Raw genomic sequence first — 144,179 nt, 5'->3', positions numbered from 1 at the left:
ACAAGGAGACTGCTGTGCAGTATTGCCAGATACTTGGCAGTGGACTAGCATGAGCCTGGAATAGCAGCTAAAGCACCAATGTAGTAGGTATTAGGATGGCAGCAGCTTACTGCTGCAGGAACAGTTGTGCTGGCTCCTGTTCCTGCAAAACAGTTTCTCTCTGTCCCCTGGGCAGGAAGGGCAGGTACACAGACCTATCTGTTGTTCAAGACTGCCTTCCTAAATTAGGGGTCTTCTGCTTGTAGTAGGAGGGTCACCTTTTAAGATCTGTCTGTAGTTAGGCAAAGGAACACTTAGCTTGAAACTGAGGGTCAAACTCAGTAGGTATCAGAACCACATCTGCTTAGTGCTGCAGTCAGCAACTCTCTCACACCCATAATGCATGAACATTAGAGAACAGTTAACTGTTTACTTGGTTAACACAAACAGGATTAGGGAGGGTTTAAGAAGCTCTGTTAGAAAAAGGATCTCCTAAATTATCATCTGTATTTGGAATCAAACTTGGCTTGGAGTCTTTATCTGACCATTCTGAACTATTTATAATTTATAACCATTCTACAAGACATTCCAAGATTTGCCTTCTCCATGTCTTCTTCTTTTCTATAGAGGCTCAAAAAACAGACAAGAATTCTGTAGACTATTCATCTAGGGTATTTTAATTTTAAACAGTTGACTTTAATTTTTACAGTTGACTTAGGAGTTTGTAGTGGGAAGTTCTGGTGGAACAGTCAGTCAGTAAATCATCCTATTCTGAACATTTCTGTGACCTCAAACCTCAATGTCCTTGCTCCGTTAGACAGCATCCTCAGGTAAGAGGAGAATGCTTTCATTACTCTCAGCACTGCAAGTCAACAGTGAAGAGCCATCAGTGAGTTTGGATTTGCATCCTGAACAGATTCAAGAGTTACAAAGAAGGCTTTAGCAAGTGAATTTTGCCATTACAGAGACATATGTCAGGGACTGGGTTTGAATAGTCATCAGAAATCAACACTGAAGGACGGTGAATTTGCCTGATGTTTGCTAGTATGTCTAGATTTGCAGAATGTTTTATGGTAGTGGACATTTGTGAAGGACCTAAGCAGAAAACAGATTAGTTTTTCTAGAAGGTGCAAGGTACAAAATAGTCTATTTTAATGTTTAAGTTTACTAAATTTTAGATCAACATGGCTGAGAGGCAGATACTATGAAAGGCATGCTCCCATAGCCCATCTGCCCTCTATGTTACTGTGGAAATTCTGAGCTAAAAGACACTAGCAATAAAAACCAGACACTGTTAATCTTCATATCAGGTAAAAATGAGGAGTGTGCAGTTGGTAGAAGGCTTGAAATAGTTCTGACTTTGCAGATTACTATTATTTTAAAAATATTCCTTCGTTGAAGGTAAGGAACCAAATCCAATTTTGTCCCCCAGAAAACAACCTCAATCAAGTTATGTAACAAAGGTGGTTTTGACAGATAGACACTCAGAAATGCTGATAATGTCCAACAACACTGCTTAAAGCAAATACCCTTCTTCCCCAGTTGTATGAAGAGGTGACAGGGCAAAGGACTGGCAGGGGTTAATAGCTGTGGGTCTCCTGTGGGCAGCTGTAACCATATCCATTGGAGAGGGCAGGGTGTGCTGTGGCCCAGGGGACTTTTGGACTGCATGGGGCTGTATATTTTGGAAATGCCTCTGAAATATGGTCATTTAGTCTCTCTTTTATGTTGTAGTGAGCTCAGCTAAAAGGCAGCTGCTTTCGAGTGTTGCCTTCCCTTCTCTCCTCCCATCCCGAGCTCAGACTGCTTTGCCTCCTGAGAAACTAGAGAAGGGCTTTGGTGGAGTGAAAGGGGGCAGAAGGAGAAAAGGAAAAAAGTTAATAATTCTACACAGACAGTCTATTGGAGATGTTAAGGAAGGAGAGTGATCTCAGCTGGGCTTCTTCTCAGTGTGTCATGCTTTTCAGCTCCTTTCATGCAAACTTCTTCCCCCCTGCCCCATCCTGCCATTCTTTAGTCCCCAAGTTGCTCACTCTCTTTCTCTTTCTTTTTTTTGTTTTTATTTTTTTCCCTCCCTCCACCTCTCCACACATTTCTATCTTTTGTTTTTATTTCCCCCCCTGCTGTTTTCCTTGATAGAAATCTCACTCATGCATTTCCCTTCCGGATTTCTATTGGGTTATTTTGTCCTCTCTCTCTCTGCGCCTTGGTCCCCTTTTCTTTCTCTGCCTCTTGTCCCAGAGTAAAACAGCCGCCTCCCCGCTGGGTCAGGATGACAGTGCCGTTAGCTTTCCCAGTGCCAGCCCTTTCCACATCTGTGCAGCTTTTGTCCCAGGGCAGAGGGGGATTTGGAATGGTCGGTTGGCAGCGCCAGGGAGACTGATGTAAAAATGAGGTCCAAAAAGGAGGGGAAAGGGAATTAGGAGGAGGGCGTGAGATGGTTTAAGAGAAGTACAGCTGAAAATAAAATAAAGAAGTAAAGGGCACAGCTCAGGCTGTGTGTGAGCTAGGACATTCCAGCTTCGGAGGTAAGTCAGAAAGAATGAAACAAATTAATCCTTGTACCACATTGTGCTGCTAATTAATTAGTCCCAGTATCTGCCCCTTCTGTATGACTGAGACAGAGTCGGGGCACTCCTGTTAAATGCTTTATTTGGGACAGCATCCAGGAGAGCAACCTTTTCACACAGGTAGGATGTACCTGGCACCTCCTAAGGTCTGTGCTCACAGGCTGCCCGCTCAGTCCTCAGCTTCTCTGTTCCAACCTTGCTGTTTCTTCCTGCTCCAGACCAGTTTTCCTTCACCCTTGTCTTTCCACCTCTACAGACTTCTGCTCCAGCTTCTCCTCCCTCTCAGGTGATATTCTTCTAACTTCTCTCCATCCTTCCTCCTAATGTTTTAACACCTTTTTTCATTCTTGCCCACTTACAACTTCTAAGTACTTCAAAGTACTTCTATGCCAACCTATGCTGCCAACCTAGTCCCCCTGTTCACCTAGTCACCCTTCACCTTTGCATCACAATCTACTTTGTCCCATCCATGAACAGAAATAATAGTTTGCTTAGTGGTGTCTTTTCTAACACACTGCAGACCATTCCTGGTTGCCTGTCCCTGGGACACAGCACTGCAGCATACCATGGGGAATTGCCTCTATTTTTGAGAGAACATTATTTTTTCCTGGGAGATGTAAAGGAGTCCTTTTCTTCATCTGTGTTTTATTTTGTTTTTAGTTGCTCAGGCATTATCTTTCCTCTCAACAAGAGGCGCTGCTTAGCACCCTGTATCCTTCTTCATGCTTGTCGGGGCTCAGGGTTATGAATGATTCTTCATTTTGATATGGAAGAGTGAACACATAGCTACCAAATGCAGAGATGAGAACGCGTGGTGGTAGAGTCAGGGTGCTGTGCTTTAAATATTGATAGTGGCTAATGAGTCTGGAGAACTGCTATGATAGGTACGTAATGCCCTGTGCACTGGGGACTCAGCAGAGTACTTTTTTGACCACCCCTTCCTCATGATGACAGATGATGAAGTGAAGGAGCTACCTGCATCTCCAGGAGTCAAGGCAGCCAGCTGTCCCCAATGATACTGCATGAATATGTTGTATTAATAGAAGCAGTGAGGGAGAGACAGGCTGCTCTAATACATTTTGACGTACACTAAGAGTGAAAGGAGTGTAGCGAGGTTGTATGTAGGCCTTTGTAAGCAAGCAGTGTGAAATTCCTCAGTTGCAGGTGAGATTTGTGGTAAGCTCTTGAGAACTCTTGAATTTCAAAGTCAAAGTGTGCTGAAGAGAAATATTCATGCACAGGAAGGAAAATTCCTGTAAAGTTCCACTGTTCCCCTTGCTTACTGCCCCATACCATCTGGCAGTATGCTCCAGAGCAGTAGAGAGAAGAAGAAGAAGCCAGACTGCAAAGGGAAAAGTTTTTCTCATTTCAAATGCTATCCAGATCTTAGCCTGTAATTCAGTAATGGAATTTGCTGCTATAAACATCTGCCTGTAGTGAATACCAAGGACAAAAGAACATTAGCATAAATGCATTATTTTTTCCCACTTAACAAAAATCTTTTGTGTTTTTCTTAATCTTACTTTCCTGATCATTGCTAACCAGTAGTGTACAGGATTTGCATATCAATATAAAGACCGCTGGGAATATTCCACCCTGATCTACATTCTATATAATGCTGTTAAATGGAGTAGCACAGGGATGTCATTCAGGATGGAATTTGGCTAATTTCAACTTCCTAATGACATTTTCCCTCTAGTACTAACAATAGATTTTAACGTGCAATATATCAGGGTTTCCAGTATATCAGGATTTTCAATTCACTGTACTTCCATGAACCACTTAATTGAGCAAGGTGAAGAGTAAGAAAATAAACTCCATGAATATTTATTGCCAGTATAATTTAGAGGCAGCTGCTCCCTGGTGCTGACACTCCAGCAGTGACTGTGCATTCAGAACTTTGCTAGTGCAAGGGCTCAAACAAACAAATATTACCTGGAAATTGGACATATTTCTGCAAATTGAGCTTTAAGTTGACTTCTTTTACATATTTGTACCAAGAATCTTCTCTTGGTAGTTGTACACCTTAGTCATGCAGACAAATGCTATATAACATACCTTGACTGTCTTTTGCAGGTCCATCTGAGTTACTGGATATGACAGACAGTGAAACGTAAGTATGATTTACTCTGTCCTTCACATTATGAGCATTAGCCTAGCAGCCCTCTCTTATTTTTCAAGTGCAAACTTTCAAATAAAAGAACCTGTAAAATGGCACGTCTTCAAGGTCAAAAAGTAAATGAAAATCCTCCAAAACCCAAACACCAACGACCTCATATGTGGCTTTTTGGACTAAAGCAAATGTTTCTTGAACTTTAAAAAGCACTTTCTCTCTATTACTGCCCATGCAGCCTTAACCTTTCTAGAGGAATACAAGTCTTGTATTGTGCTATGATGTTTCCAGAATCCAGTTATTGAGGAAGCAACCTGAAGGGTAAATTCCAAAAATCAGGAAATTACTTTTCTTATTCTACACCTTTCCTTCAGTCACTTCTTGGTTCTGTCAGTGTGCTTTGCCTTATCTGTCCCAAGTGGCCACAACCTGTGCAGTTGAAGATTTATCTGAAGTAGTTAGAACCATGATCACCTCTGTTTTTACATAAAAGAGACTTTACTTTCCAATTACCAATTTCTCTGTGTCTTGTTATATAATCAAGATGTCACAAGGAGTACATAAGGGATGTACAAGTAATCCTGAGAAGTATATGGAATATATGGGAAGTAAAAGTAGCCTTTCTCTCGGGGGTTAAACTTACCATTCCTCATCCAATAGTGCCCTCCTCTGCTAATGGAGAGCACAAAAAAGGTTCTGCATAAAGTGCATGTGTGCAGTGTGGAGGTGATGGGTCTGGATGGACTGCACATTTCTCTTCATCCAGGAGCATAGCACAGCACACATAAATAAAGTGTAAGTGAACACAGCTATGAGGGCTTCCCTTTACAAAGGTCCTTCTACCACTAACTCTTAAAAGAGAAGGTTCAAGCCCTAACTGATAGCATGAATTTCTCTTTTGATCCTCGGGGGAAATCAGATAGTGTCCCATTCTGAATCTAGTTCTCATGCAGCACAGTCAGATTAATTACAAGGGTGCCTATTAATATTTCAACTTGTTCTGCTGTGGACTGAGGTTGAAATTCCTTTACGCCCTCTCACTTTCTGGGTAGGTAGGTGCAAGGTTTGTCCTACTATGTCTTTCTTGTCATTATTTTGGAAGTTATGTAATGGCCCCATTTGTTGGACACTAGTATTAAGGATACCTTTTCAACCCACTCAAAGCATACTTTCCTCCTCTTATTAGGTTAATCTAGATAGATTTCTTTAACCTTGTTACTCCAGTTCATCTCAGAATCCTGTTACACGTAAACCCAGTCTGAGTGAAGAGCTTTGCAATAAATCTGTTCCCACTACACAGCCTTCTTTTTTGAAAAGCATGTGTTTAGGCTTCCCCAGTAGCTAACCAGGCCAGCAGTGTAAAAAAAAAAAACACAGCCCTTGCTCTCATATGTACAAGAGAGCAGGGTGGTGGAACTAGGGCAGCAAGTGCACCAGTCATGGCTTTAATGGGTAGGATTTTTCTATGGTGCATCCCAGAATGAAGTTGAGGAAAGAAATAAAGGAAAAAAACAAACACTATTTCTCCTTTGCTTGCTATGAAATAAAAAGGTGGATAGTTTGATTTTTTCAGCAGTCAGCAGAACTGGTGGTTGGATGGGAATGTGGTGATCGGTCCTTTGAATACATAAAACCTGTGCATGTTTCTTTTGCCACCCCTCAGAAGTTCTTCGTCTGCTATTTGTGCATTGCAGGCTTTCCTACCGAGTCAAAGGATGTAGATGCTAAGGGAGAGAGTGCACAAGTCTGCCTCTGCCAGCAAGCGGGAACCTCGCAGAAATACAGCATCCTTCTCTGTCTGTCCTCTGCACCTCATACTTCATAAATGTACATTGGTGTGATGTGTCTCACTGCTGGTTTCTGTACTTTGGTCTAGGGGTGAGACAGCATTACATAAGGCAGCCTGCCAGCGCCATCGAGCCATCTGCCAGCTCCTGGTGGATGCGGGAGCCTCTCTGAGAAAGACAGACTCCAAGGTAACCCAGCTCTGTCAACCAGTTATAAAATACTGTAGCCAAGTGAGACTGAGCAGCATCCGTCCCTGCTGTGTGTATGATTGAGGCTTCCTCATGTGTGCCAAGAGCCATTTTTATTTAGAAAACTGTATTGATTTAAACAAGTACAAGACACTTCAGTCCTCAATGTGGGTCATCTTCATCATAGTAAGAGCCTGGCCTCAAACTATTCAGTGCATTGGATGTGAATGAGGCACCTCCATGGCACAGCAGCATCCTTCTCCTGTGTGGTCAAAAGAGAGGCCCGTGGGCAAGGACCACCTAGGGGAGCCTTGGTTTGTGATTGTATAGCATCTGTGAGGCTTCATTATTGTGGCTAATCATTTTCTTTTGCCCTCACCCCTATGCTCACTGATGTGACACCACAACCCTCTCTCAGTGTACACTTGGCTGAGAAAGATGTCTGGGCAAAATTAAACCCTAGGAATATTCTGTCAACACAACAATCTGATCATTTGGGAACATGGTCCAGAAATTGCCCCTCTGGCATTTCTGAACATAAACATCCTGTGGTCAGCAGCTGAGATCTCTGAGTTCCAGAATCAGAAGCACCTTTGCTGCAGCAAGACAATTAAAACCAATTCCTACCATGTTATGCTGTATGGGGTAGCCTGTAAGAAGGAGAGAGATCATCTCTTTTTCAGATAAGAGTACTGTACACTGCAAAAGATAATTTCTGCAACAGCTGAAACCCAGACAAGTGGCTTCTGCCTTGTTTATCTTCATCTGCAGAGAAATCCAAAGAGCTGGAGTGTTTTTCTGTAGATACAATAACATTCCAATATTTTTCCATAGTTTAGGATCAAGACTTGTGCATCAATTTAACAGTGCTCGTAAGGTAGATCAGATAACAGAGTAGCAAATCGATACACCGAAAAATGATTTCTACTTGAGACAGAATGAGACATGTTGAACTCCTCAATGCCATGCATCTCTCTCTGCACATCCTAAGCAAAGTGTGTAGTCTGTGAAGTGCACTTTTCAAGTGTTAGCTAGAGTATTGTGCATCATATTCATTCACATAGGGATTGCAGTCCTATCTGCAATCTGTTCCTTCCAGCATGTGAGCACTTCTGTGTGATGTATCAAATAGCATGTCCTTGCAGATCTGCATGATTTGTCCTAAACCACACAAGGAATTTGAAAATCTTTAGTTTAAAGATAGAAACACTTGACTTTACTTATTTGTTGTACAAACTGTTGTTAATTCCCCAGACTAGCTTCTATCCTTCTTGTAGTGATTTCTCTGTGTTGTGTTTTCATCTGTTCTTCTAAATATGTAGCACAAGACTTTCTCTTTGTATTTCTTTATTATAGGGTAAAACCCCTCGTGACAGGGCTCAGCAAGCTGGTGACCCAGATCTAGCTGCCTACCTGGACAGTCGACAAAACTACCAAATGGTTTCCCACGAGGATCTGGAGACAGCAGTTTGATGTCTGAAAATATCAAAGAGGATCCTTGGAAATCACAAGGCTGCACCTGAGGCACTTGGGCATCATGTGAGGAAGAAGCTGATGGAATCAACGTGTCACTCACTGTCGTGGAAAATACCTGAGGACATGCCATCAGTTTCTAAGGGCTACTGAGTCTTGCCACGGAACGGTTAGGTTCCATGAGTTAGCCCATGATGGATGAGGCGGGACACTCAAAGGTCTGTGGAATCCATGGGCCACGGAAATTTACCTTTATTGCTTCCAGCAAGTAGCATGAACTTCTCCCATGTTCATCTGCACAATTTATTTAAAAAAAGAAAAAAAAAAAAAAGAAAAAAAAAAAGTAAAGAGGAAAGGGGTGTGGAGGAACTAAACTAACTGAGATATTAAAACATCTAATTAGGCCCTCCTCCATCCCTACGGTTTCCTTCATTCCTTTTATTCTCCCATTACCCCCACTTTTCATCAGTTTAATAGTACCTGTTATCTCTGTGTTAAGTCTTCACAAATGGTCAGGCAGAAGCAAAAAATCTGAGGAGCTCTGGATGCCCTTATGAAAACCCCGGTGTTTTTACCAGCTGCATTCCCTTCCTTGCCATCCTCTGGGAAGCTGTGTCCAATCACTGAGGAGTTTTCTCACAACAAAACCTAACCTCCTTATTGTTGCTGAGTATACGATTATGGTATCTTCATGAGACATTCATTTGCATGGAAAGGAGTTATATGGGATATTGTATGACAGAGCAGAAAGTTATCAGTAAGGTTTCCCACACCACCACTGAGCATATAATGTCCAATTCTGCTCAGGTTTCAGGCCTGCCTAAAAGTTGATAGCTATTTTTTCACTTTTGAAAAGATGGATTTTACACTGGACAGAGGTCTGTGCATGGTGCAGGGGGTTCTGATGGACTTACTTATGGACCCAGTCCCCTTTGTGTAATGGCCAGAGGTAGGAAGGAGATCAGCCTAGGTTTGCTGCCGTCAACAAACCAACGAGCACCACCTGGTCCCATTTGGAAAAGGAAAACCTTCTTTGGCTGAACCTGTAAGCTATCTGATTCCTCAAGAGAAGAACGTTTCAGAGAGGCTATCCCACTGGAGAAGGACAAGCAGCAGCTCTTTGCCTCATTAACCACTATAGGCTTGGAAATGTAACGTTGCTTAGCTGCTCTAAAGGCCAGCTGTGTCTTCTATACTCGTCTGTTCTCTGTCTTACCTCAGAGACTGTAATCACACTGTAATCACAAAAGACGGTAAAGAAAACACGCATACACAAAATATGCACTTTCATTTTTTTCCCATCCCTGGAAACATTTAAGACCAGGTTGGATGGGGCTCTGAGCAACCTGATCTAGTTGAAGTTGTCCCTGCTCATTGCAGGGGGGGTTAGACCAGATGACCCTTGAAAGTCTCTTCCAACCCAAACTAGTCTATGGTTCAATAACAATAGATAACTCAGCTGCCAGAAACAGCAGAGCTTCCACTTCCACTTTGTCTGACCAGTTCCCTGAAGACACTCACAGCCCACTTTTGACGTAATTCTTGCAATAGATTATTGAATTTTGCTTTGTTGTTTGTTTTGAAAGACCTACCGGTGTTTGTTTTCATGCGCCTTGCTAGGTGTAGGTCTCTGGTAGATGGTGATCATCAAGATTACATGCAGTTTGAAAACCATGAAAATAACTCAGGTCATTAATCAGATAAGTTTTTCTTCCTCGGTAGACATTGTGGAAATTAAATGAATGCAATCTTTTTTTTTTTTTTTTTTTTTTTTTCCAAAAAAAAAAAAAAACAACAAAACAAGAGTGATTGTTGTGGTAGAGAGGGAGGAGCTGATTTTTTTTTAATTATTGTTAATTTTTTCTCTTTTTGAAAGTTCATTTGATATGAGCAAAATACTTTAGTATTTCTTCCTCTGGAAGGAAACTATGTATATTTGTAATCTATAGATCAATGGTGACAAGAAATGTATTTTGTGTTATTTTCTGTCTTTACCTTTCTTGTTTAAAAAATAAAATGTGAAAGCCAAATTCCTTCCCTTGATAATCATCCAGGGGCTTGTGGCAAAGGTCAGTATATGTATATATTAGAACAGAATTTGGCAACTGTTAAAATAAAAAATCAGAGTGTAATTTTGGTATATGTGAAATTTCCACAAGGAAGATCCTAATGCTGTGGTTTCATGGTAGGCCTTGCATCATTTCCCAGCTGTGAGGAAAGATGTTACTGTAATACTTCTATATATTTGACAAAAATAAGAACTATATTATTATCAGTTTTACCTTTTTGCGTTGTTTTACTCATGTGAGGAATGGAGGAAGCTTCAATGACACCAGGGGTTTGGTTCTATCCTATGCTGAGGCCAGACTGGTGCCTGAGCAGAGGATTGTCAGCCCATTGCAGCTCCCTGGTCGTTTATTCCCATGAAGCAGGTGGAGCAGTGAAGGCTTTCTGTAATCACAGATAGCTTCCAGAGGCCACGGGTGAATTATAAAGGAGCTGGGTCTGGTCCTTCTCAGTTCCCAGTGGTCTTCTCCTCAGTGAAATGTCCATTGTGCCCGGGGTGACTGCAGCAGGAGCTGGCTCTGGGGGAGCTTGGCAGGACAGACAGATTTCCTGAGCTCCTTTGTGCCATTCAGATTGCTCAAAGGAGCATAGTGCACATGAGACAGTCTGGCTTGCCTTTTTCGCCAGCAGCTGCAGGACGATGCTATGATCAAGAGTGAGCCTGTTGTGCCTATGGAAAGCTGCCTGTGCTCAGCAGGAGGTGGTTGCCCTATGATGAAAATAAACCTCGACACTGGAGATAGAATGGAAGCTGGCTCTGTGTAGTGCCTTTAATATCAAGGTGTCCCAAAGCACTGCAAACAATGCTTTCGATACTGGCAATGTATTGTGGTTCTAGATAACAGCATGTATATTGTTTCCTGCAATGGCTCACGCATGGCCAGGGATATCAGAAGTTGGTTCATAGAGGGAAAGAGTTTGGGACCAGGATGCTGGAGGATTATTCCTTACCTCTTTTCAAGGGAGATATGATTCTTGATTTTGGACAGTCTCCAGAAGCAGACAGACTCTGCAGCAGTCGAAAGTGACACGTACGTATTGAATCTTTTGAGCACTTCTGGGTCTGGCTTAGTATAGTATCATTGTGCCTGTGCCATGCAGGGCCCAAATTTCAGCGGGCGACTGGGAACCCACTTAAATGACGTGCAAAACATTTTGGTTTACTGAAAGTGTCTGTTCAGTGGCTGTGTCTATTTATGTGTGTATATTACTATATATATGTATACTTATCAGTATGCATATGTATAGACACATATATATATGTGAACGCACGTATTGTGCCATTTGAACAACAAAGTACCGAGGGTTGCTCAACTATTGAGGTTGCTGGACTGACAAAATGTCGCTTCCCATTTTAATTTATCATTAAAGGGGATCCTTTTCAGTAGAACTGAGGAGCTCCTGAATCGTTCCATTGTATTGGTTTGATTTCTCATTTTGGAGTTAAATGGAGGGAACGAAAATATTTATAATGTTAATAAAATAAACTTTTGTTACTTAATAGCATCAGTTACTCTTATTTCATGTTTCAATGCTAGACGTATCTTTATGTGTTATCCAAAACATTATAATGTTATACATTTCTCACTAATTATAGCACCCCTCAATATTTTGAGGTGTGAGGCTGAGTGACTCATGTAAGACATGAGTTCAGGGCAAATTTTGCCTGTTACAAAACAGGCCTCAGACTCCAGTGTCTCTTTCCCCATTTCGTGTGATGGCTTGCCTGTCTTTTAGCACCTGTCTGTAGATATTTTTACTGACACTTGTCACCCTTGCTTCTTCCCAGCAGCAGCAGAATTGCTCAGTCTCAATTCATGGTGCTGTAGCCTGGATTCAGACTACATGAGATGTCACCTGCTACATGAGGTCTGTCATATAGAAGGACCATAGACGTAAAGAAAATAGAGCGAAATTGATGTTTTGTTGTGATTGATCTTCCCACCTGTATTTGCAGATCTGGTGTTGCTGGTGAACAGATGAGACACGTGGTTTTTCTGGTGGTGTGGCCATGGGAAGTTTGTTTGAGTAGTATTTAATGGCCTCTTTTGCTTTTTTTTTTGTCTTTGTCTTTGCTGTGACAGTGACACATGTGGCAGTGAAAGTCACTAACACACAACCTCACCTAGAAGGTGTCTATTTTCCTTTCACCCATCCCAGATGCCTCATGAGCATATGCTTATGTGTTAACCCTTCCAGTATATCAAAAGCATGTTGAGACAATGACTCTGAGCAAAAGCTATGAAATTGGCAAGTACATTGGTAGCCTTATGTTTGCTGGGAGTTCCATGGTACTCAAGAAATATGTGGACATGCTGGAAATTTGGGTGCCTTGAAAACACTCCAAAGACAATTCTGTCCTTGCAGTCCATATACTCCAAGAAAGAGGCAGTTCCTGGTGCTGATCCATTTGAGGTCTGTCATTTTCTTTCCCCTACTTTTTGCTTCTTTTGCACCAGACTAACATCCATGGAGAAGTATTAAAACTAACATTTCTATCTCCTTTATACCTGTTATTTCCGATTCATCAGACATTATTTCCTCTCTTTATTCTCCTTGCTGGGTCTGCGCCAAAGCAACATTGGGTTATTAGCTTCCTAATTTATCTAAAGCATCAAATATGAGTATCTTCAGTCATTTTGACAGCCCTGGTAACAGGTTATAATATACCCATGCCTTTCTGGATACTTGTAAATCTATAGAATGCAGTATTACAGGGTTTGCTGTGGTACTCGTCTTCTCATTTTGCTTTCTTAACAACAGTGCAGGCAATTATTTTTCTCAGTGATGGATAGCTACAGCTTTAAAATCCCACAATCTGCCTGTGACAAAATCTGTTGATTGCAACAGCAACTCAGTAATGTGCTAAAAGTGACTTGCTAGCATATTGAGGAAGATCAGAATTTTACATGGAGGATGTGTATTGAGCTTCAATGCTTTAACCCCCTTTGGAAGGGCAGGATGCAGCTCATGACTGCACTGTGGAAATGCCTCAAGGGGAGCTATAAATCAGCCTTGCACCTACTTATTGGGGTGAACAGTATATACAGAGGAGTCCGGATGTCTCAGCCTTTGTGGAGGAGTTAACCAGTGCAGGCAGACTGCAGCAGCTCAGCACTTGGCTTGGGCTGACCAAAAGTAGGCCATGTACTTGGGAAGTTTTTCTCACTTCTACTTCTGTGTATAGGTTGGCTTGGGAGAGATGAACTATGCAGTAGTCTAAGCAGTGACCATGGCTAAGTGTAGTCCAAGTTGTACCATGGCATCATGCTTCTCTGGACTGCCTACTTGAAGATCCTCTGGAGGTACCAGAGGCTGGGGGCCTCCCTTGCCGTCCCCAGCACGTTTCCAGCACTGCTGCCCATGGTGGTGCCCACAGAGAGTGGCATTCTCTTGTTCCTTGTACATGTGCACTGGAGCAACACTCCACATCTTGGCCAAGGGATTTCCTGGCCCATGTATGGTGCTCTTCCTGTAAAAGGGGAAAATTCCCTCCCTCAGGCCTTGATCACACTGGTAAATTCATTACATTTGACTTCAGTTATTAGGCAGACTTAGAGCTGAATAACCTTACTGTATTCAGCCATCAGAGTGCATCTTGTCTCTGGTCTTATTTATAAGGTGCCACATTCCAGTCTCAGCTGCAGTTTCTTGTTTCTCAGACTGCTTTTTTTTTTTTTTTTAATTAAAAAAACCCAAACACAACAACACTTTATCCTATGTAGTACACATGTATCTAGTTACCCAGAGTGAGGAAGACACATAGCTCATTTTAAAACCCCCTCATTCTGAGGTAGCACATGATGACTTCTAGAGTCCAAGCAGAGGGAAGCCTTGCAACAAAAACATTTGTTTCAACATAAACACATCTATAATTCATGAAATAATATGATGCTTAGACCTTTAAAAGCAGTCAGCTTCTGCACCTGGATCCCCTACATGGAGGAGATTTTGGGAATCTAAGACAGCAGTAATTCTCTTGTTACGTACATACATACAAGAAGGTGAATACCTGAGAAAGCAAAACGCATATTTTCTTCTATTATTTTGCCCTTACCCACTAGAAACAGAACCATGATTTCAGAATGCTATTTCAGAGTTCACCAATATGTTACCAGCTCCAGCATCCATATACACAGTACATATAAGCTGTAGCATTTTGTCATGCAAGAAATAAGCACTACTTCTTTTAGCAATATAGCACTACATATGTAATTGTTTCATCTAGAGCCAGCCTCCTTCTGCTGGTGAAGTGAAACACCTGGCTCTTCAATTAGTCCCTGTCTAGGAGGCTGCTTGATGTGTAACCTACCACTCAGCCACGTGTGCACGATGGCAATCCAATGTTCCATTATGACAAGTGCTACAGCACTTATCTAACTACTAATGCATGAACCACAGTAGCAATTCATTTCTTAGTGTTACACTTTATTTTAATGAGAAAAATGGTCTTCTGGTTCCAGCTGTCTTAATGACCTTCAATTATCACTTTTTCCTAAGTCTGTGGCCAAGCAGATGGAGAAAACAGCCCCTGTTCCTACATATTCAGGAATGTAGATTCTGTATAGGAAATGTAGGAACCAGTTAGATTTGTAGGTATGGAGAATAAGCTCAAGAAGCTCTTGAGCTTAATGCAGCAGACATGAGTGATTTCTGCTTGGCTAATTAGACTCTAATGGAGAGCCCCACTTTTCTAGGACTTTTTTTCCAGTATGACCTTAACACAAAAAAATAAGGCAAAATTACAAAAGCAAAGCTAAGCTGGCCCCTGGGAATAAGGACCCTACAGGATGGTTTCTATAAGTACTGCAATTTTCTGGGTAGGGACTCGTAATGTTAGCTATTGAATACCACCATAATGAGTAGTTATGTACCATATTCAGATGTATCTACTTTTAACAAAGTGAGCTGGGTGCATTTCTTCTCCAAGCACGCGGCTCTCAATATTTATTTCATCTGTCTGCGGCTGCCATCCCATTCCTGCCCACACAGGGACCACCACACAGGCTAGGGAGGCACAGCTTTCTATTTGCAAATCATGAGCTTCACAAAGTGAGACAAGAGCCCTAAGTTGTGCAATGACACCTCTCCCTGCTCCTTAGCTATACCAGAGGTTTTGCTTCCAAAAGAAAGGAAATAATGCCACATCAGAATAAATTACTGCTGCAGGTCACAAAACAAATAGCTGTCTTCCCTTTTCTCTGTCCCCTGCTTCAGCCCTCTTCCCAGGACTAGATTGTCTTTTTTTTTCTTGAGCACAATGAGAAAACTATTGTTGATGTGCTTTTTTCAATGGCAGATGAGCACAGCTGTGAGTTGTTTTCTCCTGTGGTCTTGCCACTGTTGTAATAGTGTCCTTATCTCTGTGGGATGTGGGAGCAATACATTCATCTCAAAGCTAAGGAAAAAAGTGAGCTTTATGGAAGCTAATGGCTGGAAGGAAATGGAACATAATTTTATTTAAATTTGATTTTACATAATCTTAAATGCTCTTTGCTTTTCCTTCCTTTTTTTTTCTCTGTCCTTTTCAGACCTTCCTTACAAAAGACTTTACTCTTCAGTCACCTCTTTTTATTTTTTTTTCCTAGCTCATGCTACCTTAGTTTTTTACTGGAAATATCAAAATGCTGCTCATGTGCTTGCCTCTGTAACACTTCTGCTTCACCAGAGTCACAGATGGTTGGATGTCCTCTGACCATGGCCAGCCATGGGTAGGGAATGTTGAAATTCTGCTGTACTAGGGGTAAGTTGGACCTGCAGCACTAAAGGCACCTCTGAGGGTAGCTATAATGTCTCAGGATTAAGCAGATGAGAAGCATGATAGACGTGGGTATTTCACCCCTGAGGGGTTGATTTCAACCTTTTCAAGACTTAGTTTTAATATCAGTATCAGTTTTTTTTAAATTTTCTTTGCTTACTCTCATGTTCCTTCCCTTTCCTGCTAAATAATCTTTGCCTGGGCAAATGTGGTGATGTCCCTCCATGATGTGCTTGTGAGAAGTGACAGCTGCTTCCAACTGGTGAGTGAGCGTGCTGGTCTCTCATGTGAGATGGCTGGCCCGGCTACCATACAGTTTTCTGCTCAGCACGGATCTTAGAAAAATCACAGGGAGATGGCAGAGGCTTATCAGAGTTTTTGTTCCGTTTACATGTCGCTGCAGAGTGATCCTCCTCCATCTGCCTCCTTTGATCATGCAACAGCTTTGAAGGAAAGAAAATCAGTGGCTGAGCCTTCAAAGCACTAAGCAGCTCTTGGGAGCTTTGTCTTTCTCAAGCTTACTGCTGCACCTCTCAGATCTGTGGAAAGGGAAAGGGGGGGTGCCTTACTTGCAGAAAGATTCATCTATTGCCTTACCAGCAAAAGTAATGTCTCTTTGGAGGCTACATCTTCCAGACAGCCCACCATGTGCCAGGTGGAGTGTAAAATACATACAGATATCAGTGAGCCTGTGGGATCTGCCTTCCTTTCTTAAGGGCTCTTCCAAACTCTTTTTGTTTCTTTCCAGGTGCAGGGCCAGAAGGCAGCCTGAGGATGGGGATTCCTGCCTGGTTTTCTCTCAGAGTGGCTGGTGCAGGATAGCCCTTTGTAATGAGTACCATCTAGCTGCCCACACACTGTGGGTTGCATATGCTCTGTGTCCTGTAACTCTGTTGGAAAATGAAATAATCAGGGGTTAAAATCCCTATACAAATGGACTTGGGAGCTGCCAGACTTGGCCGCTGGCCCGTCAGGGTGCAGAGCATTGGGGAGGGGAACATGGAATACGACTGCCAGCGTTTCCTGTAGAAATCTCCACAAGGTGAAATGTGCTTTCACAGTGGGAAATGAAGGTTATTTTTCTTCTGCTCGTATTATTTGGTGCTGTAAACCCTGTGCCAGTCATTTTGCATGCAGCTGGCTTTTGAAAGCAGGAGGCCTTTGAAAGATTTTGGAAAGTCTAGCCAATGATCGAGCTGAGGACTCGTGTTCTGCATCTCCCACACAAACCTTCTGGCAGTCCATGGAGGTTTCAGTGTCCTCTCTGAGTCAGTGAGCAGAACATTTTGTTGCAAACTACAGGCCTACTTTGTGCCAGTGCTATTGCTGCTTCGCTTCTGCACAGCTTATTAGAACAGATATGTCTTTGCAGCCTTGCACTGGGAAAAGCCAAGACACGTTGTGGGGAAGCATGCTTTTCCTATGGACACAAATTCTCATTGAGCTGCAAGTGTTTGCTAATGAAGATGCAATGTACGTAAGGACCGAAACTGTTTTATGAGACTGTCAGTGGTAGCTCAGAGGGGACTTATTCTGAGCAAGAACTGACCTGTGGTTTTATTGCAAAACATAAAGGTTATGCAAAAAATGATCACTCTGTTTAATGATACACCTCTGTTTTATGATAGTTTACAAGTCTAAGCATGTGTCACATGGTTGTGTCACAGAATAGTGAAAGCACTTGTAGTGTGTTGTAATTCATCACCACATCTCACTAGAGATACTGTGGCCAAAGGGATAGATCAGAAAGTAGCAAATCAAGGGGTTGAGGTTTTATTCCTGCAACTGTCATTGAGTCAGTTTAGGTTAAGTCATTTAACCTTCCTGTGCTTCAGTTTCCTTACCTATAAGATGGGGATAATATCACCTCCCCATACATGCCTAGGTAAGGTGCTTTGTGTTGCGAGGTCCAAAACTGCTATATATTAACTATTTATGAGGTTTTTTTGTTGTGCCTTGTAATGCTGCTCCCATACTGTATCCTGCTTCTTTCGAAACATTATTTTGAAGGACAGTGGGAGTAGCGCTATCTTATGTTTTTTGTGGTGGTTTTTTGTGTGTTTTTTTGTTGTTGTTGTTTGTTTTTTTTGTTTGTTTTTGTTTGTTGGTTTGTTTGTTTGTTTGTTTGTTTTTAGTTTAGCTGGCTTAAACTGAGATAGTAAAGAGTGTTGGAGGATGCCAAGATTCTAATTAGTTAGTCTGGAATTCTTATACTTGATTTCCATGTTTGAGCTATCTTGTATTAACAATTTTAACTCAGGTGATATTTCCAGTCAATGAAAGCATTTAGGTTGTTGCCCTCCCTCCAGAGTATGATATTTTGCTGAATTTTAGAGCAATTGTATTCCATCATTCCATTCATTGAGAACAGAGTGTTTCATTTGGGAGAGCCTGTCTCAGAAATACTTCTTTTTGTCACCTCTGTCCTATCCTTGAGGTATCACAGTATCTTTTCCAACAGCCCAGAAATCATCACCTGAATTTGATGATGCAAAAGGTTTCTGGGGAATGAAGCCAAACATCTGAGGGAGCAGACTCTCTGGCCTCCACACTAGCATCTCCCCTGGCCACTTGGCAAATGAGAGATGAAAATTGATACAGAATGAGGACAACAGTTAGTTAACAGCTAGGGAGCTGGAGGTGTTTCCTGCAAAAAGGAACAAGGCTAAGAAGGGACCATCGTCACGTGGGATGGTGATGAGTAGGCTCATGATGGAAAGGCTGAATTTCCATTGGGCTATATGGTGGATATTTACGTGCTATTTCCTGGGGAAGATGGAGGAAGGATAAATGCTAGATCCTGATCTCTTCTGCACTGAATTTACTCCAGGTGAACCAAGATGTGACAGAAGTCAGAATCTGGAGCACTCCATAAAGTGTTTAGTCCCCTGAACAGGGCAGTAAAACCAAATATCAAATGTGCATATTCAGCCAACATTTCATGGGCATCCAGAGTTCCAGTATTTGTACATATCCTATTATCTGAACCCACATCTGTTCCAGGAGTTGTAATAATATCACAAAGGGCTCTTTTATGCTGCCTGACCCCATGCGTAATGCCCCGTGCTGTGCATCATGAGGCTGCCAGCTGGCAAAAGGAAAATGAGGCATGCAGCAGCACCCATGAAATGAAGCTATGTTTAACAGAGAATCAGGGTCCAGGTAATTAGCAGTGAAGAGGAATACAGAAAGAGGGAGTTTTTTTCGTAACAAAGTGAGAAAGTATTTTCTTCCCTGATTTTCTTGCATTTCCTGTTTACATAAAGTATCTTGATCACTGTGTTGCTAAACAAGGAGATTTTAAACTGGGGGAAGGAGGAAATCTGTATACAGTGGAAGAACTGGTTACTGATCCTTTTGGACACTTTTTCTGTATTGTGACTTGTGTGGAAATGTACAGAATAAAAGTGAAGAAACACATGCCTTGGCTGGGCTGAGTTTCCTTCTGTTATTTGCCAGTAGACCTGTGTTGCTGCTTCTGGCAGAGTGATAAGACTTGGTATGACTTGAAAGGTGTGAAGAGTTAGGGGGAGTGGCAGAAAGGGATTCAAGGGTCAAAATTCTGCGTATGTGCGGTGGGGCAGAGAGTGAATGGGAAGGGGGTGTTAGGCCTTTGGATAATCCAGCTTCATGCTCATGGTAACAAAAGAGGTTAATGATACTCTCAATATTTCCAGAGAAAAGTTCTCAGTCCCTCAGTAAACTCAGATTGTCAGCACAGCTTTCAGTGTGTTCAGGGGAGATGCAGCAGAGATTAGTAGGATTGTAACGTAGGCATATACGTCACCTCAGGGGCTCAGCTGTGCATCCCAGGAACATTTCACCAGTGCACTCTCTAATACACCCCCCCATTTTAGCTTAGGTTCTCAGTTTAACTCTATTTTAGACTAACCTATTAGCATATAATGGCCATGTTTGTTTCTTCCCAGCTTTGCATGGTTGAAGAAATTTCTGTCATGGCTTTCTTGTCTTCAGCAGCTGCCCCCCCTGACCCACTGAGGAGCTTCTGTGCCATTTCTGACACCAAGCTTTTGTGGCCTCTCTCCCGTGCAAGTCAATATTTCCTAGCAGTTCCCCTCCTTCTGTTCTCACATCCTGAAATCGTATTTCTGAATAATGTTGTGATGTTTCCTTTGCCCTGTCTCTCTGGGGCAGTGCCTGCCACAAAAGCACTTCCCCTCTCACGTGGTTCTGACCCCCCCTCCACTCCAAGCCCTTTGATGCTCAGTGCTGCTGCCAGCAGCCATCTGTGTGCTTGTCTCTTTTAAAGGATATCTTAAGCCCCTTTTTCCTGCTGTCTCAGACAGCCTAGGAATATTATTATTAACGATAATAGTTCTAAAAAGACTAACTGTTCTGCCTGTGCAGAACTGGCCGAAGCTGGATGGGTGTGTAGTCCAGTTGTGAGTTACACTGGGCCTTTCTGCATAATGAGAAAGGACCACCAAGCACAGCTTTGATGTTCTTAAGCACTGTGGTAGGAAGCATCAACTTCCCTGGGGTCTTTTGCAGTAAAAGCTGCACTAAATGGCTGCCAGCTGCTCTCTGGGAATGTGTGTGGAGAAGAGATGCTCTCTGATGTGCTCAGATCTGCCCTTGCAGCAACATCTGGAGGTGTTCCACCACCTGCAGGAAGAGCTGCTTGGTAGCATGTTCAAAAAAAATGAAAGTGCAGCTTTACCTCCTACCAGTTTTGCACCCCAAATTCTTGAATGTGTGTAGCCTTGCATGTGTATGTTGCTCTGAAGACAATCCAACTACTGCTTCGCTCATCCATTGTAATTTGTCCTTGTCCTCAGCATTTCAGATAAGTTAGCTGCTTCAGGGCTTTCTAGCCAACTTACCCTATAAAGACCTTTCATAAAGCCAATGAAATTCATGTACATATATATATATTCGCACATATATAAAAGTATCTTTTTCATAGGCTAATGTACTTTCTTAAGTGTGGAATTCCCTTTTTCATGCAACCCTTCTTTTCACATAAAATAGAATAACTTTAAACTGTTTCTTTAAAAAGCTACGTCTTTCATAGTAGGGATATAACTACAATGAAAAAAAAATCCTTTCTCAGGAGAAAAAAAAAAAAAAAAAGAATCATTTGCTTTGGGAAAAAAAAAATCCAAAACCCCTGCTGTTTCACTGCAGCCAAGTGACTTGAGTATTTCAGTATTTCCCTGCAGTTAATATGTGCTTCTTTCTTACAAGGGATCTTTTAAACTAGGTAGTGATTCTTGCAAGAGATGCTGCCAAGGTTGTTAAATTTAAAAATAGGTAAATATTGGAAGTGATCCCACAATTTCAAGGTGTTAGGTCTTAATTTTCGCATTCAAGGGTTGATATTGATACATGAGTATTATATCTGCAGCTATACTAGTTCACAGCAGGCATATCACAGGACAAGGAAACCTCGAGAACTGCTCTCTCTCTTGCCCCATCTGTGCATAATCTTAGGGATGTGTGAGTGCGTGTGACTGTGTGTGTGTCAGGAAATGTCTTTGTGTGAATGTGGTGTTAAAGTAAGTGTGCCAGCTTCATGGATCCCGCTGCTCTCATTCAGTAAAGCAAGCAAGCCCACAGGCAGGAAGGTGAGCTGTGAATCCCAAGACCCAGAAAAGTAAAGATTTTGTGTCCCATAGATATGAAATGGGAGCTACCTGTTGGGACCTAGACTCAAGAGGACAATGTGTAGCGTGACAGTAAGCCAGGTGCAACACTGCTTGATTAATATATGTAATCGATTTGCTATCTAAACAGGGAATTAACAAAAATCAATGGCACTATCAGAAGACTTTTGACTGCAGCCCAGTCTGCGCCACATTTTCCATCAAAGCACCTAATGGTTTGGCAAGAAACTGCACAGGGTATTTCACTCTCATTTGAGAAGTTTTGGCTTCGGGATGCAGCATTCAGCAGAAGTTAGAGAAAAGCAGGTGGCTTCTCTCCAAAGGGTGAGTGTAGGTCAGTTCAGGTAGATGCTGTTATGCTGGACAAAAGGTGCAGAGCACATAGTAGTTGGAGGTGTTTGGTTTTTTGTTGTTGTTTTTGTTTGTTTTTTGTTTTGGGGTCTTTGTTTGTTTGTCTTTGTTTGTTTGGGGTTTGTTTTTTGTTTTGTGTGTGTGTGTTTTCGTTTGTTTAGTTTAGTTTGTTTGTGTTTGGCTTGGTTTTATATTTTTTTTAAGTGTGATAAGAAAATGAAGAAGAGATTTTAAAATGAAATAGTACAATTAAAAATGTAGTCTGAATAGTATTTTGGATCCTGAAGCTTCATGCAGCCTGAACCACCATAAGTCAAAAAATGTAATGTGATACAGACTAGTGTTCGGTGTCTAGAGTTTGGCGGTTTGTTGTGGACATAATTAGCCATAAGGCTCAGGATTGTGTTTGCTAAAAACAGGGTGTGATTACCTGCCTGCTTCTGTTAATGCATGTATGTATCACATAAATTTATTTGCTGACAGGACTGATAATATTCTAACAAGCTCTGGTCTTTCTCACTCCATTTATGAACATATATTTAGCTCTAGGAGTATCTGCCTTTTGCTAATGGGTCTCAGTACCATCCCTGAAGTAGGTAATATTGGGATGCAAGGCACCATATAAATTTACAGAGTCATTCTTTTCTGTTGTTTCTCCGTCCTGTCTTTTACCAAATGTAATATGGAAGGGCAGATATAATCAGCTGTATCCGAGATGATTGCAAAATAAGTAGTCAATGGATAACAGTTTCTCAGAGCAACACAGATATTAAAAGTTCTCCATAGTCTTTTCAGTCACTTAAGCTTTTCTATTTCACTTTTCAGTTTTGTGCCACCTAACATTGCATCGAGGGTCTGAAATTTGCTATATATTCACAGATGTGACCAAACTCATTGACACAGTAAGCCAACGGACAACTTGGAGATTGAAGCTTGTAGATTGAAATGTCCCCTGATATCAATATGTGAGCAGTATGACTGTAGCTGCATGACTGCATGACTCCACAAGTCACCCTGAAATTCTTACACTGGATTTCCAGTCAAGCTGAATTGTACCCATAGTGCCCATCTCTAAAAAGCAACCTCCTCCTAGGAGACCTAGTTGGGTATTGCAGTGCTCTGCAGATTGTGTGGGATTTTTTTCCCCCCTTTAATAGTGAAGGAGGTCAGATCTGCAGGCATAAGTTCAACATCTGTGTGCATATATATAGGGGGGAAAGAGAATAAGGGTGAATAAGGATTATGAGATACTATTTGATTTGGAATATTAATACCTTCCAACAGTCTTATGTTTAAGATTTCTTTTGTAAAGCTTCTATAATTGTCTGTATTCTGATTTTTAAAAAGCCAGTGATACAGTATCTGGAGTATGTTTTTGTTTCTTTTTCTTTTTAAGTTAGCAAACACTGATATTAATCTTCCCAGAACACAGATTCACAATTCCTTCTAAATTACAGTCTTTTTCGGTGTCTCAACTCAGTCACCCCTCCCCCACAAAGACATCTGTAAAAATTACTATATGTATGTGAAGGCTTTGGATCCAAGGACTTGGGAACGGTGGGTAATTCAGAAATATCATTGCAATTGGCCAAGGATAATTTTTCAATTCAGACTCTGTCTCTTGGGGAGATGACGCTTTAGATATCAGAAATGAACCTTCTGCTTCCAGACTGGAATGTTTTGTTGCAATTGTCTCAGATTTGCACTTTTGTCTTACTCAGACATATTGAACCTCCTTGTTGCTGCTTCACTTCTTTCCTAACCAATAAGAGAATTTTTTTGCGGTTCTGCCATGTGTCACACTAGATCACAGAAACAACACAAGCAAACAAAAGCAAGTGACTGTGGGCTTCCTTTGGACACACAAGAAGAGATGTTTTTCCTACTTATGCGAAAAGAAAGCCCACTTAGGTTCTGCAGCCACAGAATTTAGTCAACACTTGATGGATTGTTTCATAGGGAGGAGAGATGTATGCTACAAATTCGGTATATTCTGTGGTGACTATTTGCTCACAGACAATGCATGCAACATCCTCTTCTGCTAAACACAGCAAAGGTCCTTAATTGCAGGGGTTAAGTTTTTTGCTCGAGGTTTCCAGGTCTGCCACCTCTTGGGAGACTTGCTCAAAGCCTTTCCAAGTCTGCCCACAGTTATCTGGGAAGGAAAGGAAAAGGTTATCTCTGGGTGACTCATTGCCTTCACAAATTGTTTTTCCTGTTCTTAGGTATCTCACATCACAAATAGGTTTAACTGCACCTCCCGTTCAATGTGAGAGACGGGTTATGGCTCACCAGCTGTACATAGATCTGTGAACCTGCTGAATCCAAGATGGATATGGGGCTCACCATGAGTAATCTTCCACAAGAAGGCTTTAGGAACTGTAGAAAGCTGTCCGGATCCGAAAGCTGCACTTTGGCAATGTGCTGACTTTCATGACAAACCTGTCTGCTTATTAAAACACGCACTGAATTTCTATTGCTGTGAAATACAAACACAGGCTAATTTAGGCTGGTGGGGACATTTGGTCCAACCCCACACTCAAAGCAGGGTCAACTTTGAAGTTAGGTCGGGGTGCTCAGGGTCAGGTCCTTGTGTTTAGGACCGTTATTTAGGCTTAATCAAGGCCTTCCTTGAGTTTATATAAAAACAGACAGAAAGAAAAAAAATACTTGCTGTAAAGAACTAGGGTCATTGCTAGACAAATGGACTGTTATTGCTCTCACTTTGGTAATCTGAGGCACCACAAAACGTGTGTGACTTGCAGAGTCAAGTACTGAACACACCACAGTCAGCTAACGAGCCATTTCTTTCAGTTACTTAAAGGCACCCAGGAAATAACTTCTACAAAAAAAAGAAGAGACCTGCAAGTCCCCTGGCTCCCACTACATTAACTCCACATCTGGCAAATTTTATTGCACTGTGTGTCTCCTATTGAATTTTCTAGTTTTTGCTGTCTCTCTTGTGCTGAGGGTTGTTTCATGAACTTATGCACTTTGCTTTGTGTCGCTGGGTTTTTTTGTTCCCCGAAGCTAAAAGCTGCATCCCTATTGTGCAGAAAATAGGAAACAGATTTGTTCTTCTCAAATGTGTTGGGCCTTTAAATGGAAACTGGGAGGAGAAGGAGGGGACAGCCTGCAGCCTTGCCACATTCTTTCCATTGATACACATGACACCAGGCAAAAGTCTGATTCTGAGCCATTAAAACAATAGATATAGAAATGTTTTCTCTTTTGTTTTGTTTTTCTTCTGTCCCTTTCAAGCAAGCATAGTTTTGGAAAGCACTACAGAGCCTGGTCTAGGGCTTGTGTTCTCTGCTAGTCCATAGAATAAGACAGAGTTGCTTACCCTACGAGTTCAAATACCAGCGTACTGGCCAACAACAACAACAAAATTGTTTTATCTCAGTGTGAACTAAGCCTAACAGTTAAAAAATTATCTGCTGCAGGGTACAGCTGTGTTCATGCTTACCTAAATGTGGCCATGGAGAAACAGTGTGCTTGACTGGAAGAAACAAATGTAATTCCAATGCAGACAGGTGAGTAATTCCTCATCTTGCCACAAGGGTGTTAGGTGTGAGTTCCTATGCAGATGCCATGCTGTAGATACAATTCAGCAGTCTGACTCAGACCTCAACCAGCACTGTCTTTCGGTCATTTTCCTGTCATCATTTTATTGCATAACCGTGGGATAAAGGAGTCTAATGAGGTCTGGTGCAGCCACAAGACAAAAGAGCAAGAAATGCTACTGCTGTTTGTTACAAGATGGGAGCGGGTGTAATGCGTAGGCTGAAAATCTGATGGCGAAGGGTGTCCCATTCATGTCCTACACATACACACAGAAAGGCAAGCTAGCATCCAGAGGCTTGAACTTAGATTCAGCATTTGTTTCACTCGTTGATGAAAAAAAAATAATGCTGGATTTAACTTTTCTTAACCATCAGTTTTACTACCTGTATACAGCAAGAAATAATATTGATGAAGCTTTCAGTTCTCATATGAAATGTGTGGAAGTTATTAATGACAATTGAATAAAACTAGTTATATTTCTGGTAGAGCTACCGTTGTAAGCCTTTTTTATGTGCTTCAACTTTTCAAACTCATCTTCTTGAAATAAGTATGCCCATTGTTAGCTGTTAATCTGAAGTATTAATTAAACCAAACAAAACCAAACAAAAAAAACCAACTGCTCTCCATAACGAAGAAACAAACCTTGAGCAGAAGCGGCCACTTTAATCTGCTTCATATGTTAATTACATAAATGCTTTTCAGAGGTCATAATGCAAAATATAGCCAAAGAATGGTGGTCAAAAATAGCAATTCAGTCTTGTCCCACATCTTAAATATTGATGAGATGAAGGAAACAAGACTTCTTCGAGTTGGAGGATGTTTGGTTAATGACTTCTACAGTTATGGATGTTAGAGTTTTCACAATGTTGGTCAAGTAATTCTGCACACAGTGAACAGGAAATCTCTTTCCATTTTCTTTAATCTGTCTTCATTTTTTAGACAGCCTGGGCTTAACAGTGGTCTGTATTCTCAAGTGGTTCCAGATTCTGTGCTCTTCCTCTTCTCAAATGTCCCAAAGAAAAAAGCACCTGAATGTTAAAATGGTATTGTTGGCCATTCTGAAATTTTTTTCAATAATCTTAAGGGGTGATATTTGAATTTTGAAAAGTTGTAATCAGAGGAAAGTTTGAATCACTAACAATTTTATGACATCTTGAGTGATAGCTTGATGTTCAGTGAAGCTGAGTACTGGAAATCGTGACGTTTTCTGAACACATTGTTATCAAAGCCTGAGAAGGTATAAATTCCAATGGATTTACCTGTTGAGTTGTTTTGTTGTTTTTTTTTTTTTTTCTTTAATAACAGTAAACACAGCAAAATTTACCTTAAATGTGCTTCCTAGATCAATTGTTCTAGTAAAGTGCCGGGTAATTTTTCTGCAGCTGGTTTATTATGTTACTGGGGGAAATCACAGGTCAGAATAAGCACCACAGAGAGGAGAGATTGAATGCATGTCTGCCTCCAGTTTGCATCCAGTTTGCCTCCAGTCTGATCTGGGTATTCCGTACAGAACGAATCTGAGTATTAGACAGGCTGTGGGGAAAAATCCAGCTGTGAAAGTTCACGTAGGATTGCATAAAAATGTTATTCTGTTAATAAACTAGAACTCCATGAAGGATGACTTCTTCCTGGCCAGATCAGGTATCAGTTTGCAGGGACTTCTCCCATCTTCACTTTTCAATTTCATGAATTAAAAAAACAAAACAAAACAAAAAACAACCAAAACCACACTTTCTAAACAAGTTCATAAATTCCCAGCACTTCTTCCATCATCAGAACAAACAGGGGAAAAAATATTATATGAAGAGCATTGAATTACAATTATGATCTGGTCCTATGACTATGCTTCAAAATTAGGTGTTTCTCAGTTTTTTGACCAACACTGTAGGAATAATCTGGGACATAAAGGGAGTATCATTTTACAACATTCCAAAACAATATTTCAGCTGGAAGATGAATGATACCTGTAGATGCTAAAGTAAAGACAGGCAATCCAGCTATGAAAGTGCTCCTCATTTCCTATCCCAGACAGCTGAAATGAAACAGATGTTACCAAAAAAAAAAAAAAAAAGTTAATCAAAATCTAAAACATGTCACTGAAGAAACAGTTCAGACAACAACACTGATGCAAGGTCGTAGACTCATACAAATTCCTTGGTAAAGACTCATGTTTTCTCCTTCCTGAAAAAGTATGATGGAGGAAAAATAGGTAAATTATAACAGAAGCATGAACATTTTGCTAAATGTTATGAACTTTTCATTAAATATCATACTGCCTTAGGCAGTTAGCAGTGGTTCCAAACACAAATCTTGTGTTGTTGCTGCTTTCAACTCCTTGACAATGGTGCAATTTCTAGGTACACATTATTTATGCTGTCCTAATCTTATATTAGCATCATGTAGATAAAGGGAAACATTGCAGGTTATTTAAGGAGGGTGCAAAGAATGCTGAAGCGGGGGAAGATGCAGAGGTGGAGACGAAGCTCAATCTAACTGTTTGGAAAGGTCTATTTTGCAATATCTTGGTGTTTAGCCTGAAAAATTAGAAAAAGAGAATAGCCTGGGGAGGCAAAAACAATTCTGAAGAGCTTTAAGAAGAAGGTTATGCTATCTCTTGTAGTGTTGAAAAATAAATTGAAAAAACAAGACTATTTCTAATGAAGTACAAGTTCATCTATAATTTCATCAATAATGGTGGACACTAATTAGCATTAATGCTAAAATTAGGACAAAAGGGACTACAGACCTTAGCTAATATTGTTTTCCTTTGTTCTAAACATTGCATATATAATACTATTGTGGGTTAACCCCAGCTGGCAAATAAGCACCACACAGCCACTCACTCTTCCCCCCACAGTGGGATGGAGAAGAGAATCAGAAGAGTAAAAGTGAGAAAACTTGTGGGTTGACATGAAGACAGTTTAATAGGTAAAGCAAAAGCCACGCATGCAAGCAAAGCAGAACAAAGAATTCATTCTCTCCTTCCCATGAGCAGGCAGGTGTTCAGCCATCTCCAGGGAAGCAAGGCCCTAACAATTGTAATGGTTACTTGGGGAGACAAATGCCATCACTCTGAACATCCCACCCTTCCTTCTTCCTCCCCAGCCTTTATACCGAGGATGATGTCATATGGTATGGAATATCCCTGTGGTCAGTTGGGGTCAGCTGTCCCAGCTGTATCTCCTCCCAACTTTTTTGTGCATCCCCAGCCCACTCACTGGTGCGGTGGTGTGAGAAGCAGAAAAGGCCTTGACTCTGTGTAAGGACTGCTCAGCAATAGCTAAAACATCACTGCATTACCAACATTCTTCTCCTACTAAATCCAAACCACAGCACTATACCAGCTATTAGGAAGAAAATTTACTCTGTCACAGCTGAAAACAGGTCAAATACTAAAAGATCACGGGATCTTCAAAAGGTATAAAGTTCCTGATGGATCTCAGAGACAGAGGATGACACCCTGCTTCCTATCCGTTTCTCAGTAGAAGCAGTAAACTCAAAGACCAAATGTAGATTGTATAGAGTTACCCTGACTGTTCCTGCTTCTCAAAGTAGAACCAAGTACATATGATCAGATCCACCTCCTTTTAAAATCTCTATAATTTCACTCTAAGAATCGTATAGACAAAATGATTACCAGCAATAGCTACAGTGGTTTTGTCAAAATAAGCCTAAAATTAAGATTGTTTGAATGGCGTCAGAATTTATTCTGCAAAAGAAGGTCTCTTCCCCTGTGTTCTACCCCCTTCAAATTCACGATGTGTGTAAGGAACCACTGAAGGGAAGAATGTGCTGGAGGACAAAACAAAAGAAAACAACATGTAATGTAAGTATGTCTGTTTTCTTAAATCTTTCTGACTATACTGGCAGTTCCAAGAGTTAAAAATGTGAAAAGACATGAGACCGGCTCCAGACAAAAAATTTACATGTAGTATATATTCTGACATATAAGTTTATGTTATAGAGTTTTACACGTATTGTGAACATTTTTTATTAACTTTTGATTTTTAAACAGCCTTTTAAAAAAAAAGCGGGAGTAGAAGAATCAGGAATTTCTCACTATTGTTTCCTTGTTCACTTTTTGCTATTGAAAAATGCAAGTCTCATGCAATCACATAATGCTGGGAAATGGGTCTTTGGGGAAGATCTCATAAAATTTAGCAAGAAATGTTAGCATTGCCCATATTAGTCCCCACACTTTGACATCAGTATAAAATCTTTAATGTGAATATTAAAAGGTTTTAATGCATTCATTTTTTTTTCTTTAATAACAACCAGTCCAGGTCTAGGTCTGTGAATGATGATGCCATGTTTTGTAAAACTCCTGAGCATGAAAACCTAGATCAAGCTGACGTTGAAGCTAACAGCATCCCACAGGAGTTTCCATCAAAGATGTATTATGCTTTACGAGGGCCATGCAACTGGCTCAAATCTCAAGCAAGAAATTGCCAGTAAGTTAAGAACAGATGTACCTAATTTTGTTCTTAAGGGGGAAAAATCATGGCCATTACATTAAGTAATGAGGCCTTGTACGTGCACAGGTTATAGCTGTTTGTCTTCCAGTTCTTACGTTTCTAATAATAGACCTTTATGTTGGTTTATCATTATGTGTGTGTGTCTGTATCTATCCATTATGTACCTCCTAAATTTCCCATTTGCCATAGTTATCTCTAAAAATGGTAGCAGGGAAAGGGTACTACTTAATCTTAACAAAATTTGATCTTTTATGTTTGTCTCTGGTGAAAATAGCTAGCTAGCAAGCTATCACCTGAAGAGCTTTGCAACCCTATCACCCTTGGGAAGGACCATTTTTAGGGCCTGAAGTTTATTGTGTCCCACTTTATGGATGAGTTACTGTTACTTCAACAACTGTCAGTCTCAGTTCAGGCTACTAGCTGAAGTGAAGAAAAAAACCTCCTTTGGTACATGCAGGCTTGTACTGCAACCATTGAAAGAGTGTGGTGTTCAGCTCAACTGTGGGCTAAGGCTAAGCCAATGAAGTCTTGGAAAAGCCAGTTATAAAGGAGTCTTGGTAAGGCTATTTCTGAACATGTTTGATAATTACTTGTCAATATTATATTCTCAGTGTTCCTTTTATTGCTTGATCTCACTAAAACTCATAACCGAGGATTTAGATGTCTGTTCTGCACTTGCACTGAAGGAGAACATCTCATCATTTGATTGCACATAAGGAACACTTGTCAAAACCACTTACATTTGTCTTTAAATATGAAGCTTAGCATCATTATAATTACATAGGTGAACCCTTTAAAAATTGATGAACAAATCAATTTAAAAAGTAAGGCAACATTTTGATAAGTGGAATTTCTTTTTTGTTCATATATTCAGCTCAGAGCTGTGCTGGTTGCATCATACTGTGGCTACAGGGAACATCATAATGTTTGTTCCCCACGATATTAGTAACTAATTCTTAAGGAAATATATTTGGAATTATTTCTTTTAATTATATAAACATCATTAGAATGAAAGGTATTGATGATGTATTTCAAAATGTGGTTACCATAGTTTTGCTTTTAAATGGAAAATGGTTGTGTGTTATCATTCAGCTCATAGGCAAAGGACCAGAATTCTTTTCATTTTCCAATAATTTGCCCGCTATGTGGTAAGCGCTCCTAATTTGTTATCACTGCCTCATCACTGAGAATAAAATTGACCATTTCACTTCAGTGCCTAGGAGAAAGTTATTTAGTACTACAACTAATACCAGCTGACTGTCTTAAGAAAGATTTATAAGTACTACCTTCTCTACTTCTAAAGCCAGTCCATTTACCGAGTAGTTAGGCATGTGGGTATAGTGCCTTGAGAAAATATAGGTGTTAGCAAATCAAGCTCTTCCTGAACAAAACTGAAAAGGAAATTTGCATTCTATTTGTTCAGTAATTTTCTGCCAGAAGTTTGAAACCAAATAAAAATGTCAATTTTATTGCTTTTGTTTCAATGGAAGAACATTTTGTTTCTGTGTTTTGCTTTGATTTTTACACAGAAATACTGAGTGACAAAAAAAAAACAAACAGAAAACAGAAAAAAAAATGGTAGCCATTGCTCATATTTTCAAATAAAATGCCATTTTATTTTGGTTTATACTTCACTTCAAACTGTAAAACTGGAGTGAAATGAACATGCTTATTTATATAGGAGAAAAGAGTGATAGTTTAGTCAAAGCAGCAAATTTTTTTACCATAGATTTTTTTTTTTTTAATGTAATAGACTTCAAATATTGACTATGTAAGACTTCCATTCCCAGGACTGCCAGCACAAAAGAAGAAAATAGTGAGAGAAGCCAACATATGAGTGGCAGTCTTTTAAATGCTGGAGATCTGGAAAGGCCTGCTGTGTCGCATTATATCTGTGGATTTCAAACTGCAACATGCAGATGTATGCACATGAATAATTTTGAGCACAAGAGCTTTAATCCCCTTGTAGAAAATAGAAGCAGTCAAATGTGTAAAGTTACAACATGTATTCATGGTTTGGTGACTGAAGTCTAAATCAAAGTTCTGGGACACTGACTTTGTTTTCAGATATCTTAAGTTTTTAGCATATGTACATGAAAAGGTGGCAATTCTGGGTTCACACTCTCTGTTTACCTTCTTCCACATACATCCGGGAAATCTGATTTTTTACACCCTGGATTACTTTAATACTAGAGGGTGAGGTATGAATTAATATTTTTGAAGGCCATGGATTTTTCTACTCTAATTATAGGATTTATAGTCTCTGTGATAATGCACCTGCCATTGTGCAGACTTGAAAGATAGAGTGAGAAGGTACACAGCTCAGAGGTAGTTGATCTCAATCTTCGATGCATTCACTAAATAATTCAGTATCACTAATGGAAATCTGATCTTAGTGCAGGAGCACGGGGCACTCAGTTGCCAGGGTTTGGCAGCTCAGTATCTTGGGAACAACAAAGGAGCAAAAGATGAAAAAATCTTTAAACTATTGTCGAGTTCTCCTCATTGCTTTCCTGGAATCACGTTATGTCTTCCTGGAGCTGCTGTTGCTGATGGCTAGGGAGGGTGGGAGAAAGAAATTTATGTTTACAGTGCATCTGGAAGAAGGTAAGCTCAACCTAAACCAACCTTTTAACTGGCGTGCAAGAGGTGGTGTCTGTTTTTTGAAAAGTATGGCCTCATTCTACTCAGCAGTGGGACCAAAAACAGTGAAGCACTTCTTGGGAGCAAACTAGAGAAAGCCTTGTCCTCTGATTTTGTAGTCTGAGCCTTAGAGTAAGAAATTGTCAAGGGCATCTTCGGGAAAAAAAGCAAACTCCTGTTAGAAGCTGATGAGATCCAAGTAACTCTCTCCTTCAGGTGGCTTGTGAAATGATTACCTGAAAGTATTGAAAAACCCAGCTTCAAAGAGAAAATTTGGTGTTTGGATCTTTTCAGAGGAAAAAAAGCCCATCTCATTGACAGGAAATTTGTTATGGGTGGCTTTCTACATTTTAGCACATATCACATCTAATACTGGGAGCTTCTCTCCCCAAAATTGCCTTGAAGATATACTGATTGAATTTGAATTCTAATTGGGATCTACTATTTTTGGATTGTTTATGAGAGCATTTGAATGTGGTATCTACTGGAAGTCCTTTTGTAAATTCTTACAGCACTAACCCTCACTTTTCCTTTTTAAAAGAAAATTCATCCCTGTCTCTCTCTTTCATTAAGCTGCAAATTTTTGGTTTGGGTAGCTAAGAGAGGGTACATGAAAGTAGAAATTGGACTTCTACATCTGCCAGTCCATTACTCACCTCTGTTTTTTGATCAGAGTGGAACCAGCAGCTGGAAACAAATGCCGAGGATTTTGAGAGAAGTGTCACTGGCAATATGCAAGCAAATTCTCCTTTCGAGGTTATCCATGTGTCCAGACTAGAAAAGTAATAGCCAAAGTATTTTTTTTTTCCCAGTATGGATTTATTTTTCTGTATGACACAAGAAATGTAGATTAGGCTGTAGTTCCACAGACCATGTAGGAAATAAAGCATTGGCTGGGAAACAAAGTCAGGAGAGACAAAACAGCAAAAAAGTTCTTGAGATGAGCTTCTCCATCTTCACAGTTCTTTTAATAAGGAAAATATCCCTTAGCAAGTAAATAGTCATAGTCTATCTCCCCTCAATCTCTTTTCTCCGTGCTGTCCTGTTCTTTCTGGCTGGGAACCAGCACAATAAGCACCTTTGAGGCTGTGATTAACATATTGATGATGACATTTTTGGCAAAAGGAGCAATGTTGGTCCTCCCAAGACTGCTGTAATCACCAACTGTCTCACCTCCTTCCACGTCTTTACAAGTTCTATCTCAATAGCTAAGGTTCAGTCAGGAAATTCAATTGTTATACTCCATTAATATCAAAGACATCAAACACAGTGGACAATCTGGGGCAAAGAATATCTTTCTGTATTTGTACAGTGCTTATTGCAATGGAAACCTCAGCTAAGCCTCAAGGTGCCGTTGAGACAGAAATAACATTAACATTAAAACTCATTTACTTTTTGTCCACCAAAAAAATGAGTTATTTTCTTTTTCAGACCGTAATTTGTCCTCTGAGCAGCTGTGTTAACCTCTTCTGCAGTTTTGGTTTGGACTTTCTGAATAAAAAAAACAAGCTGTATTGCACAAAACCAGTTTCCGTACATGTAAACTCGGTTTCAGGAAATTAATTTCTGAGCTATGGAAACTAGGTATGGAGAAAAACTGTGAGCAAATTTGGTCAAAGGTTGTCTGTTGACTTTACTTCTAAAATTCAGTGGACAAAGGAGGCTTCTAATATCATGCACATCTTTGTGAAAAGCCGTTGCTTTCTGCAGACAGTTTCCATTGTTTTCTAAAAAGCTGAAAAGGTCAAGTTTTCAGTGTTTTAGCTAAGACTTAGATTTCTGTAAGGAAAGGAAGAAATCTCTTGACCCACTTTGGTGCAACCTGTTTTGGTTTTAATCAAGGTGACCTTACAGATCAGCCTTTGTTCTCTTTCTGACTTTGTTACTTAGACATGATTGACCATCTGAAATGCATTATTGTGGTTGTATGGAGGAATTCTGAGAGCTTGAAGTGTCAACCACTACCAGGTGGTTTTTGATGGAAAGTGTCTTGCTCTAGATGTTTGTGGTGTTTAACACTGTGATACCAGGATTTCATTGAGAAGGCCTCAGGAAGTTACATACTAGCTGTTAAAGATCCATTCAGCTTTGCATAGTCTGAAATGCAAAGATGAAGGGTACTGTTGAGTGCTCATTTCCACTCATCCAGCTGCTAGAAAGAGTATTCGCTCCATCTGAAGCCACCATTTCACACTGCAAATCGAAGTTGTTGTTTTAAATTACATCACTGTCATTAAAACTGCCAGTGGTGCAAATCCTGAACAGCCATGCCAGGACTAAGCACATAACTGTGTGATGAAAAGACTATGCCAAGGTGTGGATGGAAGGGAATAGTTTACTTTACTAGGAAAGACTCCAGGTGGGTGCAATTGCCCACGCTGGGACTAGCTGCACAGTGCTTTTCATTGTCACAGATGGTAGGTGTTAGATGATGCAATGTGTACGGTGCCAGACAAATTACTGTTTTAGCTCATTCCTCTGGAAACAGGAGAAGAATCTGAACTGGATTTCTGCGCAAACCTGGAGCAGGAGCTGCGAGCTGCAAACCCCAGCAGAGACCCAAGTAGTCAATGGGATCAGTCTTTCAAATCAGGGCAGTGACTTGCTCTGGGGAATCAGGAATTACATAGAAATTGCCTGGAGTTTGGAACAAGTCCACTTAGTTTTAAATTAAGCTGTGGACTGAGGAACACTCTTATTCAATGGATGTAATGAACCTAAAAGCTGGAAAAGCCTGCTTCTAAATGAAAGCCTTGATATAACTCCAGCAACCACTACAACCAGAAGTGTTGAAACGCTGTGGCAAAAGTTGTTCTCATGGCACTTTCAGCCCAAGCTGAAATTAGAAGTGGTGTGTTTAAAGCTGGGTGTTTTGTTGTTGTTGGTTTGGTTTGTTTGTTTTTCTTCTTTGTTCCCTCCACCCCTTTCCCCAGCAGTATTTCCAGTCCAACCCTGCCACGGTCCAAGTGCCAAGCTGGAAGTCAGAGAAGCTGAAGTTAAAGCTCCCCATACCCCGACACCCAAAGGCTACCTGGGCAAAAGCTGTGCATGTTTGTGCCTTTGTGCGAGCCCCTGCATCGGCCGGGGGTACTGTGAGGTGCTCCCCCGCCCTCGGCTCCCCCCCCCCCAGCATCCGTGGGTGTCGTTAAGAAGAGAAGGGGAACTCGCTTGGGCTTATCCCCACCGGGCTCTCCCGCTGCGGCGGGCGCTGGGGGAGCTGCCGCCGAGCCCCGCTCGCCGCGGAGCGCACCCGTCCCGCCCCCTCCCCACCCTTCCACCGTCCCACCCCCCGCCCCCGGCGGCGGAGGCGCGGCTGCCCCGCGGGTGACCCGCCCGGCGGGCGCGGCCCCCACCGCATCACACGAGGGGGCAGCGCGACCGCTTGCTCTGCCCCGGCGCCCGCCTGCTTCCCTCCTCTCGCAGCCTCGCTGCAGCCCGGGCTCTGCTGAGTCAAAGCGCGGATCAGGTTCCCTGCCTCCACTATAAAAATCTCGGCGAGAAATCTCCGGCGGGAGAGTGAGACGGGGCGCGAGGTGGCAGCCGGCGAGCCCGTCCGTGGGGAAGCGAAGGGACCCGCTGCGGCAGCAGCAGCCGCTGCTCACCGGGGACGCCCGCGGCTCGCCCCTCTCAGCTGCGGGAGAAGAACCTTTCGCCTCCCGAAGTAAGTCCGAGGGGGCGGCGGGGGCTTCTAGGGGCCGGCCGAGGGTTGGTCCCCCCCGCACTCGCTCCCCCAGGGGGAGGGTAGGAAGTTCTTCCCCCCCTCTATCCCGGCTCCAGGGGACTTGTCCCAGTGGGGTTCCGTAGCCCCGGTGCCACCTCTCCTCCTCTCGTCACCCAGCGGGTGCCGGGGAGAGGGGCCATGGAGCTGGGTGGGACCCCGGACCCAGCGGGGTGGTGAGGACCACCTGCGGCCCCAGAGACACCTGCCCGAGGGGCAGGCGGGGCCGAGCATCCGGGGTTGCCTGGGAGCAGGACGAGGGTGCCGGAGGGCGCCTCGGTCCCCGCTGGGCTTTGCCGTGATGGGGAACGCTGCGGCCGCTGTCCGCTTGACGGGCGCCGCGCTCGGGCTGGCGGCGGTGGGCCGGTATATGGGAGCGTTAAAAAGCCAAGGCAGGATGAGAACGAGAGAGGTGGTGGTGGAGGACGTGACCCGGCGGGGAAGGGAGGCGGGAGTCCACGGGCCGGTACGTTTCGAGAGGACAAAAGGGCAGTGGAGTGACCCCAGAGCGGCAAACCCCCTGCAGGTCTCAGTTGCCCTGTGCCAGGAATGTCCCGGCTGAGATTCAGGATAATGAGGTTAAATTGTACCCTCAGACCGAGGACTTTGATATTTTTCTTGGGACTTTGCCTTCTTATCCATAGTTTACTTCCACTAGAACAACTGAATCTAGCAAGTGCCGATAGATCTATTTAAAACTGCCATTGTGAGTTTATGCCTTCCATTTACTCAGGAGGGATGGGTTGGGAGAAAAGCCGAGTTAACGGTGAAAGCACAGTTTCCCCCTGTTGAGCACACACATTATTCTGCGAATGTGTTATGGTCTCCAATACCTATACTTCCAACTCCTTGCCCTCTTTCATCCCCTCCTTTGTAAAGGTAGAGCTTCTAATACAGGAGAAGTAGTCTTCATTCTTTGGGAGCTCATCTGCTCGTTTTACATGTCCCAGTTGGCTGTCACACACCTCTTCCACACTGCAAGTGGTTGCCTTGACAGTGAATGTCTACTGTGCATTATCTTAGTGGTACACTCTGAAGCTGGTAAACCCTAGAGACTAGTTGGTTCTTGGGACCATTGTGGAAATATTTGCGACATGCATTAAAGCTTTCTCTGTGAGATAAACCAGCAGCTATGGATAGTGGTAGATGTTTTAACTAGATCCTGTTTGCTCTAAATGACCTGTATTACAGTGGAAGAGTGCTTACCCATGGCTCTTGAATTCTCTGCCCTTTTCTTGTTTTCCCTTTATGCCTTGATTTTGTTGAGCTTTTAGCAAAGTTCAACTTTTTGCACAAGAAATAGCCTGAGTGTGTAACTTCTTGCATTAGAGAGAAGGAGGGAAGGGACAGAGAGAAAGAGAGACAAGGGAAAAATATGGGAAAAGTTGTTGTAAAGAAATAAATGCCTTTTACATTTTCTGGAGAGTGTGCATGAGCTGACTGACAAAGCAATTTTTGTCCTGTTTCCTCCCTGAAAATAAATAAGAATTAAAAAAAAAAGAAAAACAACAACAATAAAAAAGTCTGACCTTTCAATCAGAAGTGATCCAGAGGGAAAAAGGAACCTTCATATTTGTGATAAAATTTTTTAATTTGCTGTAGTAATGAAAATTTAGAAGTGAATGGAGAGGGTACTTCATTGGGGAGGTTAAACAAACAAACAAAGGCAGCAGCAAAAAAAATCTGCTGAATAATTTAGTGACTCTTCCTAAAGAGCAGGAAAGCTGGTGTTTGATATGCTACTGTCTCCAGAGTAAGCCAAACTATCTGGTGATTTGCTACTTACGAAGCTTTGGATGAAACTGAAGGAGAGAAACTTACTGACTTCAGTGTGCTCCCGAGCAAGCTCTTGGGTAGAAAAAAGAGAACAGCAACAAATCTTTCTTTTACAAATACTAAGTCTTTGTTTACAGCGTAGAAGCTGTCTAGGAAAACCAGACTTTTTTGCAATTATCCAGATGTGTATCACCAGTTACTTGATACGTGGCCTGTGGCTGATACATCCTTGGAGCAGAAGGTTGATCTTACTATAGTGTTACAAAACGTAGTGCTGCTATCCCAGTGCCACATGCCTGTATTCCTCTATGCCCATACTGATACTGAGGACACTTTGGAGGCTTGTCTTATTCCTGACACAGCTGTACTGATGGATGTTTTTTGTAGATTAATCTTTTCATCACTAATGTGAGTATTATTACTTAGCTGACTTCCAGCACTCATGACTCCAGCAAGGTACTTCCCTGATACGTCCCTTGTTTTCTGGGATCATTCTGGGAATGGCTGTTCCTGAGTACTCAGATAGTTAAAAATAATCCTTTACAGGAGCTCAGAAAATGCACTCCTTTAACTTGTACTCTATTTTGTTCTAGCGTGCTTTTGTGGCAGGGAAGGTATGATTTATCAAGTGTTACAGTGTAACAAATGTTTTTGTGTAACCCTAGGGCAATAGGGATGGAGCTGGCATTCCTCACGGAACCTCCTGCTTGGTTCAGGCCCCCTCATTACCTACACTCCCAAACGTGGTGTTTTCTGTGGGAACTGGTCTTTAACAACATACACTTTGCTTCGGTATTTACAGCCTCTTGCTGATCAGTGTATCAAAAGCATTTTCATTCTGAGGATTCATTTCAGGACTTTAATTGAGGAAATCTCTTTGTTTCAAGCCTCTATAATAAACCATTCAAAATGCTGTCTTTGAACGAACTAGGTCACTGTAACGCGCAGACACACAGAGTGATTCTCATCTGCTTAGGGTAGCCTGCATTTGGTCGACCCATATCGCTGATTTATCCTTCTTGGACTAGCTTGTTCACAGGGAGCTTATGCTGAAAACTCACTGCTGGAGGTCATTCTCCATTCTTGGCATCTCTGGCAGCCTTAAACTTAAATTGCAGCCTCATTTTCTGCCCAATCAATACCACTCTTATGTCACTGAGTTTCCATGGTGCCCCAAATCTTCTGTCTACATATTGATGTCTGACAGCAAGAATAGCATTCTGTGTTGCTATATATACTTACTAAACCTGTCAAAACTATTTAGGGTCTGTCGCACTAATTTATATCCATATCCTGATATTATTTGTATCTGTCAAGCGTTGACTGATGGAACTTGCTACACTAACGAATCAGCCCCAACAATGCACTCCAGGGATGACTCGAGGGATGGATGTTTTTGAGAAAGGGAGAAAGACTCTCTTCTAGAGTAGCTGGGGTAGTCTAGAATCCTTTGAGCACAATAGAGTCATTTTGAAAACTTCCAAGTCTCAATGGCTCCAAGTTAATGCTTTGGAAATCATTCTCCATTGTGCTGTTCTGAATGCATAGAGGGTCCTCTCCAGTGGAGCGTGGAGAGGAAAGTAGAAAAGTGGCCATTGTCAAGTGTTCAATGTGCATTTGAGGAGAGTTGGGGGAAATTTGAATCAGTTGTCTCACAGCAATTTCTTCAGCAGAAGCACTGTGGAAAAATGAAATTAAAGGAGTGAGTAATGTCTTCTGTATGTGGATGTTTGTTTTTTACTATGATAATCCATGAAACATTGTAGTTGTGTAAGAAGTGGTATGGCTGCATGTCTGTGGATCAGCACAGCAGCAACTATACAAGATAAGAAAAGGCACATCTTCTGTGTGTCATTGCCTTCCAAAGGACTGATACCTATTATTTCTGCCAAGAGTAATAGACACTAAATAAAGACCAGTAGATTATTATTATTTTTTCTAATGATTATTTAAATATGCTTTGCAAACTGTTGATCTTGTGTCAAACAGAGGTGGTCATCAGCTGGAAAAACTCTTTAATCCCACTACATTAGCTTGATCCAGCCCATGGAAATAAGAGTTGGCACTCAGCACGGAATTTGCTGCTTAAAATTCCTACAGTCTTTTCACTAGTGAAGAGTAAGGACACTTAAGACTTAAAAGGCCCTCGTGCAGGTGGTGTTTGACTTAGTGATATTGAAGTCATTCAGTTCGTTACATTTCCAGCAGTGTCTTACCTTATCATGGTAGAAAGGGTCAGTGGGATCTACCAAACTAGACTCTCTGTTGGCCAATATGCCTCACTTCATTTTATTCCAAGGAATAAAATCACTGAACCATTTAACATGTCTGACTCTACCTCCTGCAGTGGCATCATGATGATTTTTGATTTTTTTTTTTTTTGTTAACTTTTCTCATTTCCTTGCTTGCTTACATATGTGGGAGTGACTTTTTAGAAACTGTAATCATCTTGCAGACTACTTTTTAATGTCTTTCAGACCGAAGGTTGAGAGAACACAGCTGTAGGCAGTTTCATGGGAGATGAGAAGGGGGAATGTGAACGTAATAAAGAGCTAGACGTGTTACTGGTGCAACCAGGTGATTTACACCCCCTCTGTCCCTCCGCTCCAAAAAGCCTCTGCTCTTCCTTGCGGTATCAGAATAGCAGATTTTGGTTTCAATGTGGATAACCTCTGGAGATGAGGAGTAGAGCTGACTGTGTCTGAGGCAAAATCCAGTTCCGTTACATTACAAAAAATGCATTAATATGTTAATTTGGACCCTAGGAGCACATTGCTTGGCAAATGCCATTGACTGCATGGCAGCTGCAACAGAGGGGTAAAGACTTCCAGAGTAGAAGTGCATTACAGGAGTTGGGTTTTTTTCTGATAAAAATAGTCTCTGAAAATAAATAGTGCTTTGAGGCTCCAGTCCGCTGCCATTTAGTAAACTGCAAAGTTCAATTGTAAACTAGACCTTTCTCCTCTGAGGCCTGCCAGCACTATTTCAGAGCTCATTAAATGTTTCATGAGAGCATTATAAAAATCTTCCTTCCTCATTAGTTTCTGCAGAGTTCCAGTGTGGCTTGGACCTTGTAAACATCTCCTGTTTAGTTGTAGATGGTACCATCGTCAAGTGCCTGTGGGGAGAGAAGAGACAGAGGATAAATAGTTCTCTAATACCTCGGTCCAAATGCTTGTTTTGGTACTAGTCCACAGCCAGCTAACAGTGTAAATGAAATAGACTATTTGCCGTCTTCAAACAATATTTTTGGAGGAACTCACTATCTGTACAAGTTCTCCTCCCAGGAGTCAAACCAGATGGAGACTGGACGGGTTCTTCTTTCCTTCAGCAAACCTCTCTCTACACACCTGGGCTGGTGCTCTGTCATCTTAGTGGGGCTGGTCCAGCTGGCAGTGGAGACAGACACAGTGCTGGTGATGCTGGCAATGAGGTTGCAGTAGCCTATTTTTCAGGCTTGAGTGCAAAGCTGGTCTTGATCTTCTGAGCTCATCAAGGTAGGCCACTCTGGTGTTGTTTTCACCATCTGACTTTGCTACCTGCATCCACCTGCTGCTTTATACCATACCTAGGGATTAGAAAGGTAAAAAGCAGATAATTGTGCTCTATGGATATATAAGACAGGAGGAATTCCCTGTATGTCAACACAAGCAGTAAATATATAGCTATCTGTGGAAGTCAGAATATCCCTATCTGATTGCAAGCAATGAGAATGACTGAACTGGCTTCTCAAATTCAGTCACTGGATATCAGGCACAAAAACGGTTTTGTTCTTGGCTTTTGCTTTTCAGAACCATACAAACAATGGCATTAGTTTCATAACCAACTAAAGATGCTCTGACTATTGCATTTAAAGCTTCCTTGTCTTGATGGATCACTAGTACAACAGATTTATTTATGTATTTATTTTTTTAGCTATGCTTCTCACACATGTATCTCAAAGTGCAAAAGAGCCTTAGTAGTGCAATGCAAATGCATGTGCCCATCTGTAGCCGGCAACAGAAGGCTCACAGTCTGGAGCATCTTTGCCTACGTGACAGGAGCATCCAAAATTTGCTTAATACTTTGCGTAGGTAGTTCTTATATCAAAAAGTTTGGATTTAAAAATAAGTGTTATACAGGTGCTTTGTTTTTTTTGTGTGTGTGTGTGTGTGGTTTTTTTTTTGTGTGTGTGTGTTTTGTTGTTTTGTTTTTTTGTTTGTTTGTTTGTTTTTTACAGGTTTACAGCATGCAAGCAACAATGGGAAGAGTGACATTGGCTCAATATCCCTATTTTAACATTTCTGTTATTCTCTTCTAGGCACTTTTTTAGACAGCAATGAATGAATGTCCTAAGAAAGGTCTGCTGTCTCTGAAAGTGATATAGGAAGGAACTTAGAAATAACCTTGGTAGAAAGATGGCACTTCTAATACAGTGCTGTCTCTGTAGCATTTATGGCACTGCAAGGTCACAGTTTGCTTTTGGACAACTGAACTTCTTCTATTTCCATATTGAGATCGTTTTCAGTTCATATTCTTCCTGTCAAGCAGAGATTAATTCTAAACCAGGCACACCTCCTTCAACCATTATTCAGGCAAAGCTGATGCTTCAGCAAGAGCTTCATCAGAATAAGGACTGTAGAATTCAATCTAAGATTCATCCCTTTGCTTTGGTGACAAATTCTTCAAAATAAGACACAAATGAGTTACAATGTTAGTAAATGGTTGTGACTCTTCCTACACTTCTTGCAGCAGAATCTCATTACTTTCATTGGAAGTGCCTTTGGAATGAGGTACCTTTTAGTAAATTAAAGATAAATCAAGAGAATATTCTGATACTCTGCCTTAATTCTGATAGGAAAACACTTTGTTCCTCTAGTTTGAACAACAAAAATTATGTGTTCCAAAGTAGCCTCCACATCCTCACCATGTTAAACAAAAATAGTGTGAATTTCTTGTTCTACCTGCCTAGGATTTTTTCTCCTGGAAATGCAGTCTTCTATGGTTGTAGCTTAGCTTTCCTTCTGGTGCTGTGGAAAGGCCTCTGAGATGCCACAATTGCTTCCCAATAGCATGTGCCACCTGACTGCCTGGTTGTTTGTTTGGATTGCTGCCTTCCCAGAGGTCACTAAGATGATGTTTGCACAGGAGTCATTTGCTTTTATTAGAAGCCTGCCTTGGTGCAGCTGATATGCGGTATGGACAGAGGGATGGAAAAAACTTACTAGCTTTCCCTCTAAGGCCAACAGATAGGATTTTCAGCAATCTTTCAGAAACACTGTAAGCTTTGATTCAGAAACTTCACGTCATTTCACTTATTAAATCCTCACTTTCCTAAGCTGTCCCTTCAGCCCATGTTTCTTGTCTGATTTGCACATTGTCAGATGCTTTTGCTAATCTCTGTAGTTGATGTTTGCTTAAGTGATTATTTGGCAGAAGCGTGTGAGCGGGTGCGTGTGTGATTGCCGTTGGCATGGCAGTCAGTATGATATGGCATTAGCATACTTGCTCTGTGCTGCAGGCCTCCTCCTCTTTTTCTAGGCTTACTGATGCAGCAGGGAAAAAAAAAACAACAGAAGACCATGAGGGAGCCAGTTAGGGTACAGTGATCCCCTGGCCAGTTTGACCAAAGATCTACAGAGTTCAGAAGAGCCTAAAGGCTGCTCTTTTTTTCCTTCTGTTAATAATCATAAATAGATAAGCCACCAACAGAGGATTTATAAAGAGTTGTAGGGATTGTGGTCTGCCTAAATAGGGCATCTAATTTTCAGGATATCCTTGCACTTCAGCAATACCATGAGAACCACGTATATGCGGTGACAAAGTGAAGGCAAGCTCTGTTCTCTTCATGTTTGTTATCTCCAGAACCTGTCTTCCAATGGGACATGGAGTTTAGTTTCTGTTTTGGACTCATTAATAGTGAGTGGACATTGGGATTTTAGGTGGATGCTTTAACAAGTGCTAGTCTCTTCTCTCCATAGCCTGTAATTTGAGGTACAGTCTTTTCACGTCTGTTGCATTGGAACAGCTTTATGGCCTTTGAGTTACCTCACTGACAACAATGGGATTTACTTAGACAATGTAAATGTGAAAGTGCAGGTGACACCTTTGCTTATCAGTGCCTTGATTTATAAGACTGACACAGTTAGCAGATGCAAAAATCTCTGGTAATACAGTATGTGTTCAGGTGCATGCCCTTAATAAGTGGGTGGGGATGAAATCTCTTGTGGTAAGTTTTATAGCAATACATTTACCATGAGGGTCTTTGACACCTTCACTTGGTATTTTTCTGGAGATCTGTTTAAGCATGAGCTGCTCCTGTATTTTTTGGTCAAATACAAACTATTGGTGAACTGGTTTTCTCCTCCACTTTCTGACATAAACATCTTCTGTTGGTCCATGTTAATAACTGTGCCTTTCCAAGGCACGGGGTGGGCTGGGCATAACCCCTTGCCAAAACCTGTCCCTGTACAACTATCTGGTGCTGTGAAGGTTCTGACTTCATCCTGATGAGAGGTGGAGGCTGCTATCTTCCCTCTGGGATCAGCTCTTGGTTTTACCTCTTAAGGGATAAAACCTCTGGGCTTTGCATCTGAAATAGTTTTGTAAAGCTGTCTGGAATTGGTAATGTAGGAAAGTGGGCAACACTTTCTTTCAGTGTCCCTAACTACCTGCAAAATTGTCAAGTTTTCATGATGAAAAAATCTGAAGTTCAGAAAGGCTTGGGAATGGGAGGAAAAGTGGGTGAACTCCTTGCTCTTAAGCATAACTTTGATCTAGAAAAGTTATTTTGAGACTGCTTTAAAAAAATATTTATAGAACTTTCCAGTATTTTGCAACTGAGATAAGTACTTACAAACACTTCTTCTTATACAGTAGCACAATGTACTACATGATCCTGGCTGTCCTTTGGCTGATTCTCTGTGCCCAAATACAGCTTCTCTGTGCTAATTTTCACAAAGGGTGAGAGCTCTTGAGAATGGCTGGAGATTGAATGCTGCTGTACAAGGAAATGACTGAAAAACAAAGGTAGAACATTACAGCACGTACTTTGTTCATTTAATTGCTGTGTACTATAGTTTAGTTTGAATTATTTATGACTGTATCTACAAGGAAGTAGTCCTTTAAATAAGAACACCTCTTGTGCTAACCACAACTGTAGGTTGGTGGATATGGAGACAGTGCATTTTTATATAGAAAAAAAAAGAGATGTGTAGATACTTTGCCCCAACGTTCTACTTTACACATGCACATCAAAAGTGAGTCTTCATTTGGAGAAACTTTCCAAACTGTAGGGACGTGTAGCAAAAATGTGTTATCTAACTTCAGAATTTCCAATTGCACAACACGTACTAGAACTGACAAGTTTGCATCTTTCTGTATTGACACTTTCAGCATGTGCAATACGGCTCTAATTCTACTTGGGATTTTACCAACTGGTGTTTCTCAAGTAATTGTAGGTGGGAATTTCTTGTCTTATTTCAATAGGAAATTCTGAAACTGACAAAAAACTCAAAGCAGAAGTCTGTGATGTGCAAATTACGAGTCTAAGCCAAGAAAGATTGAAGCTGAAATATTTCACATCAGGCTTATTGAGATGGAAATTCTTGAGTTACTGAATCCAAGTTTTCTATTCCAAGTCAATGAAACTCTAGTGTGCACCTGAACACTTGTAACACTTAATGAGAATTGAGGGAATGGAAACAAGAGCTTGAGCCTACATATGAGAGATACATTTGCTACAGTAAAATCTCCATGGTGCCCTATGGTGTACAGCTGATACTGTTTATTACGGCATTTTTATGATCACAATATCTCGGAAAAAGAGTAGTATAGTATAGAGCAATATGGAATGAGGAGCTTTTTCTCAAATTTATCCTTTCCTGACCAATTTTTTTTTCAAAGTATATCTTTGAAAATCAGAATATAATTTATATGTATAATTTTAACTGTACATATAATTGTAATAATTGTAAACATTTGTAAACAATTATACATTATTACAAAAGTATTACAAAATTGTTTTTTACAAAATATTTGTAAACAATTGTAATAATTTATAATTGTTATTTACAGTTATGACTACTATAATAATAAAATTGAATAAAAATGTAATTTCTATTCCTTTTTTTCCAAAGACTTGTGCATGTTCTTTTGAATTGTTCCACAGGACATGGTGCTTGGGATTTTTTTCCCTATATAATCATAGCTTCTATTGCAAAAGACATTTTAGCCTTTGCTCAGTGTTAACTAGAGCCTTAGCCTAGAATACATATAGTTTTCACTGTGATTTTTGTGAAATGAAAGGGATATATATTTTTTTAAATCTCTTTTATATGTCTTCTATTCTTGCAGGCTTAAAAAAGTATTACAGGCCTAAAAACTTTTTGGAGTAGCAGAACTTCCAAGCTGCAACAGCTGATCCCAAGTGATCTGCCCACTTTGAGCAGCCTCACCTACTTCTCTAGTTTCCTTGCTCAGATTCCTCTCTGGTCCCGGTCTTACTGCCTTGCAAAGCTAAACCATTGAAAGTTGCCACTGCTTCTATAGAAGAAGCTGTATGGGGCTGCGAAATAGCTCTGGATTTTTCTAAGACATGGATTATGCCCAATGAGTAGCAGTCCAATTGTACAAGATACAAAAGTGGATGGAAGAGCACGGGTCAGGGTCTACAAAACCATGGTTTTCTGGGTGGCTTAAAACTTTTTGCAAGTAGCTTTAAATGTGTATGGATCTGAAATGGATTTTTCCCCAAAACAGATAAACGATACCCAAACTGTTTCGAAGGTATATTTCCATAATTAAATAGCTGATGTTTCCTTAATCTTAATTCTAAATTCCTGTCTCTAATGTCCTTATTTTCATAACACAAAGTTCTCTCTGTTTTAACATCTCTTCTATTTAAATAGTGTAGTAGGTCACCCTATGTAAATATTACATATTCCCTCATGTTTCTTGTTTTCAGTGGCCTTTTACATCCCCACACCTGGTTCTAAATCAGCAAAATGTTTCAGTGTGTTTATTTCTAAGTATGCTCACAATTCATGCCCTTATTTTAGTGAGTACATTTGCTTAAAGTTTAACCTGGCATTCTATAATTGCATTCTAATTTCCGTAGTCAAACATTTTTTCATACTACAGTTTAAAGTTTTAGAAGCGCTATTCTAAGGTTTTGTCTAGTCTGGAACGACTTTTCCACTAAGCACAGGGATATGACATTCTTGTCTCCAGAACATTTTTTGATGTTTAGAAGTTTATTCAGTATATTGGTATTTAGTGGTATGTAAGTATATATATATATTTGTTCCATTAGACTTCAACGTGTCCGTGGTGAAATGTATCTGATATTTGTGTTGTCCAGTTGCCTGGGTAGTTGTGAAGACAAGGACCTCCATACTGTTGACTAATACAATTTTATATGGGCAGTATATTTGGTTGCTTTGTATTTTATTCTTTCTAATGATTCATGAATGCACTTGACAACACTAATGCTAGGCTGAACATTGGGTGCTACAACCCCACCTTCCATATGAAGAACTAATTTTTGTTCTTACCCTTGGTTTACCAGTTCCTTGAATAATAATTAAATGCTGACAGGACCTTACCTTTTATCCCAAGATTACCAAGCTCTCCTGATAGCTTTGTTGTTGTTGCTTTCCCCAAGCCTTTGAAAATCCAAACACTTCACATCTAGTGAAAAATAGCCAAGGTAAGTTCTTCAATTCTTCTTGTAGATTAGCAAGGCATGATTTACCACTGTGAAAAATATGCTTTTTTAAGCTTTTCTAGTTTGTGGGGCTTCTATTTCAAGCTAGATGTATTACACTTGCCTTTAACTGATTTTTCTCAACTCTGGAAATGCAGTTTACTACAACCAAAGCTCTCTAGTTGGTTGCATGTGGTGAGTGTGTGTGGTGTTGTTTTTGTGGGGTGTTTTTTGTTTGTTTGTTTGTTTTTAGTTTTATTTTTATTTTCCCTAACTCTGTCTGGCAGGGCTGGTAACAACCTCCGACTGGTAGCATCCACCAAACAATAACCTTGGGGTGAAGTTTTCAAAGGATTGTGAGACATTTCCATAGGATGTAAACATAGAATTCTATCTGAACTGTGCAATTCTCCCTTTGAAAATTAGTCTAGAAACAGCCTTGTCTAATTCCTAAATCAATTATATTCCATTATTTGGGACTAATTATTTGTAATTTTTCCTTTTGCAAGCTTCAGATCAGCTGACACTATATGAATTGTTTACACTGAAAATAATTTATAAAAATTATCACATTTCTAGAAAATGGTAATGTCATCATCATTTGGTCATCAAGCATTTTGCATTGATCATCTCTGGTCTGAATTGAAGGATTGTCTTCTATCATCCTCAGGACCATAGCTCAGAGTTTGTAGTTGGAAACACTACCCTAGTATACCTTCCTGCAAGGAAATGCTCATTGAAGGGAGCCTGAAAAGTCGAATTTGTACTTCTGACTTCTTACTCTTTCTTGCTTGGTATGTGTGAAAGTATAGCTCGACATTGTATGTTTTATCTTTTTAGAAGAATCCCCTCAAGGCATGTTAGCTAAAGGCCTGGTCTAAAGTCCACCAATGTATATGTAAAAATAAATGTGTATATGTACATAGGCTTGTGGTTTACATTGGCTGTGTAATTTATCATTAACACTTTTTTTGTTACTGCCTTTTTTTTTTTTTTCTGATTAACACTTGAGCAAACTGTGTTCCAGGAAGGTGTTTGTGATATCAGAAATGGAGGCTGATTGCACTCTTGTTCATCTAATTTGACACCCTGATGTTTTCCAGCTGTGGTAAATGGACAACTATTTGAAAACAAGTATGTTGTCAGAGTTGAAATATGCTTTGAAAACTACTAGTTTTCTCTTGAATCTGCCTATGTTCAATTAATCTGATGCTGATTTAGCCACCCTGGATGTCACAGAGAATATTTTTAATATTAACTTCTCATAGTAGCACTTACACTTCTAAAATGCCTTTCATTTAACTCCTAGAATTATTCATACTGTGGGCAAAACTGATGCTTCCCCCCTTCCTCCCCAGTTTCTATTACAGAAAATCAAGACTTTTAGCAAGTGAGGTTACAGGTACTTTCAGGTTATTACCTTTTAAGTAATGAATCCCAACGCAGTCTTTTGTTGCATCCTTCATTTTGGAGCTATCCTGCATGCTTGGTGGTGGTGGGTAGGACAGGAGAGGCATCCGCTTATGTGCTTGCTCCTCAGTGGAAGGTCAGGAATAAGCCCTTCCTCAGGTCACATCTCTGCACAGGTGGAGTGAGGGAGATGGGGACAGTAGTGTGTTATCACCAACTGATGTCACAACAAACAATCTCAAAGCCTCTGTGCATCTTTTTTTCTATTTTGATGCATCCTGTCATCTCTTTAGCAGAACCAAATCAACTTATGCAAACATATGCCAAGAGCAGGAAAGGAAGGCTAATTGAGCAGGAAGACTGAAATGGGCTTCTGTATTTAACAGTATCCTTTTTTTTATGCTAGTGGAACAAGATTTATAATAATGATTACTAATCACAAAGATCATTCAAGGCCTTCTTAAATTCATAGCTTTAGAGAACAGCATTTGTAAAGGAATATATGGAGAGGAAAGAGGCAGTTATGAACCCAAGCTAGGCAGTGCATGCAAGTTCTTCCATAACTTTTAGCAAACTAGTGTTTGCAAGTTAGGTGCATTGCCATTTGTAAGCCCTGTTTCTCAGCATTTCAAGATAAGCCTGTTAACTGGATTGGGCTGGACTTATGAAAGAGCTTGTTCCTAATATTGATGCGCTCAAGTGGCTTTTATGTAGGGTGCTGTGAATAGGCATAAGGGTTTAGTGCTCCTTGCCATGATGCAAGCCACTAAATGCGTTGCAGCTTTTGCCATGACACACGCAGCATCAGCAGTAGCAGAAGCTGACCAGGGTTTTAGTTAGCCTTCTGCTTCTGTTGATGGTGCTTTTAGATCACTTGCCTACGATGCCTCAGAGTGTGGCAAATGAAGGGGTGATGAGTAGCTTTTGTTCAAAGTAAATCATTGTTTAGCTGGAATGAGAAGAGCAACATGTCTGGTTTTAATGGTACTCCACTGGGTATAGGCTTTGGAAATGAAATAACTTGACCGACCTTAACAGCACACCTGTGTTTCACATCCAGCTGCTCTTGCCACCGGATTGAACTGCACAGTTAGGAGATCTGGTGGGTGAGAAAAGAGAATAACTTAGTGTGCTTGTCAGAGCTCAGTGGAAAAATTTTTGTCATATGACAAGTAGAAAGACTGACCACCGGCTTCCTGGGAGTGACATGAGCCTTCAGCTTGGTATGGTGGGTCTATGGGATTTGACAGCTCTGTTAACACAGCAGTGTCATATTAGTACACCAATAATGCTGGTGTACTCTGCTGCTCTGTTGAATCCTGTGTGAGCCGGCAGGGAACATGACATTGTCTTATGGTGTGCTTTTCCATATGTGCGGTTTGCAGGCTGCCAGCAACTGTGTGGGGTCCTGGCGTAGTCTGCCATTAATCCCATTCTCATCCTTCCCTGTTTGCATGGTGGAGCAGAAAGCACACATGTAGAACTTGCAAATCACAGCAACAGAGGTCACAAGCACAGTAAAAGTTGAAGTGATCCTGACAGATTGGATGGTTTCTCTGCAACTGAGAGAGCTTTTCCACAGAGAAATGAAACATACTGCCCTTTGTGGTTAATAAAATGTACGCATATGAAATCTGGGAACATGGTTGTAAGACAGCAGAAGAAAGCCTGACAGAGGTTTCTGTAAGCTGCTGAGGATGCTGCTAACTTGGTCACTCCAAGACAGCTGAGCTCTAGTTGTGGTTTGTATGGGTCACTGATAACTTTGCACAGGGTCTAGACTGCTTACTGGATACTTTCAGTCATTATACATTTTAGCCTCAGAATTTTTATATCCAACTGAAAATCAAGTGTAGTGGCTGGAGTGTGTTTCACCCCATTTGGTGCTGCTTTAGCATGTGCTCCTTTGGAGGGTGGGTTATTCAGGCAGAGACCTTTCAGAGTGTTTGGGTTCAACATTTGTGATTCCTGCGACATCTGCCATAACTATTGACTCAGATGAAGGTGTTGTCCGAGGAAAGATGAAAGAGGATTACAAGATAGTCTAAACCTGAGGGCTGAGAACTTCTACGATGACTTGTGACAAGCCAAGTCAGGACATGCCAAGAAGCTCCTCTGCCTAATGTTCATTGTAAAACCAACTTCAGTGTTGTGCTCTTGCACCCTTTTCCCAGGGCTAGGCCTGGAATGACAGGTGGAGTGATGGGGCTGGGATGGAGGAGTCTCACCCTGTGGGGAGCGATGGGTGCTGCAGCTAGCAGTTAAGAGTTGCTGGCAGCGTGCTAGTGGGGAGTACAGTGACACAGATGGCAATGAATATTTCTTTTTTCTTTTCTCCCTGTGGCTTTAACAAGACTGTGAATGCACAGGAGGTACTGTAGGATAAGACACACGGTTTTGTGGAAGTCCAGGGCAAGAGAAACGAAATGGTGCAGACACAGTGTGAAACGCATTTGCAGAGTTGTGCGTGGGAAGGTTGCAATTTCACTTGCCTGCAGCCAGCTTGGTGTAACTAATAGTATTTAATGCTCTGTTGTTTGTTTGGTTGGGTTTTTTCCCCCTTTTAAGCAGTGTATTTACCTCATAAAGAAAAAAAAAAGAAATCTTATTCATACATGTAGTACCTTCCTGGGAACTAGGAAGAGCACAGGGCAGTTTGTGGTTGACACAAACAGATTTATTCCTGGCTGAATGAGCTGTTCCTGAGATGCTGTGGGCCTGTTCCTAAGCAGACGTGTGATCGGGCTTCCATGGAAATCTGGCTTTCTGTGTCATACTGTCAATTCAAAAGATTACAGGAGCTTTTAAAAAGCTGGTCATTATCTGGGCCCATTTCTGGTTGTTCTCTCCCATTCCCTTGGCCATTCTAACTACTTCTTTAAATTTACAGTACCTGAGGCTTGAGGACAAATCACATCACAAATCTACCTGGAGTCTCTGGATTCTTTACTGTTCAGGCTTTCTTTTGCTCTCCATGGAGAAAAAGAAGAAAAAAAAAATCATCTATTACTGAGAACAAATTGGGTTAAAAAGGCAAGAGATGAAATAAATACACCTTACAATCCTTTGGATGTAAGGACAAGTGGTGTCAGACTGCAAGGGAGATCAGAGAGTTCCTTCAAAGGTGATTCTACAGGCAGGTGAGGAGCTGGCTGATCTGATGGCAGAGAGTTTGCAGACTGTTTGAAGTGGTTGGTGTCATGGTGCTCTGGGTGTTAAACAGCATCTCTTTCCCATTTTCCTGGTCACAGGACTGCATAAGAGAAAAGATTCATCGAGCTCCTAGACCTTGGACTGGCCTTGCAAAATCCAGCCAGCTATTGTGAGAGGGGGTTAATTCACACCATCATTGCAGAGGAGAAAATAGATCTTTGAAACAAATGTGATGGTGGGGGTAAACCCATCAGTCATGTGAATACTGCTTTACAGTAATTCACAACTGCAGCTTTTTTCTTAAGCAAGGGCTGTCCGAGCCCGATCAATCCCTTGGCTCCCAAACAGGTCTCAGCAGGCAGTAGCTTACTCCTTGTGGGTTTGTATGTACATGAAAGCCCACTTTATATTAACTCTGTGGAATAGTATTTTTTTCTCTCCCTCTAAACCCCTTAGCGCTAATTCAGTGTAATTATACTCACTGAATACAGTACTGACAGCCCCACTCCTCCCCCTTTCCTGTCAGGATACTGGCCTAAAAATCACTAGATGAAGAAAATCCAAAACAATGTTCGGATTCTTTGTTCTGTCCCTCTACACAGGTTTTTATTATTTTAATGTAACTCATTGGTCACACTTCCAAGTATTTTCTTTAAAGCTAAAAACTGAAAATGCTTTTTTTTTCCTTTCTTTTAAAAATGAATGAAGAATTAGACTTTATTCTTTAAGGAAAATGCTAAATATTGCAAAACTCCTTACAAACTGAGCATTGGCATCATTATTAACAGCCTGAGGCTGCTGAGGACCTCTTTCTACCTTTATGGAAATAGGGAAAGGTGCCAGGAAAAGGCAGGGAGCCTCTTTCCACCTGTTCCTTCCTGTGTCTATGTTTGTGTCTTAGGGATGGGTGACATTTTCCCTGTTGTGTTTTCAGGGCTGAAAATAAAGATACAGGTGTCTTGGCACAGCATGTTTTAGTCTTTTCTAGCTCCATGTGTATGAATGAAACTCGAATACTGGGAAATATCTGGAAAGCGGTGATTAAAAAGGATTTTAGGGGTGATAGGATGTAGGCATTGCCAGATGAGTTTTAAAGGTAGTGCTGTAGAGAAATGCCTAAAATGAATTATTAGGCATATACATGAGAGAGCCAGACCAGGGCAATGGTGCTGATGAGGGAGATAACAGGATAAGGCATTGTGTGTTGGTGTCAACATTTTCAAAAGGTGCAAAAATGAAAAAAAGAATGGAAAAGCTTTCCTACAAACTAATGGCAGGAGAAAATTTGCTCTGCGGCTTAAAGAGCTTAGTCTGCCTGACAGACTCAAGGAGAACAGATAACCACATTATAAATATCTTTTAGGGAAGAAAAATAACAAGTACTGAAGGCCTTTGCAACTTAGTGGGGAAAGCCATGATAAGAAAAATTCAATTACAAACTAATTTACTATTTTATAGTGTTGATGGTGGGAGGCAGGATGAAAATTTCACAAAAGCTTTCATAGAAGGCAGTGGATCCCTCATCTTATGAAGTATAGATGGCCAATGTGGAGTTTGAGGATTTCAGAAGATTAGTACAAGAAGCTAACTTGGGGCTTTTGCACAGGGCCATTCATTTGATCTTGACAGAAGAGTTTTTCTCAGCTGCTCAGAGGTGAAATGTGGGAAGGTCAATGAAGCAGAAATCTGTGTTTTAAAAGATAGTGAATGTGTCCTGCTTTAACAATAATGGAGTTCTCTTTTAAACTGTAACACAAATACTGTAATTTAGATGCCAACTTGCTTCCTACAAAGGCTGTAACATGTTGCAAGTCACACCTCTTGTGTTGCCCTTTATCATATAAAATTGTAACACAGCTGCTGTAAACCTAGTAAAACAGAGCCAAACATCATGTGAAAAACAAGAGTGAACAGGGAAACGTGCATTATAGAAACTAAAGGGGCCATGCTGGGAAAGCATTTATCATCAAAGTATGGAGTTGCTTACTCTTTCCTTTCTAAGTGTGTGGTGTAGAGTGTGGTGTGTGTGCAGTTGTTTTATTTTTGGTTTGTTTTGTTTTCCTGCTTACCTTACCTTAGTGGAATGGTAGCAAAATGTGTGCTTTTATTTCTAATCAAGAATGACTTTCTTGATAGCAGACGGACAGGCCACAGGCATTATGCTGGAAACCCTGGTCGTTTATCACAAAAGGTCTCCATCCAAGCATTGTCTTACACTCTTTCATTCTTGCCCTGTATAAAGACTCTTGGAAAAGTAAATTTGAGTGAAGAAAAACGTGCATTTGTGAAATAGGTAGATTGTGTCAACTTTTTAATGTAAACAAAGTTATTTAGAGTGAAATAAACTAGGTCAAACTTAAGTATTGCCAGTTCAGAGAAGAGTATCCATGCCATTGTTTGCTATTTCTTGCCCATTTCTAGTTGGGGAATGCACAAGCTATGTAGGGGTAACGAGGTCTTCTGGATTTTGCAAGACTAGGGAAACAGAGGCATTAGAGACGAGGAGCATGTCAGCTTTATTGTCTTTCTTTGCTTGTGGGATTGAGAGACCATATTTATGGCTATAGTTATAATAAGCTGCTGGCTTTACTTAGGAAGATTCTGAAAGATCAAATCCCAAACAGGATTTTCCCAAATGGGAAAAACTTGTTTATTCCTCCCTCTGAGAATATGGAACTCTTCCACAAAGTACATTTCCTTAAATTGCATTTTCATGTGTAATGAACTTGGGTGGGGAGGACACGGGGCAAAAAGCAGAAGTTGTTATTCTGTGATGTGGAAAGTGGTTATAGCCAACAGCAGTTCCCCAGACCTTAGAGCAGCATCTGTTTGCTCTCCTGTCTTGTTTTATGCAAAGGTCATGCTTCCCCAGTGACCATTAGGACCCATTACCTTTTGTTTTATCTCTGTGATTAATGTTTCCTAATTTAATGATGTTTATTTAGGGGAACCATCTGGTGATTTAACTTCAAAAGTCCGAAGCTCTGGGCTGAAAACTTTTGATAGAACTGTCAGCCCTGGGCCAAATTGTTTCCTGTGGAGCTAGAGGGAAAGTCATTCTGGTTTTCTAGAGCTGATGAGATATTTATTCTCTAGCTTTATGCAAGTGGCTCCTACTATTTCTATTAAAACTGTTTTCAACATGTTTTGTTGTTTAGGTGAGGGCATGCAAATTTTTGAACTTTCTTCTGTGAGTAGTTGCCTAGATAACAAACCTTCTAGCACAACAGAGAATTTTATTTAAACAACACAGACAATAAGTTTTACCAGAGCTAGATAACTGCAGGTAAGTAGGCATCTTGATGAGATTAAAAGCGCAGCAGTAGATATAACAAAGGCATATATACATTATGAGCTATTCTGATTAGCTCCTAATCCTTAAGCAGACTTTACTGAGCTCTGCCTGGATGAATTGTTCTCTCTTGAGACACTGTTTTTTTGTGTGTGGGGTTGGTTTTTTTTTTTTTTTTTTTTTTTTTTTGTGTTGCTGACACAGAAGATCCATCCATGCTACCTTTGGGTAATTGTGAGCTGCCAAGGCTGAGAGTTCAAACCCTGAAGCACACTGAATTGGGGAACAGCAGCCAGGAGCTGGTGCTCCTGCTGAACAGATGGTGACCCAGAAAGCTGTATGCTCAGCATTAAGTACTTAATGACATGCAGGTGTCCTTCATGGTTTGGAGCACTGAAGTTTTTAAATTTACTGTAGGAAGCTGGTTACTTTGAAGACCAAATGAAGCTTCCCACCTCTGTGGACCCATTTATGGCACGATTTACTGCTACCAAAATCTATCTATTTAACATGAACAGATGTGCAGCACAGGACTGACCTGAACTTCCCTACAGTGAGAATTAAGCAGGGATCAACCAGAGACATCTTCATTGAAGACAATTTAAAGCCTTAGGCTGAGGCCACCAGGGAGAAGAACCATTTAGATGGTAATTCCTCACTGAGATAATACTGTTAACTGTTTTTAGCCCTAAAAAAGTTGTTTTAGACCAGAGCTGTGTGGAATAGCATCTTCCTATTAACTATTGACACACCCTGAATAAAGAGTTGGTTTTGATAACTAGCAAAACCTTTCCTAAGTGATCCCTTTCTTTCTGTTTGCAAGCCAGCTTTTGAAGAGGCAAAGCTAGAGGTCCATGAAGGTGGGGAGAGAGGAAGAAATCTGCAGGCCAGAGCAGTGGGAAGGATGAGGCAAGGTGTGAGAAGCAGCACTGCAAGGTTTCTTGGCTCTTTCCTCTCCCTCTCTGCTGTGTTGCAGTGCTCTCCCTTCTGTCCTCAGTCTATAAGCCTGCAGCATTACTCCTGGCTCTCCTACAGCTGCAGAGTGGGTTCTCACAAAGGATGAGACAGAGAGGGGTAGCAGTGATTCTGCATCGTGCCTTCAGTGCTGACATCCTTCTGCAGTGAAATACGCTTCACCAGCTTTAACAGGTGATACCTGTGGCCTTAGCGAGCCTTTGGATATTTGGAGGGAATGATTCCCCAATAATAGCAAATGAGCAATGAGGTAAAACACCCACTTCAACAGCAGGCATTCAGCAAACGAGAAGGAGCGTTATCTGTGTCTGCTTCCATTTCTGATAGGCACATTCTTATAGCTGTGCAAGAGAGACTTGGGAGCAATGGAGAGTGCCAGCTTTAGTTTCAGTTCATTTGTACGCAAGTTGTCACATCTATTTTTTCAAAAGGCTTTATGAAAATACGGGGTCCCTCTTACTGTGACTCACAGGCTGTGTATACAGTATATACTGAAGTGAATGTTTCTACTTGTGCCTGAACTCCCCTCCCTTAGGAATACATGGCATGGCTCAGGCTAGAGCTAGAGTATGAGCCACCGTGGAGGGTAATTAATACAGGTTATCGAAAAGCTGAAGCTTAAGTATGAGCTATTGGTCTGAGCTCACTGGCCGGTGGAGGTGCTAGTGCCACTCCCAGGAAGCTTGGCTTTTTCACTGAATTAACGATGAATGAAGTTTAATGATTGCTGCCTCTTGAGTGATATCTTTTCACCAGGCCACTAAAAAAGGAATTAAATTGTGGCAAAGGGATTGGGCGAATGAAAGGGAATCATGCCTGATTAGCTTTCGGAAGGAGGAAAAAAAAATCTCATGCTTCAGAACGGTAATTGCTCTGCAAGGGGCAACTATCTCCTGGAGTTATCACTTAATCTCTGGGTAGGCTCTCTTCTGAGTTGTACTTAATGGGTAAGCTTTGGACTGGCCTTCAGTGAAAAGGAGAACTGCATTACCATTTCTCTGTCAGGATAAGGCAGGAAGGCATTCTTGGGTAAGAATTTGCCTCTTGCTGAGATCTGCCCTTCACAGCTTTTCTCCCATAAGCATCCCAGAATGCCCTGCTGGCTTCTGCCTAATTTTTGGTGTGTTTAAGATGAATTTTGACTGGTTATTCTGGGAAGTAATCCGTGATATAAATATCCCAGTATAATCTATAACACTCTTATCTAATACCTTCACAAAAGATTCAGGGTTTAGGGAATCACTTGCCACTGCTTCTTGCCTTCCTTCTGTCCTGCTTATCTCTTTTTCAATTGCTGTAGGTAAGTAAGCTCTTTGGATCTGCTGCTTCTCCGACTTTCCTTTCTCTCCCTCTCTATCACTAGCATCAGCAAGCTCCCTCGGCTCTGTAGGATGGCATGCAGTAGCACACTTTCCTTCATCTGACATTGGGATACATGGTGTCATTTAACTTTTTTCTTTTACTATGCATCTGTTTCAGATGCCCTGAAAGAAGGGGCTGTTTGCCAATGCAGTTGTAGGGAGGTTGTGAGAAATGGGGTTATTAGAGGAACACACCAGAAAACTGATGCTATGTCTGAGTGAATAAGCTATTGCCTCTCAAGTGCCTTTGCTCCCTAGTACTAAAAATTGCCTTGATATTTGATTAATATCACATAGCAAGACAAATCGAACTATGTGATGCAGAGATGATGTGGAGGAAAGGCAAGTATATGCATTAGGGGCAAAATAACTCTAAAGTAGGAGATTCAGTGAAGGGAATTTCAACACTACACACAGAGCTTTGTTTGTAGTTATATTTTTGCCTTGCAATGAGTTGCTTATCCTTTAGGCACTCACTGCAATTTCTTTTCAGACATTTTTCCCTTCTCCCCTTCAATTTCCATCGTTTCCTGGTAGTCAGACAAGAAAATCTATCTGGGGAAGAGGCTGAGGAAATAACTCCTCCTTCCCAAATAACAGCATCTTTCTTGGCAGAATCTGCAGTTTTTGCAAGTGAACTATGTTCCCTCACACCTCCTGTGCTTTTCTTTTTCAAATCACATAACTTCCTGCATGAGGTAACCTTTTCTATCTCAGTCTGTCTCTCTCCCTTGCTTGCTCTCCCTCTGGCTTGCTTTTCAGTCAGCGTTGCTCTCTAGGTCCCTTGCTCGGTGATGAATGAGTTTCATTCATCTTTCTTTTGGGGGCTCTGTGAAAAGCTTTAGATTTTGCCTGCTCCCATTTTTTCGCTTGGCTATTCATTTCCATGGTGATGGAGAAAGGAGGGGGGTGGCAGAGTGGGTGGCAGTGGGGCCAGAGGTCAAGAGTGGCCACTTTCTGAATTAAAGCTTTGAATTCCATTAAAGGTGACACGTTGTAACCTGGAGTAACTCTCCAAGAACTTGGCTGTCAAAGTCATCAAAGCAAAAGGAGAGGGAGGCAGGAGAAAGAGAGAGATCAGAGGAGGAGGAAACCAAGTGCTTGGAGTTGCTGTCAGGATTACATCTGGTGACTTAATATAGGGGTAGTTCATTTGTGTTGCCATACACTGGGCTTCAGTGAGGCCACGCTCCAAAATCTGCATGCAGATATGGTGTGAAAAGTAGAGAGGATTCCCCTCATTCTTTGATCAACAAATGTAATCTTCTGTTCAAGTAAACAATCCTTCGTCTCCAAGAAATGGGAGGGGGAAATTGAGTATACATAAGTATCCTGGCCAGTTTGGGATTTCATTATGTTATTGTTTCATTTCTTTCACAGAGATGCCAGGAAGACTCAGCCAACAAAGATGAGAGATGTTTTCTTGGCATTGTACAAATAGTCACTGAGAGAAAGTTTATGTCCCAGAAGACAGCATGTGAAGTAGAGCAAAGTGTATCAAGCTGTTTCCAAACATCTAAAATTTAGGGGTATTGAAACCACTAAATTTGGAAACATGCCAATCCTTGTATAAAAAAAAAATCTAAACCAAAAGAAAATCTGCTGGACTTTGTCATTTGCAGAAGTTACTTGATTACGTGGGGAAGGAATTGACAGGAGGCACCAGGACTTTGTGCCACATGTGCATGATATATTCTGAATTCACATCTACTCTTTGAATCATCTCGTCATGGTGGTAATCAGGGTTTGTATTAAAACTCCCCTTTCTCACTCGTGCCATCTGATGAGTCAGTGGTTCAAAATGGAACTTGCTGTTACTTCCCAAGTGCGTAATCTTTCTTGTGGCTCTATTGAGTTGCAGTACTTGTTATTCTTCTCTCCTCAAGGTGATCCAGTTCTTCTTTTATGATGCCTTGATCCTAATGTGTATAATCAGGAAAACCTGCTAATTTTGTAGTATATAAAGCTTTTTGCCATTGGTCTCATCTGTTTTCTGTTTTAAATGAAAATGCACAAGTCTGGTACTAAACTCCTCATGGATCTTGCTTTGAAACCTCACCCAGACATAATATTTTTGAAATAGCTAAATCTATTCAGATTTTGCTGGACTGTACTCTTCCTGCCAATCCTGAGGATGTCGCTGTCAAAAACTGTGCTGTGCACTTAGCAGCCAAGGTTTATAAAAGTCTCTTTGTACTCTGAATCACATTTGATGCAAAGCCTTCATCATCCAGGTCAAGTTGGCACATCTCTCAGGGTACTTGATACCTCTTAGCTATGTCTTTCTCATCATTATGGTACCTCTGCCTGTCCTACCATTCACTAGCATCCCTGAGCTTCCTTGTGGCCCCTGTAGCAAATGGGTTAACATGTTTGAGGTGGAGGAGGATTCTGTGTTTTTTCTGTGGCTAGAAAATTGCGGCTTTCATTGCTGGAGGCTGTTCGGGTTCTTTGCTGAAAGTAAACTGTGACAGACTCTTGCCTGTGTTTTGCTATTGTGTTTTTCATTACTATTTAATTAATATCAAAAATTATTTCCAGAATATTTTAAATTAGCAACCTTAATCCCATATTTTTGTGGGTATTATTTCCTCCCTCTGTGTGGTATATAAGACAGTAGTAGCCAGTAATTGGTCTAGTAAGATAATGATTTTTTTCTCTTTGGCATTTCTTCACTTTTTTAGCAATAAACACAGGCTCAAACCATAAGGAACACTGGATTTTTCAGATTAAAATGCACAAATCCTGCGTCTTTGTGATGCAATAAAAGTAAGAACTGAGACTGTGAATAGTGGCCATAGGAGATGAAAATGATGAATTATGAAAGTGATTAGAAAAGTTTGACATCCATATACTTTTTTTTTTTTTTTTTTTTTTTTTTTCAGGGGAAGCATGATTGGAGAAGATAGGGAAGGAATAGTTTGATGTACCAGAAAAACTGAGAAGCAAAGGAGGAATAGATGCTTATATTACTGAATTAATGAGAACTCCGTCAGTCACATGTAACTCTAAAGATGTTAAAAGTCCTCTAATTAGGGAGAGCATCAGCTGTAATGTGTATTAGTCCATGCTAAAGGAGAGACTGCTGAGAGAAACAGCTCTAACTTTGGAGAAGTGCTGCAGCTAATAATGGCAACTAGACCAGCCAGGGAAAGGATCAAAACTGTAACAGCAGCCGCTGGTTCAGAGGTATGCAAACTCAGGCCGAAGGGACCTCAGAAATAGGGCAGAGACAAAGCATCGTAGGTCTTTTTACATGAAAGGTAGAAGGAAGCAGTGTAAAGGCTAAGGGAGGGGAGTTTCTTTCTTAATGAGGAAGATATTGGTCTATTTTAGTAGACTCAGATTCTCTGTCTGCCAGCACCAGAATAAGAGGGAGCTGCTATCCTTTCAGCTCTTATTTATAATTATAGCATTTGATTGGCAGTTTCTCTGTATCTGAATGATGGTGATGCTCATCGCAGCATGTTCTCAATGCAAGGAAGCTGCCTCAACAGCAGCTCTTGTAGCAAGTGTACTGGCCCATGAACCAGGGCTGTTATCTTTTCCCCCTTGAGAGATTTGGCTCCTTTTTTAATCTGCTTTTGCTGGTGAGATGCTTGTTTGATATAAATCTGCTCCAGCAGGACTTTCAGTTTTGTTAGTCCTCTAATCCTTTCACCTGAAAGAGAATAAACAAGAAATGAAGACAATGGGGAGGAAGTGCAGGGATTTGATTTAATTCAGAGACTTGACTTACCTGTTCTGCTGTGCTCAATCCTACTTTTCCACATCTACTTTCCTTCGTGAGACAGTCCTGTAGTTTCACCCAGTGGGATGTTGCCTTGCTTACTCGTCCTACATTTCTATTTATTTTCATGCCTGCTTGTAATACCTTCTTCCCCTCTCTGTAGCAAACCCACCTGTTAATGTTGATTCTGCTTAAAAAAGCCAGTACCAGGAGTAATCACAAAGCTGACCTCATTGCTAATCTGTGTGTTATCTGAGGAGTGGGAGTACTCTGCCTTGCAGAGGCGGTAATAGGATTGACTGGGTAAAGCACAAGCAGTTTTCCTTCCTCTGTCAAGCCATTCTGAGAATTAAGATGCAGAAATACAGCATTGCGTAAGTTATAATAATTATGCCTTCTATTTAGAGATGTATCTTGCTGAAAAGCAGACATGACAAAACATTAAATCACAGGACTTGTGCCTCCCTAGCTGTTTTGGTCTATACTGTAAAACTAGCACATGCTAGTGTGGATACCACACAGTGATGTGGATACTCCAGGGTTGGGAGAAGCAAAACCCAACATCACACCAAGGGAGTTTGACCAGCCCTGTGAGTGTCCAGCCTTGTACAAAACCAGGCCTGCTTGTGGTGTCAGGCACAAGGGAGATGGTGGGGCTCTTCCTGGCTGAGAACAGCACTGACAGAACACTGAACAGAGCTCACAGATTGAGCACTGACACAGGTTGCCCAGAGAGGTGTTGGAGTTTACACCCTTGGAGATATTTGAACGACATTTGGACGTGTTCCTGGGCAACTGGCTCTAGGTGGCCCTGCTTGAGCAGGGGATTGAATAAGATGACTCCCAGAAGTTTCTTCCAACCTCAACCATTCTGTGATTCTTATAAAAACCAATTCTGTGACTCTTGAGCAATTGTCTTGTTCAGTCTTGCACCCCATCTCTCCCCTTCTGCTGGTCAATTTCTGTGTTACAGAATAGCAGTGTATGCTAGTGGAGCTGAAAAGAAGGCCATGCACCTGTGTATTATGTTAAAAGAGAAGGCGACAAATTATACTAAATTAACTTTTTACTTGGAGGAACTAAGATAAGAAATGTTGCCATTTTAGCTACTGTTCTAGTCATGTGCACAGGCTGACATCCTGATAAAGTTTTGTCTTTGAAGTGACAATGTTCTTACTCATTCAAAGGGACTTAATTGTGGTATATGACAGCCTGGAGCTGCGGGGAAATTAGACTTATGTTGTGGTTTACACTGATGCACTTAAGACTGCCATGCTTTCTAGGCATCCTTGTGTTGTCTTTGGTGGTGAAGCAGGGAAGCCAGCATAGCCAGGAGCTAGGTTTGATGGGAAGCCATCTAAATCAGAATTGTCTTTGCTTTGGAGGAAAGGCCAAACCTTCAGTATATACAGAGGAACAATTGGATGTTTTGTGCAGTCTGGGTGGTATGCAGAGGTCTTGATTGCATAAAGTGTTTAAATATGGCTTTCCTGGAACCCATGAGGATAAAACGCTGATAGAAAAAACTGGTAAGAGAATGGGCTACTGTCAGCTGGGCACTGGGATGGCTTCAACTCCTCGTTCCTTCTTGCCCCCAGTCTCCTTTGTTACTAAGAGCTCTGCTTTTTCTAGCCAGAGTTATTTCTGGGTCATTAAGGAGGAAGATAAAATCCGTGAGCCTTGTGAGGCAGTTAGATTAATCATCCAACCTTCTTCTGGCAGAAAGCTCCTTACAACCAGCCTCTCCTCTGGCAGTGGCAGCAGGGAGGGTGGAGGAAGTGGGGTGAGGTAGCCTAGATCACAGCTCTGGAAATAGGTACTGGAAATCCCACTCTTCTGACGTGGAACTCCCATCCTTAAATCCTTCACAGCCTTTGATTTACGTAAATGTTTATACAAGGGAGAGTTAAATTCCTCTGACCTTCTAGCAGCTGGAAACCTGACATCTACCTGTAACTGTTTTCACTTAAATTCTGTAGGGTTTAGTGGTAATAACTATTAAATTCTGTGTTTCTATCATTTGAAATCTTACAGGGTGCTTTTCTTTAAAGTCTAGCCCTTAATAAGTTCCAGCGTAATTAAGTTATCATCATCTTGGATTGAGAAGAGAATTTTCTGAAGTATTTATTTTCCTCCTTTTTCTTCACTGAGTTTCTAAAAATGTCAGAACACAGAAACTAGTCGCCTCCTCTTAGGATGTTTGAGCAACTGCCTCAGCACAGTTGGGCTGAGCTTCATATGCAGGTACTTTCTGTATCAGCCTTGCTCTGTAATGCATAGCCTGCTTGTTGCTGTGTCTTCTGGCCCATTCCATTCCTAATCATCATCTCTAACTCCATTTAATCTCATCTCTTTTAGGCCTTTGCTGCCTGTGATACAGTCCTCTACCCTGAGAACTTTCAGAGTCTTTTCCTTGAGTGACAGAGTTGGGACTGATTGTTTCTTTGTTCAGTGTATTTAACATACAGACAGCTTTTGTCCCATCCCTGGCAGCTTTTGGAGACTGTTTCACATGTCTGTATAACATATATATGCAACATCTGTAAAAGCAGAGCCTGATTCCCTCCTGTCCCCACCCCCCCCAATCTTGCGAACCTCTGAGATGTAGTAGAGAGTCATCATTGTGCATTCCCTGCATCGTTTGAGCTCTGCTCACCCCTTTGGGTGGCTGTAGCATAGACGCTGTGTGACACTGAAGCAAGTGCCCTGTTGCTCTCCCTCTGCTGCAAATGTCTGCAGTAATTCAAGTATGGGGCATAAGATGAAGAAAGGGACATGGCACAAGGCTGCCTCTAGGAATTGTATCCCTGGGAGAGAAGGACTAGTCTGATGCCCAGCTGAACTGAGCTTTTCTTTGCATACAGGTGCAGTCAGTCAGCAAGGTGGCATTCACTGGGAAATGGGTGCAGGTCTGGGGCTCAAGGGGTGGGAATAAGGTTACAAAGCATTGCAGCTGACCTGTGTGAGATCCAGCCCTGGCTCTGGGAGGACTTTTGGAGGGAATCAACTCTTGAATCTCATGCTTCATATATATCACTTAGGAGAAGTCTGTAAAAATAGGCTCTGGGGCTTCTTGCATGGTCACTTTGTTCAGGTACCAGGTGTAGACCTTGTAGGTGTAAACTGTGCAGTACTTTCTACATGCTTGCTTTTTTTCCTATTTATATAACTTTTGAATGAAGTGCTCTTTTTTGCAGGTGAGGTGTGTGTGCTGAGACTTTACCTTGTAATAATATCTTCAGCAATGAATAAGACCTCAAGTGACAGGTCATGTAGAAACACAGTGTTATATTATATTTGCCTTTTTTTTTTTTTTTGAAGGATTAGTAGACAAGGGATATGGACAAATTTGAATCCAAGTCCCTGTCCTCTTCTCACTGTTTTTGTTGTGACTGGATCATGACTTTTGTCTTTTTCTGGAACACTGCAAATCAGGCAAATGTTGACTCTGAAAAGATCAAGTAAATAATTTCTGCCCTTCTTTGGTTTGTACTGTTGCAGCATGGGGGCAGATCAATGAAGTGAATCAGAAGTCTAATATCTGCCCTGATCTGTAAGGAAACATGGTCATTTGGGTGGAACGAGATGCTGATAGCAGACACCCAGTCTTTATTTCCATCCCTTCCAAGGGCCAGTCCTGGTGTGGTAGTGAGAATGTATTGCATGTCTCTGTGCACTAGAGCATCATAGTAACTAGCAGTGCTGCTCTAGGGATCCAGGAACACCATAGACTAGTTGCTCTACTGAAGCTCTAATTTGCTCATCACTTTTGGCTGATGTGATTAGCAGTCAAGGCTAATTACTTGCAGGAATGCTCCCTCTTGCCATCCTGAATCCACACATGAGAAAGCTGGTGTTATGATCCTTGGCAATGTAAGCTGTTCTTCCTTCTTTCCATCATAGAAGAAGATACAAATATGAATGAAATGGAAACAGAGGAATGCTTCAGGATCAAATATCCTCTTTCCTCAACTCTTCTTCTTTCTGTGTTCTGCTTTGTGTGGCTTTGTTTCTCCTATTGCTAGAACAAAGAATGGCAGAAATAGTCTGTTGGTGAAGAAAAGAGTGAAAGTAACTGGTAAACAGATATACAGTGTGTTTATTTCCTTGTAAGTAAATGTGATGATGTGACCCAAGGAGGGCGTGGTAGAGAAGGAAGTTAATTGAAATGATCTGGAGCTGTAAGCAAGTCTGGATTTAACCTTGCCTTCCTGCATGCATGTGTGCCAACTGCTCTTCATTAGAGAGGGAGACAGTCTTACCCAAAAGCTGAACTCTTTTCTTAGCAAAAAGTAAAAATAGAAAAGAGCCAACAGGTTTCAGTATACCTTGTGCATCACAAACTACCCAGAAAGAACAAAAAAACTAATCTGGTTAGGCTGGATTTGGGGTTTGATTCCCGTGTGGGCACACATCATAGAAGGTGTATTCAGCTTTGTTGAGCTAATTGTTTAGGAGTGGAATCAAGAGTTATTAAGATTGATGTACAGGGAGAATTAAGAGTGTATGACTGGAATTCATAAAGGCCTGAGTGGTAGCTTGGGTGCTGAAGATAGTCTGGCTATGGTATACAAAAAGGTAATGAGGTAAGTTAGCTTATAATGAACCCTACGAAGCCAGAGATTTCCAGTATTCTAGCTAATCAGGATAAAGCTGAGCTACATTTATGTTTAGCTATATTTAAACTGCACTGCCATCTGAGACATTATCAGCACTAGCTGAGCACTGAGTGGAGGTACAAAAGATCCACATTTTGTGAATCTTAGATATCTCACATGCCTGTAAGGTCTTAACTCCCTTGGAACTGAATATCCAAGCACATGTGTGGTTAACCCCATCAGCACAGCAAGCTACCAGAAAAACAAAAAACAAACAAAAAACCAAAACAAAACAAAAAAACATCACAGTTTTGGGGATCTCCACCCTCATTTGTTAAAAGCAGCAAGTTTACTTAATGTAGGTTTTTATTTTCTAAAGAATGCAGCCTTATGGAAATGAATATGTGAACCTGTAGTTTTATATAGAAGAGAAGATCCAATACCTGGGTCCATTGATTGTTTGGAGCTTTGGTTTGGGGGTTTCTAATTATTGTTTTTCTTTTTGCAAAAGTTGAGGTGGGAAGGAAATGTGTTTGCATGAAACTGGCCAGTACTTCAGGTTTTGTTTGTAAGCAAAGCACCTTTTGGCTCTGCTTTCTTTTGGCATGTAAAGAGCAATAACCAACAGCATAATTTTCAGAAAGTTTCAACAGTGAGAGGTTGTTCCTTGCCATCCTATCAGCATTGCTCTTCTATCTTTCAAATTTCAGAGTCAGGGTGCCAAGAGATGTGAGGGCATGTAAGTAAGTCAAAGGGTTTTACTGTTTGAGCTTGGACTCATGCCTTATTGCAGATAAAACTTGAACTCAGTCCTCATAGGTATTTTGTCTGATGGGGACTAAAAGTCTCAGAAAAGCTTAAATATCACCATTTCTTTCAGGCAGATCCATGTGAGACTTTTTCTACCTGCTTGCTGGCAATAATTTCCAAATTCAGTTTTATGGTATATAGCTATAAAGAGAACAAACTATTTTTACCCACCTTTCCTATTGGCAACATTTGACTGAAATGTGGGCTGCATGTTGCCAGAGTCTACTCCCACTCCAGTCCTGACCTCCAGGGACTCTGCAAACCGCTTTGGAATGTGCCAAGGCCTTTGAGACACCCACACCCTGGGAGAGAAAAGACAGTTTGATATCTTTCTTATATTGGCTTGCTGACATTGCTATTAAGAGGTATCAGGGATATACTGTTACTCTTCTGTTTGTGGCCATCTATAGCTTTGCAAAGTCTTTTTTTTTTTCCTCTGTGGTGGTTTACCTACAAATATGTTCAAGACAGGACAGCGTCACATGGAGATTTTTCGCATTCTGATACATCATCGTCACGAAGCATTTTCCAATTTAAAAAATGGTTAGCTAATGTAGAAAATATGGGCTATAATATAATCGGTCATGATGTATGGTGTGCCCAGTGTTCAAGATTATAGTCTTAAATAAAGTATGTCTTTGCAACGTACATATTATTATATTTATTTTTTTCATGTGAATGGTTGTGCTTTAAAACGTAAAGTTAAGGAATGCACTGGAGTGTGACATATTGAGAATTTTATATATTCCCTTGTATCTCTGACTGCTGTGCTGAACCATTTGTGTTAAGACTTATTCCCTCAGTCTTAATCTGGAGAGATCATCTGCATCACAGAATCACAGAATGTTAGGGATTGGAAGGGACCTCGAAAGATCATCTAGTCCAATCCCCCTGTCAGAGCAGGAACACTGGTCATAGTGACTGCTGATATTTCCCACACAGTTGATAATTGGTACTATTTTGGACTTACTGCATGTTTAGGTTTCTGACACCATTACAAGATCCATTTTATGGCTCCTCATGTTGTTCAGTCATTGGTTCAAGGGCAGTATAAAATGTTAATGGATCAGTTTGCTCACCCATTTGCACAAGTATGTGTAAGTAGATAAAGCACAAGGCAGTGAAAAATTGGGCTGATGCTGTAAATTGTGTTCTTTAATTCCTGCCTACTCCACAAAATTATCTTTTGGCAGCTATATAAACTTTCTACTTAAGAGTTGGGTTCTGGGGGTTCTGGATAATATGAACCCTATCACCATTCTTTTTTTTTTTTTTTTTTTTTGTATCCTAAGTGTATAATTGTTATCTTCTATCTGTCGGCAATTCAGTACATTCTTCATATTTTCATGTCTGAGCGCTTTCATATGTAGTGACACAGACCTTTTATTACATTTAAATTTCCTACTTTCCACAGTTTGTGAGCTGAAGTTGCTAGATTATCAAATATTCTTGACTTCTCCTGCTAACTTCTTTCAAGAGAGCAAACAATGTGGGATTTGTTTTTTATTTTCATTGCACATGACTGGGGTTGATAATCTTGATATTAAACTCCAGCCATTGGTCTCAGCTTGACAGTACAGGGGAAAAAAAAAAAAAGCAGCAGGAAAAGGGCGAAGTGCTGTTTGATACTTTGGAAATGCAGATAATGAAAAGGTGAAATGTTATGGTGGCAAAAATTAATTAGCTGTAACATAAGAGAAAACAAATCATCACATTTATTTTTAGGAAGAAGCCTACCCCAGAAAGCTGCAGAATACCTTGCAGGGAGGAGCAGACTAGAGGGAGCTTTTAGAGTACAGATATTCCCATCAAGCAACAAAGCAAGAAAGTATCTTTAGAAACTGAGTTTATTATTATTATTATCATTATCATCATTATTGTTATTACTATTAACAACACCACCCACCAAGAAGAGTGAATTGCTCCCACAGCAACTAGTATAGATCAGATACAGAACAGAGTTGGAATCCTAAGAAAATCAGGGTTATAAGCAGCTACTTTTGCAGATTAGCTATTTTTGGTGGAAAATGAAAAATGAGTAAAACATTAAAATGAGATTGGAATGGGAGAATAAAGTAGAAACTGAAAGAGAGAAAGATGGTAGGAAAAGCAAAATGGAAAGAAACCCAATAAAGGACAATTTAAGAAGTGCAAGGGTAGACTGTGGGTTGGAAATTAGTATAAATAGAAAAGGGCTTTCTTTTTGCACTTTTTTCTGAAGTAGTGTTTTGCTAACTCTCAGTTTCCCATATATTAGTCTGAATTAGCAGATGTCCTGATTCTCTGGATGTGGTCCCATTTTGCACAGCATCAAGCTACAGGGTACAAAATGCCCTGCTGTGTCTTTTACATTATCAGCAAGAATAATAGCTGAAGAAGTACATAAATGGAATTTGTTGCCTTAACCTAGATCATATGGTTATAATTAACCCATCACAGGCAACTGTGTTCAAATGTATTTACACATATAGGCATAAGTATACACCTGTATCTGTGTGTGCATTTTGTTAGTTATACCAAATGCCAATGAGCCAGCAAATGATAGATGCTAAACAACAAGAACAGACAAAAAAAAAATTGCCTTACACTTAAGTGCTGCATCCAGTTTGTCCTTCCTCGTTCTTGTCGTACTCATCATACATTAGTCTACACTGAGGTAGTCTTCATATTCGTACCTATGATGAGACTGGAAATAGCACCTGACTTTTCATAAGGAGGTACTCAGAAAGGTGGCAACAGGCTTCTGTCTGTTGGTAATGCTGTGTCCTGGGAAACAGACAGTTGGATATGACAGTCATGCAAGATGGACCATTCTTGTACGTACCAGAACTGTGGCATGGATTTAGGCAGAGTTAATCTAAAATTCAGCCTCTGCCTATTTAGATGTTGTGCATCTGATCGTGCACTGATTCTGTTCAGTGTTTGGATTCTGGGAATGCATCATAATTTGTGACTGTTGCTGGACCAGGCAAGGGGTGAATGAGACAACGCTGTCCCTGTCTGAAGCAGTACTAGTCCTGTGGAAAAGAAAGGCATAGGAATAAGCATTAATTCACTGTTTCATTCCTTATTTGGTGGCAGGATATTCCCTAGTAATTATTAGCACAGTGCTTGTTTAAAAAAATCATCCTTTATAGCTCAGCCAGAGGCAACTTCTGCATGAGTAGGCAGCTTAAAATCCAGCAGAGGGCAATGCTGTATTGCACCTATGCAGATATCACAACTGAGTCTACCTCGAGGGCCTTTGAATTGTCTTCCCTGACGAGTAATCATGCCTTTAATTCATGACAGATTATACTAACCTTGTACTTGGAGTTTTGCAATAAAGTCCTGGTGTGTTTCTGAGGAAATCACTCCTAGTGGTGGTAGGTGTGTTGCAGATACAAGAATGGACTATGTTTGAGTTGCACAGAAATAAAACAATCATGACTTGTCATAACTTTCCACCAAAACTATAAAGACTTAACATCCCCCACTTTTTCTTTTTTCCTTATCCCACCTCTCCCCAGTACTTACCTCATAACTTCTTCAGCTATTGCACTTTTATTAAAGCTTTTTTCACCTGTCATTTCTTGCAAATGCACAAAAATGCGAAATGACAAAACCAAGTAGTTAAAATCAACCATGTTCTTTGGAGACTCATTGAAGGTGAGTTCCTGTTTTACAGAAATTGTAACAGCCGTGCATACCATGGTACTTTTCTGTCCATTAAACATCTGGGAAGAAATTTGAAACAAATGACCAAGGGGAAGTACCATTTAGAGTTACAAATATATTCAGCTCTCTACTCCTTCATGAAGAGTATAAAAAGTAGTGGAGATCTTATAAGGTCTGGTGCACTGATATGATTTTTAGACAGCTGCAATCTCAGATTTATGTCTCTTGATTTCATTTGAGTTCATTTGCACTCTTGTTGTCTCAGGACTCACCTGTGTGTAATTCTGGTGTAAATGAAGAATCCAGAGCCTTCAGGAGCTCTTTGCTCTGACAAGGACCCCTGGGCCCAGAGAGGAGCCTGTGAAACTGATCTTTCAGCCACACACCAGCTCCCCTTTGTTACCATTATGGCAGCTCACAGTAGTCATGAAGTCCCTGGAAAGCTGTTTTTACTGTAGTGTTCTCTGAATTGTTCAACCAGCAATAATAGTAAAGGGTTTCAGCTGGGTTTATGGGAACAGAGACAAAAAGTTTTTCCAAGGGATTCTGTCTGGAGTAGAAGCACCTCTTTGAGAAACCTTCTGTACTTTCTCTGTCCTCCCAGGATGGACTACTGCTTGTAAGAATCTGCAGAGTGACTAGCAGTAGCAAATGGAGGACTTCACTTTAGAATTCCAAAATACAGACCTGTTTTAATAACTTTTTTTTTTGTTTTCTCCTAGTTCTGCTTCCAAAACAAGTCAGCAGTGATTTCCACATCTTGCCAGCCATTTCGTTCTAGGGGACCCACCATCCTTATTAGGATGCGTGGCAGAGATTCCATTTTCTGTGTTTTGCGAATCTGATTATAATTGCAGAGAGCAAAGGAGGGGAAAGGGTAGAGTGGATGAGAATGTGTTTCACTGATGCTTGTCTCTAGAACAGTAAGGATGGTATGACATTGATGGATGATATTTTGGAAGGGAAGGAGCATAAATGTAGTGCAAAGCCTTACTAATTTGATCCATGGGTGATAGACCTTTTTGCATTTAAATGTCAGATTCTAGAGGCTGCTACTGTAACTACAGTAGAATCCAACTTGTACAAAGTGAACTTGCTGCAGAAGAACAGACAGATGCAATTCCAGCTGTGTCAGAGGCATACATGCCACTACTCCTGCCTTGCACAGGCACTGCTTAAAGACATCCAACCTGGGGCCAGTAAATTTCTATGATTAATGCCTTTTACACCTTTATTGTAAAGAACAGAAAATCAAGAACAAGTGAAACATTAAGGGGTTTATGACAGTGGAGTACATGAGTGAGGTGGCTGTGAGCTTTTTCAGTGGCAAACCCAACAGTCCAGGATTTAGAACTAATCTCTGGGCAAACTATTCTTCTTAATTGATGTGTGAAGCAACAACACTGAATTTTAAGCAATCACAGTCAAAGTCTGGAGCTGGTCACCTTGCTAATTCATTGTGTGTGTGCGGTGCCCTTAATTATACAGACTGCCTGCTGCTTTCTTGGGGAACTGAGGGCCCTGGGTCCAAGCTGTAAAGCCCATGATGTACAGATGAGTGGCTTGAGGTGCCTCCTCAGTAGGCACCAAGACAGGGGAGCTACAGGGAGTTGTGCCAAGGGAGGAGGAGCTGCCAAAGGTGCTGTAACTGCTTGGTACCTGCCCTCACGGGAGCTTCAAAGTGCTTTTGGGTTTTTGCCCCCCAAAATCCAGCCTCAAAAGTAGATGATATAAAATGGATGAGAAAATGAAAACTGTGCTGTAAACAGCAGGCATATACATGCAAAGAAGGATGAAGGCAAAAGACTGCTGTCACATTTCCCTTCTTGTGAGAACCAAACCCTCCTAGTGTTGTTTATAAAACAAGCCTCAAAATCCAGCTTTTCTTAAGTCTTTAAGAGTGCAAATATAACTTGCAGCCAAAGAAATTCCATTGTCTCTTCTCTGTGGCAAAGTATTTTAATTCTATATGTTTTTTTAAGGACATTCGGACTGGGCCTCTGAATACCAAGCTGAGCATGAATTCAAATGACTGAGGCCTAAGCCCCTGATAATAAGGGTTTATTAAGGAAGCACTAACAGAGCTCAACTGAAGTGGACTGAATGGCCAAAGTGAAATAATGGAATGCTTGTGGCAACTGGAAAATGATTGTTTATTGGCGTAATTCCAGGATAAACTTCTGCAAAGAGCACTCAGTCTTTTCTTGCCAGTTTCTTCATATGGGGAAATACTGTACTGAATTTCTGCACGTAATAGCAATGCAGAAGAATGGGAGGAGGAGAAGTGATGGTTTGAATGAGGAAGGGAATAAAAATGTACATCCCAAGTGGTGTAATCAATGTGATCCCTAGAGTTCCACTCATGAGCAGGCTCGAAAGAGACCACCTGGATTTCGACTTCAGGAATATAGTCCGAAAAAGATGAGTTTGGCTGTGGAGTCCTCTCACTTGAATCTCTAAGTATCCCTCAGTGTTGCATGCAGGAAACAGAAAAATTTGGAAGTTTGTTATAAAATCCTCCTTTATGATGGCTGAAGTGCTTGCGAGCAGTTTCCTTCACACATGATAAGAGGACTGTCTTGCAATTCTGCTGAAAGACACATTCTCAAGGGAATTCTGTTGAATCACACTTGACAAATATTGTATTCGCTGAGAAATTCAGTTACGAGATGTAGCTATACAGAACTACAGGTTCATTTAAAAAGTTTATGGAGTAACCGCTGCGTGTGCAAGGGAGCAGAGAGCAGTAAGGCTACCCTATATCATAATCTTTTTGACAGGATATTTGATGAGGAGGTCCTGAGTCACATCTCCTCTCTTTTGGACCAGAGTAGTTTTTCTTTTCAGCCAAAAACTCACATATCTGAATGCTGTAAAGCTTTTTATAGTAGTAGTTTCTCCACATCTCCTGTAGAAGCTAATCATGTGGTATAAAATACTTAAATACTCACCAGGGCATAATAATCCCACCTTACAGGAAAATGCCTTTGAGGCCATTAGAAATATCTGTAGTATGAGACAAATTCTCTATAGGGGCAATTGAGATGCCTGCCTGAGAAATCTCTGAGCTGTAGCAAGGGCTCTCTTGAGGAGTAGGAAACAGTAATCAAAACCTCAGCTGTCAATCACAGATAGGATCTGAAGACAGAAAATTAAACAAAACAAGCAAAACCATAAGTGATCTTCTCTTTTAATTTCTGCTGGTGAATGAGCACAAAGTTTGTGTGACTGATTGTTCAGAGTCCCAAAGGGGTGGTTCTCAAAGAGCTTTAGCAAGATCCTGGGCACTGTGATACATGATCCAAAGCTGAAAAACAGTCTGGTCTGGAAAGAAGTGGGAAAAGATATTGTCTGGAAACAATCAGCCAGTAGATCAACAACAAATCTGAGCTGCTGTCAACCTGCATTTTTTTTCTTTTTATATCTAGTTATTATTAGATTTGGTTATGTGGCATAGACACAGCTTTTAAAAATTACCCTATTTGTATGTTAATAAGAACTCAATTTGAATAAAACCTGCCTTCCAGCAGTAGTTCAACCTCCTCCAGGGCTGTAGCCTCCCTTTGGAGGTTAAAAATGTCAATTTATTATTCCTAAATGCAGTCTTTCTGGCATCTACTGGCTTATTCTGTGATACTGTGATGATACAATAGGTCTTAAGTATAACTCTTGTCACACTGCTCTGAGCAGAATCTGGACTTTATTTTTAAAAAAGAAATAAGACAAAAAAGCTCTTTGGCAATTGTGGCTTGGAAATAAATCTCTGAGGAAAGCTGTGACCTGTGATATTTTTATTTATTTGAATTTTGAGTAAACTGAAAAAATAGTCCTTGGATTTTTATTTTTTTTTTTTTTAATTCTTAGCAGACTAACTCTGTACACCAAATATGATAGTTTTAAATTTCAACAAGCTTAATACTTCTTTTTGAGTATCCTGTTCTCCCTCAGCTGCCAAAATCTCCAGTTGCCTCCCCAAGAATTTTTGTCTCGCACTTGCACAGTGAATACAGCAATCTCTGGCAGTTGCAAAATGAAGATTATGGGAACAGTGTGAAATACGTGTTTGCCCACATTTTAAGAAGAGTTCCCATTTTGCATTTGAAATTTTACATTACTATTAGTGATTTTTCAATTCTCTGATTATTGATGTGGATGATCTTTCCATCCAATGAGGCTGTTAAGTATTTAATAATATAAATAACTACTATTTTATTATTTATTTTCCCTTGTACTTTTCCTTAATGTTCTCCCTATGGTAGAAGCTATTCCTTATTACAGAAACATAGATGGAATAGGATATATATCTGATTTTGGAAGCACATGTCTTCCCTTAGGAACTGTCACCTTCTAATGGTTTGTTTACTTTTTGTTTAAAAAAAGTTGTTTTGGTGGTTTTAAGAGAACTTTGTGACCTGAAGCAGCCATAGGTGCAGAATAAGTTATAAAGAGATTCTCTGTAAAAATGTGTGTATAAGGATAAAGGAATGAAGAGGAGGGGAGACATCATCTGGGATTAGAGAAAATGAGACTTCGAAGGAAAATTAAAAGAACAAGGTGAAATGGTGACCATCAAATTACAGCTGGGATGTCAGATAACAAGAATTTTTAATTTGAATGGAGTTTCTTAATTTTTTCAAATACCTTCCAGCTTATGAGGATGATGGCAGAGAAGGTTAATCAATCATGAATACACATTCCTGTCCTCCTTGGGTAGATGAAAACAGATATTTAAAAGACTGAATGTATTTTGACCTGTTTCATGGCTGAAAGGTACTTGCGTCACAGTGTCCTTTGAATAGTACTCCTACAGCAGCATGCAGGCTTATTCTGTAGCTACCAAAATTTTGGTGCAAATATACAGCTCTGTATTGAGTTACAAATCTGAAAGATTTTATGGAATGTAGCAGAAGAGCTCAACAGTCTAAAAACCAAAAAGGCTGCTCCAAAGTCTCGCCTCTTATATAGTGCACACTGTACAACTTCATCCTCTGTCATCTGCATTGAATGGTATAGCTACAATATCATTTGACTTTTTTTTACCTTTGATAGAAATATGAAACTTATTGCAGATAAGGTAAATGCAGCAGAGCAGCTTGGTCTTCCTGGCCAAATTTGAAAGTGGGGTTTTCTGTCTACGATGTTTTTCTGCTGAAGGTGCAAGACTAAAATTTTCTGAAAAACCTTCTCTCTCTGTCACACACTTTTTGGATAATGACACACAAGTAGATTTATGTCCCTAAACCGCAGTTTCTGTTCAGCCAAGTGAAGGTGATTACACTTTCCTTTCTTCCCCTGGCCTCGTGTTTCTATGACAATCTCACATGGATGGAGGCACGACTTTGAGGTGCTATCACAAAATGCAGTTGTTCAGCATCAGTGCCTGACAGTGCTTCACCTCAGCCATCAAAAGCTGTTGTCCATTACCATGACAATATTGCTGCTAGTAAACATTGGCCAGGCTCCCATACTTGAAAAGGCAGTGGCGCTGCATCTCTGCTCATTTTTTGCTATCCTTAAATGCCACAGTGAATGTCCTTGTGAATTCAAGGTGGTTCTTAAATTGCACTTGGAATAACAGAGGCAGTCCTTAAAGCCCTAGCCAAGTAGGAAGGGATGTGAAGTACTTGAAAGGAGGTTGTAGCAGGGGAGGTGTCAGTCTCTTTTCCCAAGTAATAAGCAATAGGATGAGAGGAAAGGACCTCAAGTTGTGCCAGGGGTGGTTTAGATTGGATATTAGGGAAAAGCTTCTTCAGTGAAAAGGGGTTATCAAGCACTGGAACATGCTGCCCATGGAAGTGGTTGAGTCACTATCCTTGGTGGTATTTAAAAGGCATGTAGATGTGGTGTTTAGGGACGTGGTATAGTGGCGGACTTGTCACTGTTAGGTTATCAGTCGGACTCTATCTTGAAGGTCTTTTCCAACATAAATGATTCTATGAGTATCAGTTGCAGAAGGTGAGGTCTGGACTCTGTCTTTGCTGACTGGTATCATACTGGAGGATGTATGTGCCTCAGAGATGCTATTTGTTTTCTGAGTAACAAAGAAGAGATAACATGCTACACAACTGTTGCCCTCTGCTCACTAACTGCTTTTGGAGGGGAATGATTTAAAACCACATGCTGGTCCTGTGCTATAACACAGCCAAAACATAAATTTCATTTGCACATCACATTTGTTTTGGTTGAATTAATTTTTTCCTTATTCACTTTTGCATAAATGTCCCAGTGCCATGAGATTTGTCACTTGAATCAAGAAGATAATCTATCTGAAAAAAAAAAAATGAATGTAATCCTTCAAAAAGTTTAATAGAGGGCATAGCTGAGAGGCCATGTGCTTTCAGCTTAAACAGGTTTCTGACTTCATTGCATATTTTGGGATGCCGTCTGAATAAATAGACAGCAAAGGAGACAGGGAGTCATAATGAGTAAAGGAAATAAAATGGGCCATTTTCTTTAGCAGTATAGAGTATTTCCTGGAGTCTGATTAGAGGTTAAAAAAAAAAAAATCTTCAACCTAACAGTCAGCTCAGTCACATCAAAACTTAAGTATTTGACAAAACTTGATTGCTTTCAAGGAAAGGTACTTATAAAAGAGAAAGGGCTTCTACTGTGTCTTGCAACTTTCCCTCAATAATGTTCTGAGCCATTGGAAGCTGCAGTGTTGCCGCTGCTCTCCTCTGTTTGGAGGAGTCTGGCTACCCTGCTCAAGGCTTGGAACAACAGAGGCAGGAGATCCAGGAAAGCAAAGCAAGCTTCAGCTGATGCTGGATAATAAAATTATCCTCCTTTCACATAATCATTTTTATTACGGGTTTCTCAGTGTTGTTTTTTTTGTTTTGTTTTGTTTTTTGTTTTTTTTTAAGGATGCAAGTGCTATTATCCCTATTTCATAGATGGAGAAGTGAGGACAATAACAGATGTTGTGATTTGCCTGTTGCCATTGAGCTGAAAATGTCCCCATTGAGGCAGAGGGAGAAAAAGAGAATAAGAATACAGTGGAGGCATCTGCCTGGCTTGTAGAGTACAGCTGTTCATTATGAAAATCATGTCACAGCTTAAACAGCTCTCAAATCATTATGCATTCACAATAATGGTGTGACCACTGGGGCTGTGGTGACATCGGTGTATATCTTCATACAGTTTTTTCCTCATAATTGTAGTAATAATAACATTTGGATGTGGAACTAATTACAAAAACAATTATAATCATTGATTGCTCCTGTTTTTCTCCTGACTTGATATCCATGGGACATTATTACAACTGCTGCAGTCAAGAAAATGAGACTTCATAAATTCATTCTGTTGTGAAGAAAACTTTCTCTTGGCCAGACAGTGACTATGAGAGACTCTTCTACCCTCCGTTTAGCAAGTAAATGGTAATATGGCACTTCTTACTTTAACATTATCAGAAGGTACCCAAAATAATCCCTTGTAGATGAAAACACATTAGCTAGCTGAACAGACATCAGTTGTACTCCTTATACCAGAAGACTCTGTATTACAGTGTTTATTTGACCTTTTCTGGCCCAGTAGCATCATGGTATCTGAGTAGTAGAGATCCGGACACTTAGAGTCATTGCAAAACCATGAAAACATACTTTGTGTTTTGATAATCTCAGGCAACCAGAGGGACTTTAGTAGAGCAATGACACTATCCAGTTTGGGGTGGGAAAGGAGGCAGAAAGTGTAACTGTGATAAGAGCTTGTTTTCCCTCCCCTGCCCCATCGTTCTCAGGTGATTGTATCTTTTGCACTTTGGGGGAGTGGTGAAGATGAAGTCAAAAGAGAATAGACAGAGCAGATTTATTAGTAGTTGTGGCTGGGGAAACTCATGACCATGACGTGTGGATTCTCCATGAGAGACACATTGATGCAAGAGATGCCTAGGAGAGTTGAATCAGCAGCTTGGCCTCGTTGTCACCAAAGGAAAGTAGTTGAAGAGAATACAGGTGTCTCCAGCAATATTCCTGGTTGATTGTTGGCTAGTTAAATCCTGCAGTCTTTAATCTGATCTTTAGTCTTGGAGACATGAAAGTGTAAAGAACCTCAGTGTGACTTCGTAGATACTGACACAGCAACTGTGATCATAGTGGGAAGAGTAGGGAGGGGAAAAAATCACAGTAACAGAAGTGGCTTAAAATGTTCTTTTTTTTTTTTTTTTTTTAGTTAAGAAATACAGCAGAACAAACTAAAGTATCAGCCTTGGTTTGGGGTTTTTTGTTTTACTTTTTTCAGCCTCTCAGCTAGAGCAGTGGGAGGGAAGGTTAATAGGAGAGGCAGGTGCAGAAGTCAGCATTAGTTATTGCTCAAGACCCCTGACTTGCTCAGAACCACCATGAGCAAAAGAGAGGAAGAAAGTGTGTACATTGTGGATGGGAGCAAAATAAGAGCTCAGGGAAGGAGGAGAGAAAACTGATTCCAATAGTGATGTTCATGTCAATGATGTAGTTTCTAAGTGAAATTTTGAAGGCCAGGGCTAAGAAAATTCTCTCTATACACTGACCGGGGACTAAGAGAGGAAATATCAACCGTCTTTTTTTTGTATTTAGTAAATGTAATGCCTCTCTGAAAGGGACAGCATGTTTTTTCACCCTTTTGTTGACATGGTTAATTTCTTGACATCAGCTTATGATACTGAATACGTGTTTTTCGCAGTTATAACATTTAAAAATATTAGGTGTGTTCCCTAGGTTTTCTGAAAATAAAATCACTTTTGTAAAATCTCATGTTGGGAAGAGAGAATAATAAAATTTTTAATCCCCTTTGGAGGATTTTGGTCACCTCTATTAGATTTTTGGTTCCCTGGCATTTTAACCATTTGTACTGCCTGTTGTGTTTGTTCAGCTGTGTTTCCACTCACTACACTTCTCCTCTGAGGAAGAAACTATTTGTTACTATTATATTTTTGTTCACAACACTACTGCATGAATGCTAAACTTTCACCCCCCCCAAATGACACATTTTATAATTGATTCCTTCTTCTGTGATCGGATAAATGTCTATAGTGTCCTGGGTTGGAGAAATGTTAATTAAAACTTGCAATGAAGGAATTGCACAGCTCTTCATGCTCCCTGAGAAATGGAGCTGGCTAATGAGAAGTCCAAATGGAGGTTCAGATTTCCAGGTCTGATGTTATGTTGTAGAAGTATCCAGAGAGCTGGCCTCTGAGAAGCAGTAGGATTCTTTGTATAGCTTGCATAAAACTATATTTTTAGTGGGAGAGAACACAGTTTGATCTTACTGAGGTTGTAAGAACAACAATAAATGTATTTTAATTCATAAAAATGCTTTCAAAGAGCAGGTAATATTTCAAGGGATCAGGCAAAGGCAGACTCAAGACCTTTTCTCTCAAAAAGTTTACAGGGGGATCTGGCTTTAATTCGGAGGGTTTAGTTTCTTCGTCTTCTTGTCTCTCATCCTCCAGATCCTCGTTGTTGTTGTTATCATCTAATGGGTTGGACATACGACTAGCGAAGACTTCTTTGTCCAAGAAAACAATAGTTTCCATGCGACGGCGATGTGCCATCTTGTTGAAAGTGGTGTTCTCCCATGAAACATTTTAATTTTGGCATAATATTTTTATTTCAGCAAAATATTTTAATTTTGCTAAACATTTTTGAAAAATGAAAGAACTGTTCTGTCTGTATTTGTTTGGATGGGCTGTTTTCTTGAGTCAGTCTAAGTTATGCTTAGCACTAAAGGCAGAATTCATGTACCCAGGCTATTAATTTATGCCTAGGGAGTGAGAAATATAAAATATCCAGTGTGTGTTTTCCTTAGCCTGATGTGAGAGACAAACATGCAATCAACTATGCAAATATCAAAGGCTAGGGCAACCGTTATACACAACTTAACTAATTACTTTAGCTTATTTACTTGAACAAAGCTAGATGGGGCATGCTAATTGGTCATTACTTTTGATTTTTTTGTTGTTTATATTTTAATAGTTTTCTTCAGTCATGCAACTCATGGTTCCCTGCTTATTTTTATGACGTTGACATTACTTGCTGGCCTCTGCTCATTTTTCTGGCTCTTAATGATGTCCATGTTGAAAAGAGAATATGAAGTTGATTGCATATTCCAAAATGTGGTCCCTGAGCTGCACGCTGCAATTTTTTAAGTGAAGTATTTGATTTGGGCTGATCAGAAGGGTCATGCTGTGATTTTTTCCTTTTTAGCTACATGTTTGATTCTGGCTTGTTATTATGGGTGCCCTGTGCTGTAGCTGAGCATAAATGCTGTTTAAAAAAAAGTTTGCTAAATATAATTTCAGCCTTCTAGAGTTTTCTCACTTGTCCCTGGCTGTTCTGTAGCAAGAAACAGATAGTTATACTCAATTTTGTTTTATTTTTTTTCTAACTTACCACTATAGTGCTGAATAAATTGCTGGTTACCCAACTCCTTGCAGTACCAACTCACTTGGGAAGCAATTGCCTCTTCCCTACCAGCTGCTGCTTGCCAGTTTCCCATCTCCTGCATGAAGGGAGAGCATCGCTGGAGCTGCTTCCGTGTGGGGTGGCCCCTCTCTCCCCACAACGCAGAAGCAAAGGAGAGGATAGAGAAAAGCTGAGAAGCACCTGTTAGTTGAAACTCCCTGGTTCTCTGTTATTTTGCCAGACAGAGCAACCTGCCAGCTGCAGATTGTCATGCATGTTGGAACAGGGACCTGGAGGCTGGTGCTGAGGTGCTGACCATGCTACACAGCCATCCTCCTATGACTGAAAGACAAGGAGCTTTTTTCAGTAGGGTTTGGGGTTTCCTACATGATGTTGAACTTGTTAGCACACAGACTCAGAACATTGGTGTCCATGGTTTGGTTCCTAAAATTTCATGATTATATCACAAGAGAATACTGATTCCTCACAGGAAAGTCAAAGGAGTAAGGGAAGTGAGGACACAGATTTTGTTTTGGGCAGGATTGCAGTAGCTGCTGGTATCTGAATTAATATGGGTGGGTTTTTTGGTACACTGACCAATTCACCCACGCCCTACATCCAAGAGTAAAATATCATTCCCTTGCTTATTAGACCAAAGAAGAAAACTTGATGTTTCATCATTATTCTAGTAGGTTTTCCTTAATAAAATCATGTCAGAGTGGAAAACACTTAATGAAAAGGTGATACCTGGAAGATGTTTGGGTGAGATCAAATATCAGGTGCAGCTGTCCTGGGCATTGGAGAAGCTGGAAAAAGGTGTAGTACCTGGAAATGGATATTACTGAGATAGCCCCCCCATACTCTGTAATGGTAATCATGACTGCTAGACAGGAGTTCAAGATCCAGAAAAGGTCCAGTAAAGACAGAAACTACAGTAAGAGTCACAGAGCTGTAATGGAAATAAATGATACACTGTAAATAAATCAGAGCTACTAGTATGCATAAGATAGGGTTCATATAACTCAAAACTACTTTGGAGGAATGTGGAAAAATATCTACTGGTTTTGTGTCAACCCAAAGTTGCATGTGAATTTAGTTAGAAGTCCTTGTGGTGTTATGCATGAGGAAAACATAATATGGAGATCTCTCATTATACAAGGGCTTATCTTTCCAAATTTAGATTAGAAGGTAAATGCTGCTAATAATAATAGAGGCTAATTATTTGTGGATGTCATTTCTTCACTACCTACCATAGGACTATAAAAAAGTTGATGCTATTTTAGAATTTAATTCAGTATGACCTTACAGCTTATCCTTAAAGCTCATCCTTAAAAATAACTACTTGTATCAAGTTTTAACAGGCTGATTCAGTTTATATTACATAGAATCACGAACATAAATCTAATTCAGTTTCTCAATTTTAAAAGTTGATTTTTAAGGTATTAAGTAAACTGGTGATGTGTGTTGGAGCAGTGCAAGATTTTTAATAAAGGATTTCTTCAAATGTCTTTGTATCAAAGTAAAAACAAATTACTTCCTCAAGAAAAAAGAGAGGAAAAGAAGCCTGTAGAGAGGAATACCAAATCTAACTGGAGATCAACCCACTAAATTGCTATCGGGAGCTTGCAGGAATTTAAGAAAAAGGTAGAAAGTAGTGTCTTGGAAGTCCAGAAGTGACAGATTGCTGAGACTCACCAAAAACTAAGCTGACTGTAGTCTTGCAAAGAAATAAAAAGCAAACCTACGTCGATTATTATTCTTAGTCCTACAAATAAAGGCAAGAAAGGAAATGTTTATGTCTGCCAGGGAAGATGGAGCATTTTACAGTTGGAAGATTACAGGTCACTAAGTTATGGATCCAAAAGAGCATGAGCATTTGCCTTGGTTTTCAATATGGGAGCTCAGGTAGGACATAGGGACATGTGCCAGATGGTGAATGAGAAAGAGACCTGGGGAAGCAGAAGTTCCTGCAACTGTTTTGGAGGTCAGTCTCCTAAAAGCCAAATGCTCTTAACTTCTCTTTTACAGAGAAAACTGTGTGTTTCCATCTTGCAGCACTTCAAAAGCATCACTTGATACGTTAAAACATGCGTCAACTACTTCCTGCTGTTGTACCACTGGAGCATAATAAATATAATGTTTATATTTAAGAAGGGGGAAAGAAACAGATCTGGGTAACTGTAGAGATGTTCGTCTGTCCTTGATGAACCACAAAATAGAACAAATTTTGAATAAAAGAATAATTTAAGAAGTGGAAGTAAAGTTAAGTTTCATTAAACACAGCATGTGTTTACTGAAAGGAGACTGATCTCCCAAACTAGCTCATTTAAAAACTGATTTTGTAGATATGAGTAATCTGGGACTAATCAAACTGTAATTTATTAAAGTGTTTGTTCTGGGACTTGATGAGAAATTATTCATTCAAGCAGGAAAAAAAAGAAGGATTAATGCGAAAGGTAGTTCTAACATGGGTAAGGAGCTGAAAGAGGACTTGAACTGTGTTTGCGAAGAGAAATAATGGTTTTTAGGAATTTAAGTCTGCTTTTGGGATGCATTTTATTTATTCATGATCATGGGATGAAAATGCTAGTGCACTAAAAGGCAAAGCTGGGAGTCATAGTTATGTCCAAAATGGGCAAAAAGGAACCATATCTTTCAAATATTTTAATATAAATAAAAAAATATTGTTAGTATAAATGAAATTTTAATAGTAATCCAAGAATAATCATTAGTGTAAGTGTAATTATTACAGAAAAAGAATATGTGTATGCTGATGTTACAATCATAGTAACAACAATACTACCACTACAGTTAAAATTGTTATATGTACACTTAGATTCAACTTCTTTTCCTAATGTTATGCTGACCCTTCCCCAGCTCCTCTTGGCGCTAAGGTTGGTGCTTTCATTATGATGGTGGTGTGGATGGTTATGGTGACCATTACTCACTTTAGGATCAACTTGGTGTTAGTTTTTATGTTTGCTAATGTGCTTTTATGCCTTTCTCTTTCTTCGTAGGTCTGCAGCTCCACGTTGTACCCATACTTAATATATATGGTGCCTTTTAGGTGTGTTGGAAAATATTTTTGTGTTCTCTTACTCACATATCCAGTTTTGTCCAGCTCTACATTTCTTTATTGGACCATGCGTGAGCTTTTTTATAGCTGGGGGTCTCCATTGTCAAGCCTGTGCCCCATCTCATATCTCCCATACCTGTACTTCTCTTAAGCTGCATTCCATGTCTCCACTTCTCAAGTCCTTTTCCAAGATACCAGTCCTGTATTTCTCCACAGAAATAATAAAACCTGGCGGCTTCAAATGATGGCAAAGAAAAATAAATCAAATTAGCCATAGGTAGCTGGTCAATTAGAAAATCTGCTGTTGCAGCTAAACCAAATGTGTCAAAGCTCAGACAGGCCAAGGAAAGCTCACACAGAGCAAGACTTCACAGGCCTCAGTTCTGGGGCTTTTCAAACTCACTAGAAAGTGTGTGGTCTGTCATCAGTGATGACAATACATACAGTATTGCAACACATGCAGAGTAACAGCATTATCAATACAGTTGATTTTTGGCATATTATACTGAAAGAGCTGGAGGATATGGGTGAGTTAAACCATGTGAGAGAACCTGATAGTTCAGAGTGGGAGATACACTCATAGGGACTAATAATAAAATACTTGCTTCTAAAATCTGGGATCTTGCCAGGTGTTTTGGAAGAAACAGATGAAGGGAAGGGCTTGTGAGTAATAGTTATTAATAGCAAAAAAGACACCTGCAAAAGGCATATGTGATCCTAAGAAGTGCTGCATATGCTAGCTTCAGTGAGGCTAGGAAAAATAAACACTTGCTCACTGATAGAGCTTGATCTGAAATTGTCTGGTTTGCTTGAATGCTTGTGTTCAGGAAAGCCTCGTTCAGATGTGAGAAATTAAGAACCTGAATATGAATTAATTGCATAAGTGCAGGCAGAGTTGCTCCATCGAGCTTGACTTGCAGTAACTGAGATCCAAAGATCTAAGGAGCACGTCATGAAAACGCCCGGACTGCCAACTTGGGTATGAAGGAAGCAAGCTCCATTTGCAGGGTCTTGAGTTCGAATGAGAAACTTTCTCTTGGGTTGTTAGACAAAGCCTGGAGCTGTGTGAAAGTGTTTGCAGCATTTCTGGACCCAAATGGAAGTGTCTGCATGCTAGTGTGCTACTCTATGTAAATGTTGGTTTGGGTCTCTGATAGAGCTGGGATTTGTGTGCTGCAGTCCATGGGGACAGGTATTTTCTAAAGGAGTTGGTATGCTTAGTCATGTGGACTGTCCTGCTCACAGCAAATGAATGATTTATTGAATCAGGTTCAAGAGAGATGAGTGTGATTGTAAAATCAGGTTGGGAGCAGTGAAGGATTTGGAGTGGGAGGTTTAAGCTCCACTCAGAAGGTCCTTTAAATTGCAGCTGTAATGTGACTTCTGCCTGAATCTCTTTCTGGTGCTCAACATGCAATTGAACCCATAGATGGATGGTTGATGAACTCATGAATTTTTTTGTCTCTCATTTTTCATTATTCCTTTCACTTTTTACTCCCAAGCAGAGCTTGGCTGTGAAATCCACTGTAAAACTGAAGTAATTCCTTGTTGGGATAAGCCATTTGCCAGGGTGCATCTCAGCTGGGCTTCATTTCTCATCTTGTTACACACTTCATGTTTTCCTAACACACTCCATTGTAGTGTTTGACCATCATTAACTACTTCCCTCTTCTCTCATTCCTGTTTTGGTGCACTTTTCTTGATTACTCACTCTCTTTTTCTGATCTTGTTTCAGCTTACCATCTAAACTATTATAAACTTTTTGCTCTTCTGAAGTTTCCTGGAGCTCCCCTCACCCCCAATGTCTCTTTTCATTCCTTCACTTTTATTTTCACCTCTTGCTGTTGGTTGTAAATGCTACTGCCATTTGTTTAAATGCTGTTGTCTTACTCTGCTTAGGGGCTGTCATACAGGATTTTAGAAATACTTTCCCTTCATGGCACATGATTTACTTGTTACCATTGGTGTAGTTAGAAGGCTCATTACAAACATCAAAATGTCGAGGAGGAGTCCGTTTTGCATATTGTGAAACACTGTTTTTTTCATTGCTATTAGTGGTTTTGGCAGTTTTTTAATTCCAAGGTTGAACTGGAAATGTTATCAAAGAATGTAATGAAAATGAGAAATTGTCACCTTTGACTTTTGAAAAAAATAAACCAAAAAAGACAAAGTTATTTTCAGTGGAAAAGTTTTCAAAAACAAGTCCAGTCTAGCAAGTTTTTCTCTTCAACAATCTTTTTAATGGCCAGATGAAATATTTGCAAGTAAAACTGAAGACTGAACTCAAATGATTACTGACAGGTGGGATTTTCTGACCTTCTGAAACAATATCTAGTGTTTAATGGGTACTTTTTGTAGGCCATTTGTAATTTTGTGGGAGCACCTGCCCTTGTTGATCTACCATGTGCAAAAAAACTATTCAATTTTTTGTGGTCATACTGTTTACATCAAGTTTGACATATTGGTATGTCAGGCAAGGCCTCCATCTGTACAATGTGGCTTTTCATTTGTTGGTAATTAATAGTGAAGGCACTGCAGGAAGCAGCCTGGCTCTCTGTGCCAGAGGGATATATATATATATATATATATATATATATATATATATATATATATATATATATATATCTCTGCAGGTTTAGTGTTTGCCTTAGACAACTTGGCAAGTGTTTTGGCTGTAGGGAGACTTGGAGTCTTAGAAAAACATACTATGTTAAGGCTCTGTGGGCTTTTGTTTATAGGGCTTCTGGAACGGTTCAGATTCCAAAACCCAACTATATTCCCTGACTATTTTCATGAAAAGAATGTCAATCAGATTTGAATTTGAGCCTCTGTCAACTTAATATAAGGCAGCTTCATTATGGGCAGTTATCCACAGCACCCAGTGACTGCCAGCAGGCCGTGGGGTATGTGAGACCACATCCCAGGTCTCTGAGATGGGCAGCAGGGGTGTAAGAGGGAGCCCCAAGCCCACTGTGGGCATCTCTTGCATGTGGCTACATCCTGTGCAGCAAACTCACTGGTGCTGCCTTGCTTCAGGTTCTGCCACCCCCAGGCAGCATGCTGAGATGGTGTCTTAACATTATAGAAGCATTTGTCTCTCCCTTCCCATATGTTTTTCCACACAATCACTTAACTCCCTCCTTCAACATGGGATTCTGGTGATTCGTTTGAAAGAGCAGAAGTGAGAAGATAAATTGTACTGAAAATGGGATGTGAGGTGAGGTGCAGTGCTACTGGTGGTGAAGGTTCTCCAAGGGAAAGGGTCTGAGGGGGGAAGTTTGGTGTCTGAACAATATTGCAACTGTGGTTGATTATAAAGAAACAGTTTGAAGTAAGCTGAATTAAAAGGCAAGTTGCATATTTATTTTTTGTTATTGCTTATTTTATTTTTCTTTATTTATTTCATTTTCTGTAAAACACAAGAGGCTCTAAGTGGAAATATGTAGTAGAAGAAAGGAAAAAACAATCCCAAGCTCCTGTAGGACTCATGAATGTTTTAATTCCAGGCTCTATTTGAGTTCACTGGAAACACTGGTAGTACTTTCTTCATGGTGGGAAATGGTACTTCCAAGCCAAACTGGTACTAATCACAGCTCTTTCAGACATTTGAATGCCATGTCTCTTGCAGTCCTCACATGAACTTTATTTCAATAAAATTATTAAGTTTTATCATATGTCTTCTAGCATTATACTAAAGCCGGATGCTTAAAAGTCTCTGTCTTTGGGATTCCTTCCTGTTTTCCATGTCAATTACAATTACGTTGCTTTTGAGTAAGAGGTTGACAGCAGGGAATACTGAGGAGTGCCAAATTAAATTTCTAATACATTTTGTTCTTTGCTCATTATTTCTCCCCTAAGGTTGCTGTGCTCAGCAAAATAGTATCAGGTTGCCTCTATCTCTCTGCAACATCAGTCTAGTTGAGGTTTTAAGGCCATCTTAGTGGCTGACTGTTGACACTTCTTCAGAGGGCTGGTGTAGCATGAATGTCATGGGCCCTAGTTTGGAAAACAAACAAACAAACAACAAAAAACCAACCCCCAAAAACTCAAACCAAAACAAAATAAAAACAAAAACAAACAAACCAAACCAAACCAAAACCAAACCAAACAAAAACAACAAAAAATCCCAACTAACCAAACAAAATCCCCAAACAACCTGGAGAAACCTTCTATATAAGCAATTTCTAGTCTATGTTTGTTATGGCCCTGCTTTCTGATAAACAGTGCCAAAATGAGAATGCAAATTATAGGAAAGTGAAAGAGAAATGTGTGTCTAAGCCATTGAAGTCAGCCAGCTGACTGGCTAATACCTGCTGCTTCACCACCAATCAAATGTTTTAAATATACTTTTATATTTTAATATTTGCTTCCCAAATCCAGATTTTGGGCTCATTAGCATTCTATGGATAGCCTGTAGCTGTGTGCGCAAGTGCTATCTCTGTTCCCATTTGGCAATTAGCTTAATTTATACTAGGAAGAGACACTAAGTAGAGAAGGAAGGAAAAGGTAGGTAGCAACACGCCAATGCCAATTGACATAAAACATCGCGTATTACCTATAAAAGTTTTTATGAAAGAAGATCTTTCCAGGTGTCAAGTCAGCCTAATAAGAACATGAACCCTTGCAAGATTACCAGTGTAGCATTGCCTACTTACATGAATGGGTAAGCTGAAGCACAAAGTATATGTTATGTTTAGTTTTACACAATAAATCCCAGACAGAGGTCAGGAAAGAAGAGAGAAGTTCCAGGCCCATCAGGGGCCTCGATTCTCTGGCAGGTTTCTAGAAAGTGAGCAATAATTAGCAAGCTTCCCAAAAATGCTATAGCAATGCTTTAGATGGGGTCCCACCTTTTGCAGTCTAACCAACCTTTTTTTCCTCTCTTTTGTTAATCCTCAGAATGCAACAGCAACAACAGCAACGTCGAATGTTCACAGCTGCCCTCCTGGCGCTTGTTTTCATTCTGGCAGCTGTGAGTACCGCTGAGGCCGGCAAAAAAGAGAAACCAGGTAAGGTCCAGCATAATTCAGAGGAGTTAATCCCCAAGAGAGATTGCATGTGTGGGAGAATGTCAAATGCTTCTGGTTTTGTTATGAGATTCAGGTCATTCGTTAACCTTTTGACATACAGCATAGGGATTTGTGGCTGTGACATGTTGTTCTGTGTTAAATATGAAAACAGAAAGTAGTTTCCATGAAAGCTGGCAGCTTGACAGCCCTGGAGAATGGAGTCCTTAGCTTATCACAGAGTGTGCATTGCAAGGCAGCTTAAAATTTGCTCTAGGGGTAGGTTCATGCTTGACTTAGGGAGAACCAAACAGGCATGATTAAAGAGCAGTTATCATGTCACTCATTCAGTGTTGTATATGACAATGCTATGCCAACACTGTGTGATGTGGAAATCCTCCAACAAAGAATTGAACTAACTCATTGCTGCCTATAGACAGCTGGACATCCAGCAGTAATTGCTTTCTGTCAGTGGTGAACTCAGACCTCATTATAGGAGAGACAGGCCTGGGGTGGAAAATTCATATCTACCAAACTCAGTTTTGACTTTTTTTTTAAGGAAAATATATTTTTGTGTTTTGCTTAAGGTCTTATTGTTTACAGGCTACTTACACACCAGTTAATAAGACCTGTGAGTCTATCAGGATTAGTGTTCTCATTAAAAAAAAAAAGTGTTTCTAACCATTGTGACTGTATGGAAGTATTAGAAAATGTTGACTTAAATATACAAGAGCTAAAAAATATTTCTGTATAAGGTTATTCAAAGTTACTTGTGATGGTGGCCTAACTAATTATTTTTGTAAAACTTTGTGTCTGATAACAGTGCTGTCTTTTCTCATCAGACTTGTGTTTAAGGATTCAAATGAAGTCATGATTCTTACTTTTGTCCCTGAGCAACAAACCCACCTGTATTAACAGCATTTCAAGTACACTTCTCCATATAGTTTTTTCTTCACCTTCGAACTTTTGGTCATATCTTGATATGAAATGCAACATGGTATATCAAGTGCAAAGTTTGTATCCCACCTCTGTTCTCTGGAGGTGCTCAAATCCCCTGATATACAACATCAACACATCCATTTCTAATCTGTATAGTGTGTATTGCTTTGGTTGGAACTGAAAATAATTGCATGCCATCAGCTACTAGAGACAGAGGAGTGTCCTTGCTGGGTACACCTTCCTGTGTGTGTTGGGCAGTGATCCCTCAGTGTTTCTAGATGAGTCTTCACTCTGAAGATGAGAATCCACTTGAGAATATCTAAGTGGACTAGCAGACATGGTAGTGGGACTGAATTTAAATAATCCACCTGCTTTGGAGTCAAAGAGGCTGACCTGTCTCTGCAGAACTGTGGATTCCAGACCTTTCGCTTTTGAAACAATTGTTTTACAAATGTCTGTCTTATTCACCCTTTCAGGTGCTGTGACTGTTTAGTGAAATTTAGGGAACTTCTCCATAGGCACTGGGTACTGACCGCTTCTCTTGCTTGGGTTTGGTTCCTTGTCTTCATCCAGAGAAAAAGGCGAAGAAGTCTGACTGTGGGGAATGGCAGTGGAGTGTCTGTGTGCCCACCAATGGTGACTGTGGCCTGGGGACACGTGAGGGCACTCGCACTGGAGCTGAGTGCAAACAAACCACCAAGACTCAGAAGTGTAAGATTCCCTGCAACTGGAAAAAGCAATTTGGAGGTAAGGGGTACATATATTTCAAGTTCATCGGAGCTAGAACACTAAGGCATCAGAAGGCAACTTCTTCAGAGAGAAGCTGCTCCTTTGCAGAAAGTCCATATAGCCTTCTTATTGTAAATTCAGTCTTCCACCAGCTTGCTGAAATCTGCTCTCCTGTGGTGAACAACCCTATTTAAGGCAGCAATGTTAAGTGTCGTGTGTTGACTCACACCTGTGAATCTCTGTGATGCTTACTACAGGCTTTATATGACCTTGCGATGTGTTATTTGCAGCATGGAGCATGGGTGGCTACAGGTGTGTGCAGTGAAACAAGTGAATGAAGACCTATAGTATTTCACCTATATTATTCCATTCAGAAGGTTCGCATACATAATAACTGTTCAGAAAGATGTGTCAGCTCTGTCCTGGACAAGATGTCTGTCCAGGACTCAGATCTGATTACTCTTGCAAATTTTGCTTTTTTCTAGTAAACAACCACAGGCTTTGAACATCATTGTGACTTTACCAAGGCAATCAGTGCTCTAGTTTCAGACTTGACAAGTTCATACGTGCACATATGTTCTTGAAACCATTCAAGCCTTATTTGGTAACTTTTGACATCACACAAATGGAAGAACAGTCATATAAAATGTGAATGACATTTCCCACTGCTGTTGTTTCTTTTCCTTTTCCTTTTCCTTTTCCTTTTCCTTTTCCTTTTCCTTTTCCTTTTCCTTTTCCTTTCCCTTTCCCTTTCCCTTTCCCTTTCCCTTTCCCTTTCCCTTTCCCCTTCCTCTTCCTTTTCCTTTTTATTCTGTATCTTCATAGTTGAATATTTTGTTCTTTATGTGACAATAATGCAATATCCATGCAAAGGCAAGAGGATTAAATTTTAAAATATTCGAGGCAGGGGTGGAGACTTCAGTTATCATTGCAAATCATCTTTAAATTTTTCTTAGGATTCCTTTCTTCAGCTGCATGATCCTTTTGTCTACAAGCACTGACTGTCTATGTTATCCTATTAGACTCGTAATATCTTTGTTTTCACACTCAGTCATTCTGTTTTAAAAAATGCCATTTATTTACTCCTTGCAGCGGAGTGCAAATACCAGTTCCAGGCCTGGGGAGAATGTGACTTGAATACTGCCCTGAAGACTCGAACCGGGAACCTAAAGAGAGCCCTTCATAATGCTGACTGCCAGAAGACTGTCACAATCTCAAAGCCCTGTGGGAAGCTTACCAAAACCAAACCTCAAGGTAAATTTCATTTGCTGAAAGCTGCACACCAGTTCATTTAAATCACTCGATAGGTGATGTCCTGCATGCTTCAGTGGGAGCTCAGTAATACAGGAGATTGTACTTTCATGGCCTTTCCTCAGTTTCGCACTGCTCCTATTTCTCAGCCATCAGGCTGACAATATTCTCAGGTGGCCAGTCAGGTCAGTCTCACGCATAAGAGGTAGACTGAAGATCAGAACTCCAATTTTAACCTTAGACCACCTGTACTGCTACCAGTTTGCTGATGCGACTAGACTTCCAGAGCACAGATGCTTTCCATAATTCATCTGGTGATGGGAACAGACCAATAACAGCATGAAAAATATCTCTTGATAAAGACACCTTTATATAGGTTTTGTTTGGTATCAAATAATGGCTAGTGGAATAAAGGACTGCTTTCCTTCTGGATGGGTAGTATTGAAGCAATGTTCTGCTCACTGCATGCTGAAATACGTGGATTCTCTGCATTCTTGGGGTTGTATATTCTTTATTCAAAGATAGCAGGAAGGAGAGTACAGAATGTACATATCTTATTTAAATGCGAATGACAGTGTAATTCCTAGGACACAGAAAGGCATGTGCCATGCATTTGTGTTTCCAGGTGTCCATTAGACAAAGTTAATTTCTTTCTAATTGTTAAAGCCTTTTAATGTATTCTTTTGTTAGAGTAACAGGTGTTATGTGTGTAGGATGATTTACAGTGGGAGCTAAAACTGTGAGATCTTGTTTGAGATCCAGCAGTAATGTGTTTTAAGTGGATTATACAAGCTATGCTACCCTGGCACTTGTTTGCTTAAAACCACTTAGGTCTAACACAATCCAGGCTCTGAATACTTGGATAATTATAATAATAAATGTGATTTGGAGTGACAGGTGCAACTGGGATGAGCAATTTTCACATTATACGTGGTGGGGCACCATTGATCTGAGGAGTATCTGCAGGTGGCCAGCTCTGCTTGTGCAACCAGAGACATGCCTGATGAGCCTGCAGACGCTTTCTGCATGTGTGCATACATCCATCTGCTTTGCAGTCGATACAGCTGTAACTGGTCTTCCTCATACACCATCCACGGAGTTATCAGATAAGCGCTGAGTCTAGAACCTGCATAGATAATGACAAGCTGTGAAGCCGAAAGGATACGACTAGATTTTCAGAGACTAGCTGACTTGGCTGAGTTGGCTATAATAAATATCTTCATCTGGGGATGGAAATGACTGGGTGAGAATGCAGGAAGGCCCTTGAACTGTGTGATTTTATTGTTTCTTATTTTGAGGGGAAGAACTTTGGTGTGTGTGTTTGGGTTTTTGTGTTTGTGTGGGGAATTTTTGGTGTTTGGATTTCTTTTTGTTTGTTGGTTGGTTTGGGGGTTTTGTGTTGTTTTTTTTTTTTTTTTCTTTTGTGGGTTTTTTGAGTAAGTTTCCATTGGCATTTGGGACTTTATTGAATGAAGCTTCCTATTGTGTTGCCACTAGTAGCCCTCTGCCTTGTTCTGATGCCGCTGAGTCAGTATATTCTATCAATGTCTGTCAGAAGAGGGGAGAGGAAGACAAAGCGGAGCATTGATGCAGCATAGTTTTGTGAGAACAATGCTCTTGGGTGGTACAGGGTCATTTTCAAGTTATAGTTTGAAAGGCAGAGCTTGTGAAATTGTTGGATTCAAGTTAACTTTAACAGATTGTAGATAGGAGTGAGTTACAGCTGAAACTGAAAGTCAGATTGGGACTGACTGCAGCAAACGTGGTTTGACTTAAATAGAAATCTTGACTTTGTTTGATTTGAAGGAATACAAAAGGAGAAACAGGTACAAATGTAGGTTTGTGATCATAATAACTGTGGGCAGAAATTCTGCTCTCCTGATTTGTGTTAGAAATCTCACAGTATCTTCCTGAATGCCACCTGCTCGTTCATCTGCTGTTGGCATTAGGAGGAGCAGCACGCGTTCAAGTCACACACTTGCAGCCTGCCTGGGCCCTAGCTAAGGAAAAGAAATCCATATTGCAGATCTGTTGGTACAACTGCATGGGAGCTACACTGGAAAATGTATTGGCAGCAGTCAGAGGAACTAGAGTAAGAAATCAGGTCAAGCACATTAGTACTGTGTGAAATGTTGTGCTCTACTGAACTTTACTTCTGAGTAAAAAAATCTGAATGCTTACATGTTGGATGGAAGAAGAGTATTTATTTTCTTCCTGAGTTGAAGGAAGCTACAGGTTGGAATTAAGTCTACATCTAGATAAAGTAAAAGATAAACTGTATTCAATCTGTAGTTAGAATAGGACCCAATTTAATTCTTTGGAGATGAGAAGTAAGATCTAGATTATTATCTGAGCACTTGGAATGGACTGTAGTTATGTGTTAGCCTCCTTTTTCACACATAGCTTCACATCAATGCCTCAAGGCTTCAAGAGAAAAAGCATATGATACATTATTTGGAAGCAGCATTTTTTTTTTTTTCTATGTGTTTCATAAGGTCTGCATTGATATGCAGCCAGACCTGTGAACGCTTATCAAGTGCTGTACGTTCCTACTGTGATTGCCTGGAGTAGCAGGGCAGTGGCTCTCTGGCATTTGGGAGCTCTGGCAGCAGAATAGCAAGTGAGGAGCTTACTGATTACAAGAATCTGTTCTACCACTAAATGGTTACATCTCTGCCTGGTGTGCACTTCAAGAGCTTCATCACTGAATACATCCCCGACAGTGACAGGCTGGGAGTATCAAAAGCAGATGCGAACTGACTGAGAATATTGCACTGAAAAATACCAGTATATTCAGAAAAATGGTTGTTTTCATGATCTTCCTGACTAAGCTGCTTTCATGTGTCCTGAAAATTTCCTTCTATTAGGTTGTGTTTGTAACCTCTCCATTACATCACTTTTCCTTTTGACTTCATATTGAAAATTGGGTGAGTAAAAGGCCCTCTTTAGCTTCTCTGATCAACTGTAGGTTTAGATATCTTCTGTTTCTTCTTGTCACTTGCCATTTTTCAAAGCTAAGTCCTCTGACTTAAGTGTTTTGTTGTATAACAATTTATCCATGATAAGAATATTCTCTATTGGACTTATCTAAATTCCTTCTATTATTGAAAATCAGTTTTGAGATGAAAAGACTGGACTGTACACAGTATTCCAAACATGTCCTCTACAGATTTTTGTTGAAAAAGAAAATATCATTATAATACTTCCTTTTCTGTTCATTACACTCACAAAATAACTCAAATATTTTTTTCTATTAATCACTACTTGCATGTGGAGCAAATATATTCATCTGAGACCTTTGCAATTCTCCCTCACTCTTAAATTTTTTTAAAAAGTTAATTAATGCAGTTAGTTAAGAACCCAAGAAGGTGTGTGGGTAAAGCAGATTATTTCATCTAGGCTTGCCCAATGAAGTGTTGTGTATCAGATTTCACCTGACATGTTTCTTAAGTGTGGCTTGATGTCTGAAGTTCCTTCTCGCTTCCTCTGTTATTTGAGAAGAAGTCAAATAAACTGATATTATCTGTAATTGCTGCTCTCCCATTGCTCCTCTTCCTTTCCAGCTCATGAACACGCAGTAACTTTGCTGGTAGGATGAATCTGGTGTCTCTCTCCTCTCACCTAACTATTTCAAAGATGACTGCTGATTCATAGGAGTTTATGCTTAACAGAAAGGAAAATTATACCTGCAGAAAAATCCCAAGGGTTACCATTTTACATATTTGCTGATAAAAGTATATTTTGGTTTTCCAGGAACTTCCGTGAGCTGTGGCAAAACTTATGCTAAATTAAACTAGGAGATACTCATTAACCTTGGGAATCAATGCCTGCCTCATAAACTGGTGATTTAGTTGTTCTTACAGATTTGGTTTATCATTAGTCAGCACTTTCGGAAAAGCCTTAAAATTTTTTGAAGCACTCTCATTATTCTGGAAACTTTAAAAAAAAAAAAAAAAAAAGTATTTTTTTCCTTATCATCAATTCCTCTGTCTCAGTACTCTTTCTTCTGAACAGCTGACTTTTAAGTAGGGATTGTAGTCCGTGACACTTGGACATTTTGGAGCTCACTGCTTGCAGAGAAGCTCTGCTGTATATTGGATTTAAGGAGGAGAGCAGAGGATGAGTCAGGAATTTGAATTTTATCTGAAATTCTGACAAGTTCTTTTCTCCATAGCTTTGCTGAGGTGTTCTCAGATTGGAAGACAATATGTTGATCCTGGGCTGCTGTGCTAAAGTGTAGTTAACACAGAATGAAAACTGTCATTCGTTCTTGAATATTGTACATTTGGACAGAGAGGTTGTCACCATGGTTTGTGTATTTAGTACACAAATGAGGTCAAGAGAAGGCCTGCCACAAAGGCTTGAAAGGATGAAAGGATAATTTTTATCATAAAATCCCAGCAGAGACAGCCACGTCTCCTCTAGCGCATACAACTGCATATTCTAATCAGTGTCTGCAAGGCCTGGGATGTTCAAGGTCTCCCTAAACTATCTTGACAGATGTGAAGACTCAGGCACTTCTGTCGAGTGGCTGCTCTAATGGCCAGCTTGCGCTGGAGAGCAGAAAACGCTTCCAACATACTCCATCTGGCCTACTTCACAACCCCCCAAACTTGATTGATGGTTGTTCGGGTTCCAGACAGCCAGAAAGTAAAAGAATGGAGTATTGTCAGGATTCAGGAAACACTTTGCTTTTACCACCAAGAGAGGAGGAATTTATTTTTATTGAGCTGGGTTGCTTGATAGGCTTTGTTTTTCCACTTTTTCAGTAACTCTCATTCTTCCTCTCTTTTTCCCAGTATCTTTTGTACTTTTACCTATTTATTCTCCCAATTAAGATAAAATTAAATAGAATAAGCTGTTCGCCTGCTCTTTCTGCAATATACTCTTCATTTTTTGAATTATGCTTTTTTATCTGATAAAGTTTTCACCCAGCTGTATTTAGTTCCTTTTAATAAATCTCCCTTCCCAACTTTTTATCAATTTACTGTGCATCTGATCTATGACTTGCTTTATGCTGGCTTGGCAGAGTCTTTGCCACATAAGAAAACAGCTCCAACTAGAGCTGGCAAACAACACTGCTTACACCACTGTTGTCTTTTGTAATTGAAGTGGCATCCAAAGATCACATCCTCCAACATGCAGTGTTTGGAAAGGTTGCTCACATTAAGGCAAGACCTACTCAAGTTGTTAATGGCTCTAATCCCTTTACTGTAATGCAGATCAGGTGTAGCATTTGAAAGTCTAGCAAGATGTCAGTGCAGTTCCCTGTGTTTGGCACAGAGTACGTGCTACTGCAGCAGTGGAAAGACTGTGCTCCGGGTGTTTTTAATAATTTTATACTGTTTGAAAAACTTTACTTAAGAGTTCAGTGCAATATAAATAATCTGCACTACCTAGTTTATTTTATTTAGCAATCTTTACAGGTAGCAATTAGCTAATCCTTCTGTTACTCCTTGGAGTTGAAGAAGTACAATTGAAAGAAAAGTAATATTTGAAAGCTGGAAAGGCTAAGTGAGTTTCCAGGTTTGCACAGCATCAGTGGCAGGTCCAGGCACTCAGCTAGGAGCTGATGACTCTTGGCTCCATGCTCGGGGTAGTATCTGCTGCTCCCTTTTATCTTAGTCTGCAATTATAATTATCAGAATGTGATGATTTACTTCAAGGTGAGTGTATGAACTACAGTCTTTAACGAGGGTCTTTGGTTTTGACATTATTAATCTCAGTGGATTTAAGACAGTGTTGGACACTGATTTACCTTGTGTCCTCTTAGGGAGGCTGTTGTCAAAAAGTAGAGCTAATTTCTGTTAATGAGCAGGTATATCCCCAGCCTTACTTTGGTGCCAGGAGCAGAAAGCCTGTGGTTTTTGAGGACTACAGTGACAGTCTTGATTTCTGCCTTCAGAGAGGACATCTTACTCACAGTGCACTACTGCCAGGACAGACTGACTGTGCTTTGACGGGGAGTCTTGGCTGCTGACTGTTGCAAGGAGCTGACAGTGATGTCTGAATGAATCGCTCATCTGATCAGCAGATATTCACTGCTCAGACAAACTGGGTGCTGCACTGAGGAAAATGATCACCTGTGGCCCACTCCATTGTGCATGTTGGACAATCTGCTTTTTCTGCGGTGCCCTCCTTCAACCTTGCCTCTGTGCAGCAACAAGATGTCTGCTTCTAAAGAATAACTGGAGGAAACACAGGGGGAGAATAAATTACTTGTTAGGACTGTGATTTTCTTTTGTTTGAAATATGCTGGTGTCTCCTGTTTTGGCATCACACTTGTGCTGCATCTCCCTCTGTAGGTTTCAGAATTCCCCATCTTTAATGTAACTCATTAGTCATGCAGGCATGCAGCTAGCGTAATAATTAGTATTACAGGAGGCAGAATAATAGGATCTGCTCAAACTAATTAAATATAAAAATGAGGGATTTTCTCATATTAGGAAACAGCTGTGATAGTTAAACAAAAACCTGAAAGCCAAAACTCTGAGGTTTTTACCTTGCTTTAGAGGACGAGGCAGGTTTATTGAAGAATGGCCTGTGGCAGTGACTAGGAGCCTGCAGTGAAATACAGTGATCTGAGCTCTGTGGGACAGACACTGGCAGTGGATGCCCGGTGGGAACAGCAGAGCTGGCTCTTATTATTGTTGCTATCATCGTGATTATTTGTATTGCATGAGTGCCCAGAGGCCCCAGCTGAAAAAGAGTGCCATTGTGCTAAGCACTGCATAAACATTGTGAGAGGCACTTTTGCCATGAATAATTTATGCCTTATGGAGCTGAGAAATGTGAAAACCAAGAGCAGAAACAGTGGTCTGGAGGGATAAGGCTGGGTACTAAATGTTTGGTTGTGTTTCCTTGTGCCACTTGCTAATCTGAGGACAAGGCTTGTTATTTCAAGATGAAGTAAAACTCACTGGAAACTTTAGGCTCTGAGACACTGTTCTGTGATTTGTCTCCTGCTGCTGTAACATGAGGAAAAAAATATTTTTCTTGATTTAAGTGGGGAAAAGAGTAAGCCATATAAGAGAAATATACACGATGATGGCTACAGTGTGGACCAGCCTCAAGCTGTTCGTAAGCTGCCAGTGCAGCCCATAACTAATAAAGTTTGGTTGATATTTTTTCTGCTTTCATTTCCATATGTTTCTTGGAGACTTTGCACTGTAGTCTCCCTTGAGATGGCTTCTGTACCTTTGAAAAATTAAACTGTTTGGATCAATAATTTGAATGCATTGTCAGATCATAACATAGTGTCAGTCTGATTGACATAGTCCTGATTCCAGGGAACAGGAAATGCCTGTAGAAAAGGGAGAAAGGGATTTTTTATTTTTTTCTCAAAGAAATATTTTTAATTTTTCAGTTGTTCTGCAGCCCTTACAGCTGTTTTTGACAATAAAAGGTTGGAACTTTCCATGTGAAACCCAGACCTTGAGGTTTTCTCACCCCCTGGTTTATATTTCAAATATTTTTTTCTGTGCTACCCTGAAAGATGAAAAACTGGGATGTGGCAAGTGCTCTTCTTTAACCATCTTGTGCCTGCAGGAGTTTCTTTCAGGGTTTAATACGGACCTTTGTGGGTGAAAGTTTAAACAGCCTCGTGTGTGCCAATTCTGTTACATGCTCATTGTCTCACTTTCCTGGCTTGCAAGAGCAATCCAGCCTTCTTGGCGTTAGTCAGTACCCTTGAGCTGTGAAAATGTCTGAAGCTGTGGGACTTGCCATGATAAAAGATGTGCCATCAGCAAATGTTTACACTCCTTAACTGTTCCCAGCAGTGAAACAGAGAGAGAGTTATTTTCCTTTTCCCCCTTCCTTTTCCCCCTTCCTTTTCCCCCACTTCTTTATCCCTCCCTTTCATTTTCCATGTCACCTTCTCTCTGTCTTTTTTTCCTATCTGTGCTTACTGCAAACTTTTCAGAGTGTGGAGCACTGACCAAAGCCAAGCCCTCATCCCTTGCCCTGAAGGTAGATCCCCTCAGATCCCATCTGGGGCAGGTGCAGAAAGCACAACTGAGAAATACGAAGAAATGCGCATGCCTGGTTTCAAAAAACTAATTAAACAAAATGGGGTCTCTATTCACAGTATATCACAAATAACTTTCTGCTAAATAACTATTGATATAGAATATATCTTTATATATGATATAGATCTCAATTTGACACATACACTGCCTCAAAGTGTGATCTTTTCTCTATGAAGGTATATGCCAAACTCTAAATGAATTCTTAATACTTTTGTTTCCAGCGATCTCCTGCAAAAGTACGAATGCAGATAGTAAACTCTGAATGTGTCAGTCTGTGCCTGCATCTGTCTCACTGGCATTAAGAGGGATCTTGTGTACAGCATAGAAAGAGGGCTGAAAAGCCAGCTGAGACTGGGTCCCTCTTGTGCTGGGCGCAGAACATGACAAAGAACAGTAAGAAAGTCCATACCCTACAGAGGGAGCTGTACAAATGTGTCACAGGCAGATGAGAAGCAGCAGCAAACAGGAGAGCAAAGTGAGTTACTTCTGGAAATCACCTTCCAGTTAGCCAGACCCCTTCAGCAATCTCCAATTGCAAAACAAGCTTCACTTGAAAATTTTATCCATTGAAATCTTCCAAATACTTAGTCTTAAGGCTTTAACATCTTACACACATGTAACTCAAAGAAAATGAGATCAGACTTTCCTGATCTTTGTCTTTGGGCGAGTAGGTCACCTAGCAAAATGAGAACATGCGTGTGTCTCTGTGTAGACAATTTTGAAGCTTATTCTCCTACATTTTTGAATGATGGAAATCACTGAAATTAAACTTTCCTGATGAAAATCCTTGGCTTCAACAAATTACCTCTTATAAAAAACTTCCTATAATTCCTGATGAGTTTTATATAAGGATGTTAAAAGTGAAATTTTTTTAGCTCTTACATCCAAATGTCAGGTTCAAGCAATGGCTTCTGTCTGTCTAAGATAATTTCAGAGCTTTGTGGATGGTTTTAGAATAGATTGGATTAATTTTTCCTTGAATTTATTTCTTCCTACAATTCCAATGAGAAAAGAAATGAGTGAAACATTTTCCATGAGTGGCTCTTTGGCCCGTTTCTTTGTCAGATATAGTAGTGTTTGTGACAGGCATAAATCTAGCTGTTCTCTCCTTCATAACACACATTGCAGCATGCCTTCCTGGCTCATGTGATGCAGCTCCATCCTTTAGGTTTGAATTGGGTCCATCATATGTTCAACTGGGAGCAAATACAGGCCTGTCCAAAATGGAAATCTAGCAAAGTGAGAAACAGAACACAACTTGCTGGAGAGGAGTGACTGGAAGTGTGGAGGAATCAAGAAACACTTACAGGCAACTACAGAAAGTCATTAAACAGCACAGAGCTAAAGTATAGGGATATAATCAATTGTAATATATTAATGAAGTAAAAGTCACATCAAGGTCATTGATTAATTGGAAAGTTGCCTTCTACTGCTGTTTAGCTAGTGGAGCATTGCCTTTTTTCCATCCAGTAGAACTGTGTGTTGCTTAAATAGGCTTTTCAGAATAATTCATTATGGAACAAAATTGCTATCATAATGTGGTTTTTCTTTCTTAAACTCATTTAGAATACATAAATGCTTTATATAATGCAGGAAAATAGGAGGAAAAGGAATTAGCCATGAAAGATTCTCTTTCTCTGTAAGCAGAAGAAATGCTGTATTTAAAGGGTATTTCAGAAATCAAGGGGTTTATTTCTACAATCGTAGAAATCACAAGATGGTAAAATTTCTGTTCCTTGGAGCAGGGTGAAGCGCATGAGGGTGAGATTTTTTTTTTGATCAAGGGGTAAAATTCATGGCTTTGTCAAAGTCAAGCCTGCCCCCTTCCATGTGGTTTGGCATTTCAACCCCAAAATTCAAAACTGTCCTGCACCAAATGGTTCCATTGCTCTGCACCACCATAGCAACCATATGCGTTGGAAAATTTGCCACAATGAGAAGTAGAGAGCCCTTTAGAAAACCTGCCTTCCTCTGCACTCAGTGGGAGTGAGTGCTAGTTCCTGGAAAAACTGTGTCCTGAACACCTGCTGCAGAAATTCTTTGCTTTAACCTGCCATTAGCACAGCTTTTGCTACTTTGGATCATTTCTATTGCTTTTGGGGACACTGCTTGACATTTATATATAGGAGTTCAGCAGTGCCATGAGTGAATTGTTACCTTCTTCTCAACAAGTTAAAATAAATACCTGCAAATCTTGCTTTACAAAGCTTGGCTTCTCTTAAAATGTAATTACCTCCTTTTGTGCCTTATACATTAAGAGTGGCTTCAAATGGTATGTGGCTCCTGTTCAACATAATTACTTTCTTTTGCTGCTTCTACAGTAAGAATGAGGCTCCAGAATAAAGATTGTTATTTAAAGAAGGCTGCTGCCATTCCAAATTGCATAGAAAAATTCTGCTTATCAAATTAATTTGTTTACTCAGTAAGATGCTTACTGGAATTTTTGTTACTGGTCATCACAGACCCACAGAAGTGGGTCCAGTGCTAGTCTATGACCACACACCTTTTAATCCTGCAAATAACTCTTAGGCATACAACTATTCATAGGGTTATTCAGGTAATGAATGATTAGATAATCTGGTGTGTGTGCATCGACACAGTTTGCTCCTGCAGGGCTATTTGTACAATGCTGTGTGGGTGTTCTTATCTCACTGGAAATGCTCTGGGTACTGGGGGGAGTGGGATGGCTGTGCAATGCTTGGTTGCCGTGCCCTGCAGGAACTGCCAGGTATTCACGCAGAATCACAAAATGTTAGGGACTGGTATTCTGAATTTGCTGTCTGCGTGTGCCCTGGTCTAGGATTCTGGCCTCCATCTGAGCAAGAGCATGGCTAGGCAGCCTCTCACTGTGGGACAAGAGGAAAGGAGGAAAGTGTATGCTGTAAAACAGACACAAAAAATGAGGACTGTTCTGTCACCCTCATTAATATTCTGGAGCATACATAGCTCTTCGGGTACTTTTGTTTTACTGCAAGGGTACACAAGGATGGTAAAACTAAGTATTTCCTTGAGGTAAAGGAAGCCTGGTCCGGAGTGGGGAAGGCATAGAATCATAGAATCATTTTGGATGGAAAAGACCTTTAATATCATTGAGTCCAACTGTTAACCTGACACTGTCAAGTCCACCTCTAAACCATGTCACTCAGAACCTCATCTACACATCTTTTAAACACCTCCAGAGTCCTGTTGGTGGTCTGTCCATGTTCCTGCGTCTCCTTGGCTTTTAGTGAGTTTAGTTGAAGTCTGCAGAAAACACCTTTCTGCTTATGCTGAGTCTAAATAGATTTCACAGATTCCAGTGTTGGTCTTATTGACAAACTGCTGCTGTTTCTTTCACAAAAAGTAGTGTTGGAGGTGGGGCAGAGGGTGCAAGAGAGAGCACAATCAATGCAGAATCCAGGAGGGTCAGTGTTACAGAGTGAAAATTAGAGGAAGAGGGGAGTGTGGGTAAAAGAGGATAGGAGGGGAGACAGCAAATTTGTAGGAGGGAAAAAGCTTTAGCTGAAAGCAGATCGGCTATTAACTTAATGAAAAAGGACATTTTGGAATGACGGTTTGTAAATAGTGCCAGATTTTATGAATGGCACCAGACTACAATTGCGCATAAATACATGCATGCAAATACAAAGGTGGGTAAATAAAATAATAATAATAATAATAATAATAATAATAATAATAATAATAATAAATCGTGTTCATTTTCAGACTTACAAATTGCTTCTTGTTTTGAATTATTATGCCTTTAAATGTTAAGCAACGATTGTAAGGCTTTAGAGCAGATTATGTGACTAAACATGAAACAGGTATTTTATATTGCTCTGACTAAAGAATTACTGGAAAAGATTTTTATCTTGTTGAAAAAGATGAAGAAAAAAATGTTGTTTTAAAACACTAAAAAACAGGAAAAACAACCATAAAAGAAATGTGATGACCTAAATGTCCCTTCTTCTGGAGGTACACTGACCCTATCCATAGCTGAAAGATGTCAGTGCAGCTCCCTTGGCTTTAATGCAAGTAAGCCAGTTTTACCGGAGCTGATGATTGCTTGACTGACTATGGTCAGAGAAAAAAAGGAATAATACTCAGAAAAAATAATACCACACTAAGGGCCAAGTGCTTGTCTTCTCATTTATGGGGATGTTTGTTATTTAACCTGAGATTTTTTTTTTTCTCGGCTTGTTAGGTTTTTTGTTTGTTTGGGTTTTTTTTTTGTTTTGTTTTAGTTGTTTTTTTGTTTTGTTTTTCGTTTGTTATTTTTGGAGGGTGGAGACAGGCATGGGGAGGTGATGTTTTTTGAGAAGAAAGAAACAAAGACAGGATTTAAAGGAAGAAAGTGAAGCTTGGGTTAAGGCAAACGTGGGTCTGCTTGCTTGCTGTTTTGGTTCCAGGAAAGATACTTCATAGAAACTCAGTTTCCATCTCTCTGTAGTGCCTGTTGGTGTTGTGTTTTGTGGTGGGATCCACAAGGATTTATTTACATTCCCAGTGAGAACTGGTTTTTCCCTTATTACAAGGTGACATGTGATGCAAGAGTACCTAATCCTCTTAATATTTATTTTTAGGCCCCTCTGTGAATTTCCTTTACCTGTACAACACCACACTGCCTTAAACCATAGTGAAAGTTACTGCAGATGGTAGTTTAATTTATAAACTTTCACTTGTACCTGCACATCATTCCTTTATTTACCCCAAATTAATCAGAGAAGCAGAAGCTTCTTAGAGGAAGGGGGGGGTGTGGGTAAAAGAGGGTAGGAGGGGAGACAGCAAATTTGTAGGAGGGAAAAAGCTTTAGCTGAAAGCAGATCGGCTATTAACTTAATGAAAAAAGACATTTTGGAATGACAGTTTGTAAACAGTGCCTTCCCTGTCCTATCGGCACCAGCTGGCTGAACAGACTATGCTCTCATGACTTCATTTGCCTCTCAAGTTGTATGTAGGTGTTTGTCCCAGACAAAGGGCGAAGGTTTGGCGATGGAGAAGCTGAAGAAATGAGTGAGCTTTCTCACCATGCTCTGGAGTTGCTCTTGTATTCAGAGAAAGCCAAAGACTAACAATTAAATAGAAAGGAAGCGAAGGGAAGGGTATGTGTGTGGGGAGGGTGTGCAGAGATTTCTTCCAGCTCTCCACTGAGCCATGACCCGGTTTCTCCAGGAGCTGCCTGCCGTTTTCTTATTTTCAAAGCAAGTTCCTGAGACAATGCTTTGCATGCTAAACAGGGTCAGCTGCTCAGATAGGAAGGGTTCCAAACTGGACGTGCACCCCCCTTTCCACCTTCTCTAGCAACTCGATGTCTCTTTTTTTTTCCTCTTCTTTTCCTCTTGTTTTCCCTTTCCTTGTTCAGAACGAGGAATCAAAATTAGTTCTTATATGCATAGAGTAAACCAGTGGAACTTTCAGGGGCATTGAATGAAATTGATTGCAGTGACTGTTAGATGTTAATTTTTTATGGTTATTGTTATCTTGACAGAATCCAAGAAGAAGAAAAAGGAAGGCAAGAAACAAGAGAAGATGCTGGATTAAAGGAGTCAACTTGGGCAGTGTGAGAAAGGAACATCAGCAAATACGATCGGTTAACAGTTTCATTTATACCTAGGCATTTTATCCTAAAATTATTTATAGCTTAATGGTACCATAGAAGGAAACAAGCAAACACAGAAAAAAAAAAAAATCCTTTTTTAATTACTTTAGTATTTTTAATGTATAACCCTAACAACAATTTTTAGAGGCCTACAATAAAGGACTCCAAACTCATTTAGAAAATTATGTCTATTGTATATTGAACAATGTAGAGGTTTTTAAAATATTTTTTTTCTCTAGTCTTGCCATAGGTCTCAATCTGGTACTTACTCCATGCAAGCAGAACCTGAACCTGTGTGGAGCAGTGCTGAAGCCAGTGGTGCCCTGTGTGAACACAGGAGTCTGGCTGGATGCAATTATATTTAAGACTGGGACCTTACATCAGAAAAAAAAACAGGCTTGTTTCTTAAGTTTTTATTGCATCTGGATAACTGTATGAAATTATTTGTTTAAGGAAAGGATGGGGGCATTTTGTTGAGTATTTAGAGGCATAGAATATTTTTTTTTTTGGATGTGTGGTGAATGTTCATTCCAAAATGCCACCATCTCTGTGTAAAAAACAGTAGCACTCCTATCCTTGGCCATATTTTGGATGTTGGCAGTAAAAATTATGAAATGTTTCAATGGTTGGATATAGAAGAGTCTTACTTTTTCACTGTTTTCTAGCAATGATTTTTCCAAGCGGAATAATAGCAAAACTTTCCGTTTTTTTAGCATAGCTTTGCTGGTGGATGGTAGTTTCCTCTGGTTTACCTGTAAAAGCTGAAAAATACTTTATTCTATTTGTTTAGTTTCCCAGAAGGGAGAATATCCCTTTCACAAAATCTAGTTGAAATTGTTGTGATTCTGCCTGACCCAACTCCCTTTTGTATCAGTGGGAATCTTCCTGTTGATGGTTGAAAAATAGTATGTCTGGTGGGAAGAAACAGAAGAAACCTCTTTGCAAACTGCCTGAGATAGTTCCTATTTTTGACCAAAAAAGGACAATTTGTGGGACTTGAAACCAACAGGAATTTTTTTTCTCTCTGTTAGTAAAACAGAAGGGAAATATAAACCAGTACCTGTCGCTTTCTTTCATTTTTATGTAAGTAAAAGGACCTTGGAAAAGTTCAGTCAACATAAAAATAGTTCCATGGTTTTAATTTTTTTAAATTGTCTGCATGGAAAAAAAAATTATAACAAACTGATTTTCAGTTTAATTTAACCTGTTTTAAATTATAAGTTCTGGGAAAAATCACAAAGTAGAAAAAAGATCTGACAAAGGGCTGGTCTGTCCACAGGTAAAGGGTCGTTTAACAAACTAAACAACCATCAGACCAGGCTTTTTAGAGGAAACATAAGGGACTTCAGTGCCCAAATTAGTTTCAAAATCATTGCTTTTAAATTCTAAATCTTACAGTTCACCAGCTGGAAATAAGCTTTATTGTTTGTGTAGGCTGCAGGCTTGCCTGCTGGTCAGGAGGAATAGTCTCCCTTCTACTCCTGTGGCTACCCACTGACTTTAGCCAAGCTGCAGTGGGGTGTGTTCATCTGAGTAAATCACACCACTCGTTTGGAATTAGCTTGTAGACAAGCAGAGAGTCTTTTTCCAAACTAACGTATCACTCCCCTTTTCTATGCAAAAAAACAAAAAAAAAAATATAACCACTGCAGAGCTCACCCTCTTTTTTCTCCCATGGAGGGTGTGGCTGATTTGAACTCACAGCGAGGCAAGTCCTTCTGTAGACATTCCCAAACCCTTCTGAAGCCAGCTAGCCATGGCTGCACATAGCTTATGATAGATTAGCCATACAAGTATTTCCCAGACTCCTTGGGTGTGTTTTGCAGTCTGTGTTGATGTTCTTGTTATTTTGACTACGCTATTAGACATACCTAAACCAGTGGTATAGTAAAAAATGTCCCCATCATGCGGTGGACATGCAATGACCAAATCCAAAATATAATATAAAGGTTCACATTTGGGTGGTTCTGGGTGCTATTTGGTTTGTTCATGGTCTAATCAGGTCTGCCAGTGTTTGTGCCTCAGACTTAAACTAATGGATTGGTAGGTCTGATTGAAATCAAAGGGAGAAAGAAGCTTTTTCACTCACCAAAGGTTTGTCTGTCTAAATGCTGCATCAGTTCACTTAAAGTGGTTCAACTTTGAGTGGAAACACTGTTGCACCATGGTCTTACACTGAGTAATCTAGTCCATATTACATAGGGAGCTGGCAGGAGTTGGGAATGATGCTGAGACCAACAGCTTGACTATCCTTTAGCAAGCCTTAGACGTGACTTCCAATATCCACCTCTGTGAGTAAGAAGAAAATACAAATTCCCCTGTGTTTCCTCTGACACCTTATGGCCCTCATGATTAATTGCCAATCTGTCTTGGTAAAAGAACATTCCTAACAGTTTCTGAAGGAGGCCCGGTCAAGTTCCCATTCGTGCGATAGTGGTGTAGGGCCTCCATGGAGAGAGTTTACAGAAAACAAAGAAACAAAAAAGAAAATGCCACGTTAGGACCAGAAGAAAGTGCAGCAGTCCTGGTAGCAAAGGGTGTGAAATAGGAGAATGCTTCCTTTGTACTACTCAGCCACATATATTTGGATCTGTACTGACATCTTATTGTTGACAGTAATTGGAGTTGTGTATGCCATAGTTTGTAAACAATGAAGAAAATTTCCAAGAAACCAGCAGAAACCATTCTGTGGAAACTGGCTATGAAGGAGATGGTAAAAGTAATCCATGGCAGAACACAGAGGAAAGTTGAATGGAATAGGTCAGTCAGGTCAGCTCTGAAAGGAGGTACCTGGTACCTAATAGGGGCAGTTGTTTCACTAGTGATATTATCAAGAAAACAAGTGGCAAGATTCTGAACAAACCTTCTTCTCAGCCCATCTTGCTCAGTTTCCACCTGAGTAATTCTGAAATTTCTCCCTACTTGCTTTCTAATCTTTTACCCTCCCTTCTTTGGGAGGCAAGCTTGTCTGACAGTGCTGTGGGGGCAGCTACTTCAGATGAAATATGTGTTTTTTCTTCTTGGTGCTATCCTCTTACAATGGAAAATGACTTAGCATCGATGTGTTGCTTAGCTAGTTAAATGACTGAAGCTTGTTTCATTAATGTCCCTCTCAAGAAGCAGTTTCTATCTTCATTTGCTACAACTGTAATATGGTATGGGGAGATGACAGAAATCCCTAAATAACATCTTTTTGCTGAAGACTCAGATCTCTTAGAAAAGAGAGGGGTGAGTTTCTGAACAGCAGCTAAGGATGAATACGCATCCAGACTCTGGGCCCCAACAGCTTTAAACTTAGAGGAATTTGGGTATAGCTCCTTTCCTTTCCTCTGCATAGGCTCACCCATGTTTCTAAGCAATTAGACCTGTCTATATTTTGATTCAAAACAATATTTGAGAACTGGGGCATTTTCTGACTTTGACATGTCTCCTGACAGAAGTGCCCATATTGAAAAAGAATCATTGCTTGTCAGCCTGGCCTATTTAACAGTCTATTAAGTACAGCAAAAACACAGGGCAAGGCTCCAGGAAGGGAAAACATTTCTTGTACATGCAGGTAGACAGTAAGTTGTAACTTACTGATTATCATCTTCTAATTCCATAATCACATTCTGGACTATACTGTTTTTCAAAGGAGAAAAATAATGAGAAATGGAAGAAGAACAATAATTATAAAACATATCAACAGACTGTGTTGGAGACTTTATAAAGAAGAGACAGATATGAAGTCAGGAACACTTTATACAAACATCTTTTGCATGCTTCTTGAGTAGGGAAGGCAGGATTACTGGTTGGCACATTTGTTTTCAGTCTTTCCTTGATTTGTGCCTTAATGAAAACTAATCAAATGTAGAATGTTACTAAAAATACGGAGAAGTAGAATTCCACTCCGACCTCAAAAGAACGTGTCCAACAGGATGCAATGTCAAAATGAGACAATAGCATGTCTGTCTTTTCTGGTTTAGGAGTACAAGTTATGATGATGTTGATAGGAGAAAACATAACTTTTCTATATCTTTGGTGTACATCCTCCACCACTTGGCATGTGACAATGGAGAATTCAAGTAAAACAACAGAGCATTAGGATGAACTAAGGGGAAGTGAATGGAGACTGTTTATGGAAACAAGCCTATGAAACCCCCAAAACTAACCATGCTGTTAGCAGGTAGCACCTGAAGATAAACGTTGGATAAACATTGTATGGCATTCCCATTTGTTTAATGGACTCCATTAACATATGACCTTTATTTGAGTTTCCTTAGTCTAATGTCAATGATGAGGGTGGGACAAAAGCCAACCTGACTTTGCCTCAGTCTAAGAAGTTCAACAACATTAACAATGTAAAACTGCTACTTTTCTAAAGCAAAATATTAGTGAGGTACACTATTTTGACATGAGACAATAGTCTTTCACATCTCCAGGTTCTTATAGGATGGGGAAGCAGGATGTCAACGGGGGTAGGTATCTTGCATTCAGTCTTTTTAAACTCTCTAGGACAGCATCTTCTGTGAACTTCTGACTGTGTTCTCTCCTTTGTGGGCACAGTTTATACCAGTTGTCTGTCTTTCCCCACTCATCTCTAATTTTTCTAGTATTTGTAGGTTTTCTGTCAATTCTGCAAAGGCACTCTACCTCTCAGCCAAACTTCTGTGGATATTGTTGATCCTTCTTCATGCTTGAGCCTGTGTTCTCCATTTCTTACTGGATTGTTGCAAAACAGCCCCAGCAAGCCCCTGCCATCAGGTACCTCTCATTGTATCCTTCTAAGATTAAAAGACACAAAAGCAAATTGTTAATCAGAAGATGATAATGAACAAGGAAATATGAGCATGAGCTAAGAGATTTCCTGCAGTAATTGGGAGGGTGACCTGCAGATAAAATCTTTGTTGTAGCTCAACTTGGGCAAAAATTCCTAGGGAACAGAAATGCATCATATTTGATCAAAAATTAGACACTATGATGAAAGAGTGTCTACTCTTAATTAGAAAAAACACCTTATCTAGATAAACAGCAGCAAGAAGCTGCATTCTTTCCTGTCGTGTCCTCTTTTACCATCACATTAAAGGGAAAAGACATGGCACATAGAGCTTCAGGGATAGTGGAAAACTTGCCTGAGCAAAGCAGAGTGCAAAGAGAGCCACTTCTACCCTGTGGGTGTTTGTGTTTGGAGAAGGTCTAGGCAGTCTTGTTTCTAGCAGCAGAAAACTGTGTGCTTTTGGACCAAAACTAAAAAATGCTGGAGTCTAATCATTTTCCTAATGTTCCCTTTCTGCTCCTCTTCAAAAAAGGCTGTCTGCCTTGTGCCTCATCACTCTGACCTGAGTGGGAATTAGATATTTCCTGGAAAACATGAGAATTCAACTATTATCAGCAATCACCATCTCATTGGTGGGGCTGTGCATTCCTTTTGCCCTTTCTGCAGTTTGCCATTTAAATGTGTAGTGTCTTGGTGTACTAGAAACTCAGTAGGTGTCTCTTAACCTTTAAATCGCTTGGCTTTGAGTGAGTTGCCTGTGAAAAAAACTGTACTTACAGTTCTTATTCCTTTCTTTAAACAAAAAAATCCCACAATGACAAAACTCACAGCAAAACTGAGAGCATGTGTCCAGTGTATGAATTCACTGATGAGATAAAACAGAGGCTCCCAAGTATTCCAATTTCAGAAGGTCATTCAAAGTTAAGGACTGCAGAAAAGCTTTATCCCTGAATTCTGTAATATAAATGTAGGAAAATGGATAGCATCTACAGGGCTGTCTTACCCATACCCAATTTCATTCAGTTAATTACAGTGTTTGAATTCCCTCACCCTAATCTACCTGGCAATAAGACAATATTTAACTTTTCTCATTAGGTCATTCATTACACTTCCCATATTATAGTTATATAGTTCATCTAGATTTTGACAGCTGAAGGGAATGGCTCTGATAATCCAGTGTATGCTGTGGTTGCTGAGGGAACCTGAAGCAGATGCAGGCTAGTGCTGCTGCTGTTTGGAGCTAGAAACCACCTAATGAGTACATTGGCATCAGACACTGCAGCTCTCTAAATACACATGCATACATACTGCACATATATACATATGTCCATATATGGGGAAGCAAAATATAAAAAAGTGCATCTGAATTCAAAATGTGTCTCATAACTAGTGCTGCCATGTTTTCAAGATAAGGTAGTGAAAGAGTTTCTTGTCCTATGTTGTTATTTACATGAGGATAAAACTGTAGTATAAAGTATGAACAGCTAGGTTTCTTTCCATTCCTCAGCATATCAGTTTAGGGATAGCTGTGTCCAAGGAAAATGGAAAACACATGCCAATGAAATGGCCAATAAAACTTAGTATCAGAGTGATGTTCTCTTCTGTCACACCAAGTATGTGGAAGGACTTTGTTCAAAGCTTCAAAGTGGATGAACTGCTTCAATTAGGTGTGAGCATAGAAATCCTGGCAGAAAAAAGCTTTTTTGCTGCCAATAGAAAAAATAAGGAAAAATGGGAAAAAATATGAAGAAAAAAAAAAAAAGGTAAAACAGAAATCATCTTGATATTTGTAGTTTGGGTGTTAAACAGAAAGAAGAAATTAAAGTCAAAATAACAAATTAAAGCCTGAATATTGTGTTCAATGGATTTCTGATTCTGTATATATCTATTAAACCATTGCTATATGATATCTTCTCATGGGTTACTCTCTTTTTCCTGTTCCTTTTTTTTTCAGTTTGTATATTGATTTTGTAAGCTAGCAGTGTGTTACCTTTTTGATTTTTTTTAAAACTTGTATGAAAGCCATATATCCATATTGTAGAATGAAAGCATTAATCCTGTAACCTCCCTTAATGTTTCCCTTAGTTCTGTGGGATTGTGGGAGACTCTAGCAAATGTATATGTTTACCAATTGTATCAACATAATTTACTTGCTCTTAGTGGCGATAAAGAATTAAATAAACTAATACACAGAAGTGTGGTGTTCTCATTTGGTTGTGAAAACTGTAGAGGCCTTCTGAAGTTTCTGAAATTAATTCCAAGTATACTTAGTGTTTTTCCTTTATTGTACTAATTTCCCATCAGCTATAGGTGTTGCTTGTCACCTGTAGTGACAGTGCCAGTCTGTAGAAAGAAATCTGCCAGAAAACTATTCTAGCAGGCAACAGTTCTTTGGTTTGTGCATACTGAAGTCTGTCTGCCTTAATTCCTGACATTTAGCAGTTCTGTAAAGCAGTTTGTTTCAGTACACAGTTATTTCAACCTGTATAATATTGACACAGAAGATGGGTTACAGATGAGGAGTTTGATTTTTTTGTTTAAATTACTCTGACAGCTAAACAGTGGGAAAACTTTATCCCCAGCCCTGTCATGCTCAGCTGTTCTACTTTAACAGTGACTTTAATGAGTGTGTGCATTCCATGAGAGATGATTAAGTCTCAAGAGTAGAGCAAAGAAGTTAAATTACATTAATGGAGTAAATAGAATTATGCAGAAATTCAGGTAATGCTTATCGTATGTTAATTTCTTCTCTTTTTTTTTTTTTTGTTCTTTCGCTATCCTTTTCTCCTAAATCAACTTTCTTTTCCAAATACTTTTCCTGGTTTTGTTTCTGTGTCCAACTGTTAGTTAAAATGTCAGAGTAATTAATTACTCCATACAAGCCATTCCATCACTCACTGCCAAAAGAAGGAGATGCTTCACACTGTTTACAAGACTGGGAGATTTATACAGGCTCCTGAAACTGTTTGGAAGAAAGTGAAGTATTATAAGATATGAAAACTGACAGTGTATTCTTCAAGCCACTAATGAACCCAGTAACCTAAATCCTACCATTGGAAAGGAGACTGAGTACTCACTATTCCTTAATTACAAAATAAAAATTCATTTTTAATATGCTACTTGGCAATTAGTTACGTTTTTAGGTTATTGAGTAATGAGTTTTAAGATGTTATTGTTCTTCTGTGGGAGCTCTCTGATCTCATCAGTAAGCCTGGAGTGCTTGAGAATTGTCTCAAGTCATGCTTAGCTTCCCAAAGCTCCATCATGCAGGGAACACAGGTCTCTATTTTCTCCTGTCCATCCCATCGCTGTCCCCAAATGCTGACTAAGCGATAGACAGGCCTAGCAAAGAGCTTTTAGATCAGCTGTTTTCTGGTGGGTTACCTTCATAAAATAGGGTCTTAGAAGGCCATCTCTGTCTTCATGCAGCCTCTTTTTGTTATACATGGAGTATATTAATGGAGAGGTCTTTGTGTGGAAGAGACCCAAGTTCTCCTACCACTCTGTGCTCCCGTCTTCTGGGAGTAGTGGTTCATTAAGTGGGTCTATGGATGCTAGGAGGACCACCATCAGTGAGTGAGATGTTCCCTCAAAACTAACCACTAGCATCATGAAGGCCACTTTGAGAATTGTAAGAGCCTGGAGCTCAACCTATGCACTACTACAACTGAAGTTAAAAAACTGTTTGTGCTTCATCATCCATCTGGCCTTGCACAGGTAGAATTGTAATTAATACTCAAATGCATGATAGTCATACGTGCACACACACACAGATACACTCACCTTTGCCTTTCAGGTGACAGAGCAATGTCTAATTTTCACTGAGAAGAGAGAATTTGCACAGTCAACTGTTCGTGTTCAAGATGAAGCATTCTCACAAAGTACTAATACAACTCTTTGTCCATTGTCATCTTTTATGGTGATGTGGGAAGTCACCTACAGAGATTCTCCCTCTGTTTATCTCAGTTAGCCTGTGCTGATCATCTCTAGAGAAACCCAAATGGAAGAAAAAAACCTGTATTCTTATAGTAAAACACAAGTCTGTTATAAAATCTTCACTGTTTACTGAGAGCATATATTAAGAAAGATCATTACATTTGTGAGATTTGACATTAAATATAAGCACACATGCACACACACAAATGTATGTACACACACAGACTGACTTTTACAGAAAGTATTTCCATCCCTTCCAGGCACCCTGTATTACAGAAGGCTCCACTGCTACATAATCACTTTGAAATTATTGTCTCCATTGGCAAAGAATATGTTTTATTTGTATTTATTTAGTCTCTGTTTTCTTAGTTACACTGTAATCCTTTTAATTTGCTGCTTCCCTCTATTTCTATCCCAGGAGCAAAAGATAAGAGCTTGGATCTGTAAAGGTCAGTAACTGGTTTTTGTCCTGTTCAGTAGATAAAACCTGCCAAGACCAGAACGCAAGAAAGCATCCTTCTTAAATATATATGTAGATGTAAAATGATAAATGTTTTCAGTTAATTGACAGATACTTAGCAGTGGCTAAGTGTTTGTTACTGGAGGTTCTGGAGGAAGAGTAAAAGAAAAATGTAGTATGCTGGGGATAAAGGGAAGGAAAAGAGTTTTCCATAACAATGATAATTAACTTGCATACTATTGCACCTTGAAATGTGGGCTGTTGTTTTGGTTTTTACCCTGATATACATCTTGAAAAATCCTACTGTTCATAATAAAAGAGTTCTGCACCCAAGTAATTATATATATATGTATATGTATTTTTTCTGTATGAAAAGCCTTAGCTTTTTTATTACACTAATCCTTGTATTTTTATTATCCACTATAGATGTTCATGGAACCTAGCTACTCAGCCTCAGCTGAGTACAGCTGGTGTCACTCCAGGGTGCACAGTGGGCCTCAGTCTGACGAAGGTGCTGCCTGGGGATGTGCTTGATGCAAAGAGAATCTCCAACTGCAAGAATGGACTGACTTCCACTTTCTCGTCAAAGCATTTATGGTGGAGGTAGTGGCCAAATAGATGTCACAGAGGGCATTGTTATCCCTATGGGCTTTTCTCCCTCTCTTTTCATTTCTTCCTTGCTTTCTTTCTTCCTTCCACTCTCTGTTTGGTCTTAGGTCTCATACTGCTGACCCAGAACTTGGGGAGTGAATGATTACCTGGGAAGGGACATGTCCATGATGTCTGCAATTGCACAGAGTCACTGTTGTAAATAGTCTCCAAACTTCTATGGGGCTGGAAGTTTTGGGAAGAAATGTTGAGGAAGAGAGGTGATTTTGCAAGGTTGGAATAGAATCCCTGATGTAAAGATCAACACAACAAAAAACTAGGTATATGTGTCAGAGAAAGAGACAAAAATGGGTCCAGACTGAAGTGCTGTCCCAAAAATAGGATTACCTGGGCAGTTAATAGAACTGGCTGCAAAGAAAGCCGGAGATTTCTCCTCTTGTCTTTTGACAAGGTATAGTGAAAAATATTTATGTCAAATTCAGGACCTGATGTTGGATATATTCTGAATGTGAAGTGGCCCATTTTCAGCCTGGAGAAATGTCTTGAGACTCATGATATAATGTATAATGATCCTAAAATATGTAATATCTCAGTTCTATAACAATTTACACAAGTGCTGTGCTTTATGTGCTACAGAGAGTCCTACTGATTCAATGGGACACTTCCTAGTGCAAAAACCCAAGGAGGAGCAGGACCAGGTCTCCATTTATCCTTAGCTGGGAGTGAAGTGCCACATTTGGTCTCTTTGCTCTCATCCTTCTTTGATGACAGGAGTCCATCAAGTCACCTGCACAACTGAGTGTCTCAAAGACAAAACATATGCTCCCTCTGATAAAGATTGTTTTGTAAGTAGTTGAATTTGAACTGTGCCTGTGTATCATCACTGCTACTTGCTGTCTTATCAGGAAAGCTCCCTAAATAAGCCACTGCTCTATCTACTGTCATGGGAAGAAAAAGACCAGTAAATTTTCTTCCAGTGCAGCATGTACCCTAAAGAGTAAGTGCTCTGCAACCTTAACATTAGGGTCACAATAAAGTGTTACAATAAAGGCAGAATGACAAGCCTTTAGAGGAAGAAAAAGCAGCCACCTTCCTACTTTGTGGCATTTATGCTATGAGTCCCTCTAGTTGATGGATTTCACCAAGGGAGATCAAAACCACTCTAGAAATATACTTTCTTTTCTGTTGTTATTATTAGCAATGCCAACAACAATTCAACAGCCATTATTGTGCTTTGTGCTGTAGTTTAGTAATACACTCTCAGTTAACACCTTTGATACAGAAACTTTTATGCAGTTTGTCAATGCTAAGTACCCCTCAGTCCTGGGGGGAGGGGAGGCAGGTTTATCTCAGAGGTTTTCATTAGGCTCCCTCTGTAGTCAATGCAGCATGACAGGTCTATTCAGAAAGTGATTCAGAGTAGAGGGCTAATTTACCAAATCTGAAAGATGTCGTGAAGGACCTCATTCCTCACTAGCTGTGGAGGGAGTTCAGGGAAATGAACTGTATTAGGCTGACCTGAGTTTCACTTTGTAGTTTGCCCTCCCATTAAGATAGCTAGCAGCAACACTGAAGGCTAGCACTTAAAATGTATTTAGGAATTTTAAAAGCAAGGGATCTTAACAGCTTTGATGACAGGGCCCAAAAAAAGTAAAAGGCAAGTGGGCTAAGGCTGCAAATCGCAGCAGCGAGTGATTTGATCTGAAGTCCTAAAGCAAATCTTTGTTTTCAGAGGGATGGGAGGACTGCCCACATTGTACAGCTCTGAGTGGTGCTGGAGAGTGGGAGAGAGGTGGAAGAGGAGAGCTCGCTGCCTCCTGCTTGGACCCTGACATCCATATTGAGGCAGAGGGGAGAGAAAATCCCCGCTTTTGTTTGCTTGTTTGCCTCAGTTGAGGGAGGGAGGGAGGCCGGGCGAGGGGCTGTGCACCTCACCAGACTCTGGGTCCTTTGTGCCACACAGCAGGTGTGAGGGGAAGCTCCTCTTCCCGGATGAATGCGCATGTGGATGCAGATGCCCCCACTTCTTTCATGGCCATGCTGGGAACCAGAGCAAAGCCGCATTTCTCAACAGCAGGCCAGTAATTCCTGGAAACAAGTGAGCTCAGGAAGGGGCCATGAGGCACGAATGGGGATGGTTTGGGAATAGCTCTGCAGGACCACTCCTTATCTAGCATTGCCTGTTGACAGATTTAGGGCTTTATCCCACAAGGCATTCAGCATCTCCTGAGAGACCTAAAACTGGTATCTTAACAACTTTTCTCTGCAAAAAGCTGATCTAGCCAAAAAAATCTCTCTAAATTCCTCAGTTGAAAGGGGCTACATAAACTTGAAAAAAAATATCACAGTACCCACAGGCCCCTCTTATTCACACCCCAGTTCCTCCCTTGCTCTCTGTTTGGCACAGACGAGCTCTTGCCAGCCCAATGCTCTTCCGCCTGCATCCATATCAGTGGCTGCAATGACAAGAGCTCTAAGCCAAATGACTGGCATGCAAGAGCCTCTGCCAGGACAAAACCACAAATTTAGATCTGTGCTTTCAGTGCCAGGTGGGAGGTGGGAACGTCAAAGAAAGGAGACCTGGGGCTGCGGCTGGCAGGCTGTGCTGTTCATCCAGAGGTCAGCCACTGTCAGGGACCTTCAGAAAAACAGAATTAAACACAAGTTAGAGCTGATGGGTTGGGGCACTGAATTTGCCACATGCTTCCTGACATGTTTTAAGTTGGTGCTCTTTTTGCCTCAAAGCCAAATCATGTCATCTATGAAAAGAAAGGCTAAACTCGCTTTTAAATTATAGTTTTTAAGTACAATTTTAGCAATCTAGGCAAATAAAAAACTATCTTATTTTCTGTATCAGATACTGTAGGCTGGGCTGTGAATATTACTGCCTCTAGCAAGTAAACATCCAGTTGTCGGAGCTAAAAGACGTGCTGAACTAAGGGTTCCATCCCCCAGGTGTGTTGAAGCACCCAGGACTATGTCCAGGTGGCCTTAACTCTCCTTGTGTCCCTGAGAACAGTATTGCCTGCTGGCTGGGCTCTTCTGGAGGTGAAGAGCAAAACAACAGGAAATATGCAGTCTGAGACCTTAAGAAGGAACTAGTCCAGGTGAGCTGGACCCTTAGTACAAAGTCCTGAGCATCCAGAAGCTTCAAAGTGGTAGGAGCTCAGATAAACTTCTAGGTTTACTGTTTCCTAGATTTAACAACTGCTGATGATGTGAGGATTGTAGTCACCGTATTTTTTTTCTGAATCACATGCTGAAACACTGCAAGACTTCATTAGGTACCTAACAATACCTTTGAGGATCTAAGCCAAAACCTGGAAATCAGAACAGATTTGTGTGTTTTGTGGATAAGATGCAACTGAAGATATCAAACTCTGCCTTCCATCACAAACTTCTCCCACGTGTTGCTTTGCAGGTATATGAGAACTGAGCTAGAGAGAATCAGACATTTTGGCTGCCAGGATCCTTGTCAACTAGTTCCAAAAGTGCTTGAAATTTCTTAGATGTGGTAGTCAAGACACTGAACAGAGATAACTTTTCCTATACTGTGAATTTAAAGCTCTGTAGTCAGTTGATTGAGCATGATATGGTATTCGATGTGGAGATCAGGACTCACTGGGACAAGATCAGGCTACCTCAAGCAGTAGTTCCAAAGGATGTGATCTGTTGGGAGAAGTGGGGAAATCTGTTCATTTGGCAAACCTTCTGATGGCATGTTCTTCATTTTTTCTCCCTCATGTGTTTAACAGCAGCTCACTTTGAAATAGTTTGTAGTAAAAAGGTTTCAGTTCTCTGATAAGAATTGCTAGTCCTGCTATCACTAATTCTCAGGCACTCCTGTAATCTCTGATGGTGCAGCTTTTTCTCTTCCGATACAGCACTTTCACCTGTGGAGAGATTTTCCAATTGAAATGGGATGAGAACTTTCAAGAACTCTGAAACAGAGATTCTGCAAGCAAATGCCTCCTTGAAATATAAAACATGAGAGGTGAGATGGAGAGGTTAAGCTGAAAGGAAATGAGAAATCATAAAGCAAACACATCTTCCGTCACAGTCATGTGTTTTGGAAAGACCATCTGATTTTCAGCATATGTAAGTTGATCTGGCTCAATCAGTGATGGAAGAAGTTTGTTAGTGAGTTTAGCTGAAGTCTGTGATGGGAGAGAACTGACGAAAACAAGAGGAACATGTCACATTCTTAAAGGCAGTAGCGGGAGTGGTAGGCATAGAGATCACTTTGTGTTCTTGTGCAGGGAAGTGGAAACCAAATTACATACACAGGTTTGTTCAATTAATTTTGTCATCACAATCTGAATTGTAGCAAATGTACCTGGAGTACCATAGTAACATGGTTACTGGTTTTCAGAGCTGCTTTACTTCGAGGTTACATGCCTGATCACTAGAACACCAAATAAAGGTACCTCTATAAGCTAACTGTTCACTCAGTGAGGGACTTCCATCTGCAAAGCAACAACAGCAAATCAACGCTGTTAATGGACTTAATAAACTTTACAGGCTATATATCATTCCTGAAATTTCTTGTATTCCTACCACACTAGTCTTCATGCTAATAATTTTTAAGACAGTGTAAGAAAAAACATAATCCATTTTGGCTTTGTACTTGTGTCATGAACAGGTCATGAACATTTCTCTCAAATATCTGAATTTGAGCCTTCTTCTTCCAAGCTGTGCAAAACTGGCCTTGTTTCTGACCTGTGAAACCAACAGGTCCTAGAGATCTCCTAGCAGGACTAGACAGGTCAGATATTCAGGGAGATGGGAGATGCCTCTGCAAGAGGCATTGTGTTTACAAGCACCATTTGGCACAGCTTTTCTCTCCATTTCTCTGCAAGAGTGGGCTGTAAAGAAATGAAGTGGCATGGTGAAGAGGAATATAGCTGACGTTTTTAGCCTGCTTTATTTCCTTATCAACTGTTTACGTTAACCGTGTTCTGCAGAGCCCATTTTCTATCTGGCACAAGTGGAGAATATGTTGGAGATTATTGTTTTACGTAATGTTTATGCAGGTCATATTTTTTTCATAAGGTAGAAAATGTAGAACACTGCTATTAGTTTCCAATAAATGCCCAGTACATGCAACTGCCACCTAGAGCAGGAGGCCAGCTGGAAACATGCCCCACCAGGGAAGCTGACAGGTACATGTAGGGGAAAAACATTAAACACAGTGGAGGAATGGAACATGAGTCGTCGGCACTGTTTTCATGTACATAGAAGGGGGAGACAAAAGTCTAGGTAAGACAGGGAACAGTAAGAAGTGGTATTACCCAGGACAGAGGTTAATGTTCAAGTAGTAAGAGAGTGACAGGACAGCTGGTTCATCTGTCCTACAAGCTGGCCAATGTGCTAAGACTTGCATGGTATGTGACATACTGAAATGATGTAAGACCAACTTGGCTATGTACATATATATATAAATACATGACTATGTATACATAAAGGCATATATACATATATAGATTTAGATATATAACCTATATCTAAATATATTTTTACATAGCCTATCTGTACATTTGGTGGGTTCTCTTTTGAAAACTAAGGATGTGCTTTCAGTTATTGAACTGTTTCTAGCAGGCTGTTACATCAGCTAAAAATTTAAACAGGTTCAAAGAGCGATTGGGCAAATTAATAGGAAAAAATTTATTCAGGATTGCTATATGCAAAGTTACCACCTGTAATTTAGGTATTCTCCAAGATGCAGCTGTTGAGTTGGCAGCAGAACTGAATTAGGAGTTGAGAGATGGTTTTACTTGCCCTGACCTTATTTTTTCTCTTGGTGCCACCAGTCACTGTCTGTATTGACAATTCTTAGGGCTGGTCTGGTGCTTGACCTCTAAAACTATTTCACAGTACCATCCCCACCAGGCAAAAAATAGGAGATAAACCAGAGGTGTTGAGGGGCAATAACCAAAAAAAAAAGGTAAGAGGCCACAAATTTTGACCATGTGGAGGCAGCACACAAAGGTTGCTGAACTTCAACTCTTACCTGGTTGTCTCTCCTTATGTTTTCTGTAATGTTTCCAATGTTTAACTGTAAGCCACTGAGTTCCTTACTGCAGCCTTTATTAGACAAGCTTTCCTTCTGTTTCTCATCAACAGCAATCTGGTATCAGAGCATGCAGTGAAACAGAGCTCGAGGAGAACAAAGGGAGCAGACAGCCCAGAAGCACCAGTGCCCAGAGACATGGCGAGAGAGCCTGGCAGGGTGTCCTGCTGCTGCAGAGCATGAAGGTGAGGACTGCTGCCACCCTTTCACATCTTCTGCACTCCTCTCCTCTGGGCACGAGGGAAAGCCTTGCCACAGGCCTGAGTACAGCTTAAGATGTCATGTATCCGCCCTGTGTCAGTGTTTTTTAAGCTGCCATATTTATTGTACGTTCACTAACATTTTTCTAAATGAGCAAATAATTCCCACTAATTTTTCTTCTTTTGGTCCCACTCTTCTATAGCTCTGTTGCTCTTGAACAGCTCCTACATGCTGTTCTACATGGGAGGTATTAATTATTGGAAGTTAATTGCAAGCATCTTCCTGCAGGGATTTGCTATGTGAAAGCTTGTGCTGCATTGGTTGTTTTTTAGCTGGACACACACAGTATGGCACGGGCTGTGTATCTGTCCATAAGTGAGTCTGCAAAACTATTAGAGTTGCCCCACTGGCAGGAATGATAACATTTTCTGATTCAAAAATTGACATAAATGAGCTATTTATTCTGACATTTTTGCCAGCAAACCACACGGCTGGGTTTTTTCCAGAAAGCAAACAGAAAAAGGGCTTCTGTGCATTCAGATAGAACCCATTTATAATCTGAATTAGTATTAGTGGAAAACATTTTACACTTGATTTATTGAGAGTTTTTGGTTTTATATGGGGCTCCCTGACTTTTTGCTTTTGGCTAAATTTCCACCGAGCTACATGGGAGCCTGACAATCAGAAGAACTGAACCATCATGCCCTCATTTTCATCAGTTAGGAAATGCTTTATTTCAGTCCTAGTAAGCCGGAAAGCTTTAGTAACAGGTGAACACCCCTGTATAGCTAATTATTTTGCCTGCTCTGAAATATGAACTGGAAGGTAGTTTTTCTGCTTTTTTTTTTTTTTTTTTCTCCCTGTAGTGTAGTTACAATTTGAACTTTTGCTGATTTTATAAAGTGGTGGCATATACTTTGAATGCAAACCAGATATTGCTGACAAGGGCTGGCATGTACTTTGACCCCATGAGCAAATAGTAAAATTTTACTGCTGTGTCTGTGTTTTGCTGAAAAAAACACGAGCTTTCGAGGGAAGTGTAAAAGTCCAGGTAGTTCAGTGGGACTAGTAATAACTTGAAGCATTTCTCTTCAGTCAGTGCAAAAAAATAGAGTCATCCAAATGAATTTGATTGAAAGACACATCGTTATCTTAGAGTGAAATTATTTATTCTCCACCTATTTCTGCCCTGAATACGTCATTGCTGACTTTTTTCATAATTCCCATTCCTTACATTGTCATGAAATTTTCAAGAACAAAGTGCACGCCATGAATTTGTCCCCTCTCACTATCACAGCTATGAAAACACATTTTCAGCATTTAGCCATCTCTTGCCATTTAAGATGGCCTCCTACTGCAAACACGCTGACAACAAGTCAATCCACTGTGATTTTGCAGACTTCCAGCGGGCAACTCAAGAGCTGACCAGCTCTCCCAGCAAAACCATCATCTCCTCCCCACAAGGAATAGACTAGAAAAATATCATTTGGTAGGTAGACTAGCGAAGATGTTTTGGTGCCAGCCAGGCTGTGCCTGTTGTGCAGGCACAAGACCTTTGTTGTTATTTTCCAAAGGGGCTCTGGCACATGGTACAGTGCTTTGCAGGGTCACTGCTCAGGGCAGTCTCTGACTGGGACACCTTCATGCTTGCTTTTGTCCCCTCTGGTGCTCCCTGATCCAGCAGCACTTGTGGCTGAGCTCTTGCCACTTGGTAACCTCCAGGAATTCCCCATTACACTTGCCGTGAGGTAACGTGGCCCCTTCTATCCCATTTTTACATTTGACACAGTCTTATCCCTTGCCATCTTTACTGGAAAATCAAGTGAGGATTGAGACAATGTTGGGGGGAAAATGAGACTGCAAGTCATAGTATTGTGCTTGTAAAACCTTAGCTAAGTGAGGGCAAATTTACTTTATGATATAAGTAAAAAAAGCACCATCCTAGACATTTCATTTTATTCAATGTCTTTTCCCCATCCCAAAGTAATTTGATTCTGGCATTTTTACCAAGGTAATAATCCAAAAGCTTCCTCTGTATATGTTCTTCCATAAGCTAGCATCCTCTGTGGACAGTTAGGTAGGAGACCAGACAGATTTCCCTGGAACACTAATGCAGAGCATTTACTGACATTACATCACATTAAAACCAATTGCACTTCCATTACACTTGTCTACTTTACCCCTTCCTGTTGAACCCAGTCCATATTTAATTTGGGAGTGGATTGGTTAATGAGGTGGTAGAATCAGTTACTAACCTGGCAGCAAGGCAATGAAAGCCATCTGATTTGGAAGTTTTCTCTGAAGGGTAACAAAAAAAATAAACTGGAGCAGGCACTCTTCATTAATCCAGCTTCCCTTAGGAATGGTCTGACCACAATTCCCTCCCGCTATGAATTTCTTCTCTTTCTTCTTTCTGATGACAGTGTGGGGCAATTGAAAGAATAGCTATTGAGCAAAAAGGATTTGTGCAATAACTGTTCCAGAATTGAGGAGAGGTTTACATCTGCACAAACTGACCGCCCCCCCCCAAAAAAAATCTGCTTTGGTTAAACAATAAATATTCTGGGATCAAGGTGATGCTCCAGAACTACTCTGTCAGTGGAATTGTTCTAGAATAATTCTAATGCTCTATCTCTGTTTCCAGCTCTGTTCATGTGATTTTTACATAGGGGCATAGCCAAGCAATCACGAACAGCATCAAGCATATCCATGTCCCACTCCCTGGAAAAGAGCACCCAGTGGCAATTAAAAGTGAAGCTTAGAGGTCCCAGCAGGGAGAGGAACTGGGAATCTGGTAGGCAGGAAAGGATATTCAGTGCTACCAGGTAGAGAACAAAAATGAGTTTGTCTCCGGCTGGGACAAGCGCAGCAGGAGCGGGGGTGGCTCCCATCACAGCAGATGAGCTCTGAAGGCTGCATGGTGGCTCAGGTACGTGGATGAATATGGTTAGAAGAGGAGCTCTGTGTGCAGGACCAGCAGAGCGTGCAGCTCCTGAACTGTCAGAGCTTTCTCGCTGAGCCGTGTTATGGGCAAGGAGGACAGCAGAGCTGTGGAAAGCTGCAGCATTGACCAGTTTTGTGGTGGTTTCTCCTGGTATCACTTCATGAGAGTCAAGAGAAATGAGTAGGCTTGCAGGAGCTGAGCATATTTGGGTCAGCAAGTACTGTAGGACTTTTCTATTATAAAGCTGTGTGTCATTAAGAACTGAATTTGGAAGATACTTTAAAATAACACAAGTAGGAAGTCTGGACAGAGGGGAGGGAAGAAAGAGGGTGGTGTGGGCGCTGTTACCTCAGCGGTATTTTATTTGCTGCTTAGTGTTACTCTTCTACACTTCTTTTGCCAGGCTGATGTTGGTGTCTGGCTTTTTGAACACTGACAACTGTTAGGTACAGCTGTATCTAAAATGCACAGTCAAGAGACTAGTTGATACTCTGCCTTTTAAAAAATGACAGCTGATGTTAATAACTTGTAGCTTTCAATCATGAAGGGAAGAGCAAACAAAATCTTTTCTGCTAATAACGTTTACATGAGTCCTAAGGCAGGCTATTTTGTCCTTTCCTACCGTCAAGATAAAATAAACCAAACCAGACTGTCCAAAGAAGGGAAGAATAAAAGATTTTTTTTATCCAGGCTCTTCCCTTCTGTTCTCCACCCTCTATTCTCTACAATAAAAAACGGATTGAATTGTGAAAGATGTGAAATCCAGCATCACAGATTACAAGGAATTGCAGCACGTCTGCTTTCTTTATCAGGAGACAGAACTGCCTGCTAGTCACAGCTCCAGTGAGCCCTTTCAGAGCCCTGCTAACAGCAGCCTGGCTGAGCATGGCAGATTGACAGGGCCAGGCTGAGCCTTATTGTTTTGCTATTGCTTTTCATTCGAGCTGCCGTCATTCTGCTGTTTGGCTGCTTTGAGTGGCAGTGTGCACGGGCTGTGTTCTTGACTTCAGGAGCTTTTCGTGGTGAAATAACATGCGGCTTCACAGATGAGGATTTCAATGAGTGGAAGTCACAAAATTAAGACATTACAATTACGATCCCTACACTGGTGTGAAGTCAGCCACAAAGTCAAAGCATGGCAGGAAGAGGTGGGAAGGAGAAAATGAGAGTCACTTCAGTGCAGAGTTTAGTTCCATATATTTTTAAGGACACAAAATCTCTATCTTACTTTATAGATGAACACAACTTGCTGAGGGATGAGTATCTTCTGTTTCTAATTTAATGCTTTTGCTGCTAGGTTTTAACCTCTAACATTGTACTGAATTTTTGTTTTGTTTCAACATAAAGTGCATTGGAAGGAGTGGATATGTGTGCCTGTGGTGCTCCTCAGAAAACTATGGTTATATTCAGTTTGTACTTTGCAAGTATGTGGATATTTGAGGCATTTTTAATCATGGTATCCCATGGACTGGCCACAGAATCATGCAGTTTTTCAGCTGCATTCCTGCATGGATTAATTTACTGTGTGTCTCAGTTTATAATAGTTAGGCTGCTACCAGTGCCCAGGCTAGATGGTTTAGAGGTCATCTGAGATATGTTATAGTCCAGGCCAGCGTAGGTATGTATTAAATGGTAGATGACTGAATCACCGTGCACTATCAGCCAACAAAAGCAGTAATAAAGGGATTTGGCAGTAAGAATAGAAAGGCCAATGAGAGTTTTGGATACTGTAAAGATTTCTAAGATGCTGGAGAAACAGCAGCCACAGCTATTAGCAACAATCTAAATAAAAGACTGTAGGAGTGAGAAAAGGGAAGACAACACAGAAGCTTGTTCTATTATTAATCATCATAGCAATGTAGCAGGGAAGACAGGGAATTCAGGATTTGGCTTGTTAGATTTGAGCACATGGAGGAACCTGGAGCTGTGACAGTCTAGGAGGGCACCCTGCCATAGCATGCCTTACACTTTGCCCTTCCAAGGTCATATTCAAAACTCTAGTGGATACATGCACTTGCTAGGAAACCAATGAGATTTAAAGGCAATCTAAAAACATTCAAGCTGCCTTTAGCTGTGCCTCAGAATGGCCAGTGTGCCCAGCACATCACCCAGCAACTCGAGGGGGTACATATGGCTTTTTAATGCAAGACATTTTAGCACAGTCCAGAGATGCTGTCATGACACATGCCATCAGTGATTCACTGCCTCTCAGCTATCATGTGATTAACCCCCTCTCATTCATTTTCTCTAATTATTACTTCTCTTTTTTCTTTCTTTTTTTTTTTTTTTTTAAAATCATTGTATTCTCATTTTTTTCCCATATAAAACCGTCAACTTGTCAAAAACAAGAGGAGCTGGAAAAAATTCCTCTCCTTTTCACCTTGTCTGGCTTCTTTCAAGCTGAGGCTACATAAAGCTCTAGTGCAGCTTGACAAGTCCAAACTGCTGAGATTTCACAGACGCTGGCGGAATGGTGGTGGGAGGGAACAGGGAAATTGTTCCTTTAAGGGTTTTGCTGCAAGCTACTGCTTTCTGCCGGGGCTCTCATGGACTACTTGGGATTGAAGGAGGGCAACTAAAATTGAGCAGAGGAAGTCACATTCAACAGGAAAGCAATGGATGTTGGAATAGAAAAATATGATGTTAAACCTTCTGTTTCAACATAACAATAGCTGCTGATTTAAACAGCTGGGAAAAGGGGAAACTTATCTCTGTAACGGGATTTGCCCCTGGAAAGGAAGCAGGGGTCCTGAGTAACTATTTGGTATGTTTTATTTTGTAGCAGAGGTCTTATTTTACAGACTGAAACTGGAATGAAGGATTTACTGCGTTATAAGCAGGCCATCTGTCCATAAATATATTAGACATGATAATGTTCTTTTCTTCACAGCTATTAATACCAAGGCTCCAGTTGGCATGCTCCTCTGCATTGTCTGCTTGGATCTGCCTGGTAAATAGGCAGTGGAAGAGACTGCTATATTCCTCAGACAAAAATATTGTTTTGATTCTAAAAAATGACACTGCAGATTTAGTGAAGGGAGCTTTTCTCTTATGCCATGCAATACGCAAACCCCTGGTAGCTGGGCAGTTTCATACGTCAGTGTTCAGCGGCAGATCTGGACCTCTTTATACCAACAGCGTCACTCTGACATTCATTGCGTGATGACGGCTCCAGACTGGGACACCACCTCCTTCTTACTTTACCCTTTCATATCATTTAGACAATTCTTAGTGGAGAGTTTTGGAGAAGCACTCCTGATTTCTTACTTTCTCCTGTAGGTCACTTGTTCCCTGCCAGGTGCATTTAGCATATTTAGGAAGAAAGACAATATTTTATGGGTTATATGAGCAGGATGGGGAACAGAGAGATGAAGTGAGATTGTCAGAAAGCAATTTACTTTTGTAAGAGAATAGTTTCAACTTATATGCCTCTTTGATTGTGACACCTTTTGTTTTTGTAGAAGGAAGCAAGTTGTAAGTAGCATCTAATCACAAGAATACACAGGGATGCAAATACTCTGTGATTATACTATGACTTTCTTCTGCCACCATCTGGAACAGCAATTGAGTTTACAGCTGGAAAAATCTCTCTTTCCTAGCATTTCTTCTCAGTTGTTACCTTTCCAGAGAGCAAATATCAGCCAAGTTTCTCTCCAGTATCCAGTCAAGCCCTGTTCTTTAATCAGAAGATGCTGTAGGAGCTCCTCTTTCTCCTAACTTGTACCAGACTCACTGTCTTCCAGAAGACAGAAGTTCACTCAGAAACCATCTTAGTCCAGAGATCCTTTGCAGGTTCGTGACAAAGATGTACCCAACCTTTATGCCTCTGGATGAGCAGCCATTGGGTGCATTGGTTATGACATCATCATCTACAGTTCCTTCTTCTCCAGGTGTCACTTCCCACATGGACACCACCTTCCTTTTCTTTTACATTCAATATGCTGGTGCCCAGGTCCTGAGCTCAGGTTTTTGTGTGCCACGAGCTTAGAGCTGCTAGAGCTGCTGGTGACAGGGCTGGACTTGTGTAAAAAACTCTTCTTCCATCAGCTTCCCAGAGCAAGGGACAATTCTCTTGGAAGGCATCCAGTTCCTGCAAGCTGAGTATGCCAGAAAGGTCACAGTTTCAGGCTCTTCAGAAAGCTTTTCTTTTCTTTCAATTTGAACCATTCACCTTTGAATAACAGAGCTCTGAGCTAAAAGGATGACTTGTCATAGTGATCAGCAGCATCACCCTGGGCCCCTTTTGCAGACTCTGAGGAGCAGTGGGAAGCTTTGAGTACACTGTACCTTATCCAAAAGGAGACACTGAAAAGGCTGAGAGGATTGCTACTCTGGAAATGACTATGTTTTCTCTATTTTCTGCAGAGTGAGACTGACATACCTAGCTCTTCTCCAGGTGTCCGTGTTGTAGACAGTTGCAATTAGGTGAGAGAAAGTCAGTCTCTCTTCTTATCTAGACACTGGTTCATCTTTCGAGGTAGTGAATATATTATGTCTGCTGTATATTCTCCAGTGCCACCCCTGCATTTCATACTGTTGTCGTTAATCTTTATTCAAGATCATAATCATAACTTCCTGTGTTAACCTCACGGGCCTGCAGAAATGTAAGCCTATGTTCAGGGAAGATTGCCCAAACCTCTGCCTCGTGCTGAGCTGCAGCAAAGTGGCTCCCTGTTCCTGGTGACTCCCTGGGGGAGGGAGCTGAGCATCGCTGACCAGGGCTGCTTCTCTACAGGGAAAAGGCTGGAGCTTGGTGGGAAGCAGTCAGCTGAGAGCAACTGCTGGGGCAGGGAGAACAGCTGGTGCTTGGAGGAGGCATTTGAGGCCAGCCATATAGTACCATGAGGATGGGAACACCAAGGAAGAGCACACTAGAACAAATAGCTCTAGGTAATTTATGTCTTCTTGTTCCCTTATGCCTGGCCATTGCTTTTGATTGAGACACTCTTATCGCTTTAGTTCTTAGATTGTGAGATATGGCACAGTGCAGGTTTTCTCAATCCAGTGGAACTGCAGTTACACAATAACAGTAGGTGCAGTGTTATTATAAAAAATTTGAAAGAACATTCCATGAGCATAATGGCATAATTTTGCCAATATTCTGTAACTCAATAAACAAGAAGGAGAACACTGATTCATAGTCAGTGGAAAAAAGAATCACAATTCACAATAATAACATTTCTCTTTTCTGATTTGACAATAGCTGATGGCAGCTTTTATGGACTGACCTCTGCTGAGCACACACCTGCAAGGAAATTAACCTGTGAGTTAATGTATTGTATAGACTTAGCTCAGGAATAACTTGTACTAATTGATGATAAAAGCCAAATCACATGACAACAGCTAGCAAGGGACAGGCCCAGAGGAGGTAGGTGACTTCCCCAGACACTCCAGTTAGAGTCCACAAGGTGTCCTGCAAACAAATGTAAAACCCGTTGCAACAGCTGCTTTTGGTAGTGAGTTCTCCCTTGCATCTATAATTCTCAATCGAGTAAATGTTCTTCACTGTGAGGAAGGATTGAACAGTTTAGCACCAGATCAAGAAGAGATGTGAATTAAAATGGGTAGATATACCATATATGGGGAAAGCAAATGGCAATGTATTGCTGGGGTCAATGGAGAGTTTCTCAGAATCTCCTTGACTCAGCATTTTGCGGCAAATCATCACCTTGAGGAGAGTTGCTTCTTGCTGAATCTGCACTTTGCAGTGAAATGCTTTTGCAGTTGTGTTTCTGATGGAGCACGTGTGAGGCTCTAGACTAGTCAATGCTTTGTATTGAAGGCCAAAGTTTTCTGTAAAAGACTAAGTTACTGTCATGTCTGTATTAAGCTTCAAATGAAAAACAGTCTTGATCACTTCATGCTTCTTGTCTCTCCAGGTGCTCCTGGGTCTTTTAGCATAACCTGAGTGGAGGTGCTTCACAAAATGTGTCTGAAGTTCATCTCCAGTAGTCAACAAAAACAGTTTGAAGGAAAAGTAGTTCTTTGCCCTGAAAATCACTGCCACCTGATTTATAACACTAATTTGGGTGAGCCTATATCAGCTTGATTGAGAACAGGGACTGAGCTGTACTTCTGCATGCATCAAATCATTTGAATAGAGAAATACTCTCAAAAAAACTGACTGTAGTTTTTCCACTTTTGTGGATTAAATATTTATTAGTGCAAGGAGAACTATGCCACTGCTTTGAGTGTGCAAATGCAGTGTGGATGGCCTACATTGATGGCCCCATGCAAACGGTAAAACATGAAAAGGTGGAGTGTTGTGTCACCAGAGGAACAGACAGTCCTTCCTCAGTGGTCCTTCAGACATACAGGCTAATGTGTAGTGTGATGCAAGCTGATTTTCAAGTTGTAGGAGCTGACATGGGAGCCTTTTGGTGGTAAAATCACGTAACTGTGTATTTTGATGGAGTTACCCTGGCACAGAACAGGTTTGCTGTGCCTGAAATGGAGTTGGGATCAACATGTTCCCTGAAAAAACTGGTCACTCACCTAGTCCTGATGCAGGCTTGAGGGACCTGTTTCATAGGTTTTTCTTCCCTTTTTTAAGAGAAAAACTGTGTGAATATTGGTTTTGGAGATATATAAGTCCTCAATTCCGTCAAAAGAAACTGCTCTCATGTGGGTCTCAAATACTCCTTTCCCTTGCTGTGATCAACCTGCAATAAGGTGTGATACTAAACACTGAAGTTTTCTTGTCCTGAAGGAAGTTGATATGTGAAAGGTAGGGTCAGGAGTAATAGAGAGCTGTTCTAAGCTACTGAAATGCAGTTCCTTGAGATAAGTGAAAGTAACATGATTTATACCTTTTCTGAAGAAGAAGAAGAATCAGGGAAGTTGCTTTAAGAAATCATTAGTCAGTGCACAGCACAAAAGCTGGTTTGCTTTCTTTTTTTTCTGCATGCAGTTGAGCCTAACTCCTAGAAAGCTGCACTTTATCCTTCATGGTATCGTCAGCCCTCACTCACCTGGGAAAATATTCTCTTGCTAGAGAAAAACTGATTCCTTATATATATGGAAGAACCTATGGCTAAACCACTAGAGACTGCAAAGGTTTGTTTTCAGTTTCTACTTCTGAAGTAACTCAAAGGTATGTTGTTCATTGCAAAGGATAAATCCACAGCAAAGAACTCAGCTAGAATAATAATGCTACAGACAAAACAAAAATGGCAAATATTGTCCACGCTGCCAGTTCTCATTCACATTTTATTAGCAAGTTTATCTATTCTGCTCTCATTAATTCTTTATGAGCACGTCTTTTTCTCTTTTCATTTTGCACGCATCCTGAGTACACTGTGCTACAACAAGCAAGAACTATTCAGCAGATGTTTCTGCTTTGCGGACTCTGGCATTCCATACTTGTTTTTTTCTTGACAACTAGAAATCCTGACTGGGACGTTTCATTTTTCTCACATGAGCTTTGGGAGCACCACAGAATAACATCTAATCAGTACTAATTCCTGTAGCTTGTATTAACATTAATTACTCAACTTTGGGGACAGAACGTACCCTTAGCAAATTTTCAGATGATGATAAAATGGAGGAATGCTTAACATGCTGAACAACAGAGTTACAATCCGAAGAAGCTTGAGAATTGGGCCAACAGGAGCTTCATGAAGTGCAGGAAGGAGAGTGCAAAGATCTGCACCTGGGTAGGAATAACATCAGGCATCAGCACAGGCTGGGAGCAGACTGGCTGAAAAGGACCTGTGAGTTACCGTGGCCAGGCTGTGAGTTAGAAGTGCACTCCCATTGCAAGCAACACAAATGGCAGAGTGGCCAATGCCGGGGCAGCATGGTCAGCAGTCCAAGGGGAGGTGATAATTTCACACTGGAGAAGTTACACTTGAAATGGTTTTTGAGTATGTAGGCTCTGCAGCCCAAGAGGAAATGGGAGAGACTAGAGAGGGTCAGAGGACTAATAGAATAAGCAGGGGCCTGGAGCACAGACCAACAAGGAGGAATTGGAGAGCTGGCTAGCCTAGCCTGGTGAAGAGACTATAGGTCAGATTAACAGCATGATACAACTACTTGGTCTACAGAAATGCCGGAGACAAACTCTTCTCAACAGTGGGAGATTGTATAACAAGGAGCAACAGTCACATGTTGCAACATTGGAGGTTCAGGTTAGACATTAGGAAAAACTTCTTCACTAGGAGGGCGGTGCATCACTGGAACAGGTTACCCAAAGTGGTCAGGGACTCTCTGTCCTTGAAGGTTCTCAGGACTCAGCTAGACAAAGCAACAGCTGATCTGATCTAGTAACAGCCTTGTTTCTTATGGGAGGTGGGACCACAGGCATCTGGATGTCCCTTACAGCCAGCACTCAAATGATTGTATGAATTTGAGGGATACAGTAAGCCAATCTGAAAGAATCCTGTCGCACTCAAACTTTAATTGAACAGCCTATAGTTATGAAGTGTTACTGAGAAGTGAACTGCATCTTTGTGTACAATAGGGAAACTATTCTCCCAAATCGTGCTTCACGTGTTATAAAGCTGCAACAGAGTACATAACTCCCAGATGAGATTAACATAGGGCAACTTTTCTTACTGGCTTGTGCCTCAGTTCTAGACGACTTGTAGTACATGCCAACATTTAAGTATGGACTTTGTTTTAAGCCTTTCTATCTATCTATTGTTTGGTTAAAGTCCAAAACTATGTGCATAATTCTTTGATGAATCAAAGAATTTGCGAGTCCTTAGCTGGCTCCCGGTAGTTGTTCTATTCCTGAGGTATCTCCGCTGTGGCTAACTCTGAAGAATGAAGTCAGAGAAACTGAATGTACATTTTACATTGTGCACATCTGTGTCCCATATTCAGGTTACTGGTTCACAAAACAGCATATCTGTCTTCCAAGTGAAACTTCCATGAGAACACAAGCTACTCACAGGTCCTCATGAGTGCAGTCCTTCCCTGAAGGAAACCCCCTCAGCATCTGCAGAAACAATAACTATTTCAGCAAGAATGTTTGCTGTCTCTTGCAAAGTCCACCCAAAACAGCGGAGAAGCATTTTTAAAGGTAAAGTAGAACTTGCAAAAAGTCCATGGCATGCCTTAGTGCTTCATCATATTCTTGCATTGTCACACTAAAGACAAGAATGTTATCACTCTGGTCGACTCATTATTCATATACTAATTAATTTGCTCTCACACAGCCAAAAATATTTTTCACAACATCTCATGTCTGCATGAGTGAAAACTGTAAAGCCTGAATTCAAAGTGTGTTTCAGGCCTGTGGAAATCTAAGGCCTTTTTTTGTGTAATCCTCTACAGAGTTGGGGAGTAGGGCATTGTATGTTGAGACATTCTCATTTGACTGCAGCATTTGGATGATATGTATATCTGTAAGAGTGTATGGCTAAGTTTAAACCTATTAAAACTCTGGATGTCCACTGGGAAATTTAATGCAGTTTTTCAGAATTGTTTTGTGTTTCTTTTCTTGTTTCTATAATTCTTTTTTTTGTGTACTTTTCTGATACTCTTATGCCATGGAGATAGTAGTTATATCTAGTGTAGAACAACCCTTTGCTACATTCAAGACCCATTATGTGACCAATGCTTTCTTTATCTTATAGGCTTGAAAAGGTTGCCAGGTGTCTTTTGCAGCTAAGAACAGGTAAGTAAGTTAGTGAATCTCCCATTTCATAAAGGCCTCATCATTAGAGAGATAAGAAGTACAATAAACATTGCATGCATGCTACATGAAGGGAAGTTACAGGGTCCTGCTAACAGGTCTTGTCTTTTGTTTCCTTCCAAAAATATAGCACTTTGAGGTTAAAAGGCTTCCTGGTTTGAGCTCTGGCTTCAGAAATATGTAAAGGTATAATTTTTATTAACCCAAAAATCTTCTGAAAATCCTTCAGCCGTCATCTTGCTGTCCAGTATTGTGTCTGGTTTCAGACATGGATATTTGCTTGGTGTAACTGAGTTTGCATTACTGTAATACAAATTACTTCATCCAGGAAAGGAAGAATAACACAGTTCAAGTACTGTGACTTTTTGTTTGATCTTCACTCATGCTTTAATTTCCATATCAATTATATATTATAGGAAGCCAGAGATAGAATTAGTGTCAAAAAAAAAAAAATACAGAAAGGAAAAATTGCTGGAACATGCAAGATTCTCCAGAGTCAGCTCATTCAGCCACTATACTAAATACATTTGTACAAGGTTCTTTTTGTCCCATCGCTTTATATCCTGAAGCTGTGATTTAGTCGAAGAACAGAAAAGTACCATATGCTATAATGGATGTGTGTACAAAACACTCATCTGTGCTTTTTCCGACGCTGTTACATTGTCCTGTTCTCAGCCCACTGGACAATGTATGGGGCTCAGAGACTGTTTTGTATCTCTGCCAGCTGCCCTCTGTGTAGTGTTAGCACTCGTTCCCGCCTCCTTTACTGTTATAACACAAGTGGCTCATCTGCAACAGAAGTAGTGTGAAAAGAAATAACATCTGCAACAGTGGTATATATATATATATATATATATAATTAGGAGACTGCTGTGTGAAATATAGTTTTTTTTAAACAATCACTTACTATTGGCATCAATACCTGATGCTAGAGATACCATTTGCTGTGTGGCTAAGCATAAAAACCCATAAGCAAGTAACCATGGTTTAGAAAGAGAGGCCAGAAGTAAGGATGAGATTCATCTCCAGATTGTAGACACCTATATTAGGAATCCGAAAAAAACAGGTAGTCCTCCAAATTTTTGAATTTGAATTTGAATGGAATGAATAATCTACGTGAATAGTCTTTACTGAATTTGAGGGGAGGTTACAAAGCCATTTTAAATATATGCCTAAAAATCTGTAAAAAATTGTTCCTGAATTGTCTGACTTGTAATAAGCAAGACTTTAATTAATAGTATAGTGATCCAAAATCTGAGACCACCATCTGGGCTAACAGTTGTGCAAGAGTGATCCCTCTGGCCAATGACAGAGCTCAGAGGGTCCATTCATGAAAGTCCTCAGCTTTTGTTCAGTGACTCCTTAATGGACCTCTATATTAGGTGACTTACTAGGCTGTTCTGGCTCGTATAGGAATAAGCCTAAGTACTTTTAAGGTTTCTTTGGTTTGGGTAAAATGCAGTGCTCTCTTCTTTTCCATCTCTTGTAAATGCCCTGACTGCAGACCCTCCAGAAAAGCAAGCTCCTGGGATACAATTATGTCCTGCATGGTTCACCAGTTGGTTGTTGTTTCCCAGAGCACAAGCCCTGTAGGCAGTCTGTTTAAAAGTTGGTTTTCCCACAAACTGAGTATTAGAAGATTCTTACATACTGACAAATTTTTCACTCCCAACTGTGCAAGAGAGTCATGGACCTAGACAAAACAATGAAACATCTGAGTTTCTACCCGCGCACTGTGTTCTTTGGATTTAGGCCAGGTGCTTCAAGATCTCTATAATTCCTCTTATGCACGTCTTCTGTACAGTCCATTTTTCTCCTCCCTGACTACTCCCCAGTGTATAAAACCAAATTCCCTGTCAGCTGGAACTGGTGAATTGACTTCTGTGAGGTTTGGTTCACATACCCCTGGCACTTTTACAGTGGCATCTGAGAAGACTTATTTGTTGGATCCCAAAGTAAATCAATCTGCAATCAGGGACAGTTACCCTAGTCATATTTCTATGCAGTTTTTCAGAGGTTTAAAACTCGTTGTCTTTACCTCCTGAACCATTTAATCCCTTTCTCACTTGGTGTGACCATGACATTCTGACATTTGCATTGCTTATTCAAATGTAAGTTGTATGCAAGGAGGTAGCCAAGAAAACAGACTAACACTTAGAAAGCACACGTGAGGCAACAGGTACAATTCAGTCGGTCCTTTGCTCCTAATCTAGTAATATATCTGCCCATTGAAGAATACTGTGTCAAATCTGCAGTTTAAAGAATCTTTCAGTATTACACTGATTTCATCAATGCAGTGGTGATTTACACTAGCTGAAGGCCTGGTTATGTTCGGATTTTTAAAAGTAGCTCAACGGACAAGGGTAGTGAATGTAAAGGATTCTCAAATAAGCCCTATTTGTGGTTCATCCTATTACATATCTCGCGGGTGTCCAAAATGCTTGTGTGGTTCTCTTTGAGGGAATAACTCTTCCATTTCAATTTTAGTTTCTTCATCCTACCTGCTGTGTTATGAGTTTTTTCCAGAAAATTACTTGCAGCAGAAGACCATAGTATCCTGCGTGAAACAGTCAATGGACAGAAACTGCAATCTGGACATTTTCAAGGGGAGATCAAATTACGCAGCTTGCTGTAGGGAGTGCAAACAAATTTTAGTCTGGTTGGCGCTTATCTATTTTTGCAAGTACATCACTTTGGAAAGCGACTTGCTCAGCTAATCTATAGCTGTCATGGAAATGTAATTTTTTCTTCCTCCAAACCAATAACGGGCACCTGGCAAGCTTGCTTGTGCACCCATGCATTCAAGTCTAGCTGTTTCCATGGAAACTCATCAAACTGTCGCACCAGTTTTGTAACGTGCTGCCACTTCACAAATACAGGACAAGCTGTTTTGCACAAAATTCCTGTATAATGCTATTTTATTTTCTCTCTGAAGGGAATTCATTAAGACTATATGTTTGCAGACTGCAAGAATTGCTGCTTTTTCTGACTAAAACAGCTCATCTGTATGAGAACATGAAGGCTGAGGCTTTTTCAAACTCTCTGAAAAATACATTTTAAGCTATTGAACCCCCCATCATTACATGAGAAAAATGAAAATGTTCCTTTAAAAATATAAGTATGTTTATACCATGATTTCATTAATACACTGCCTATGTCTTTGATTCCTTCCGGGGAAGATATTTCAGTTCCAAACTCAAGATGCCAGACGTAGTTGCCTCTTTTGAGGGACTCCCATGATAACTTTTAACTTAATTTGATAAATTTATTTGAGGAGATTAAGAACATGATCTCTGTGAGAGCAGGAGATGGGACTCAGAGATCCAAGAGGTCTTGTCCACTCTATGGCTTAAGGCCCATCTGGCATCTAAAAAACACAAGACTTTGATTACAAATAATTCAGATTTCAAGATGTATCTTATCATACTCGACAAACAAAGTTTCAGAGAAGCTTCTGAATCTCAGACATACAAAGGAGTCTGGTATTTTCTCCTCAAGACTAGCCAAACATGGAGGTTTCAGATATGGTTCAACACACATAGTCCTCTTAGGATTTTTGTCTCAGTAAAGCACATGGGATGTACCCTTTCCCCCATGCAACTCAACATCTTTTTTTCATTCAGCCAGTAGCAAGGTTTTCCAGTGAACGAATATCTTGATATGACCATTTTTTGTTTCACACAGTGCTCATTTTTAAAAATGATTCCTGAATCTTGGAAGCTGTCAGTTCCTAAAAGTGAGGAGTATGTTATGGGACTGGTTGTCTTTCTAAAAATATCTAGCCTTTTTCTGAATTTGTTTCTTCCCTATGCAATATTGTTTTATTTATGTCAGCAGTTAGCCCTCATTTAAATTGGAGAAGTATTAATCATCCTGTGGAACAGCAAAGACTGGTTAATGGTACGTGTGAGATAAAGCTCAAAGAAAAGGTTCAAAGAAAAGGACGATTATTTGGCAGGAGTCATAGAATTAATGCACAGCAAAATTTACAAGAACGTCTTTTCTAGTGAGTATTTATAATGGAGATCAGATGGAATTGGTAGCTAAAAAGGCATAAATGGGATAAATGTCCATTTATCAAGAAGCATCTTTCAGCTGAGGAAACCTGAGGCTGATTAGTGCATACTGTAAAAGATTGAATACACTTAATATTGGCTTGACTAATGGAAATGTTTGTCTATGCTATTTAGCATTAATTTAATGCTAATGTGCCCATTTAATAACAATTTATATTAAACAGTTTCCTATTTAATGTTAATTGAAAATCACTGCTTTCTAGTTCCAGATAGTATTTAATGTCACTTGAATTTGAACTAGTAATAAAAAATGCATTTGTATTTTAACCCAAAAACTTTACAGGAAACCTAAAATACAAGAAGAACAGACCAGCCACTAGAACTGTAAAATATAATTTTATTGTATTATTGTTGAAAAAATGACCACCAAAACCCTAGAAATATAACTAAATGCCACAAGCCACAAAGCATTTACTGAGATGATTCTGCAGTGGCTGTAAACTGAGTCATACACTTTTTTTTGCTGTTGGTTTGGTTTGGGGTTTTTTTGTTTGTTTGTTCTTGTTCTTGTTTTTGGTTTTGTTTTTTTTTGTGTGTGTGTGTTTTTCTTTCTAGTTGAGCATGAGCAAAAAGTGGTTGTAGTAAGGAAAGGGATTGTAGTTTGACCACCATGTTTTCCAGATTAAAACCTTTACGAATCTTCTGATTTTCACTGGCCTGCCAACAAAAACTGATGGCATAACACCTTAATTCCTTAATTTGCATTCCCCATTTGTCTAATTCTATGAATATACACTCAAAATATGCCTCGTGGGTTCCAGACTGTCTACAAACTGTACAAAGATCCTCAGAACCCAACAGCCTCTCCCTGTAGGTATCTATGATACTCAATGCTCAGTGGTCTAGGACCTAAGCCTTTTAGATCCAACATCTAACTCTTTTTCGAAATGATATTCTGTGTCTACTGCAGGTGTGTCGCTTGTATCACACGGACTGTGTTCAGCCTGTTTATAAATTGTCTTTGTCCCCTCATGCATGTACATGCACAAAATATAAAGAATACATAACACTTGAGGGTAGGTTCCTAAAGTGAAATATTTTCATGTGCTATGTTAAGTACAGTTGCATTATTATTTACAAGTGGGCTGCCAGTCTGGGTATCTAATCCACTACTGATGCCAGGGTCTTCTTACTGCCCTCAGTCTTGCTATATTTCTTTTCCACCATTTTGTTCTGCAGGTTTTGTGACTCTGGTTTGACACAAGGTATCATGTTTTTGTTTCCCATGCCTTGCCTGACTGGTTTATTTCAAAAAGTACAAGGAGTCAATTATACTATTGCCTATTTTCTAAGTGCTGGAGAGAAGCTCTAATTGCTTTCTGTCAGTTGACTAAAGCATAGCTATTTCCTAAGTCATTTCTCCTCACCAGCAGAATAGTCTCCCACTGAGAATACTCCCTCCTCATTGTGGAAACTTGTATTTTGGTGGGTCATAATTAATAACAGTGATGTTATTAATCTTCACTGCATTTTCTAACCTTTAAAGCAAAGAAAAGCATAATTTATAATGTTAAGGAATAAAATTACATCCCACTCCTTCCCTGAGGGGAAATATGTTTCCTGCACGATTTGCAATTCTTTCTCACAGTGGATATAGCCTGTAGCAGGCTTTTAAAAGGAAAGTTAATTGTAGAGGAGTGGGAGGCAATACGGATGGCATTACATTACTGTTTGCCTGATTGCTCTTGCACATAGAAAGTGCAGAATGAATTCAAGGATATGCTAATAGTAATGGGTCCATTTTGGATGGGAGCTAGACACGTCTATTGTGAGCATCACTGATGGATCATTCTGTTTCTGATTCTGCTGACACACAAACTTCTGTATATCTGAATCAGTATTGCACACATTGAACTGTTGCTCTCCTAGTGCTTGCATTGATAATTCATCTTCTACAGTAAAATTTGACAAGCATAAAATTTTGAAAAGGTCAAGTTTGAGGTCTCTTGAGATTATTTTTGACCTCAGCTTTGACAGTGAATGAAGGAAATCACTAGCTGTGTGTGTCTTGTGAGTCCATTAAGCAACTGAGGCCTGAAGTTGCTTTTATTAGTGTGATTAGTTATGGCAACATAGCTAATGGAAGCCATCACTGACAGTAGAGGCTTGGCAAATGTGGAAAGACTTGTGTCACCACTGGGGCAGAATAGATCCATGCAGTGATCCACCGAGGTACTCTGTGGACAAATAGGGGTTTTCCAAACTGGAAATCTCATTGTTTTGAAATAAGGAGACCATATCCTGGTGAGGTCCTGGATCTCTCAGATATTAACATTGCAGAGGGAGACACTGAGGTTTTAATGAGGTTTGTTATATGCTCTTCTTCTTGGTGACCTGAAATCTCTGAAATCTGAATTGCTGGTCTGAGGACTGTGATGTCTTATCCGGTAGAGCATGAAATTAATCCCCACTTGAACATGACTTTACAGGGTCAGATTGGAAGGTTCAAGCAAATTTTCCAGATCAACATTTTCATAAGAAGCTCCATCTCTAAAGACAACAGTTGGGAAGGAGATACTCCTCCAGAGGGGAAATCTGTGGGCTCACCCTCCTTGTATCTCTCTGCTATTTGGAGAAAATGCTTTCTCCCCTCTTTCCAGTGTGGTCTCTCTGTTGCTCCACCTTCATTCGAAATTTTTTCCAAAGATCTAAATTTTACCATTTCTACCAGCAACAAATTACACCTGTGGTACTCTTACACTAACAGGTGACTTACTCTGAGAGGAGCCAGTGTCAGTGATGGAGTTACTTATGCAGTAAAGATATCAGTATCTATTTTTACATGTGCACTAGAATAAGGAATTCCAATTAATTTAAGCTTAGGAAAAAATATAAGGACTGCATGTTAGGAAATTATCTTGCCTGGGAGAGTAACCACTCAGAAATTAATGGTATAGAGGTGGATTTGAGTCCTCTTTCCCAATTTTACCTTTTTGATTATAGCCTTTAGGTGGTAGTTACAGAAAGAAATGGAGGAATGACTCTAGCAGGAATACTGTGAACTTGGTATTAATGAAGATGGAGATCTGTGCTGTCCTCTTCTTCTGAGGGCAAGAGAGAAGGAGGTAGCAAAGACCACAAAAACAAGAGAGACAGCATTTTAACAGATGGAGATATTCTAATTTAGCACAGAAGAACAGGAGAAACTGAGGTGAAAGCTGAGATGCTGAAGAAGCATATATATTGCAAAGTAGTATTACAATCAATTGCTTTGTTGCTTTTTTTATTTGTAAACTTTTCCATTTTATTACAACCATGTTTTAAGAGAAATATCCTGTCATTCAAGTGATAAAAAGGACTCCAAGTAATTTGATTTGTCACTGGGCATTTCATTCCTAGAGGTATGGTGACCCTGAAAAACCCTCTGGCCTACCAGAATATTCTTTTTTCTTTCCAACGCTGGTCAAATAATAACTGGATGCTCTTCTGCCTGGCTTGCATGGGTTGATTAGAGCATCAGTGCAGCACAGGTGCCTGACACTTTCACCTATGAATAACAGATGTCTTATGCTTATATGTCCAAAGAGAAAATGCATCTGAACTGATTGGCAAGCTTGCCAAATCCAGGTCATCTGAAAATGTATGAAGATGATTTTGACAATTTATAGCTACTAATGTAGACTTTGGCTAGATCAATACAAATATTTTTTATCAATACAACATTACAGAATTTTGTGCAGTGGCTTGGTTTGGTTTTGTAAGTTCTGTTCTTTTTACTGGGTCTTGCTTTTAGGGAACAGAGTAGGGTTCGCTTTCTTTAAAATTTCTCTCTTTTGTGGTTTGATTGTCTGTTTTGTAAGGGAGTTAAATCATTTGCAATGAAAAAGAATATGACATGGTGTCCTGGTTTTGTTAAAAAAACATGTTTCTCTTTTAGTGAATTTGCCTGTCAGCTAAAGCCTTCATATTAGCTGCATTTTCCTGGGGAACTAGATACATGTTTTGGTAAACATAGCAATGGAATGCTAACTTGTTGATAAGGACAGATTCACATCTCACGAGAGGGGCAACGAGAAACACGTGACCAGGAAACTGACCAACTGTGTATAACATCCCATTCACGTGAATAATTCATATAAAAGTGGGAGATCACGAGGATCTCGTCCTTTTTTGCCTTCTTTTTCCCTTTTGCTTATGGTCGACATTAGGAGAGAACCTTGCTGGTCGTCCCTGAGAACTGAGGCCTAGTGACAGACTGAATCCAGCTCCAGTTGGCTGCAGAGTCCAATCCAGGACTTTGGGTGCTGGCTCTGCAGTTGCTGAGACTTTCAAGATTGGTTTTGTATATTTTGTATTATTTTCTCTATTCTTATTAGTAGCATTAGTAAAACATTTTTAATTTTTCCAACTCTCTTCTCTCTGTCCTTCTTTTCCTCACGATCGCCTCTCCTTGGTGGGAAGGGGGGAGAGGGAGTGGTAAAAGGGGGAAGTTGAGGGGAGAGGAGGTTAACAATGCATCTGCCAGGGTTTTATTGTCACCCTGCAATCTAAACCCTCGACACATGGGAAAAAGAGAGCTGGAGCCAGAGCTGGTGCAGAACCATAGGCTTGTCCACTTTTTTTTTTTTTTTTTTTTTTTGCCAGAGAGTCAGAGATCTTCGAGCCACATTCTCATGCTGCCAAAAAGGCTGGCTGTGTGTTCCAACTCTGCTCATCTTCCTCATGAGTCATCAGTGCTGACTCCTCCTACATACCTAGCTCCATCATCACCTCACTCCTGGTACAGGGAAATACCAAGTCTGCCTCTTAGCACACACTCTTCAGCACAGTTTTTGCATGGCTATCTAAGTAGTGATTAATTTTCATGCTGTTGCAAGACTAGAGATAAGGAGGAAAGACAAGAAACTTTGCTCAAAGAGAACTCATTTCACTTCTAAAAGGGAAAAAAAAAAAAAAAGGTGAATTGGTGTCCATTGGAAAAAAGTAAGCTCAAGGCAATTCAGAAAGTTGCATGAATTGCAGGCAAAGTGGTCCTATTGTGTTCCCTACTCCATTTCTGATTTGGTTATATGGTATGTCAATTTATTTTTTTTTATAATTATTTTTAAACTCACAGCCAGTTGACCTAAATGACTTCATCCTTAGAAAGAGGTTATAATTTATTATGAATTGTCTCGTGTGCCATGCAAACTGTCACAGTCATAGGCATTTGTGCCTTTTATAATAGCATCTTATGGCACACAGATTATAGTGATAAACCTTTCATACCTTCAAAGTCACATCTTTGTTCTGTATTGTCCTAAAATACTTTAGACTTCATCGACACTGAACGTGGCCTGTGATTTGAAGAAATAAATGAGGGCAGGAAAGAAGGACAGAGACTGACTTTGACAGTAGGAAGAGATATGATGCAAAGGAAGTATCTCATTTAGGGAAGAAAAGGAACCAATTATATTTACTGAGAAAAATCAATGAAACAAGCAGTCTCTTAGGAGGTGAAATAAAACTTTAATCCAGTCTTGAGTCCTACTGTGGCTATTTTACCCTTTGGAGAATCTGGTTACGTTCAACTGTATAAGGAGCTTTGACAGTTTACCTAAAGGCTATGGAAGAGTATAAGAGGACAGTTCAGAAAATGAGTACAGTTAGCATCTTAAGATGTTAATTTGTTCCCTTTGGAAACTATCTAATGAGTATACTATATTTTGTCTTAGAATAATGCATTTAACGTGATCTTTGGTGAAGCCTTCTAGCACATAAGTTTCGCTCTTATCTAAAGCTATTTGTAGTCTTTTGTA

General features: G+C 40.3%; 2 protein-coding genes across 4 annotated transcripts in view; both read left to right on the top strand.

The window, feature by feature from the left end:
• The window catches only part of DGKI (diacylglycerol kinase iota), a gene marked incomplete at its 5' end in the record, with an annotated part of 215,395 nt that extends 205,517 nt beyond the window's left edge, over positions 1-9,878 (top strand). For all 3 annotated transcript variants that reach the window (XM_082064302.1, XM_082064301.1, XM_082064303.1), the window contains 3 exons: positions 4,626-4,662; positions 6,539-6,638; positions 7,995-9,878. In XM_082064302.1, coding sequence (XP_081920428.1) covers positions 4,626-4,662; positions 6,539-6,638; positions 7,995-8,111 — 254 coding nt within the window. In that variant the 3' untranslated portion in view covers positions 8,112-9,878. The remainder of the gene's footprint in view (positions 1-4,625; positions 4,663-6,538; positions 6,639-7,994) is intronic.
• A 26,113-nt stretch (positions 9,879-35,991) lies between these two features.
• Positions 35,992-112,700, top strand: PTN (pleiotrophin). The gene is made up of 5 exons (XM_082051477.1): positions 35,992-36,260; positions 89,116-89,225; positions 90,735-90,908; positions 91,983-92,144; positions 105,639-112,700. Exons 2-5 carry the CDS (start codon positions 89,117-89,119, stop codon positions 105,689-105,691), a joined length of 498 nt encoding a protein of 165 aa, XP_081907603.1. The 5' UTR covers positions 35,992-36,260; position 89,116; the 3' UTR covers positions 105,692-112,700.
• Positions 112,701-144,179: the final 31,479 nt, after the last annotated feature.

The sequence above is a fragment of the Streptopelia decaocto genome (assembly GCF_964273445.1).
Source record: "Streptopelia decaocto genome assembly, chromosome: 1".
NCBI lineage: Eukaryota > Metazoa > Chordata > Aves > Columbiformes > Columbidae > Streptopelia > Streptopelia decaocto.
The sequence above is the reverse complement of the archived record's forward strand: the minus strand, read 5'-3'. Positions and strand labels throughout refer to the sequence as shown.

Excerpts from the sequence above, each read along its gene's own strand:
- PTN (XM_082051477.1), top strand. The coding sequence starts at position 89,117 with ATGCAACAGCAACAACAGCAACGTCGAATGTTCACAGCTGCCCTCCTG. Across the intron at positions 90,909-91,982 it reads CTGGAAAAAGCAATTTGGAG|CGGAGTGCAAATACCAGTTC; the intron begins GTAAGGGGTACA and ends TACTCCTTGCAG. Across the intron at positions 92,145-105,638 it reads TACCAAAACCAAACCTCAAG|AATCCAAGAAGAAGAAAAAG; the intron begins GTAAATTTCATT and ends TTATCTTGACAG.